Source organism: Mobula hypostoma, chromosome 12 (genome assembly GCF_963921235.1).
Source record: "Mobula hypostoma chromosome 12, sMobHyp1.1, whole genome shotgun sequence".
Taxonomy (NCBI): Eukaryota; Metazoa; Chordata; class Chondrichthyes; order Myliobatiformes; family Myliobatidae; genus Mobula; species Mobula hypostoma.
In genome coordinates, this window is record NC_086108.1 from 82,704,244 (window position 1) to 82,848,422 (window position 144,179).

General features: G+C 40.9%; 1 long non-coding RNA gene across 5 annotated transcripts; it reads right to left on the minus strand.

Annotated features, from left to right (window-relative positions):
* Positions 1 to 7,845: 7,845 nt before the first annotated feature.
* LOC134355229 (uncharacterized) lies at positions 7,846 to 86,896 on the minus strand. Of its 5 annotated transcripts, none has more exons than XR_010019992.1 (9): positions 86,659 to 86,896; positions 39,335 to 39,469; positions 33,105 to 33,240; positions 31,065 to 31,145; positions 26,701 to 26,878; positions 26,191 to 26,401; positions 24,461 to 24,604; positions 24,249 to 24,361; positions 7,846 to 8,223 (listed from the first exon to the last, which is right to left on the minus strand). It is a non-coding gene; the product is annotated as an uncharacterized LOC134355229 (long non-coding RNA). The 5 variants fall into 5 exon arrangements; XR_010019993.1 differs by lacking the exon at positions 7,846 to 8,223 and adding an exon at positions 34,369 to 34,401 and having other exon boundaries at positions 23,685 to 24,361; XR_010019991.1 differs by having other exon boundaries at positions 24,249 to 24,604.
* Positions 86,897 to 144,179: the final 57,283 nt, after the last annotated feature.

Genomic DNA, 144,179 nt, shown 5'->3' on the forward strand with positions numbered 1-144,179 from the left:
TTAGCATAAAGGGGTAACATAACAATGAAGTAACTGGCCATCATGCTTTTGGGATGTGAGAGGAAACTAGTGTACCACATGGACATTCATGTAGTTATGGAGAGAACATGGAAACTCCAGATAGTCAGCACCTAAACCTTGGCTCCTTTGTGCCATGGGGTAACAACACTAACTATTGACTGTAGTGGCTCTGGATCTCAGGCTTTACCTCGGGATACATGACCAGTGTTTCAGGTCTAAGGGGGGGGGAAGACATTTTATTCACTCAAAAGGTTGTGAATCCTTAGATTTCCATCCAGCAACTCTTCTACTGTGTGATACCAGAGTTGTCAGCCTTCAGTGCTTTCAATGAACAGGGTAGGAAAGGAAATCAAGAGATATGGTGATAGTGTGAAAATTTATTTGGAGTAGAAGATCACCTGTGATGCTATTAAGAGCTATTGTAGATTTTAGAAGCTGGTTGCATTTTGTTCAGTGGTTCAAACTTACAGGGCATTTCAAAGTGCTTTGATACAAGATTTAAAAAATGAAGCAAAGGGACCTTTGAAGAATTACAATTTTGGGAAACCTGGAAACTTAGGAAGAATATTTCAGGTTACATTTGAGGGATGACTGAGAGCCTTTCCTTAGAATTGCTGACAGTGAATGAGAAAATGCATCGGTGACAACTGACGTTGAAGCTACAAGAGGCGTCAAGAATGGATAAATGGATGAGGAAGTGGAGGCAGTGGACAACAGTCGTGAAAAATATTTATTGAAAAATGTGGGTCGTGTGAAAACTTATGAGATTATTGGTCATGTAATAGATAAATGGGGCTTAGAATGGGATAAAATGCCAGTGACGATCATATGAGCGGAATTTTTTTTCATGTTGAAATGAAGAGTGGGTGGTGAGGCAGTAATAATAGAACTGGCAAATGAATACACAAATGAAAGTTGACATACATTTGGGAGTGTAGATTTAAGGATGAATATGTACAATATTTTGACGCAGAAACATTCATATTGATAGCTGAACTACTGAGGCCTCTGTCAGTCATAGTGGTCTATGGATATTGCACCCTAGCTGTCTAGATACCCAAGCCTGGCAGTACAATATGGAGAGCAAACTGTTGCCCATGTAGCAAGCTCCCCCTCTCCGTGCATCTGATGAACCCAAAGGAAAGGCAGAGACCAATGCAGCTTGGTACATCAGCATTGCAAGAGTTGCCAGACAGCATTAAACTCAATATAGGACTGCCTTAGGGACTCCAGCTCTGGATTTTTCCTTTGGGGTTTACTCCCGATGCCTTCCCCATGAGTGGGTATGGCCACAAGGCAGGGGAGGTTTGAGATCCGAGTTTTCCTACTCCTAGATGAGCTGCCAATCACGGATGATGAGCCCCATCTGCCCAAAGTGACTAGTTTTAAGGTGCGAGTAACCTGGCTTTACCACTTCTTCTGTCCACTGGGCTTGGTAGCTAAGCCACACCGGTGAAGGGCAGGAGCTGGACTTAGTTGTCAGAGACTATTTGAGGCACACACCACTGGGAACATTTAATAGGTAGTGGGAGCTTATCCCCATTACCACCCCCAGCTGTAACAACTTTCAAGGAACCTTTTTGATAGACTAAATTGTAAATGGAGTGAAGTGAGGAAAATATAAGATATGAAATGAAGTGGAATGAAAGCAAGAACTGATTCTCAGTCACCCATGAAGTTGGCTATGTGGGTATGTACTGAATACACAAAGCTATGAGATAGATTTAGTATCAAGGATTGAAATGTGACCCACTAACAATGTTATTTTCAACATCTCCTTCACAATCACCATCAGCACAGGTGCACCACAAGGCTGTGTGCTTTGCCCCCTGCTCCAATTGCTTTATACTCATGACTGTGTGGCTAAGCACAGCTCCAATGCCATATTCAAGTTTGCTGATGGCACTACTGTTGTTGACTGAGTCAAAGGTGGTGATGAATCAGCATATAGCAGGGAGATTGAAAATCTGGCTGAGTAGTACCTCGGCAACAACCTCTCTCTTAACGACAGCAAGACCAAGGACCTAATTATTGACTACAGGAGGGGGAAACCAGAGGTCCATGAGCTTAGTCTTCATTGGGGGAATCAGACAACTTTAAGTTCCTTGGCATGATCATTTTAGAAGATCTGTTTGGGTTCAGCACATAACTGCCATTATGAAGAAAGCATGGACACATCTCTACCCAGGAGTTTGTACAAATTTGGCATGTCATCTAAAACTTTGACAAACATCTATAGATGTGTGGTAGAGAATATATTGACTGGTTGCATCATGGTCTGATACAGAAACACCAATGCTCTTGATTGGAAAAGCCTACAAAAAGCACTGGATACATCCCAGTCCATGGGCAAAGCCTCCCCACCACTGAGCATATCTACAAGGAGTGCTGTTGCAGGATAGCAACATCCATTGTCAAGGACGCCCACCAACCAGGCCATGCTCCGCTCTTGATGCTGCTATCAGGAAGGAGGTGGAGGAGCCTCAGGACCCACACCACCAGGTTCAGGAACTGTTATTACCCCTCAGCCATCAGGCTCTTGAATCAGAAGGGATAACTTCACTCAACTTCACTCACCCCATCACTGAACTGGTCCCACAACCTATGGACTCACTTTCAAGGACACTTCATCTCATGTTCTCAATATTATTTATTTACTTATTTATTTATTATTTCTTTCTTTTTGTATCTGCACAGTTTGTCTTTTGCACATTCGTTGTTTGTCTATCTTGTGTGAAGTTTTTCATCGATTCATTGTGTTTCTCCGTATTTACTATTTTCTTCTCTGCCCACAAGAAGATGAATCTAAGGATTGCATATGGTGACATATATATACTTTAATAATAAAATTTACTTTGAACTCCGACTAGCAATATTGTTTTCAGTGATGGAAGCCATAGAGAAGTACCGTCAAACCATCACTTACCTATGCTGTACATAGAACATAGAACAATGCATGTGTATTGCAGGAATGTATAAATGCACAACACAAACCAGCGACACTAGCTGTGATTCACTTAATGACTAGTGTAAATCCACCAGATCGATGTGGTATCAAGCTGAGGTCTCTGTTGAGGTCATGACTCAGTTTTAGTGCCTTTTTTTTAAATTAAAAGAATGATTTTGGGGATGGAGAGGGGTGTAGGGGTCAGGTTGTAGCTTAGGGACGGGGATGAGGAGTCAGAGAGACTGAAGTTTGTGGTCTGGAGTTCAGGGTCCTGTCATTGGCAAGTCCAGGTATTGATGCTGAAGATCGAGGCTTGAAGTTTGATGGGAAGTCTGGAAGTTGAAGCCCAGTGACTGGAGACCGGAGACTGGAATCTCAGCCCTTGCAACTGTTTCCAGTAATGTTTTGGGTTGGAGATGCTCAAATCACAGAGATGAGTGATACTAATTGCAATAAGGGAAGATAAGGATAACTATATTGGAATAGACTTAAAATTATTGCATATCCATGCCCTTAATGTAAGCACATTAACATAAATGTTTATACATTATTTTCTTGTGGGCAACACACATAAAATACTGGAGGAAGTCGGCAGGTCAGGCAGCATCTAAGGAAAGGAATAAAGAGTCATTCATGCTACCTGACCTGCTGAGTTCCACCAGCATTTTGTGTATATTACTCTGGATTTCTAGCATCTGCAGAATCTCTTGTGGTTTCTTGTGAAGTTAGTATTTAGCAGCTGCACAATCTCAAGATTTCTTTTTCGTAAGTCTTTCTTCAGGAAACCTTTGGCTGAGGTGACTGATTCCGTTTCTGGAATTGGGGTTCTAACCTTATTCATTCTTTGGGGCTTTCTTCTGTTTTGTGGATGTCTGTGAAGAGTAAGAATTTCAGGTTGTATTCTGTACACATTCTCTAATATTAAATGGAACCATTGAACCACTGTGCTAACTCACCGTAATGGTATCACCAAAAGAAGTATGACAATATTGGCTGGCAGGCTGATCAGTTCATTCTCCTGATTGTCCGAAGCAGCCTGGGGTTTTCCAATAAAGAATTATTACATGCTAAAACATGAACTGCATGAGCCAAAATGGCACCTCCCAGTTAAACGCTAACGTTTATGTTTTTTTCTAGCAGCAACATGCGGGAGGACTTTCTGGGATGCAACTATGAATGCTATCATTTTTAACAAAAGTAATAGAATAAAGAGATATCACTTTGGTGTTATAATACATTTTACATTGTGCTTATGATGCATTGGTTCCACCATCGTATGAACACAGATGCAGATATGAAGAGACTCTCGGGCTGCACTGAATTGGTTCATCTGAAGAATGGCATTCAGCTATGTAAAGCAACTAATAGATTAGATTATGAGAACTCTCAGTCCTCATTTATTGTCATTTAGAAATGCATGCATGCATTAAGAAATGATACAATGTTCCTCCAGAGTGATATCACAGAAAAACAGGACAAACCAAAGACTAACACTGACAGAACCACATAATTATAACAGATAGTTACAGCAGTGCAAAACAATACCATAATTTGATGAAGAGCAGACCGTGGGCACGGTAAAAAAAGTCTCAAAGTCCCGATTGACTCCCGAGTCCCCGATAGCAGGCGGCAAAAAGGAGAAACTCCCTGCCATAAACCTCCAGGCACCAACAACTGCCGATGCATTGAAAGCACCTGACAACAGCCGACACTGAGTCCATCCATCTGAAAACTTCGAGCCTCTGACCAGCCCATCTGATACAGCCTCCTGAGCGCCATCCTCTGCTAAGCGCCTTTGACCTAGCCCTGGCTGCCAAAACAAGCAAAGCCGAGGATTCGGGGCCTTCTCCTCCGGAGATTCCAGACCACACAGTAGCAGCGGCAGTGAAGCAGGCATTTCAGAAGTTTCTCCAGATTTTCCGCTGTACTCTCATGTCTGTCTCCATCAAATCAGAATTGTGCACAGTACCCTTCTTGACAGATTATAGATATCATTCACCGGAGTGGTCGGGCGCGCTGCGTCGCGCCGCCATCTTCTCCTCCTCCTCCTTAAAAATATCCTTTAGTGATGGGCATAATTGGTGGTATATTTATAAGCTATAACATGGAAATAACAACAGCCTTGTTCTAAATATGACATACTGTATGCTCATTAGCACAACTGGAATTGTGCTAATGGGCATAGGCTAATGGTGTTTGAGTACAAATCAAACACTATCCTTGCAGTTTAAGTCTGAAAAGCAAGGCTGGTGCTGGAAAGATTTCAATTTACCCCAATCTAATGTATCTTCCGGCAACATTTTACAGAAATACTTAAGAAATGAGCTGTAAAGAGACTTGAGAATGGCACATATCTTTTAAAATTACTTAAGCAAAAGCATAATGAATTAAACTAGATTTAACAAATATTTTAACCGAGTGGATTTCAATTTTTGTTATGACCACACCTTTCCGAAATGAGATTGTCATTAAACTGTTGGAGTTGTCTAATGGCCCAGAGGAACAGATCAATTGTGTTTAGAAACAGTCAGAGCTAGTTAGAGTCTGTCAAAGGGGCGGTTATTCTTGCATTAAATTAACATCTGTTTCTGTTGCAGATCTCTGCAGTGTGATGCCAACCAGCTGCCTTTTGGGCCCAGTAACCCCCTGCAAGTGCAGGTTTCACTAGACCAAACCTCTTGGGAGGGCAGATTAACTACTATTCTCAGGATGATCATAAATTATTTTTATATTATATAAGCACAGGGATTTTCACATCTATCTGTGAGGGCTAGAGCATCCAGCAGCATTCTGAAGGCATTTATGAAAATAATTTGACAAATCTCTGTTTAAATAAAGGAAAAGATTTTTTTTTCATTCATTGACAGTAGCTATGCAGCTGTTCAGAAAAAAGGAAAGATATGGTAAAGGAACCTACGCTAATATGTGGAAGAAAGGCTAAAGACTCAATTACCACCAGGGGGAAAATCAATCTCATTTACTTATTAAAATGAAATTTTCTCCATGTGTTATATATTTTCATTGATGCATACTGTCAGGTTCATAGCTTTGTTCTTTCTAATGTGTCACTTTATTTCTCAGATTACCCCCTTTTTTATCTGCTTCTGCCTCAAACATCCTGCACAGAATACTACAGGTGGAAATGCAAATGGGAAAACCATTTCACAAGAATATGCACTAACAGAATAGACAATTCTTTATCTACAGCTCCTAGTTCATTTTATTGTTAAGTGTCTTCCCATCGCTAAATAAATGGTGTAGTAGATGCTCTGAGGGCACTGAACATTCCTTAAGCAGTGTTTTGAGTGACTTCCAGTAACCCTATTCAGAATCATTGTTTCAAAGTACATGCACTTCACCACTTGCACCAGAGACATCAATTAATATTCCCTTGATTGCACAGGATTTTCACATTCAGGTAGTTTTAGACTTGCTTTTGGCAGGTACATCTTTCGCCCACCAAAACTTGTATCAGATGAACATGGGACATATCAATGATAAGGTCACACACATACAGGAATCTGGAGTAAAGAAAACATGCTGGAGGAACTGAGCAGGTCAATGCAGGGTGCTGATGTTGAGTATCAACCTGAAATGTTGACAATTCCTTTTCTTCCACAGGTACTGCTCGGCCATCTTAGTTCTCCAGCAAATTGTTTGTTGCTCCGCAAAATAGGCATGTTTCCTTCTCCGTCAGCTTTCTCCGATTTTCTTGAAGGTATGGCACCCACAGCCAATGTATGAACACAAGATATGCTGGAAATCTAAAATAACACACACAAAAAAAAACGCTGAACCCTTCCTGATGAAGGGTCTCGGCCCGAAGCATCAAGTATTTATTCCTCTTCATAGATGGCTCCTGACCAGCTCAGTTCCTCCACCATTTTCGGAGTAGCGAATGTAATGTATGATAATCTCTACCGACTTGCCCCTAGTCTCATTGATATTATCGACACTAACTTTTATTTTTTCAGTTAAACATTCCAGTTTGCTGTGGCTCTTTAGGTCTGTTGTTTGATTATTCAGAAGGGAACTGTGGGCATCAAACCATTCTAATGGAAGGAAGTACCAGACAGCTGTAAGTCCAGGATATAGCAAATGACAGATGACGGTGCATTTTTCCTCCTTAAAGTCATCTTGATGGTGGTGACTTCATGTTCCTCATGCTTCAGTTTTGTCCAACTTTTTGAGGAGATGTATATCATACCTATAACATGGAAGTTCATTAACTCATCATTTCCAGGATTGTGTTTTAGCCTTTGTTAAAACACAATGTTTTGCTGCCTTTTCTTTAATCTAAGGCAATACTCTAGATTTCAGTGAGTCTCAAATGATCCCCATTTACCACCTACTTAGGTTTTCACATTTTCACTTAAAATGGCTTCAGGGCCTTTATTGTTTGTTCATTCTAATTCTGCTAAAATTTATCCCAGATTACCTAAAAATTTGCATGGCATTGCAAAAGCAGGGGAGTGAGATAAATTGGATACTGTGAAAAATAAATGACACAGATACATTGAGCTGAACAGCTTCTTCCTTTACCATATTATTATATGAATGCTCATCTTCCATCCTATGGTCATGCACTCAATTAATCTTAATTTCCTCTTGAGAGAAAGGTTGACCCCAGGGCTGAGCTAATAAACCGTAAATCAGCAACTTATTTTACATGTTTGCTCCTATTTCTATCTACAATTTTCTATTCTTAACATCTTTCTATCCTTAACATCTTTCTATCTTTAACAAAGAAGACTGACAGCTCTCTGGGAGTAAGAACAAGCTAGATTGTACTTTATTATGATTCACCAGTGTATCTCAGAAGGGAGCAAAAATGAAAATATTAAAAAATCTCTCTCCTCACATTCTTCTCTTGGCCTCTTGCATTGCTGAAGTTGCTGATCCATGCTGGAGTATGGTTCTCAGATAGAACATAAACAAATGCTTATTTGAAGTTGCACGTACTGATGATCTGTGCTGATCAACTGGCTGGAGTGTTTGCTGATGTCTTTAACATGTCTTGTCGGCAGTCTGCTTCAATAGGCTTCAATTATACCAGACCCAAGAAGAACATGGTAATCTGCCTCAATGACTATCATCCAGTAGCACTTATATCCACTGTGATGAAGTGCTTTGAGAAGCTGGTGATGAAGCAAATCAACTTTTGGCTGAGAAATGACTTGGATCAACTCCAATATGCCCACAATCGGTCAACAGCAGATACCGTTTCTTTGGCTCTTAACTCAATCCTGGAACATCTAGACAGCAAAGATGGATAAATTAGGGTGCTTTTCATTGATTGCAGCTTGGCATTCAATACCACCATCCCCTCAAAACTAATCAATAAGCTTCAAATCCTAGGCCTTCATAACTCCTTGTGCAACTGGATCCTTGATTTCCTCTCTTGCAGACCCCAGTCAGTTCAGATTGGCAACAACATCTCCTCCACAATCACCATCAGCACAGGTGCAGATCCAGGCTGTGTGCTTAGTCTCCTGCTCTACTTGCTTTATACTTATGACTGTGAGGCTAACCACAGATCCAATGCCATATTTAAGTTTTGTGACGACACCACTGTCGTTGGCCAAATCAAGGGTGGTGATGAATCAGTATATAACAGGGAGATGGAAAATCTGCCTGAGTGGAGCCACAACAACAAACTCTCACTCAACGTCAGCAAGACCAAGACAATGATAATTGATTTCAAGAGGAAACTGGTCCATGAGCCAGTCCTTGTTGGGGGATCAGAGATGGAAAGAGTAACAACTTTATATTTCTGGATGTTATCTTTTCAGGGGACCAGTCCTTTCCTGGGTCCAGCACTTCAGTGTCACTATGAAGAATGTAAGGCAGTACCTCTACTTTCTTAGAAGTTTGTGTAGATTTGGCATGTCATCTGAAACTTTGACAAACTTTGATAGATGTGTGGTGGATAGTATATTGACTGGTTGTATTACAGCCTGGTGTGGAAACATCAATGCCCTTGAATGGAAAAGCCTACAAAAAGAAGTGAGTACTGTTCTGTCCATCAAGGGTAAAGCTCTCCCTAACATTGAGCACATCTACATGGAGCACTATCCTAGGAAAGCAGTATCCATTATCGAGGGCCCCCACCATCAAAGCCATGCTTTCTTCTCGCTGCTGCCATCAGGAAGAAGGCACAGCAGCCTCAGATCCCACACCACCACGTTCAGGAACAATTAGTACCCCTCAGCCATCAGGCTCTTGAACTGGAGGGGTTAACTTCACTCAATTTCACTTGCCCAGCACTAAACTATTCCCACTGAACTGGACTCACTTTCAAGTTTTTTCATCTCATGTTCTCGATATTTGGTGGTAATCACTTTATAAATGCAACAACTAACGTTACTTTGCCTGAGGATAAAGGATAGGAAAAGTCCCTGGTCATCATTAGCATCTCTATATTCTAACAATAAAATTCTAACACATGCTAATATTTTTAAATTAACTTATTTAAGTACTTGAAGTGCTTTAGGTCTGCTCAGCTTCAAAACAGCAGTACCCGTACTTTGATAAACTAGTATCAAACATTTAAAATCAAATAAAATGCTCAATAATTGCTGGGCTGGAATTTGAAAGATCAATACTGTTAGTAAATCAGCCAATTGAATGATAATGAACATGGTTTCAGTCCCCAGAGGAGTGGTTTCCACTCAAAGCCATTGTTGTTCAGATGTGAAAAATTTTCTGTGACACCGTTTTGTTGCAAACAGATACTGTGGAGCAACACAATGAGTTTGCTTCAGGTATTATGGTCATTACCGACCCTGAGGTGGTCATTATAGGCTTGAGTGAAGCGGGAGATGGTAATGAGACTCTCAGGGCTGGTAATGACCATAAAGCCAGGAAGAAATGATGTTATTATTATTCTTATCAATCTTGGTGCAGTACAGTATAGATGTAATTTTCTGTGCTGTCTTTCTCAGTACTCAGTTAATTTGAGTTGAGCTTTCTTGTATACCATCTGTGGTATGGAATATCTCTCTAAATAAATTGGGAGCCTGTTAAATGCAACATTTTCATGGAGTACTTTATTTTAAGAAAAATATTGATTAATGAGAAAAAGACATAAAGGTAACCTGAAGCTACTAAAATAATAATAAAAACTGCAGATGCTGGTAATCTGAAATAAAAACAGAAAATATTGGAAACAGAGTGGGTCAGGCAACTGCTTTGGATAAAGAAATAGGACAAGACTTTCAACCAGAGTCATGCAATTATTAGTTATGCCCATGCAATCTACACTCAGTAACAACTTTATTAGGTACACCTCTACCTAATGTTAATACAAATATCTATTTAGCCACTCAATGCATAAAAGCATGCAGACATGGTCAAGAGGTTCAGTTATTGTTCAAACCAAACATCGGAATGGGGAAGAAATGTGATCTAAGTGACTTTGACCATGAGTTGATTGCTGTGCTAAACGAGGTAGTTTGAGGAGCAAAGGAACTGCTGATCTCCTGGGATTTTCACGCACGACAGTGTCTAGAGTTTACCAAGAATGGTGCGAAAAACAACAAAACATCCAGTGAGTGGCAGTTCAGTGGGCAAAAACACCTTGTAATGAGAGAGGTCAGAGGAGAATGGCCAGACTGGTTCAAGCTGACAGGAAGGCGACAGTAACTCAAATAACCACGTGTTACAACAGTGGTGTGCAGAAGAGCGTCTCTAAGTGCACAACATGTTGATCCTTGAAGTGGACGGGCTAGAGCAGCAGAAACCCACACTGGTTTCCACTCCTGTACCTAATAGCGTGACTACTGGTCTTATGTTATAAGGCGATAGAACATAGAAACAGAGTCAACTATTTGACCCATCAGTTCTGATTCCCTCCCAGATGAACTCAATGCCTTTCATGCACACCTTGAAGGGAGAATAAAACTACACCAGTGCGGTTCCCTGCAGCGTCTGGTGACCCTTTGACCTCTGTCTTGGAGACTGTCGTCAGAACATCTTTCAAGAGGGTGAACCCTTGCAAGGTGCCAGGCCCTGATGGTGTACCAGGTAGGGCTTTGAAAACCTGTACCAGCCAAAGGGCATTTCAATCTCTGACTGCTGCAGTCAGATGTTCCCGACTGCTTCAAAAGGGTGACAATCTTACCAGTGCCCAGGAAGAGCAGAGTAAACTGCCCCAATAACTACCATGCAGTTGCACTCACATCTACTGTGAGGAAGTGCTTTGAGAGGTTGGTCACGGCCAGAATTAACTCTGACTTAAGCAAGATTTCTGGATCTGCGCAATTTACTGATCACCCGAAGAATCAGAATCAGAATCAGGTTTATTATCACCTGCATGTGTCGTGAAATTTGTTAACTTAGCAGCAGCAGTTCAATGCAATACCTGATATAGAAGAATAAATAAATAAATAAAGTAAACTAATTGCAGTATATGTATATTGAATAGCTTAAAAGTTGTGCAAAACCAGAAATAATATGTATTAAAAAAGTGAGGTGGTGTTCACAGATTTAATGTCCATTTAGGAATCGGATGGCAGAGGGGAATCATGCTCCTGAATCGCTGAGTGTGTGCCTTCAGGCTTCTGTACCTTCTATCTGATGGTAACAGTGAGGAAAGAGCATGCCCTGGGTGCTGGGGGTCCTTAATAATGGATGCTGCCTTTCCGAGACACCACTCTTTGAAGATATCCTGGGTACTTTGTAGGCTAGTACCCAAGATGGGGCTGACTAAATTAATGACTTCCTGCATCTTCTTTCGGTCCTGTGCAGTTGCACCCTCCACCCCCCACCTCCCTCCGCCCCCCCCCCCCACCATTCTAGGCAGTAATGCAACTTGTCAGAATACTCTCCATGGTACATCTATAGAAATTTTTGAGTGTTTTTGTTGAAATGCCAAATCTCTTCAAACTCCTAATGAAGTGTAGCCGCTGTCTTGCCATCTTTATATCTGCATTGATATGTTAGTGTCCTCAGAGATCTTGACACCCAGGAACTTGAAGCTGCTCATTCTCTCCAGTTCTGATCCCACTGTGAGGATTGGCATGACCTGCTTCGTCTTGCCCTTCCTGAAGCCCACAATCAGCTCTTTTGTTTTACTGACGTTGAGTACTAGGCTGTTGCTGTGACACCACTCCACTAGTCGGTATTTCTCACTCCTGTATGCCTCTCATCTCCATCTGAGATTCTACCAACAGTGGTTGCAAATCAGCAAATTTATAGATGATAAACGCAAACAACAGGAATTCTGCAGATGCTGGAAATTCAAGCAACATACATCAAAGTTGCTGGTGAACGCAGCAGGCCAAGCAGCATCTATAGGACTGAAACGTCGACTGCGCCTCTTCCTATAGATGCTGCTTGGCCTGCTGCGTTCACCAGCAACTTTGATGTATGTTAATTTATAGATGATATTTGAGCTGTGCTGAGCCACACAATCATGGGTATAGAGAGAGTAGAGTGGTGGGCTAAGCACACACCCCTGAGGTGCACCAGTGTTGATCGTCAGCGAGGAGGAGATATTATCACCAATCTGCACAGATTGTGGTCTTCTGGTTAGGAAGTCAAGGATCCAATTGCTGAGGGAGGTACTGTAGCTTCTCAATCAGGATTGTTGGAATGATGGTGTTAAATGTTGAGCTATAGTTGATGCACAGCATCCTGACATAGGTGTTTGTATTGTCCAGGTGGTCTAAGGCTGTGTGAAGAGCCATTGAGATGGTGTCTGCCATTGACCTATTGTGGCGATGGGCAAATATTAGTGGGTCCAGGTCCTTGCTAAGGCAGGAGTTCAGTCTAGTCATGACCAACCTCTCAAACCATTTCATCACTGTAGATGTGAGTGTTACTGGGTGATAATCATTAAGGCAGCTCACATTATTCTTCTTGGGCACCAGTATAATTGTTGCCTTTTTGAAGCAAGTTGGAACTTCCACCCGTAGCAGTGAGAGGTTGAAGAAGGTAGTGATAGGGGACTCGATAGTTAGAGGTGCAGATGGAAGGTTCTGTGGTCGTGACAGAGAATCCAGGATGGTATGTTGCCTCCCGGGTGCCAGGGTCAAGGATGTCTCTGATCGATTGCATGACATTCTGAAGTGGGAAGGTGACCAGCCAGATGTCGTGGTGCACATCGGTACCAATGACATAGCAAGGAAGAGTGAAGAGGTCCTGGACAGTGAGTATAGAGAGCTTGGTAGGAAGTTGAAAAGCAGGACCTCAAGGGTGGTAATCTCAGGATTGCTACCTGTGCTAGGTGCCAGTGAGGGTAGGAATAGGATGCTCTGGAGGAGGAACAAGTGGCTGAGGAACTGGTGTAAGGGGCAGGGTGTCAGATTTCAGGATCATTGGGACCTCTTCTGGGGCAGGTGGGACCTGTACAAGACAGACGGGTTACACTTGAACCACAGGGGGACCAATATCCTTTCAGGGAACATACATCAAAGTTGCTGGTGAACGCAGCAGGCCAAGCAGCATCTGTAGGAAGAGGTGCAGTCGACGTTTCAGGCCGAGACCCTTCGTCAGGACTAACTGAAGGAAGAGTGAGTAAGGGATTTGAAAGCTGGAGGGGGAGGGGGAGATCCAAAATGATAGGAGAAGACAGGAGGGGGAGGGATGGAGCCGAGAGCTGGACAGGTGATAGGCAGAAGGGGATACGAGAGGATCATGGGACAGGAGGTCCGGGAAGAAAGACGTGGGGGGGGTGACCCAGAGGATGGGCAAGAGGCTGCTGCGTTCACCAGCAACTTTGATGTATGTTGCTTGAATTTTCAGCATCTGCAGAATTCCTGTTGTTTGCGTTTAAATTCACTACTGCGAAGCCTCTTCCGGTGATGCCTACACCGAAGAAGTTTAGATCCTTAGTCCTGACGAAGGGTCTTGGCCTGAAACGTCGACTGCACCTCTTCCTACAGATGCTGCTTGGCCTGCTGCGTTCACCAGCATCTTTGATGTATGTTGCTTGAATTTCCAGCATCTGCAGAATTCCTGTTGTTTGCGTTTAAAATCGTTTCAGGGAGGTTTGTTAGTGCTATTGGGGAGGCTTTAAACTAGATTTGCAGGGGGATGGGAACCAGTGTGCCAGAGCTGACAGTGTGGCTGGGGTGAAAATAAATGATGTTGAAAATTTAAGCAAATCTGCTGATAGAAAGGTTGTGAGTGGTGGTAAAAATCTTCTGAGGTGTATATATTTCAATGCTAGGAGTATTGCGGGGAAGGCGGATGAGTTGAGGGCATGGATTGACACGTGGAATTATGATGTTGTAGCAATTAGTGAAACTTGGCTACAGGAGGGACAGGACTGGCAGCTTAATATTCCAGGGTTCCGATGTTTCAGATGTGATCGAGGCAGAGGAATGAAAGGTGGGGGAGTAGCATTGCTTGTTAGGGAAAATATTACAGCAGTGCTCAGGCAGGACAGATTAGAGGGCTTGTCTACTGAGTCCTTATGGGTGGAGCTGAGAAACAGGAAAAGTATGGCCACATTAGTGGGATTGTATTACAGACCACCCAATAGTCAACAAGACTTGGAAGAGCAAATCTGCAGAGAGATAGCAGGCAACTGCAGGAAACATAAAGATGTGGTGGTAGGGGATTTTAATTTTCCATACATTGATTGGGACTCCCATACTGTTAGGGGTCCAGATGGTTTAGAGTTTGTAAAATGTGTTCAGGAAAGTTTTCTAAATCAATATATAGAGGGACCAACTAGAGGGGATGCAATATTGGATCTCCTGTTAGGAAACGAATTAGGACAAGTGACAGAAGTCTGTGTAGGGGAGTACTTTGGTTCCAGTGATCATAACACATTAGTTTCAATTTGATCATGGACAAGGATAGATCTGGTCCTAGGCTTGAGGTTCTGAACTGGAAGAAGGCCAAATTTGAAGAAATGAGAAAGGATCTAAAAAGCGTGGATTGGGACAGGTTGTTCTCTGGCAAAGATGTGATTGGTAGGTGGGAAGCCTTCAAAGGGGAAATTTTGAGAGTGCAGAGTTTGTATGTTCCTGTCAGGATTAAAGGCAAATTGAATAGGAATAAGGAACCTTGGTTCTCAAGGGATATTGCAACTCTGATAAAGAAGAAGAGGGAGTTGTATGAAATGTATAGGAAACAGGGGGTAAATCAGGTGCTTGAGGAGTATAAGAAGTGCAAGAAAATACTTAAGAAAGAAATCAGGAGGGCTAAAAGAAGACATGAGGTTGCCTTGGCAGTCAAAGTGAAGGATAATCCAAAGAGCTTTTACAAGTATATTAAGAGCAAAAGGATTGTAAGGGATAAAATTGGTCCTCTTGAAGATCAGAGTGGTCGGCTTTGTGCGGAACCAAAGGAAATGGGGGAGATCTTAAATAGGTTTTTTGCGTCTGTATTTACTAAGGAAGCTGGCATGAAATCTATGGAATTGAGGGAATCAAGTAGTGAGACCATGGAAACTGTACAGATTGAAAAGGAGGAGGTGCTTGTTGTCTTGAGAAAAATTAAAGTGGATAAATCCTCAGGACCTGACAGAGTGTTTCCTCGGACCTTGAAGGAGACTAGTGTTGAAATTGCGGGGGCCCTGGCAGAAATATTTAAAATGTCGCTGTCTACGGGTGAAGTGCCAGAGGATTGGAGAGTGGCTCATGTTGTTCCGTTGTTTAAAAAAGGATCGAAAAGTAATCCAGGAAATTATAGGCTGGTGAGTTTAACGTCAGTAGTAGGTAAGTTATTGGAGGGAGTACTAAGAGACAGAATCTACAAGCATTTGGATAGACAGGGGCATATTAGGGAGAGTCAACATGGCTTTGTGCGTGGTAGGTCGTGTTTGACCAATCTGTTGGAGTTTTTCGAGGAGGTTACCAGGAAAGTGGATGAAGGGAAGGCAGTGGATATTGTCTACATGGACTTCAGTAAGGCCTTTGACAAGGTCCTGCATGGGAGGTTAGTTAGGAAAATTCAGTCGCTAGGTATACATGGAAAGGTGGTAAATTGGATTAGACATTGGCTCGATGGAAGAAGCCAGAGAGTGGTGGTAGAGAATTGCTTCTCCGAGTGGAGGCCTGTGACTAGTGGTGTGCCACAGGGATCAGTGCTTGGGTCCATTGTTATTTGTCATCTATATCAATGATCTAGATGATAATGTGGTAAATTGGATCAGCAAGTTTGCTGATGATACAAAGATTGGAGGTGTAGTAGACAGTGAGGAAGGTTTTCAGAGCCTGCAGAGGGACTTGGACCAGCTGGAAAAATGGGCTGAAAAATGGCAGATGGAGTTTAATACTGACAAGTGTGAGGTATTGCACGTTGGAAGGACAAACCAAGGTAGAACATACAGGGTTAATGGTAAGGCACTGAGGAGTGCAGTGGAACAGAGGGATCTGGGAATACAGATACAAAATTCCCTAAAAGTGTCGTCACAGGTAGATAGGGTCGTAAAGAGAGCTTTTGGTACATTGGCCTTTATTAATCGAAGTATTGAGTATAAGAGCTGGAATGTTATGATGAGGTTGTATAAGGCATTGGTGAGGCCGAATCTGGAGTATTGTGTTCAGTTTTGGTCACCAAATTACAGGAAGGATATAAATAAGGTTGAAAGAGTGCAGAGAAGGTTTACAAGGATGTTGCCGGGACTTGAGAAACTCAGTTACAGAGAAAGGTTGAATAGGTTAGGACTTTATTCCCTGGAGCGTGGAAGAATGAGGGGAGAATTGATAGAGGTATATAAAATTATGATGGGTATAGATAGAGTGAATGCAAGCAGGCTTTTTCCACTGAGGCAAGGGGAGAAAAAAACCAGAGGACATGGGTTAAGGGTGAGGGGGGAAAAGTTTAAAGGGAACATTGGGGGGGCTTCTTCACACAGAGAGTGGTGGGAGTATGGAATGAGCTGCCAGACGAGGTGGTAAATGCGGGTTCCTTTTTAACATTTAAGAATAAATTGGACAGATACATGGCTGGGAGGTGTATGGAGGGATATGGTCCGTGTGCAGGTCAGTGGGACTAGACAGAAAATGGTTCGGCACAGCCAAGAAGGGCCAAAGGGCCTGTTTCTGTGCTGTAGTTTCTATGGTTTCTATGGTTTCTATGTCCTTGAATACTCCTGCTAGTTGATTGGCACAGGTTTTCAGAGCCTTACCAGGTACTCCATCAGGACCTTCCGCCTTGAGAGGGTTCACTCTCTTCAAAGATAGCCTAACGTCGGCCTCTGAGACAGAGATCACAGGGCCACTGGGATCTTCACAGATGCAGTTATGTTCTCCCTTTCAAAGTGGGCATAGAAGGCATTGAGTTAATCTGGTAATGAAGCATTGCTACCATTCATGCTATTGGGTTTCATATTGTAGGAAGTAATGTCTTGCAAACCTTGCCAGAGTTGTCGTACATCTAATGTCTCCTCCAACATCATTTGAAATTGTCTCTTCGCCCTTGAAATAGCCCTCCGCTAGTCATACCTGGTTTTCTGGTACAGACCATAGTCGCCAGCCTTGAATGCCACAGATCTAGCCTTCAGCCTCCTGGTTCATCCACGATTTTGGATTTGGGAACGTACAGCAAGTCTTTGTAGGCACACACTCATCTACACAGGCTTTAACGAAGTTGGTAACAACTGCAGCATACTCATCCAAATTTGAAGACGAATCCACAACCAACAAGTATACCACAGATGCAATCTTATGCCTCTCCACTCGGCTTTGGATCACCTGGCCAATAGCAATACCCATGTCAGGCTGCTATTTATTGAATGCATCTCTGCATTCAATACAATCATACCTAATTAGGAAGCCACAAAACCTAAGTACCTCCTTCTGCAACGGTATCCTTGACTTCCTCACTGGGAGGCCACAGTCAGTGCGGGTCGGAAATAGCATCTTCTCCTCACTGACAATCAGCACTGGTGCATCTCAAGGATACGTACATAGCCCATTGCTCTACTCTCTCTACATCCATGACTGTGTGACTAAGCACAGCTCAAATGCCATTTATAAATTGGCTTATGACACAACTATTGTTGACCAAATTTCAGATGGTGACAAGGAAACGCACAGGACTTAGATGGATCAGCTAGTTGAGAGATGTCACAAAAAACAACTTTCCATTCAACCTCATTAAGACTAAAGAATTGACTATGGATTTCAGGAGAAGTCTGGGAACACACACCAGTTCTCATCAAAGGATCAGCATGAAAAGTCTGAGCAATAACGAGTTCCTAGGTATAAAACATCTCTGAAGATCTATTGTGGGCCTAACATGTTGACAAAATTACAAATAAGGCTTGACAGCAGCTACATTTCATCAGGAGTTTGAGGAGGCTTGGTATGTCACCAAAGACTGTCACAAATCTCTACAGATGTTTTACGGAAAACATTCTAACTGGTTGCATCCCCGTCTGCTCTGGAGCGGGGTCACTGCACAAAGTTAGAAAAAGCTTTTTATAGTTCTTTTTAATTATTATGTACTGCTGCCACAAAGCAACAAATTTCATGATGTATGCCAATGATATTAAACTGATTCTGGTTTGGATTCCGCCATTCCATCATATCAGATTTATTATACCGCTCAACCTCATTCTCCTGCCTTCTCCCCGTAACCTTTGACACTCTGACTATTCAGGAGCCGATCAACCTGTGTTTTAAATATACTCAATAACGTGGCCTCCACAGCTATCCATGGCAATGAATTCCACAGATTCACTAACGTCTGGCTAAATAAATTCTTACACATCTGTGTTCTAAATGGATGACTCTCTATTCTGAGGCTCTGCCCACTGGCCCTATACTCCCCCACAACAGAAAACATCCTCTCCACATCCACTCTATCTAGGCCTTTCAAAATTCAATATGTTTCAATAAGATGCCCCAACTTCTTCTAAACTCCTGTGAGTACAGGCCCAGACCCATCAAACTCTCCTCACACTTTAACCCTTTCATTCCCAGAATCATTCTCATGAACCTCCTCTGGACCCTTTCCAATGCCAGCACATCTTTTCTCAGATGAGGGACCCAAAATGGCTCACAATACTCCAAGAGTGGTCTAACTAATGCCTTATAAAGCCACAGCATCACATCGTTGCTTTTATATGCTAGTCCTCTCAAAATTACTGTTGACGTTGCATTTGCCTTTCTTACCACCGACTCAATCTGCAAGTTAACCCTTAGGGAGTCCTGCATGAGTACTCCAAAGTCCCTTTGCACCTCTGATTCTTGAATTTTCTCCCCCCTACACCTTTATTCCTTCTGCTAAGGTACTTGATCACACATTTCCCTACACTATATTACATCTGCAGCTTCTTTGCCCATTCTGCCAATCTGTCTAAATCCTACTGCAGACTCCCTGATTCCTCAGCACTATCTGTCCCTCTACCTATCTGTGTATCATCCACAAAGTTGGCCATAAAGCTACTAGTTCCATTGTCCAAACACAAACTGTAATGTGAAAAGAAGTGGTCCTAATACTGATCCCTGAAGAACACCACAAGTCACCAGCAGCCAACCAGAAAAGCCTCCATTTACTCTTACCCTTTGCCTCCTGTCAGTCATCCAATTTTATACCCATGCTAGTCTCCTTCCAGTATTACCATGGGCTCTTATCTTACTAAGTAGACTCATGTGCAGCACCTTGTTGAAGACCTCTCTATACTGTCCAGTTTGTAAACATTTGAGTCTAATGTACTGATTCAGCTTTTTTCCCATTGCTGGAAATGTGGTGGGGAACCTGTTGTAACAAAAATAAACTGCCTGGCGATTTCAGAGTCAGTTACATCCCATAATATTCCTGGTTGGAACTTTTTCATGAGGCTGCAAGTTTCTGGCCCAGTGATGAAGATGGTAAAGTAATATAAATCAAAGTTGTAATAATGTGCGACTTATCAACATGAAGGTATGGCATTTGCAGCTGCAGTTCTTATAATCCTAGGTGGTGGACGATGCAGATTTGAAAGCATGTATTGAAACCTTGGTGAGCTTCTACAGAGCATCCAATGAACAATGGACAAGGTGACACAATAGCGTAGTGGTTAGCGTGATGTTATTACAGCTCGGGTGTCAGAGTTAGGAGTTCAATTTCAATGTCGCCTGTGAAGTTTTGTATGTTCCTCCCTGTGAATGTGTGGGTTTCCTCTGGGTGGGCTGGTTTGCCCCACATTCCAATGACGTACTGGCTAGTAAGTGAATTGGACATTGTAAATCGTCCTGTGATTTTTACTCTGAATCTCAAAATTTAAAAAAATACAAAATAAACTTGGCTCGTGCAGAAGTGGAGTTCAAGGTGGTAAATTGCTTTCTTCTGGATGGTGTACAAAGGTTCTTACACATTAGTGATATGGTGGAGAGGTGTTAGGACATCACGGGGTGCATCATTTGCCACAGTGCACTCAGCCTCTGACTTGTTCTGAAAGAAATTCTTGACTTGTCCACTTGAGTTTCGGGCCAGGATGTTGTGGCAGAAATTTGGCAATATTAATGCTATTCAATGTTGAGGAGCAAGTACTAGGTTCTCTCTTGACTAAAATGGTCATTATATTGAAATGGAATAAAGAAACGTATCAAGCTGCATCTCCATCTGGTACGGGAGCAGCAGAGCATTGAACTGGAAGTTCCTACAAAGGACTTGAGAGAATGGCTGAGAGGATTATAGGGGTCTCCCTAGCATCCACTGGGGATAATTATCAGGAGTGCTGCATACGCAAGGCCCTTAGCATTATCAAAGTTCACACTCATCCATCCAGCATCCACTTTGACATTCTACCTTTAGACAGGAGACTCTGGTGCATAAAGACAAGAATGGTCAGGGTGGGAAATAGCTTCTTCCCTCAGGCCATTAGGCTTCTGAACTCCCTGCCACATCGTATTCAAAATGTCACCTGATAATTTGCACTGTACCCTACAATATTTAATATCTGCACTTTACTTTGTTTGTCTATGTGTAATTCATTTGCAGATTGAATTATTACATTCCTAAGTAATTGTGTGTTATGCTTATTACTGTGCTTTACATCCTGGCCCGGAGAAACATTGTCTTGTTTGGCTGTATACGTGTATATAGTTAAATGACAATAATCCTGACTTGACTTGACTTAGTGATAACTGCACTGCATTTTGAAGGTGGTACACATTCCAGTATCATGCAACCACTATTCCATTTCGTTGTCAAACTGTAATGTCCTTTCTACATTGGCTTTGCCTTCTGGCCATGGGAATAAACAGTCTGCTGCAGAGTTCAGTCCCAAATACAAACTCTCCTCTCCTCTCAGATTCCTTCATCTCCAGCTGTTACATCTCCAACCCACCTGGCTTCAGCTATCACTTCCTAGTTATCCTTCTTCCCGTCCACCCCCGCCCCTCACCTTTCTCCAGTGCTGAAAAAGGGTTGCGGCCAAAAACAATGACTGCTTGTTCACTTCCATGGATGCTGCCTGACTGCTGAGTTTCTCCAGCATTTTGTGTCTGTGTTACTTTGGATTTCCAGCCTCTGCAGATTGCCTTGTGTTAAACATCTGACTTGCTGCTTTTAAGAATACAAGGAGAAGGAATGAGAGGACATAAGACTATTTAGCAAGGACATTTCTTTTGCCTTTACCAGAAGATTATATGGTTACTGAATGGTTATTGGTGGAAAAGGGACGGAATCATCGTGTGGATAAGTTCCATGGCAACATGATCGGAAGTTTAATAGATCAATTGCCTTTTTATTGTTTCTCATAGATTCAAACATAGAAACAGGTCAAGGTTAAAAGATTGTAGAAGTATTGCTGTAAAATGCTTTCTTAACACTAGGAGACAAAGAGTACCGTTATCCATTTTGCTTGTCACAGAACACCCCGATAAACTTCAACAGATATACCATTGAAAGTATCCTGACTAGTTGTATCATGTTCATCCTTTGCAATTCAAATGCACGGGAATGTAAGTAGCTGCAGGGAATACTTAGCTCTGCCCAATACATTATGTGCATGTTCCTCTCTACGGTAGGTAGTACCTGCAGGAGGCACTGTCTCCATCAGCAAAGATCCCTACTACCCAAACCATGCTACCTTTTCATTAGGCAGGAGGTACAAAATCCTGAAGTCTCGCATTACCAGGTTCAAGAACAGCTACAGCCCTTCAACTATTCAGTTCTTGAACCAACTGGTAAAATGTTAATCACTACAGTTTAGCAACACTCTGAACATTTTGACCACTTCGCAATAAAATGGATTTTTTCATTCTAATTGTTTTTCAATGTTAAAATATGTATAATTTACATTTAATTTACATTTTTCTTGTGAATGCTGCTTATATAATACTATGTATCAGTTATACTGCTGAAAGTAGTTTGTCTTTGCACGTGTATATGGGAATAAACTCAACCTGGATTTTGACATACAATGCCATTTGACTTCAAGTCAATTTGTTTACAGAATGCATCTGCTCTTCATAAATGGCAATAGTTGTGATTGGTTATATAATCTTTTACAGTAAAATTAGAATAGCAGACTATAAAGAGGGCAAGTTTTGAGCACTTTGTAAAGTCATCCATCTGAAGAGATTGCAATGACAAATGGAATATTATGTTAATATCAGATCATTGATCCATGTCCAGTTTGAGCCAATTACTCTACTGTCCCTCCCTAATTGGTCTACTATCACTCTTTCTCAAATTTCCTTCAACTTTAATCATCTTCCACATTCCCTTTGGAACCTGCTTCAGCTACAGTTGGGGATAATGAATCCCATACTTGGCATTTATGTAAACCAACTTTTCTGACTTTCTTAAATTTTTTATCTGACATTAACTGATATAAAGCACCAATCACTAAATATCCATCACCTCAAGCCTTCAATTAGATCACTGATTGAACTTCTCCATCCTATTATTCTGCACCTTTTCTAACTTTTATCCCATATTATTGGAACATTTCAGGGAACCTATGCTGCAGTTTCTTCATTGTTTTAATATTATTCCTGTAATAGTAATGGAGATGTTAGCAAACAATATTGTTCCCCCATGGGCTAAAAGGCCTTCACTGGCTGTAGTGTTCTATTTACAAACACACGTACGATGATTGTGTTCCTTATGTTAAAAAAAATCCTTAAATTTTCATCTGGCATGTCCCTTATTCACTTCCTGCCAAATAAGAATTTGAAATAATTCATTGTCTCACTGTTGCTGACATATGTGGTAGTGAATTAGGAGACATTAGGCTTGACACTATTCCTCTAGAGGTGCCTGTTGCATTATATTTCCAATTTCTTTTCTCCTCTATCTCACTTTTAAGCTGCTCTTGGGGGCAATATTCTGAATAGGATCTGATGCTGGTTTCTTGCCCAGTGCAGCATTCAGGAGAAAATCGTGGACCTGAAGTTGCAGTTGTCCAATGGGTGATGAACTTTTGTTTTGCCGAGAGACAGAAGTTGCTGGGATGGTTCTCCTTGGAGCAGAGACAATTGATGGGAGATTTAAGAGTCTTCGGCCCAGCATATTGATGCAGTTAACTAGAAGGCACGACAGCAGTTATATTTCATTCAGAGTCTGAGGAGGATTGGTCTGTCAGCAAAGACACTTGCAAGTTTCTACTGATGTACCGTGGAGAGCATCACCGTCTGGTATGGTGGGGCCACTGCACAGGATCAGAGAAAGCGGCAGAAAGTCAAAAACTCAGCCAGCTCTATCGTGGGCACGAGCTTCCCCAACATCCAGGAAACCCCCAAAGGGTGATGCCTCAAAAAGGCAGCATCCATCATTAAGGATCCCCATCACCCAGGACATTCCCTCTTCTCATTGCTACCATCAAGGAAGAGTCCATAAGGCCATAAAACATAGGAGAAGAATTAGGCCTTCTGGCCCATCGAGTCTGCTCCACCATTTCGTCATGGCTGATCCAAGAGGTACAGGAGCCTAAAGACACACACTCAGCATTTCGGGAGCAGCTTCTTCCCGTCTGCCACAGGATTTCTGAATGGACAATGAACCCACGAACGCTACCTCAGGAATTTTGTTTCTCAGTTTTTGCACTACTTATTTAATTAAATTTTCTTTTTTTGTATACATATTGTAATTTTATAGTATTTATTATTATGCACTGCAGTGCGCTGCTGCCACAAAACAACAAATTTCACAACATATGCCAGTGATAATAAAACTGATTCTGGTTCTGAAATTAAGTGGAGCTTTTATCATTTAAGTAAAAAGAAACAATTTCCACTAACAGAATATCAGTCATTAGGGGTTTTAGATTTAAAAGTTAACAATAAAAGCGAAGACGGATGCAGTAAGAATTTCACAGGATACTATTTCAACTTAAAGGGTGGTAGAAGCAGATTCAATATTAACTCTTAAAAGATATAAGACATACCATAGGAAAAGAAAGATTTCAGGGATGTAGAGAAAGATTGGGAAAATTCAATCCAATGAATTGCTTTTTCAAATAAAACAACGTGCTGGAAATATTCAGCAGGTCAGGTGCAACTGTGAAGAGAGAAACACAATTGGCAATCAATAAAACTGATTAAAGGTCCTTGTCCTGAAAATTCATCTCTCTCTCTCTCTCTGTACTTGCTACCTAACCTGCACAGCATTTCTTCCATTTCCTTTTTCGTATTTGAGATTTCCAACAATTGCAGGATTTTGCTTTTGACTTCTTTCTGAACAAACAATTTCTTAACTTCCACTTTTTTCTGTAAGATTTATCCTAGTGTTGTGGCAGGAATTCTGAAATGGAAGGGGTACAAGTTAATGCAGGAAGGTTAACAAATAACTATATATTAAAACTTTCATAGGTTGTTACCAAAGATTTAAATATATCCCAATAGATTCCCGGACCAATGATGCATTAAACATTTCAGTGTCATAACTATAGTTCCAATCTTCTGAGGGAAAAGGGAATTGGAAACCAATATATTAAAAAAAAGATTTTTAATATTTACCCATGTGGCAAATGAACTCTTTGGATACTAAATGGAATGTAGTTTACCAGGGAAGATTGCCCTAATAATCTAATGCGATTCAATCTGATCAATGGTTTCAATGCACGGTAAACAAATTTCCATAACTAATCTCAGTTGTGGTAAAATGTTATTTGATTCTATTCATGAAATTCCTCATATACATCACTTTTTTTAGTCTATGTTCACCATGTTGCCTTTATCACACCATATCAGGATTTGGCACAATTAGTATAAAATACTATTTTATAAACTTTATGTGTGGCTTTAGAATCAAAAAAGACACCTACAAGGGAAAGTGAGCGGTTATTACTATTTAGTTTTATAAATTTATCAAAGTCAAATAGAACAGTCCTAATCCCGCACAAAGGCCTTAATTCCTTATTTTGTTAGGATAAGATGGTGGTACCTCTTTTAAAAATGTTAGCAGGGATAAATCGGCTCCCATGTTTCTTATGCTGCTCCCATACTAGAACGTCAATGTGGTTAAGGGCAGAGATAGAAGATTGATAACGTTATGAAAGGGTGGTGTGAGTGTGGTCAAGCTGCCAGAGGAAGTGGTGAATGCGGATTTGATTATGATGTTTAAGAGAAGTTTGGATAAGTACATGGAAGGAGAGACTTGGAAGGCTACGGTCCAGGTACAGGTCAATGCGACTAGCCATGGACTAGATAGACCAAAAGGCTTGTTTCCTTGCTGTAGCACTCTATGTCTCTAAACGAAGAAATGATCCTAATTCCGTTCTAATTGAAATGATGAGAATAGTTGGCTTGGACTTAAAATTTTAGCTGAGTCAATTTTATATTCCAGAAATTTGCTACCAGAGCAGCATGGTTGGAATAGCATACAAATGTGAAATAATATTATAACTGGAGTTTAACACACATCCTGTTAGCAGAGCTGATATGTTACTGGAGATCCAGTAGCAGAGCTGGTAGTGCTGCTGCCTGACAGCTCCAGTGAACTGGGTCTGCACTTGATCTCAGCTGCTGTTTAAATAGAATTTTCACGCTGTCCCTTTGACAGTGCAAGTTTCTCCCCCCTGCCCAAAGATGCACTGAAGAATTAATGGACCTCTGTAAATTACAACTAGTATGGGTGGATTTTCATGTGGAGATCAGGGGTAGTTGGTGAGCATGTGAAAGGTTAAAAGGGAATATAAGTATGGGAGAGCTGGCAGAGATTTGATGGGCTGAATTGCATCTTTGCATATGATAAGAAAACATGAGGCACCAATTCATATATTGCAAATCTTTTTTTAAAATAAGTTTTAATTTTCATTTTGATGAAAACCACTTTGTTCCACTTCATTAACAACAAGGAAAGTTCTTCCAGGTAAGGCAACATTTCACCTGTGAATCTGCTAGGGTCGTCCATTGTGTCTGCTGCTCCTGATGCGGTTTCCTCTACGTTGGTAAGACCCGCCGTAAATTGGGGACCGCTTCGTCGAGCACCTCCACTCCAACCACCAACAGAACTTCCTGGTAGCCAAACATTTTAATTCTGATTCCCATTTCTGTTCCAATATGTTGGTCCATGGCCTCCTCTTGCGCCATGATGAGACTACCCTCAAGGTGGAGGAGCAACACGTTATATTACATCTCTGTAGCCTCCAGCCTGATGGCATGAATATCAATTTCTCCTTCTGTTAAAAATATTCCCTCCCCTCTTCTTCTGCTCCCACTCTGGCCTCTTACCTCTTCTCATCTGCCCATCACCTCCTCCTGGATCCCCACCTTCTTCCCTTTCTCCCATGATCCACTCTCCTCTCCTATCAGATTTTTTCTTCTCCAGCCCTTTACTTTTCCCACCCACCTGGCTTCACTTATCACCTTCTCTCTATCTTCCTTCCCCTCACCTACCTTTTTATTCTGGTGTCTTCCCCCTTCCTTCCAATCCTGAAGAAGAGTCTCAGAGATGCTGTCTGACCTGCTGCGTTCCTCCAGCATTGTGCCTGTATTACTTTGGATTCCCTGCGCCTGCAGAATTTCTCGTGTTGATGAAGGTAAAGTGGGGTATACCACACCATGCAAGATTTCTCTGTTTGGAGTAGGGACAGTGGATTTTGAAAAAGTATTGGTGTTGACATTTATCTTATAAATTAATTCTGAAAGCAGGACTCCCCTTATAATTGACAGTGATAAGCAGTCGATTTTGAAAAAGGGTCCTACATAGCAAGGCTGTTCCATATATGAACTCCTGATTTCGTGGAGATTCTGTAGGTAATGCTTCTATACATTTATAAAAAAGAAACATCTGCAATTATATAGCACCATTCATTACGTGACTACGTGACACTCAACAATTAATGAAATACTATTGAAGTTGGGTTAGTATTATAATGAAAAGATTGTTGCTGTCAAATTTGGACATAGCAAGCTCTCACAAACAAGAATGCAACAAAGATCATACAATTTGTTGACTAAGGCATAAAATTGACCAGGGCACGAGACGTAAATTTAAAACTGTGCGACAAAATGTTTCACTGAGAGCAAATGGGGCCCTGGATTACAAAGAACCTGAATGGTATTTTTCTATGTTGATGCAAACATGAGGAAATCTACAGATGCTGGAATTTCAAGCAGCACACATAAAAGTTGCTGGTGAACGCAGCAGGCAGGGCAGCATCTCTAGATGCTGCCTGGCCTTTCTATGTTGATGGAATATTCAAAGATTCAAAGTACATTTATTATCAGCCTCGAGATTTGTTTGCTCACAGGAAGCCACAAAGCAAGAAACCTGAAAGAACCCAATTAAAGAAAAAAAAATAAAAGACTGACACCTGATGTGCAAGAGAAAGAAAAAAAAGCACAAATCATGCAAACAATTGAAACGAACTACAACATCCCAAGCCAAATTGAGTCCTCAGATCAGAACCCTGGAGCAACCAAGAGTAGGCCCAAAGCCTCGCTTATCAGTTCATCCTATTAGCAGGCACGATATTCCACTATTTAAGAAAGGGGGCAAGGAAGCATAAAGGAAATTATAGACCTGTTAGCTTGACATCGGTGGTTGGGAAGTTGCTGGAGTCGATTGTCAAGGATGAGGTTACGGAGTACCTGGAGGCATATGACAAGATAGCAGACATCCCACCCTGCAAACACGCATTTCAGGGAGGTAGCAGCCCCGCCCCCTGCAACCCCATATTCCACCACCAACCGCCCCCCGCCCGCCACCCCCGTCGACCTCCAAGGGTGTATGTAATACTTTGTTTAGTGATTTTGTCTAATCTGTAAACCAAGTTGGGTATATGCAGAAAATGTGACATTAAAATATGTACATATATTATCTTATATTATCATGTTTATTCTATTACAACTTTAAGCAAGTCTACAGGGAGTTTGGAGTCATCACATAGGACATCAATAGAGTAGCTCCTTAGCAGCCAGCCAGCTAGTTTAAATAACATTAGCTATGCTAATGAACAAATGACACCTGTTAAACTCACCTCAACATGTCTTTTACATTTTAACCCACCATGGGCAATAGAAAAGTCACTGTTGCAAACAGTGCAGTGAGCAACACTGTCATTATTTTTGAGATCGACTGTAAAGCCCACCCACAAAGAAAACTGATGGGTCTACTTAGCACGAAGAGAGACCAATCAGGATGCTAGCTCTCGCTCTCCCTCTCCCTCTCAAAAAAATCGATTTGCGGGATATTGTGTATAATTTCCAGGCATCAGGGAGCCACTATCAATATGCGGGAGACTCCTGGAACTTCCGGGAGAGGTGGGATGTCTGAGATAGGCAGAACTCAGCATGGTTTCCTTAAAGGAAAATCCTGCCTGACAAACCTATTGCAATTTTTTTGAGGAAATTACAAGTAGGCTAGACAAGGGAGATGTAGTGGATGTTGTATATTTGGATTTTCAGAAGGCCTTCGACAAGGTGCTGCACATGAGCCTGCTAAACAAGGTAAGAGCCCATGGAATTACAGGAAAGTTACATACGTGGATAGAGCGTTGGCTGATTGGCAGAAAACAGATTGGGAATAATGGGATCCCATTCTGGTTGGCTGCCGGTCACCAGTGGTGTTCCACAGGGGTCCGTGTTGGGGCCGCTTCTTTTTACGTTGTACATCAACGATTTGGATTATGGAATAGATGGCTTTGTGGCTCAGTTTGCTGATGATACAAAGATAGGTGGAGGGGCCAATTGTGCTGAGGAAACAGAGTCTGCAGAGAGACTTGGGTAGATTGGGAGAATGGGCAAAGAAGTGGCAAATGAAATACAGTGTTGGAAAGTGTATGGTTATGCACTTTGGCAGAAGAAATAAATGGGCAGACTATTATTTAAATAGGGAGAGAATTCAAAGTTCTGAGATGCAACGGGACTTGGGAGTCCTTGTACAGGATACCCTTAAGGTTAACCTCCAGGTTGAGTTGGTGGTGAAGAAGGCGAATGCAATGTTGGCATTCATTTCTAGAGGAATAGAGTATAGGAGCAGGGATGTGATGTTGAGGCTCTATAAGGCGCTGGTAAGACCTCACTTGGAGTACTGTGCACAGTTTTGGGCTCCTTATTTAAGAAAGCATGTGCTGATGTTGGAGAGAGTTCAGAGAAGATTCACTAGAATGATTCTGGGAATGAGAGGGTTAACATATGAGGAACGTTTGTCCGCTCTTGGACTGTACTCCTTGGAGTTTAGAAGAATGAGGTGGGACCTCATAGAAACATTTCGAATGTTGGAAGGCATGGACAGAGTGGATGTGGCAAAGTTGTTTCCCATGATGGGGGAGTCTAGTACGAGAGGGCATGACTTAAATATTGAAGACACCCATTCAGAACAGAGATGTTCAGAAATTTTTTTAGCCAGAGGGTGGTGAATCTGTGGAATATGTTGCCATGGGCGGCAGTGGAGGCCAAGTCATTGGGTGTATTTAAGGCAGAGGTTGATAGGTATCTGAGTAGCCAGGGCATCAAAAGTTATGGTGAGAAGGCGGGGAAGTGGGACTAAATGGGAAAATGGATCAGATAAAATGGCGGAATAGACTCGATGGGCCGAATGGCCAACTTCTGCTCCTTTGTCTTATGGAGCACAGCACCTGGGGCAGTCTTCATAGTCTCAGCACCATGGAGAGAGGAGTGACCACTGGGGAGAGCAAGTGAAATCAGTTCTCGCCTCAGAACCCGACACTCTGTCGTTTCAGTCTACCTGGGCTGGTGTATAAATTGACCAAACAACAGAACAGCGAAAAGTAAGGCTCTCTTAGTACGAATAACACATTTATCCTGAATGGAATGGAATGTTTTGTCCTTTAAGATGGCTCAGGTTTGCAACTACACTCTTGACTTACCAAAGAGTCCTAGCGGAAAGATTTTTCCTGTAAAGAAAGTGCAAGTTGCAAACGATTTCAATGCCCTTCATTTGAGCAAGTGCATTTCTGAACTTTGAGCATTATCCCATTTACTGCAGTAAAAAAAATATCCACAAATTACATCAGTGGCAAAATGTTAATATAAAAAGTTGGAACATATGAAACCTTTCTGAAAGCATGATTACTTTGTACATCGCATTAAAGAGGGTGGCCTCTGTAGACTACATTTAGTAACAGTCAAAGAAATCAAATCTAGGAAAAAAATCCCTTGTGTTTCAGGGAAATAGGACAGTGAGGTGACAGACGCTTCATTATTTTTCAAGAAGGCTCTCAGATCAGCTCTTTGCACTAACTAACAAAATAAGGTTATGGACAACAATGTATTTATTAAAGACTGGAAAAAAAGAAATATTAAGAAAATATAATATCATCAATACTGTTTTTGAAGAGAAGGATCCACCTTCATGAAAACACTCATCTTAGGAATTCTTTCTAAACACATTTGTCACACTGAAAAGGCTTTAAAAGGGGAATTTCATCTTTATGATGAAAGTGACACCACTTCAGGATCATTTTTAAATAGATTTTAAAAATATTATTTAATAAGTATAATGCTGTATACTGAAATGTCAGCATTATTATTTTCAAAGCGTTTTTTTCTGTGTGGCTTTTCATCATTACCCCAAATATATACTATACTGCATATTTAACAAAAGTATTAGAGCTTAATGGAAAAAAAGAGCATGGAACTATGACCGAGAGGTTGAAAAAAATCTTTTACATTCTATTCCTGTTCTGAAACATCTCTGTTTTCTTTATTTAACAAGGCTGGGAAAACAGTTGTTAGTCTGTAGTATCAGAAGACCCATATACATAGGTTGATGTTAGTTGGCCACATAGATTTACCTCTTCCAAAAGCAAAATATTAAATTGCTGCAGCTACTGGAAACCTGAGAAGTCGGATATCCTCAGCAGATCATTCAGCATCTGTAAAGAGAAAAACAGAGTTTGTGTTTTAGGTTTACAACCTTCCATGAAAAGCCATCAACTCAAAACAGTGAGTGGAGTTATACCTTCCTGTAACTGGTAGTTCTGTAGAAAGCAGCCAGCATTCAATGTCCAGTGTGCCTCAATCATCTACTGTATATCATCTACTACTAGACAGGTATATGGAGGAATTTAAGGTGGGGGGTTATATCGGAAGCAGGGTTTGAGGGTCGGCACAACATTGCGGGCTGAAGAGCCTGTAATGTGCTGTACTATTCTATGTTCTATGTTCTATATGCATTTTGATATGCCATCGCCCAAAATGTCCTGGTGGTCTGCTACAAACATCTAACTTTCTCCTTTGCCTAGCAGTGGAGAACTGAAGAGAGCAAATGAACTGGACTTTCTACCCTATATCAGGGAGTTCTGATATATGAATGAAACCTCATTCATCTCAATGGAGTTGCTGATTGTAGAAATGCCAAATGCAGGTTAGTGGCTGACTTATTTTATTTTCTCCTCTTTTAGAGCATTTAGTTAAATTTTTGATATTTTAAAATGTTCTAATTATTTAAAAAATATATTTAAAATCACAAATCTTTCAAAATATACCTAATCATCAGCAATATTAAAAAAAAATTAAAGAGCAACAATAGTTGGGCTCTCAGAATACACCGAGGGCAATCTAATCTTCGTGCATGATGCTCCTCACGTGATGCCTCTTCACTGGACTAACCCGTCCAGAGACGTACAAATAGGCAGGAAAGGTGGTAGTAACTTATTTTGTTAACTCTGTTTCTCTTTCTACAGTTGCTGCCTGGCCAGCTGAGTATTTCCAGACTCATTCACATCTGGTTATGAAAAATAAAGAAGCCACTCAGCCTATGCCTTCACTCACTTGAATTATTTTTAATCTGAACACCAATTCCAACCAAGTAACTTGCTGGTATCTTTTGATACCTTTAATATATCTCTTTGGGTAATATATGTTCTTTTCAATTTGAAAATGATGATCTCAAATAGCTACAGAACCCTCCACAAGGGATTCTGCAGATGCTGGAAATCCAAAGCAACACACACAAAATGCTAGAATAACTCAATAGGTCAGGCAGGATTTATTGAGAGGAATAAAGAGTCGACATTTCAGGCCTAGACCCTTTATCAGGACTAGAAAGGAAGGAGGAAGAGGCTAGAATAAGAACGTTGGGGGAGGGAAAGGAATTCAAGCTGGCAAGTGATAGGTGAAACCAAGTTGGGGGGGAATCGTTAGAGGGTGGGGGAAGGTGGATTGATGTGAGTAGCTAGGAGGTGATAGGTGGAAGAGATAAAGGGTTGGAGAAGAAGGAATCTGTTCAGACAGGAGAGTAGACCCTCAGATTGCTGATGAAACCAAGATCAGCATCCAGGAAAACCAGGCTGGCTGTCTTGTAAATAGATATCAGAGTGATGGAAGAGTGCAGTGCGAATGAGAGTGATAGCCTGGAATGTTCAAAGTAAAATTTATTATCAAAGTACACACATGTCACCAAATACAACCCTGAGATTCTTTTTCCTGTGGACATACTCAGCAAATCTATAGAACAGTAACTGCAAACAGGATCAATGAACAACTACCTGTGCAAAAGCAAATATAAATAAATAGCAATAAATAACGAGAGCATGAAATAACAAGATAAAGTGAGGCCATCGGTTGTCGGAACATCAGAAATACAACGAGTGAAGCTATCCCCTTTTGTTCAAGAGCATGATGGTTGAGGGGTAGTAGCTGTTCTTGAACCTGGTGGTGTGAGTCCTGAGATTCCTGTACCTTCTACCTGATGGCAGCAGTGAGAAAAGAGCATGGCCTGGGTGGTGAGGATCTTTGATAATGGATGCTGCTTTTCTATGACAACGTTTCATGTAGATGTGCTCAGTGATTGGGAGGGCTTTACCCATGATGTAATGAGCTGAATCCATTACCTTTCATAGGATTTTCCACTCAAAGGTGTTGGTGATCCCATCTCAGGCCATAATGCAGCCAGTCAGTATTCTTTCCATCACACATCGATTGAACTTTGTCAAGATTTTTAATGACATGTCGAATCTCTGCAGGCTCCTGAGGAAGTAGAGGCACTGTTATGCTTTCTTTGATGTAGAAAGAGATAAACAATCACTGTCATTGGTCTACCAGTCGTCACATAGTATTGTAAGATTGGAATCATGGGACAAATGAGTTAAAGGAGAAGTCAACGCAAAACTGGTTGAAGATGAAGAACAGGTTAATCCCAAATTCCACAGACTTTAATTTTGTAATCAGATTGAATGCAGATTGGAAAACAATATTCTCAAAGGAGAATACTCTTTTGAATACTTTTTCAAAATAGTATGCATTCAGTAGCAGGGCACATGGTATAGATAGGATAAATACTTGCAGATTTTTTCTCCTGAAATTGGGTGGGACTAGAACCCGAAGTAAAAAGTAAAACACTTAAGGGGATCGTCATTCAAAGGGCAGTGCGAGGTTGGAAAGGACTGCCAGCAGAGGTGGTGGATGCAGGTTCAACTGCAACATTTAAAGTGAGTTAGATAGGTACTTGGATGAGATGGGTATGGAGGGTTAATGTCCAGGTGTGGGTAGATGGGACTAAACAGAAAAACAGGTCAGCTGCCTAGATGGGGCAAAGGGCCAGCTGCAGTGCTCTAGGGCTCTATGCCTGGTGACATGCATATTATGATTCAAAGTAGTACAACACTCACAGGTAAAACATTATTTATTACTTGTACTTAACGTACTAACACACGGATATACTCATGTTCAAAACGGTAACTCAATTATTTACTGTACCTGCTCTTTCCAATCAACACTACCTGTGATCAAATAATTAAAGTATCTCCCATTCAGAATCACAGACAGACATACACAGGCCCAATCATGCAAATCATTCATGCACACAGAATAAAAAGTGAAATATTTAAACAGTTATTATAAGTACATGCATTTGCACAAGCACACTTGTCCCAGTGTAGAGATATCAGGTATTATAGAAACTTGCATTATTGCTGATTTCAGCTAAATTATATTTTTTGGCAGATCCAAAGACACCTTCTAAAATGTATTCTTGGTGTTCTTCGTTAACTAAATATCATTTAAATCACTTTGTCATTATACTCAATAAGTTCAAATATAATTTAGTTTTACATTGGTAAATCTGATTTCGGAAAGGTCTTCAGAACATAGGCTTACATTTTATCACAGGTCTCTGCTAAACAATGGTTCCTATAAAGAAAACACAAACTGTATTTTGCATGTAACATTTATGTTTTGGTTACAATAGCTGAATATGGAAATAAAATCCATGGTAAATAATGCACTTAAGAAGGATGAAGTGTATTAATTAATCCTGGCATCACTGATGGCTGTTTGGTGACAGCATTGCTGAATTCAAATGAGACTTAACCTTGGGTGAGACCGGCTAGCTAGCCTTTCTTCTCTCGTCTTCTCAAATCTAAAAATTGTTAAGTGATCTTTGTAGCTCAGCTTTCCTCACAGATTAATGTAAGAATGGTCTAATGCTTGCAAACGTGACTGCCTGTGACAGGCGTACAAACTCCTCAAAAGGAGGAATTCCTCAGTTAAACACCCCTCCCCCATTCTAAAAAAATCTGCTTGCTAAAACCTCCTTTAAAAGGAGCTAACCACTTAATCCTCGAAAGCTTGATTGCTGCAAAATAAAATAGGGGAAAAAATAGTTCTTTTGAGCTGCATGGAAGGTACTGTGCAGAAATGAGGGAGTGGATCACGAGCTGAGGGCTGCTTTGATATTAAATCCTACAGGTGGCCTCCTTCCGATGCTGACATGATCCCAGTGGGATTGTTCTGTGGCCTTTTGATACTCTATAAAAGCTTTCTGAGGATAGTTTAAATAAAGAAGAATATTTGTGGAGAGTGTGGGGGTGAATTAGGTTGTAATAAATAGCTTTAAATGTTTAAATTAAAGGTTATTTACCCCTCAAAATGCTTTCCCCTCTCTTCTCTTGCTCCCTGGGAAGTGTCTGCTCCGGTGTGAAGTAATCAGTATCAGAATCAGGCTTATTACCATCGACATATGCCGTGAAATTTGTTGTTTCTTGGTAGCAGCAGTGCCATGAGACCTAAAAATGACTCTTTAAGTTTCAATAAATAAATAACTAGTGAAAAAGAGGAACAAGCGCAGAAATCTGATGGCAGAGGAGAAAAAGCTGCTCCCAAAAAAGTTAAGCGTGCATGCTCAGGCTCCCATACCTCCACCCCGATGGTAGTAATGAGAAGAGGGCATGTCCCGGATAGTGAAGTTTCTCAGTGATGGATACACCTTTTTTGAAGATGTTCTCAGTGGCGGGGAGGACTCCGCCCATGATGGAGCTGGCTGGTCTACCACCCTCTGCAGCCTCTTTTGATCCTACACATTGGAGTCTCCATACCAGGTGGTGATACAACCAGTCAGAACGCTCTCCATCCTGCATTTGTATAAATTTGCTTAGGTCTTTGGTGGCATAACAACTCTTCTCAAGCTTCTCATGAAGTATGATTGCCGGTATGCCTTCTTCAATGTGTTGGGCCCAGGATAGATCCTCTGAGTTGCTGATGTCCAGAATTTGAAGTTTCTCACCCTTTTCACTGACCCCCTCAGCAACAACTAGAGTATGTTCTCCCAACTTCCCCCTCCAGAATCATAATCAGTTCCCTCACCTTGCTGAAGCTGAGTGCAAGTTTGCTGTTGTGACACCGCTCAACCAATTGGTCTATGTCACTCCTGTATGCCGTCTCAGATTCTGCGAACAACAGTGATTTTGATGGCGAACTTATAGATGGAATTTGATTTATACCTAGCCATGCAGTCTTGCGTATGGAGAGAGCAGAGCAGTGGGCTAAGCATGCATCCAAAACTGTCAGCGGGGAGGAATTGTTATTACTAATCCACATTGACTGTTGTCTCCCAATGAGGAAGGCAAAGATCCTGTTGCCGAGAGAGGTACAGGTGCCTGAGTTTTGAAGCTTGATGATTGGAATTGAAGGGATGATGGTGTTGAATACTGTATGACTGCCATTGTCCAGGTGCTTCAATGCCAAGTGGAGAGCCAATGAGATCACACCCTCTGTAGACCTGTTGTGGTTGTAAACAAATTGCAGTGACCCAGTACCTTGCTCAGGCACTGGTTAGTTTTGGCCATGACCTGGAGTATTGTGTACAGTTCTAGTCATCTAGTTATAGGAAGAATGTGAAAGCTTCAGAGAGGCTGCAGAAGAGATTTACCAGGATGCTTCCTGGATTAGAGAGCATGTCTTATGAACAAAGGTTGAGCGAGCTGAGGTTTTTCTCTTTGGAGCAAAGGGGGATGAGACGTGATTTGTTAGAAATGTATAAGATGATGGGACATAGGGTGGACTGCCAGCATCTTTTTTCGGTGTAGCAATTTGTTACTATGAGAGGGCATAATTTTAAGGTGAATGGAGGTAAGTGCATGAATGCCTTGCCAGGGATGGTGGTGGGGGCAGATACAATAGGGACATATAAGAGAATCTTTGAGAGGCACATGGATGAAAGAAAAATTGAGGGCTTTGAAGAAGGGAATGGTTGATTGATCCTGGAGTAGGTTAAAAGTTCAGAACAACATCATGGGCCAAGGTCCCGTACTCTATTGTATTGTTCTATATTCTATGTTCTATGTACAGTATGGCTAACCTTTCAAAGCATTCATGATAGTAGATGTGAGTGTAACCAGGTGATAGATGTTGAAACAGTTAACCCTGCTCTTCTTGGGCACCGGAATGATTGATCCCCTTTTGAAGCAGATGAGTACTTCAGACCACAGCAGTCAGAGGTTGAAAATGTCCTTGAATGCTCCAAGTGCCATGCCAGATACACCATCAGGGCCTGACGCCTTGCGAAGGTTCACCCTCTTGAAGGATATTCTAACATCAGCCATTGAGATGGAGATCACTGGGTTACTAAGTGCAATGGGGATTTGCACAGGTGTAGTGTTCTCCCCTTCAAACTGTGTTTCAAAGGTGTTGAGCTCATTATGGAGTGAAACATCACTGCCATTTATGCCATACAGATTTTGAGAATTATCCTCAAGAGCCTTAGAACGAAGTGTCTAGGCTACATCCACACTAGACCGGATAATTTTGAAAATGCCGGTTTTGCGTAAAAACAATAGGTGTCCACACCAGGTGTTTTTGAAAATACCTCCATCCACTAAAACGAGTATTTAGGTGAATCTCTTCCTACTGGGCATGCGCAGGACATATCTACAGAAAACAAGCGAAGAGGAAATGGTATACTTGCTGTGCGCTTGTCCAATTATAGACTAGAAAAACTTAAAAGGAAGTTGCCAAACGATGGACAGCAGTTGGCTCTCATGCAGGAGGACTTAAAAAAACTAAAAAAACAAACTGGAGCATATGAGGCAACCGACAGGGAGTTCACGGATAGTATGACCCAGCTGACGACGAACATTGAAAAACTGACTAACTCTGTTGCAGAGGGGTTTGCAATGATGAGGAATATGATGGCTCCCCCCCAGCACTTTTCACCGCCACAATACCAGCCTCACAGCCACTACATAGCTACACATACGGACACACAGACCCCCGGGTGGCCCCACCATCATCTTCCCCACTCCCACAGAGGGGTCACCCTGGAAATATTTCCTACAGTCATTGTCCCTTCACCGATGAAAGGGGCGACAAGTTTTTTAAAACCTCCGGTTACCCCGTACACACTACAACGCCCAACCGGCGTTTTCAGATTTAAACACCCTGGAGAGCGTTTTAGAAAAGTTCCATTTTCGGGGGAGGAAAACGCCGTTTTAGTGTGGATGGAGGGTCAAAATGAAGAGAAATAGCTTCAGTTACGGATTTATCTGGTCTAGTGTGGATGTAGCCTTAGACTATCAACGTGCATAACAAATGCTGAGAAATATTGAAGGATTTACACAGGTAAAGATTTTGTAAACACCTGTTTTCTTCCTTTCTGCCTGACTTAATGACACCCGATACAAAGTTCACAGTCTATTGGGCAGTAGTGATCCATACCCTCCTATCTGCTCTGGGACATGAATTACCTACAGCAGTCATCTCAAAGCAGTGGAAGAGCACTACCAATGGCCATCTCCCCAGAATCCTCCTAAATCACCAGGAGGATATATAAAAGATTGTCAGTGCCCCCTTTCTGGCCAGCATTGATATTCTGATTACAGTTAGCCCGTTCTGATGTGCAGGCCACGTTATCTGGATATTAATCGGGAATATCATGTGCTCCATTCAATGGGAGCACATAAAAGTTGGAGGAATGCACCACTTTCCGAACTTTCCACCTGTAACTCTGTCAAGAATCACTTGTTCCACTCGAGGCACAATTTGTGGGCCCCGCTTAGTCTTCAACTCAAAACCCAGACAGCTGCAGTGAAAGCCAGTCAACATCAATCCTGACAGAATACCTAAAAAGAAAAGGAGGAGTTCGTCTTTGTCATAGCCAACTTCAAGGTTCTGTAGGTATCCTTATTTATATTTTCCTAACGGACAAATTTCCCCTCTATGTGGGGACTGCCTTGGCAGTTTTGGGTATGGACTTAAGTGTTGGTGCCCAGAAGTTACTTCTTACACATACATTGCTGTCTTAGGGGAACAAGAATGCACGGTGAGTGGCTGCCATGCATCTGTATCAAGTACTTGCACCACATGCACTCAAGCGATGCTGACCTTGTTTCAGTTGTGGAGCTTTTGAAGCTGCCTTCTGACTATAAGCTACTGTCAAGCTTGTGCTGAATGATGGATGAAATTCTTTGACATTTTCTGTCGCTATTTCCATGGAGGCTACAATTTTGCAATCAGGTCAAACATAAGTCCCTGCATGACTAACAAATTGAATTGCATTTCAGTCACACATAAATCTATTGTGCAGTGCATAATTTAAGAACTTACCACAGGTGCAGCGCCTGTGTAAATATTTTAATGCAACAACATTGTCACCTGTCTCTTCTATTCTATCATTTCTGATGCTAAGCCTAACCCTCTGTTCTTTGAAATGATGTGGATTGATTGATGGATTTAAATAATTAATAATAAAATTATTAAAATACTTAATAAGTACAAAGAAGATCTTTAACTAAGACATCTTAAGTATTAACAAGTAATTACGAACTTTGAAATAAAGTGAAATATTTACCTGTATTTCCACAGGATTTCCAGTTTGTTGAAATGAACAGCGCCAGTATCTCCTGGGCATACAGTTGTGGTCTGGATGCGTCTATTTCTGTCCCCAGTGGAGTTAGTGTTCTGGAAGTGTGTCCGATGCTGAGTGCTACAACAGAGCAGGAAGAGAAATGCAATGATATATGACCTTCTGGTTGTCTTGGACTTCTGGAGATGAGCAGAACTGTGAATGGCTGAGAACCAACATGTCCGAATGGATTTGCATTTGATTCTGTCTATTAAATATAACTTGCAAACTGCAGCACGTGACTGTATTATGTTTGTCATGAAGGCTCGCAATTCAAGGAATTTGGAATTCACTTGCTTCCATTGTGTCAACAGCAGGCTTCCTAATAATGCAAGAAATCACAGACCTGAGAGTACCACACCAAATTCCCTAGATCTACAGAAATTATATGGACATCACTGCCTCAATATCTGTTTAGGTATTGAGGCCAAGGTCCTGAAGCTTATTGATTAGTTTTGAGGGGATGACAATATTGAATTCCAAGCTGTAGACAATAAGGAACGTTCTGATGTATACATCTTTGCTGTTCAGATGTTCCAGGGTTGAGTTAAAAGCCAATGAAGTAATTCTGCTGTTAACCGTTTGTGGCATTAGGCAAATTGAAGCAGATCCAAGTCATTTCTCAGGCAGCAGTTGATATGTTTCATCACCAATCTCTCAAAACATGTCGTCGCAGTGGGTGTAACTGCTATTGGGCTATAGTCATTGAGGTAGGTTAGCATGTTCTTCTTAGGCACTGGTATAAGAGAAGCTTGCTCGAATCAAGTGCTGAACTGAGAACTTAAAGATATTGGTGACAATCCAGTCAGGTGATCAGCACACTTGGCCAGGTACTGCAACTGAGCTGCATTACTTCCATGGGTATACTCTCCTGAAGCATGCTCTCACGTTGGTCTAAGAAACTGAAATCACAGGCTCATTGGGGGCTGTGGGAGCTAGTGAAGGTTCCTCCATATTTTGATGGTCAAAACGAGCACAGAAGGCATTGAGCTCATCTGGAAGTGAAAGAGCACCAGCTAACTGCCTTGATCCTCAAACTAAGCCCCAGAAAAGCAGAATTAGCGCACACAATAGGAACCTCGCTCCCATGCACAACTTTATAAAATAACAGTCAAGTCCTTAAGCAATATTTACATAAGATGGTAAACACAAAATACTCTGCAGATGCTGGGGTCAAAGCAACACTCACAAGACACTGGAGGAACTCAGCAGGTCAGGCAGCATCCGTGGAAAAGATCAGTCGATGTTTTGGGCCGGAACCCTTCGCCAGGACTGAAGAGGGAAGGGGCAGAGGCCCTATAAAGAAGGTGGGGGGAGGGTGGGAAGGAGAAGGCTGGTAGGTTCCAGGTGAAAAATCAATAAGGGGAAAGATAAAGGGGTGGGGGAGGGGAAGCAGGGAGGTGATAGGCAGGAAAGGTGAAGAAGGAATAGGGGAAACACAATGGATAGTAGAAGGAGGTGGAACCATGGGGGAAGGGAGGGGGAGGGAATTACTGGAAGTTGGAAAATTCTATATTCATACCAAGGGGCTGGAGACTACCTAGACGATATATGAGTTGTTGCTCCTCCAACCCGAGTTTATACCAAGATGGTATACATAATATGGACTGCTTCCCAGGCATCTTACCATATTGTACAGGAAACACGTCTCAATGGATTGCTGATTGTTAATCCACCTAACCTGAAATTATACAGGCTCTGGTCTTTTCACTGGAAAAAAGTGATGAAGGAAATTTAAGTGGAGGCTGAAATGGAATAAAAGCAAATGGCACAAAACTGAAGCAAGGAGACCTTTTCTGACCAGTGAATGAAAACATTGCCTATTTTAATGAAGCCCATCAGTTTTCACTGCTCAAGTAAAGTGTCGGAATCGGGATTATTATCACTGACATTCCATGAAATTTAGAGCAACACACAGAAAATGCTGGAGGAAATCAACAGGTCTGGCAGCATCTATGGAAATGTATGGACAGTTGACGTTTCGGGCTGAGACACTTCATCAGGAATGGAAAGGAATACGAAAGAATCCCGACAAAGACGGTGGTGGGGGGGGGCCTTGTTGGGAAGTAGTACAAGCTAGAAGGTAATAGGTGTGGGGGTTGGGGGGGACAAGGTAAGAAGCTGGGAGGTGATAGGTGGAAAAGGTAAAGGACTAGAAAAGAAGAAATCTCATAGGAGAGGAGAATAGACCACAGGAGAAAGGGAACGAGGAGGGGCACTGGGGGGGGGGGGGTGACATGCAAGTGAGGAGAAAAGAAGAGGTAAGAGGGAGGCCAGAGATGAGAATTGAAGAAGAAGGAAGGGGAGGAAGAAAAAAATACCAGAAGAGAGAAATTGATTTTGATACCATCAAAATCCCCATTGGAGATTTTCCAATGGAATATGAAATGTTACTCCTCCAACCTGAGAGTGGCCTCGTCAAGGAAGTAGAGGAGGCAATGGGAATGGGGATTCGAATTGAAGATGCTCGCCAAAGCAGTTCCCCCAACCTACATCGGGTCTCACCCACGTAGAGGAGGCTGCATCCGGAGCACCAGATACAGTAGACGACACGAACGCATTCACAGGTAAAATGCTGTATCACCCAAACAGAGGAGAGGGAGGAGGTGAATCGGCAAGTGTAGCATTTCTTCCGCTTACAGGGATAAGTGCCAGGAGGGAGATTAATGGGGAAGGTCGAACAGACAAGGGAATCACAAATGGAGTGATCCCTGCAGAAGTAGAGAGTGGGGAGGAGGTAAAGATGTGTTTGGTGGTAAGATTCTGTTAAAGCAGGCGTAAGTTGTGGAGAATGATGTTCTGGATGCAGAGTCTCATGGGGTGGTAGGTCAGCTCAAGAGGAACTCCGTACCAGTTAAGGCACTAGAAAGATGGAGTGAGGGTAGATGTCTGGGAAAAGGAGGAAATGCAGCTGAAGGCAACATCAGTACTGGAGGAAAGGAGACCTCATTCTATGAAAAAGGAGGACATCTCTGTTGTTCTGGAAAGGAATGCCTCATCCTGGAAGCAGATGCGGCAGAGACTAAGAACTGATATTGACGATTAAGCAAGGGTGCATGAAGCAGCATCAATGTAGCACAGAAAGAGCTGGGCAGCATTACTATGGAAGGCCAGGAGCATGGACTGCTCCACATAGCCAACGAAAAGGCAGGCATAGCTGGGGTCCATGTGAATGTCCATGGCTACAGCTTGGGTTTGAAGAAAGTGGGAGGAGCTGAAAGAGAAATGGTCTTGGCCTGGAGGTGGAGGAGGCCAGGATCAGGAGGCTGTATAGTTTGTGGTCTGAAGGCGTCCAGGGCCATTAGAACTAGAAATGATGATGGTAGTATCCATGGTTTGGACCCTTCTGGGATCGTTGGAACTGGAGTTGGCGACTGCAGGATCTGTGGTCTGGAGACCTCCAGGGCCGTTGGATTTGTGAAATCCAATGTGAAATTTGTTTTTTTTTTGTGGCAGAGATACAATGCAAGACATAAAAATTACTATAAGTTAGAATAAAAAGATCAATAATGCAAAAGGGGAATAGTGAGGTAGTGTTCGTGGGTTTATGGACCGTGAAGCAGGCCATGCAGAGCACCAATATAACTAGAACAGCATTCAGACATGCGCTGAAATGTGGTAATTAATATCTGTGCTCCACAAATGCCAAGCAACAACCATCTCCAAAAAGAGAGGATCTAGACTTTAACATTGTACAGCTATGCATTTGTTGAATACGCCACTATCACCAAGTTTGCGTGACCATTCATCAGAAACTTACCTGGAACAGCCACAAAGCTATTCTGGCAGCAAGACAATATAACTGAATGCCTGACTCTCCAAGGCTTTTCCACCATCTAAAAATATATTCAGGACTGTAGGTGACTACTCTCAACTAGTACAACAGTTGCATCCATTGCAAAGAATATTACTTTCCTCCCTCTACCAACTCTGTGCATCGTGTGGACTATTGTGACTCAATTATAAAATACATTGCAACACTTATCGATGCTTCTTAATATCTAGATCTTTTCTTAGTGTAATTTCCAGCGTGTAATCGTTTGCTTTTGTTAAGGGAGATGCAACACATTTTTGTAAGCAGATAAGCACAGCTTGCATCAGAGAGAATGACAAGATGGAAGAAGGCCAAGTGTCCAGGGTTCATGGAGAACACCAGACCCAATATTCATTTTTTTTCTTAAATTTGCTTTGCTCTTCTGATAAAAAATGAGTTCAACAAGGGGGAAGGAGGGTGGAGGGGTGAGCAATAGATTATGAAAGGGTGGAATAGAAAGGAAGAAAAATAAGTGGAGTACACCAAATAGGGGAGAGATTGAAACTAAGGCAGTGAGAAAATAGAATAATACATCAATAGGAAGGGGGTGAAAACAGGATGATCAACCAAAAGGACGCTATTTATTTTTGAGTCTGGCAGAAATCACTCTGCAGGCTCTATTTATTGCCTCTGGTTTACTTAATTATAGTCACTCCGAATGTAGCCAGAATCATTTAAAACTCATTAATCTTTGTTAATGAAAATACATTCAAGGTTATGAGCAAATGCTATAGACTCATGTAAGTCACCCACCACAAAAGAGTAGACAAAGCATGTTAGCAGCAATGTGCCCACTGTGTGTGTGTGTATGGGGGGGCAATATCAGTGTTTCTTTGTGGCAATGATCCAAAGACTTAATTGCATTGTTCAGAAGGTGACCAAATAAATTACAGCCCTTTGCTGTACATCTTGGCAGGTGAAGGAATCAGGCAATCCCAATGACCATCCAGATCTACTCCCTTATTATTCACCTATTGACATAGAGCAACAATGTTAACTGTGAGGATGTGCTCAATAGTTTGATGGTTCAACCATTCAATGGAATGGAAAGGAAGGAGAGAGACCATGGACTGGATTATCCAAACTGCCATTCCACAGTTATGGGATGAGTAAAATTAATGGGGTTTGTATACAGAGATTGTCAGATCTTCCAACCAGCTTCTTTCTAACCACCAGAAAGAACTGCATGAAGGCCTCAACAACCAGTTGCACTCACATCTACTGTGATGAAGTGCTTTGGGAGGTTGCTCATGGCCAGGATCAGCTCCGGCCTAAGCAAGGACCTGAACCCGCTGTAATTTGTCCACTGCCACAAGAGGTCTACAGCAGATGCAATCTCATTGGCTCCCCACTTAGCGTTGGATCATCTGGATAATAGCAATACATCAGAACCCTTGAAATCTGCATTCAACACTGTCATACCTTCAGTACTAATGGACAAGCTCCAAGACAAGGGCTTCTGTATCTCCTTCTGCCACAGGATCCTTGACTTTTTCATTTGGAGGCAACAGTCAGTGTGGATCAGGAATAAAATCTCCTCACTGACAACCACACTGGCTCACCTCATGGATGCATGCTTAGCCTACTGCCATATTGTCTTTACACCCTTGAATTTGTGGCTAGGCACAACTCAAATACCATCTGTAAATTTGGTTATGACACAATTGTTGTTGCAGAATTTCAGATGGTGATGAAAATGCATACAGGAGCAAGAGAGATTAGCTGGTTGAGTGGTGTTGTAACAACAACATTGCACTCAATGTCAGTAAGACTAAGGGATTGATTGTGGACTTCAGGAAGGGAAAGTCAAGGGAGAACATGCCAGTCCTCATTGAGGGATCAGTAGTGGAAAGAGTGAGCAGTTTCAAGTTCTTGGCTGTCAACAACTCTGAAGATCGATCCCGGGCCCAACATATGGATGCAATTACTAGGAAAGCTTGAAAGTGGCTATATTTCATCAGGAGTTTGAAGAGACTTGGGATGACACCAATGACTCTGGCAAATTTCTACAGATGTACCATAGAGAACATTTCTAACTGGCTGCATCACCGTTTGGTATAGAGAGGTGACTGCACAGGATCAGACAAAGCTGTAGAGAGTTGCAAACTCAGCCAGTTTTATTATGGGCAATGCCTGAAGAAGGCCACATCCATCATTAAGAACCCCTGTCACCCAGGACATGCCACCTTCTCATTGCTACCATCAAGGTGGAGGTACAGGAGCCTGAAGGCACACACTCAATGCTTTAGGAACAGCTTCTTCCCCTCGCCATCAGATTTCTGAATAGACAATGAACCCAAGTACACTACCTCTATATTTTTAAATTTTCTTTTTGCACTACTTATTTAATATAATTAAAAAATATATTTCTTTTGCAATTTATTGTATTTTTATTACCTTTTTAAATTATGTTTTGCAATGTATTGCTGCCACAAAACAACAAATTTCACGAAATATGTTAGTGATATTAAACCTGATTCTGATTTTGAGATTTTGCCTTGTACGCCTCTATAGAAGTTGAATTTGCATTTAAGTTTTCACTTTCTCCCAATGATCCAGAACAACCCCAACAGTATGAGAGCTGGCTTCATGTCCACCTCACCCCAAACCAAACAAGTGGATTGAGTAAAAGCTTCCAGTGTAGTTAATGATAATTAGTGGAGCTGCATGTGCATGAATATGTACGCCATGTACTTACATAAACCATCTGCATGTTACAGCTCATGATTGAATAGGAGTGTTTCTGGAGTGGAGGCATTCAATGAACATTTTCTCACATTCTGTAGACTTTTTCCACTGCTTGCTGCAGGAGGTAGAACCCATAAAATGGTTAAATCAGATGCTGCCAGCCTCATTAACATCACTTTCTCGAAAAGATTTGATTTATTGCCTTATCTCAGCTCCATGATATCCATTAGGCTATGGATTAGAGCTGGTCTCCCTACATGCTGGGGACCTTTGCCCCTTTAATAGCCCCACCTATATGCAGTCCTACTCACATCCACATTTATTGTGCACAGTACATTCTTTAATCTACTGTGAATGCCTACAGAAAAATGAATCTCAGGATAGTATATGGTGAAATATACGTATATAATAATATATTTATTTTGAACTTTTAACATTAAAACTCCCACCCATCATCACACTAGGAACAGCATAATTGTCTTTTCACTTTGGTACTAAACAATTCATCCTTTTATATGGGGTAGCACAAGGGTTCAAAACAAGGTGAGATAAAAGGAAACATCAAGCTGAAATCGAAGTAAAAATATGTTCTCATTCCGACATGCCAGTCCATGGCCTCCTCAAGTACTGTGATGAGGCCACACTCAGGTTGGAGGAGCACCACCTTAGATCCTGCTGGGTAGCCTCCAACCTGATGGCATGAACATCTATTTCTCTAACTTCTGGTAATTGCCCCAACCTTCACCATTCCCAATTCCTGTTTCCCTCTCTCTCCTTACCTCCTCACCTGCACATCACCTCCCTCCGGTGCTCCTCCCCCTTCCCTTTCTTCCATGGTCTTCTATCCTCTCCTATCAGATTCCCCCCCTCCAGCTCTTCATCTCTTCCACCAGTCAACTTCCCAGCTCTTTACTTCAACCCTCCCCCTCTCCCTATTTCACCTATCACCTACCGCTGTGTACTTCTTCCTCCCCTCTCCCCAACTTCTCCTCTTTCTTTCCAGTCCTGATGAAGGGCCTCGGCCCTAAGCGTCGACTGAATACTCTTCTCTATAGATGCTGCCTGGCCTGCTGAGTTCCTCCACCATTTTTTGTGTGTTGTTTTGGATTTCCAGCATCTGCAGATTTTCTCATGTTTGTAAAAATATGTTGAACAGCAACCAATTAAAATAAAAAGTAGTGACTAAACAGAATACATTAACCATAATTTTGGGTTGTCAATAGGAAACCAAATCTATATCAGGTAATTATGGCTCAGTACATTAGTGGTGACAGAGATAATGGGAGGTAAATCACTGATTCAGCCAAATATCTCAATTAGTGCATTCAGTCTCCACTAACATATTATCCAGCCTGCACACCCTTCTCAATCCCTCAACTGATACACTAACTGATGGCTCTGTTGAATTGGGAATATTAGCAGCTGCCAATTGCCATGATGACTTCTAATTCCAAATTAATTCAGGGTAAATGAAATGTCAGAAGAAGATTGATTTGTTTTAGTAATTGTCCTGATGAGGGGCGGATCACGTGATTCAAAAGAAAAGAGAATAGAGGGAGGACTGTAAACAGTAGCCCGAGGGATGTGTGTGTTTTACTACTATGATGGGGGAGGGATGAAGTGCAGAAATGATTGTTTGTACAGCAGAGTTCCAGTTTCTCCTCACAGATAACAGATAATCTTTAGGGTGACAAACAAATTTGGCTTACATTGTCTTCGAGCCCCAACAGGTTGACTGTATTCCTCAGGGTGCTGGCACTAGGCTGTACTAATTTAAAACCTCTTTTTTTTACAAAGTAAATATCAAACGGCTATAAACTTGCTGTCAGGACCTGGAGGTGGTGTGTCACTTCCACGGTATTGCAGAAATCTGGAAGAAGATAGTTAGATTTAAAAGCTGTAAAGTTACAAATCGCGAAGTTCCATCCTATTGCAGCACAGAATATAAAAAAGTCAAAGCTTATAGCCAAAGAAAGTAATTTCTAGACGTTTGTGCCAATTTAATAGGCAAAGTATAAATGCTAACTTTGTATTTAAAAGTTTAGCAACGAATTGTTTTGTTTTTAAAGCAGAAAAAAAATCAAACTCAGAAGCAAACTTAGCATTACAGCAACTGTTGGAGTCAGGACAGTTCTCTTTCCATTGAAACTGCATTGAAAAGTGGAGGAGCCATACCTTATATTCCGTCTAGATAGCCTCCAAGCTGATGGCTTGACCATCGATTTTGTGAACTTCCGGTAATTGCCCCCCCTCCCCGCCCCCATCACCATTCCTCATTTCTGTTTCCATCTCACACCTTCTCTCCTTACCTGCCCATCACCTCCATGCTGGTGCTCCTCTTCCTTCCCTTTCATCCATGGTCTTCTGTCCTCTCATATCAGATTCCCCCTTATCCAGCCCATTATGTCTTTCACCAATTGACTTCCCAGCTTTTTACCTCACCCGCTTCCCCTCTCCTGGTATCACCTATCACCTTCTACCTTGTACTTCTTCCTTCCTCCTCCCCACCTTTTTACTCTGACTTCTCCCTTCCTTTCCAGTCCTGATGAAGGGTCTCAGCCTGAAATACCGACTGATTACTCTTTTCTATAGATGCTACCTGGCCTGCTGAGTTGCTCCAGCATTATGTGTGTATTGCTAAAGTTCATCAGTTTTTTGTTTTGGGAGTAATTTAAGACAGGTTCATTTTCTGGAAAGAGCAAATGAAACAGATTGCCTGTGTGTGTCTATTTATGCACCACACCTGGGGCCCTGTAACAGAATCGATGTATTCCATGTGTCATCGTTGCACAGTCATTATCACCAGAGTCATTTATGGACCTTCTAGAAAAACACTACAATAAAACACTACATCCTATCCAATGCATGCTTGAATCTGTTCGGTGCAAATATTGGCAGCATCGACTTTCTAATCAATCTGATATGCAAAAACAAGTAATTTATTTTTGGATTACCTGAAATAATTAGGAGGAGATTTTGACTTTAGCAACACCAGTAAGTAACTGAGTCACATAGCATTTGGGATTACACCCTCAGAATTTAAATCTGCTCAAATGCACACGCACCAAGCATCCCTTTCAAAAGCCATGAGGACACCACACTTACCCCCAAACCAAACACCAGCCAGACGTGGACATGTGTTCTTTCGTCACTGCTGTGTCCAACTTGTAGAACTCCCCAAAAATATGAGAGTGGTTATGACACACATCAAAGTTATCCAAGAAAGTATACATTTGCCATGGGGAGGGGTGTGAAACTGGCAACATAGGCAGACAAGTTGGTGTAAAAATGGTGTCGAGTACAGGAGTTGGCTCAAGGGTTTGCATGTATGCAAGATATTGGAGAGACCACACCTGGAATACTGTGTGCAGTCCTGGGCGACACACTGTAGAAACGTGATTAAAAACATAGAACACAGAACTGTATAGCACAGTAGAGGCCTCGTCTTTAGACATCGGGCACCCTTCCAAATTAAGCCTATCATCCAATATATGGTTCATAGCCCTCTTTGTCTAAGTACTTCAAGTGTTCATTTGGACACTTCTTAAATGTTGTCAGTGACCCAGCTTTGACCACTCTCTCAGGCAGAGCATTCTGGTTGACACCACTTGAATCTCTTCGCTGACCCTGAACCTGTGTTTTCTAGTTTTATCTATCTCTGATATGGGGAAAATGAACCTGCAGTCTATCCCCACTAAACCCATAAATTTTACATGCCTCAATTAGGACCAGATGCAGGGTCTCAATTGAAATGTTGACCCTTTGCCTCTGCAGGAACTATTTGACCTATTGAGCTCTTCAAAACGTTTATATTTTGCTCAAGAAAGGAAGTATGTTAAATATGGGAAGGATGAAGAAGTGGGTTGACTTGGATAGGGTGAAACTTGGGTAACCATGGAGATAAGCTGTAAACAAGATTATTAGGTCAATGAGTGAGTGAGAGCAATTGGAGTGTGAGAATTTAGATAAAGGAACATAAAAAGGTGTATGAGTTTTGAAATATAGAGGATGTGTGGAGGGCATGCTCTGCAAATCTGACTGAGCATATCCTCAATTTGTAATGAGGGAAAAAAATACAAGCTGGGCTGATATTACAGATGGTTGACTGATAAAGACTCAAAAGTAAGTCATCTGAAGTTGTAAAATTCAATATTGCATTCGAAAGGCTGCAAAATACCCTGACTGAAGATGAAGAGCTGTTCCTCAAACTTGTGTTGGGTCTAACTGTGAGAGTATAGGAGACTACAGACTAGTAGTCTCCTGTACTGTCCAACTAATTGCTGGTCAACCTTTATTGATGTGCGATAGAGAGCACACTGACATACAGAATGACAGTGTGGTACTCCAGCTGCAGCAAGACAGATCACAAAGCACTCCAACGGCTGATTAGGACAGCTCAGCACATCACTGGGACTAAACTACTGGGTCTGGAGACAATCTACAGCTCATGATGGCTATGACATGCTCGTATTTTCATTAAAGACCCATCCTGTGCTGAACACTGTCTGTTCTATTTCCTCCCATCTGGTAGGGAGTACAGAAAATCTTAGCCAAGACAGTAAGACTGAAAAACAGCTTCTTTCTCAAGGGCTGTTGTGCAGCTGAATAATACTGCACTCAGGTTTGCCAATGTCCTTTGAGTGTTACGGACTATTGAAGTTGCTTGTTTCATGTAAATATGGGAATTTTAAAAAAAGCAGTAGAGCATGCAATGTAACTATCTGACTGGGTTAGCACTGCAGTCTCATTGTTTTGAGCAATAACAATAAAGTTTTATTCTATTCCATTCTAGTCGGTCGAGTGGGATGAAGATTTATAGTGGCAGGTGAAGGAAAGCTCAAAGTCGCCCCATGGACTGAGTGCAGGTGTTTTGCAAAGTAATCACCCAACCTTCATTTGGTTTCTCCAGTGAAGGCAGTGGCAGTATTCTAGACCAGAAGAACAAATTAATCACTGCTTCACCTTGAAATATTGTTTGAATTCCAATCTACTATTCAGTGTTTGTGTTTACCATATCAGAAAACACCCCTGCCCCCCACCCTTCATTCTACTCAATGAATTTCTTTTGTCCTCCTCCTTCTCTTCCCTTCCTCTTCTTTCTTCCCTTTCTTCCATGGTGCTCCTCCACCTTCCCTTTTTTCCATCGTCTTCTATCCTCTGCTATCAGATTCCCCCTCCTCCAGCCCTTTATATCTTTCACCAATCAGCTTCCCATCTCTTTACTTCACCCCTCCCTGTCTCTCAGTCTCACCTATCACCTACCACCTTGTTCTTCTTCCTTCCCTCCCCTCACCTTCTTACTCTGACCACATTTTTTTTCCAGTCCTGAAGAAGGGTCTCAGCCCGAAACGTCGACTGTTTATTCCTTTCCATAGACGTTGTCTGACTTGCTGAGTTCCTCCAGAATTTTGAGTATGTTGCTTTGGACTTCCAGCATCTGCAGTCTTTCTCGTGTTTGACCGTTTTTTTTTTGTCTCCTTTGAGTTCTGATGAAAGATCTTCAATCTGAAGCAATAACTCCGTTTCACTTCCCACAGATGTGGCCTAGCCTACTTATTATTTCTAACATTTTCTGTTTTTATTTTAGATTTCCAGTATTTGCAGTTTTTAAAAAAAATTCATTCTATTAAAGAGTGAATCATATTTTATGTCATAAATTACCTGAAGGGTTTCTGCAACAAGCTCAACGGCAACTTTTCAGCTGGGGTTGGATCAGTTCCAACCATGCATGGGAAAGAACAGGAAAGTAGGACTATGGAGACACAAGGGACTGTGGATGATGAAATCTGGAATTGGTTAAGCAGATATATGTGAGGAAAGAACTTGTTAACATTTGAAGTTGAAACCCTGCAGTAGGACTGAATGTGGAGAGGTGAGATGGTCAGCAACAGAGAGGAGAAGGTGAGACACAAGAAGGGATTCCAGGGTGACTGGCAGATGGTGGAGGGGTGTAAGGTGACAGGAAGGTAGTTCTAGCTAGGGGGGATAAGCAGAGGTGGAGTTGGAAGAGTGAGGTAGGTGAAAGATGGAGGCAGCTGAAGAAAAAGAGGAGAAAGAAAAGAAACAAAGATGGAGGAAAGTGGGGGAGGGGAGTACGAAGATGGGAGACATTTGCTGGAGCGAGATAAACAGGAACACAAAGTGCTTCCAGAGTTCAGTTCAGCTAAGTAAAAGAGGTGAGAATTAGAGGGGAGGGGGATGGAGTGGACTACAGCTGGATCCATTTGAGGTGAGGGAGGTGGCGGAATCTGTGTGTGAAGTGGGTCATTGGAGCTAGGAAGGGAATGGGACAAAGATGATTGAAAGGAAGCTGGGGTGGTGGTGGGGGAGGTTGGGAACAGGGAAACAAGTGGGAAGACTAGAGGATCCGGAGAGGGGAGAAAAGGGTTGGGAGGATTGGGAAAAACGGTGTTTGACTAAAATTGGAAAATGAATGGTGGTGAAGTGACGATAGATACATGGCTATCATAGTGATTCTTGGAGTAGGGCTAAGTGATTAGATCTTCCAGTGTATCCAAGACATCTTCAAGGAATGGTCCTCAGAAAGGCGATGTCTATTATTAAGGACTTCCATTACCCTGGGCATGCCCTCTTCTCATTGCTACCCTCAGGAAGGAGCTACAGAAGCCTGAAGGCACATGCTCAGCGATTCAGGAACAACTTCTTCCCCTCTGTCATATGATCCCTAAATGGACATTGAGCCCGTGAACACCACCTCATCTTTAAAAAATATATATTATTTCTGTATTGCACTATCTTAATCGAATTATTTAATACATACTTACTATAGTTGACATATTTATTTTTTCTTTCTATATTATCATGTTATATTATATTATCATTGAACTGCTGCTGCTAAGTTAACAAATTTCACAACACATGCCGATGATAATAAACCCGATTCTGATTCTGACCAGTTCCTTGTCTGTGAATCATTCAATGATTTAGATTTTTACAGCAATACCACTCAGAGTCTGTGAGTTATGATGTACAACTCAGTTGAATTCTGTCAAAATCTGTCACTGGATTGATTCTGATGTTGTGCCATCCTGGGATAAGGCATCTCCACAGTAGAAAAGATAAGTAAATTGATTTGCTGTTATTGCTGAAGGCTTCGCTTTCTGTCTGATTTTTTTTCATCCTGTTTCCCAGAGTTGCAAATCAATGATAGTGCTGAATGATTGAATTTCTAATGAACCTATGTAGATTAGTTTATCAATATCATTTAAATACATTTCTCACTTCTCCTGTTTACTAAATTATTAATTCACCTCTAATCAATTGTGTGATATTATGTCATTATCTGCAAAATGGTATTGATAAGGCTTTAACAAAGAAATTGAGGTTAAAACTTCAGTTAGGAAGTCTTAATGCTATCAGAAATTTTACATAGCCAGCAAAGAACTTGTGATTAACACTATCTGTAATTTATCAGTTTAAGTTACAATAAAAGCCAGATGGTCTTTCTGCAGTGCTATTTATTCTTCAGGAAGTAGGTTTTGTACCACACAGTAGATGTTTTTCAGTAAGGTAGCTCATTCTTATAGTAAGCCACTGAAACCATGTAAGTGGGACATTTTCCCTCGTAAACGTTATATGGTGAAGATGGGGAATGTCGTAGAATGTTTTAACGCCAAAGGCAGTTATGAGCATCACAGAGGTCGAGTGTTCTCGTGACTGACGCATGGTGGGATGCATTCCTCCTCTGGAGTAGTAAGTCATAACATAAACTAGAATCCCTGGTTTTCTAATGCTGTGACATCTGTAGCAAAAAGGCAATATCTCTCTTCAGAAGGCAACGTGTGCCTTAGCCATCCATTCAGCAGAATATGCAGTGGATAAGCAAGCATGTGGCAGAAGAATTTTCTAATGGCCTGGCTGCAGTGCAGGTAAAAATGATTGGGTTTCATAGACCAATCAAGGCAACACTCCCCTGCACCTCCTTTCTCTGCTTAAGAGTTCTTTGCTACCCTACTCTAGCATCCTAAGATTCCTGGCCAGAAAACAGTTTTCTTCATTATGTCAAACATGTTTCAGTTCTGATGAAAGGTCACAATTTTGATTTTTGCTAGAACTAGTGGTCACTCTAAATTGATAGGGTCACACATTCACGGCAGAGATGATGCAAAATGTTTGCTCTCAGAGGGTTATGTGTGTTTGGAACTCTTTTCCTCAAAGGGTGGAGAAAGCTGTTTTAAATGTTCTTGAGGCAGAGTTAAATTTTTGATAAGAAAGGGGGTGAAGTTTACTGGGAATAGGTGGCAACATGGAGCTGAGATTACAGTCAGATCAACAAGGCTTAAAGGGCTGAGTTACTGACACCCACTTCTCATGCATGGTGGTACTGTGACAAAATGTAATTTATAGTTCTTTAATTATTACGTATTGCACCGTATTGCAACAGTAAAGTAACAAATTTCACAGAATATGCCAGTGGTATTAAACCTGATTCTGATGTACCATCAGCAATCCTGGTTCAATTTCTGCCACTGTCTGTAAGGAGCTTGTATGTTCTCATTGTGACCACATGGAGTTCCTCCAGGTGCTCCAGTGTCCTCCTACATTCCAGAGATGTATGGATTAGTAAGCTGTGGGCAAGCTATGTTTGTACCAGAAGTATGACAACTTTTGAGGGCTGCTCCCAGCACATCTTTGCTCTGTATTGGTCATTGATGCAAATGACGCACTTCACTGTATGCTTTGATCCTTGATTACATATGACAAATGATGTTTATCTTATCTGTATGCTCACTTGCTTCATGCTATTTCTAGTCAGGGCCATCAATGCTACCTTCTTACCATGGTGCTGATTTTTTTTTTGTCACCTTCATATCTCAGAAAACTCTTAACATGGATCACACTACCTCAATTGCCAACCAATAGTTCAAGCTGAAAATAGAGAATATGAGGAGGAGGCCATTAGTCTCTGTATATACCCAAGATGACTCTGATAGAGAAAAAGCACTAAACTTAAAGATACCAAGGCTGGAGGCTTCATGCAGCAAAGTGTCTCTAATTTATTTTATTTTTTTTAGCCCTTAACTCGGCAGTGGAGTTATCAGGGCACCGTCATTTTTCGGTGTTTCCGTACCAAGCTATTCCTGTTTTTACGAGGCCGAGTTTCTAGCTCGACACTCAACCCGATTTGGATTCGAACTCGGGAACCTTCGCTCCGGAGTCTGGCGCTAATATTATTGCACCACCAAGCGGGACGTGTCTCTAATGGTTCTCACTTTTCCTCGTGCTCACAAATGAGTAAAAACAACGTGGTGGTACAACGCATTGTGACCTACCTGCTGCAGACTACTCCTGCTGTTCTACATATTAATACTTGCATAAGAATGTAAAGAAGTAGATAAGGAACAGACCATATGACCCTGCCATTGAAAAACATCACAGCTGATCTGATCTTGGGATTTGTTCCACTTTCCTGCCAGTAACTCATAACTCTTGATTCTCATACAGAACAAAAATTTATGTCAGTCTTGAATACATTCAGTGATCAGTCTCTAGGGCTCTATTGGACAGAGAATTCCAAATATTCACAAAATCCTGCAGGAAGAAATTAAATCTTATTTCTGTCATGAATGGTCAAGTCCTCATTTTGAAATTTTGGCCCATATATCAGATATTTTATGAGTAATAATATCCCCTTGGCACTTACCCTCTGCAAAATCTTACATGTTTCTATACGTTCATTTCCTGTTAATTTCAATGCCTGGACAAATGGCTGCAAACTGTTCTACTTTACCTCATGTGACTACTGTTTTATCCCAAGCATCAACTTAGCAATCTTTCTCGAAAATGTCTCTTTCAAAAATCTATCCATCACTAAACAAGAAGTCCAGAATTGTACACAGTAATGAAGACATCTCACCAGAGTTCTGTACAGTGATTGCAAAACCTCTCTACTTTAGCACACCATCCCGCTTGCCATAAAGGATATCATTCCATTTGCCTTCCTAATCACTTGCTCAACCTGTATGTTAACTTCCTGTATTTTATGCACAAGGACATTCGTTTTCCCACACACAGCAAAACTTGACTCTCCCATAATTTTTTTTTTCAGTTTCAGTCAAATATCTGGATGATTGTGGGATCAACATGAAGAGATAACAATAAGGACATTGACTATCTTATTGGAACCTTTATTTTGCTTTCATTCAAGAGATCCTATCTGCTTGCTGAAGAATTTCAGGCAGCTCAAAGAAAGAGCTGATCCCAAATTACAGGAAATGCAAAGTAGGTTTTAAAACACAAAAGTAAAATGATGGAAAAAGTTAAATGATTGAAATTCAAAAACAAGAAATGACTTGACATTTTAGGAAAAGGCATTTGATTCTGATATATGACCTCTAACTAAAGTTCTATGCTACTCATTTCCAGGGTATAACTTAGCTTCTATTTTTAGATTTTGCTAGTTTTACTTCAAATATAATTAAGAAGTGTCCAGCATTTATGGGTTTCTTAAAAGCTTGGGAATATAGTTATAACATATCTCATTTTCTTTTCCTTTTAGACTTCATTGATAGTCACATACTATGTTATATTCTATCTAATACAGTATTTTCATCAGGGAAATCTACGTGAGTTGTGAGGTTTTATCTGCTTTCCGATTTCTTCTTAGCTAGAGAGAGTGCAAAAAAGGCCATGTAACAGTGGAAATGACAGTTTTACTCCCTCAAAGCCATTGAAACTGAGTCAAGTGAAAATGTTATAACTAAAATTGTCAGAATTTTGTGTTATGTGTGAATATCTGTAGATTTTACCATCAAGGATGGCAAATAAAATTATGGTACAGATTAGGTACAATATACAGACTGAAAGGGAAAAATATTTAATGAGTTAACAGCATAAAATTTCATAATGGGTTTAGTCAAACATGAACAATAGAGCAGAATTGAGAGGTGAGTTCAGGAAGCTTTCTGGGACATCAAGGTAGGAGTCGACTGAGCATGACAGTAAGAAACTCTTGTAAATGAAAAGTGGAAAGGATTTCGGGAAGGCCTTTAAAGGGCCACAGAGCATGATATTTGAAATGCATAATTGCTAATATGTTTCTCAGGAGTGTCCCAGACCCAATCTTTGTCAGCTATTTCTTTACACGAAAGAATCTAACCACTTCTCCATGGCATTCAATAGCATTACCATTATCTAATTCTCCAATATAATATTGGAAATTATCATTGACTAAAAACTTAATGGACTCACTACAAAATTGAGTGGTTGCAAGACTATATCAAGATCAGGATATTCTGTAGTGAAAATCAATTCTAGATTCTTCAGACCTATTTGTTATCAATTTAAAAAGGTATGAATAAATATAAATATGCCTTCCATACTTTATATTTTTTGACATCTCAATTTGAAGTCCATTACAACAGACAATTAAAATTAGAATGTATGGAACTTTTCAATAGTTCTGTATAGAAAGTCATCCATGTGTTCTATGTACATTTTTATAGCACTGTATTGTACTAAACACAAGAGATTGGATACCCTGAGCAAACACACACAATATGCTGGAGGAACTCAGCAGATCAAACAGCATCAATGGAAATGGAAACAGTCGATGTTTCAGGCTGAGACATTTCCTCAGGGCTAAAAGACAGGGGGAAGATTCCAGAATAAGAAGGTGAGGACAGTGGAAGGAGTAGAAGCTGGAAGGTGATAGGGAAGCCAGATTGGTGAGGGAGGGGGATGAAGTAAGAAGCCGGGAGGTGAAAGGCGGAAAAAGTAAAGGGCCGGAGAAGAAGGAATCTGATAGGACTGGAGAGTGGATCATGGGAGAAAGGGAAGGAAGTGGGCCACCAGATGGAGGTGATAGGCAGATGAAGAGGTAAGAGGCCAGACTGGGGAATTGAAGAAGAGGAAGGGGGCAGGGGCAAAATGTACCTGAAGTTGGAGAAATCGATGTTCATGCCATCAGGTTGGAGGCTACATAGATGGAATATGAAGCATTGTTCTCCAACCTGAGAGTGGTCTCATCATGGCAGAAGAGGAGACCATGCATCAACATGTCAGAATGGGATTGGAGACAGGAATTAAAATGGTTATTTGCTGGAAAATTGCTCTTTTTGCACATAGAGGTCCATCCCCACTAAGCTTCTTCCTGGCACTTAACCCTGCAAGTGACAGAAGAGCTACACCCGCCCATTCCCTTCCTCCCCTACCTCCATTCAATACGCCAAACAGGCCTTCCAGGTGAGGCAAAATTGTGCTCCCGATGTAGTCTTCTCTACATTGGTGAGACCTGATGTAGTTTGAGGGAGCGCTTTGTTGAGCACATCAGCTCCATCTGTAAAATGTAGGATTTCCCTGTAGCCAACCATTTTAATTGTTCTCCCCATTTCCATTCTGACATGGCCTCCTTTTCTGCCATGATGAGGCCATTCTCAGGTTGGAGAAGCAACACCTCACATTACATCTAGGTAGCCTCCAACCTGATGGCATAAGCATTAAATTCTCCAGAGTTCCCCCCACCCCTCCCCTTCCCTCTTCTTCCAATTTCCCACTCTGGCCTCTTAACTCTTCTCCTCACCTTCCTACCACCTCCCTCTGCTGCCCGGCCTCCTTTACTTTCTCCCAAGGTCCACCCTCCTCTCCTATCAGATACCTTCTTCTCCAGCCCTTTTCTTTTCAAGATCATAAGACCATAAGACATAGGAGCTGAATTAGGCCAGTTAGCCCTTCGAGTCTGCACCACCATTCCATCATGGCCGATACCGCATCCCACTCAACCCCATACACCTGCCTTCTGGTCATATACTTTGATGCCCTGCCTGATCAGGAAACAATCAATAACTGCCCTAAATATAGCCATGGACTTGGCCTCCACCAACATCTGTGGCAGAGCATTCCACAGATTCACTACCCCCATGCTAAAAAAATTCCTCCTTACCTCTATTCTAAAAGGTCACTCCCTCAATTTTGAGGCTGTTCTGGATACCCCACCATAGGAAACACCCTCTCCACATCCACCCTATCTAGTCCTTTCAACAATCAGTAGGTTTCAATGAGATTCCCCCCACCTCCAACCCTTCTAAATTCTAGTGAGTACAGGCCCAAAGCTACCAAACCCTCCTCATATGTTAACCCCTTCATTTCTGGAAACATCCGCATGAACCTCCTCTGGACTTTCTCCATTGGCAACGCATCCTTTCTGAGATATAGAGCCCAGAACTATTGATAATACTCCAAGTGCAGCCTGACTAATGTCTTATAAAGGCTCAGCATTATCTCCTTCCTTTTATATTCCATTCCCCTTGAAATAGATGCTGGCATTGCATTAGACTTCTTTAACATAGACTCAACCTGTAACTTAACCTTCTGGGAGTCTTGCACGAGGATGTTTGAAGCTTTCTCCCCATTTAGGTAATAGCCTTCACCATCGTTCCTTTGTCTAAATGCATTTTCATACATTTCCCAACACTGTGTTCCATCTGCCCTTTTTTGCTCATTCTTCCAATTTCTCTAAGTCCTGCTGCAATTGCATTGCTTCCTCAGCACTACCTACCCCTCCACCTATCTTTGCATCATCAGCATACTTTGCCACCATGCCATAAATTCCATTATCCAAATCATTGACAAGTAATGTGAAAAGTAGTGGTACTAATACTGACCCCTGAGGAATGTGACTAGTCACCGGCAGCCAGCCAGAAAAGACCCCTTTTATTCCCATTTGCTGCCTCCTGCCTGTCAGCCATTCCGCCATCCATGCCAGTATCTGTCCTGTAATGCCACAGGATTTTATCTTGTTAAGCAGCCTCCTGTGTGGCATCTTATCAAATACCTTCTGAAAATCCAAGTAAATGACATCTACTACTTCACCTTTGTCTACCCTGCTTGTTACTTCCTCAAAGAACTCTAACCAATTTGTCAGGCAAGATTTCCCTTTACAGAAACCATGCTGACTTTAACTTACTTTACCATTAGTCTCTAAGTACCTCAAAACCTCACCCTTAATAATAAACTCTAACACTTTCCCAATCACTGAGGTTAGGCTAACTGCCCTATAATTTCCTTTCTTTACCTTCCTCCCTTCTTAAAGAGTGTTTTTGACTTGACCCTGTTTTTTTTTCATGAGGCCGAGTGGTTAGCTCGACACTCAACCCAGCATGGATGGAAAGCGTGCACAAGGGGTGGCCCGACTTGGATTTGAACTTGGGAGCCTTCGCTCCGGAGTCCGGTGCTGATGCCATTACGCCACCAGCCAGCCATTTTCTAGTGATCAAATATCAACTCTCGCCTCCCTTTTACTCTTTATATAACTAAAGAAACTTTAGGTACCCTGCTTTAGATTATTAGCTTGTCTGCCCTCATATTTCATCTTTTCCTTTATTGGAGTTCCCCATTACAAATGTGTCATTACCTTTATTACATGCCGTTTCAGGCTCCCTTTGCAATGTTAAACCCACATCTTGGCTACTATTTGGAGGCTTATATATGATTCCCATAATGTTTTTTTTATCCTTGCAATTTCTTAATGGACATTGAATCTTTGGACACTACCTCACTTTTTTAATATACAATATTTCTGTTTTTGCACATTAAAAAATTATTATACATAATTGATTTTATTTATCTGCTAGCTTATGTACTACTTTGAACTGCTGCTGCTAAGTTAACAAATTTCACATCTCATGCTGGTGATAATGAACCTGATTCTGATTCTGATTCTGACATTCTCTGACCCCGTATCACCTTTTTCTAAAGATGTAATTCCATCTCTTACCGACAGAGCCACACCACCGCCTGTGCCTTACTGCCTATCCTTTTGATAGAAAGTATATCCTTTGATATTAAGCTCCCAACTATTATGGTAACACATGTAAAAACAAATACTGTATCTAAATAATAAACATATATCTTTAGTGTTTATTATTCTTCCTACTTTCCCTGGGATAAAATTGACTACCTTGCTACTTTAAGACTTGTAAATAAAGAACAATGGAAACCCAGGTATTGATTCATGGGTTACGTTGTTTAGTACATGCTTAATTGCCCTAAACAAATAAAAGTTTCCTCATTTGTACTTTCTTTTTTATAAACACAGCTACAGAAAGCATTGAAATCTCACAGCTGCACAGTCATGATCTATAGGCTTTGTTAGATTGATATACTGAGCTAGGCATAAATGTAGCTTAAACATCTTACCAGTGCACTTGTATAGATGTCATTGCCTATTTAACCATGTGTACTGAGGGTATTGCCCAGTTTCATACAAGCCCAAGTAAGACCACTTACTTGGCCTTTGAGCCTGCTCTGCTATTCAGAGAGATCATGACTGATCTACTTCAAGACATTTACCATCCCCATATAACTTGAGTTCCTTAATATGCAGAAATCCACCACTCCCTCTTTCAAATATACTCAGCAACCAAACTTGCAGAGTTCTTCAGTTTAGCTGTTTCCAAAGATTCTCCACATTTTATTTCTAAATGGTCTATCCCTTAATATGAAATCATGACCCCTAATTTTGAATTACTAGTAGTGTCCCACATCCAGCTCAATGGCCCTTTAAATATTTTGTAAGTTTATTGAAATATGCTTTCATTTTTGCTAAACTCTGGATAATATGGTACTACTTTCTTCAATCTTTCCTCATGTGGCAAACCGTCATGCTGGGAGTTTACCTAGTATCCTTCCATCCTTTCCTGGGTAAGGAGACCAAAAGTCTACATAATATCCCGTCTCTCACCAAATCTGTATGTAATTGCTGTGAGACATTTTTACTTTTGTGCTCAAATCTTCCCATAATAAAAGCCAACATACCAATCATTTGCTTCACCTGATTGGGTTACATTGATTTGTGCACAAGGGGTCTCAAGTCCCTTTGAATTTCAAGTTTATTCTATTTCACAGCATTTAAAAAGGACTCTTGTTTGTGCACTGACTTGGATAACATCACATTTTTCCTGCATGTTTCACCTATCACTAAGCTTGTCTACATCCATTGGAAACCTCTTTACATCCTTTCATGCACTACCATCCAGCTAGGCATAAACGTAGCTTAAACATCTTACCAGTGCACTTGTATAGATGTCATTGCCTATTTAATCTTGTGTACTGAGTGTATTTACCATCATTAGTAAACTTGGAAATATAACTTTTGTGTCATGAAATTTGTTGTTTTGTCACAGAGTAGAGTGCAATACATAAAAAGTACTATAAATTATAATAAGAAAAACATATTAAAAATTAAATTTATTTAATGCAAACAGAGAGCAAAGGTAGTGAGGTAGTATTCATGGGCTGGTTCATTTTCCATTCAGAAATCTGATGGCGGAGGAGAAGAAGTTGTTCCTAAAATAAACCAGGTATACCACCGGAGACTTATCATATCTTCAAAGAGTTCCCATAGGTGAACCAAATATAATTTTCAACTTTATAAATCAATGTTGGCTTTTATCAATTTTATTATTCTCATCACATTTTTGTTATTATGTTTTCAATTATAGATTGGCTAACGCACTGGTGAGCTGGTGCTATTACTGTGCCCAGATCTAGTGACCTGAATCTGATTCTAACCTTGGAGGCAATTAAAAGGTTTTTAAGGCTTTTAATTAGGCACATGAATACAAGAATACGGATCATGTGCCTAGAGAAGAGATTTAATTTAATTTGGCACCACAGTCGGTAGAGTCATCATGGGCCAAAGGGCCAGTTTCTGCACCACCTGATCCGTTCCGATTATTTCTAGCACATTCTGTTCTTCAGAATGCAGACAAATTTCTATTCCAAGAATCTTTCAAGCCAAGTGAGCTACTATTCACAAGTCTTTTTTGATATGATCTATCTGCAAATCCTCTGGCCTATATCTGTGATAGAAAGGTTTACATTGCCACTAACTAAGACAGCACAGTGACCCAGCTAACCGAGGGACTGCAACTCAGGATCAATCCTGATTTCCATCGTTCGCTGCATGGAGTTTGCACAGTCTGCCCATGAGCACATGGGTTTCCCCAGGTTCTCCAGTTTCCTCAAACTCATGTGAGTCAGTAGGTCAACTGGCCACTGTAAGTTGCTCCTGTTACTTTGGTGAATGATTGAATGTGGAGACAATAAAATGTAGGATTGGTGTAAATATGTGTTCAGAAGTCAGTACAGGCTTGGTGGAGCCAAAAGTGTTTTTCTGTGCTGTGTAACTTCATGACTCCAAAGTGCCTACATGAGGGTCAACTTAAATTCCTGTTGGAAAGGAACTAGAGTGCAGACAGTCAGCTTGGGAGCATCAGAAAAGACTCACTAACAGATGAGGTTTATTTTTATCCCATCAACTGGATAATTAAAAATTTTCACCACAGTGGCCAGTGAACAGCATTCAAAATATTAGGTTGCCCTAACGGTGAAATTACAATGTTGTGGCTTTGACTGTCATTCCAAGGGTTAAACACAAATATAAATGACCGGTTTAAAAGAGTACAGAAGTGAATGAGGTTATACAGAGCTGCTGCCCTTTGATAAACACAAGAGATTCTGCAGATGCTGGAAATTCAGAATGACACACAAAAAATGCTGGAGGAACTTTCAGGTTAGGCAGTATCTATGGAGAGGAATAAAGAGTTAACATTTTGGGCTGAGACACCTCATCGAGACAGTTCATGTGTGTGTTAGACTAAAAGACCCTAAGAATTAAGTTAATTGGCCCATCAAATCTGCTCAGCTCCACTCCCCAGTCTTCTCCCTGTAACCTTTGATGCCGTGGCCAATCAAGAACCTGTCAATCTTTGCCTTAAATACACCCAATGACCTGGCCTCCACTGTTGCCTGCGGTAACAAATTCCACAAGTTCACCACCCTCTGGCTAAAGAAATTTCTCCGGAACTCTGTTTAACATGGACATCCCTCTATCCTGAGGCTGTGCCCTCTTGTCCTAGACCCCCCCCCCCACCCCATCATGGGAAACATCCTTTCCACATCTACTCTGTCTAGGTGTTTCTACATTCAAAAGATTTCAATGAGATCCCCCCTCCCAAACCTTCTAAATTGCAGTAAGTACAGGTCCAGAGCGATTAAATGTTTCTCATAAGATAACCCTTTCATTCCCAGAATTATCCTTGCGAACCTCCTCTGCACCCTCTCCAAAGCCAACACATCTTTCCTTAGATAAGGAGGCCAAAACTATTCACAATACTCAAGGCAAGGCCTCGCCAGTGCTTTAGCATCACATCCTTGTTCTTATATTCGAGATCTATTGAAATGAATGCTAACATTGCATTTGCCTTCCTCACCACTGACTCAACCTGCAAGTTAACCTTTAGGGTGTTCTGTGCAAGGACGCCCGGGTCCCTTTTCATCTTAGAGCTGTGGATTTTCTCCCCATTTAGAAAATAGTCTGCACAATTTTTTTCCTACCGAAGTGCATGACCATGCATTTTCCAACATTGTATTTCATTTGCCACTTTCTTGTCCATTCTGCTAATCTGTCTAAGTCCTTCTGCAGCCTTCCTGTTTCCTCAGCACTACCTGTCTCTCCATCAATCTACGTATCATCTGCAAACTTGGCAAAAAAGCCATTTGTTCCATCATTTAAATCATTGATAAAGAGCATTAAAAGAAGTGGTCCCAATACTGACCATTGCGAAGACCTAGTAGTCACTGGCAGCCAACCAGAAAAGGATCCTTTTATTCCTACTTGCTGCCTCCTATCAATCAGCCAATGTTCCGACCATGCTAGTAACTTTCCCGTAATACCATGGGTTCTTAACTCGGTAAGCATCCTCATGTGAGGCACTTTGTCAAACACCTTCTGAAAATCCAAATATACAACATGCACTGCATTCCCTTTATCTATCATACTTGTAACCTTCTCAAAGAATTCCAATAGATTCGTCAGGCAAAATTTTCCCTTAAGGAAAACCATGCTGACTTTGTCCTATCTGTTCTGTGTCACCAAGTCCTCCCATAACCTAATCCTTAAAAATTGGCTCCAGCACCTTCCCAACCACTGAGGTCAGGCTAACTGGTCAATAATTTCCTTTCTGCTCCTCCCTCCTTTCTTAAAAAGTGGAGTGAAATTTGCAATTTTCCAGTCCTTCTGAACCATGCCAGAGTCTAATAATTCTTGAAGGATCATTACTAATGCCTCCACAATCTCTACCACTACCTCTTTTGGAAGCCTAGGGTGCAGTTCATCTAGTTCGGGTGACTTATGTATCTTTATATATTTCAGCTTTTTGAGCATCTACTCCCTTGTAATATTAACTGCACTTATTTTTCTCCCCTCACACCCTTCAATACCTCATACACTGCTAGTGTCTTCCACAATGAAGACTGATGCAAAATACTCATCTGCCATCTCTTTGTCCCCTGTTATTATTTCTCTGGCTTCATTCTCTAGCGGTCCTATATCCACTCTCATCTGTCTTTTATTTTTTATATACTTGAAAAAGTTTTTACTATCCAGCCGATATTGTTTGCTAGCTTGCTTTCATATTTCATCTTTTCCCTCCTAATGATTCTTTTAGTTGCTTTCAGTAGGTTTTTAAAAGCTTCCGAATCCTCTATCTTTCCACTAATTTTTGCTTTTTTGTATGCCCTCTGTTTTGCTTTTACATTAGCTTTGACTTTCCTTGTCAGCCACAATTGTACTATATTGCCTTTTGAGTATTTCTTTGCTTTTGGACTACATCTATCCTGCACCTTCTTCATTTTTCCCAGAAACTCATGCCATTACTGCTCTGTTGTCATCCCTGCCAGCATCTCCTTCCAATTTACTTTGGCCAACTCCCCTCTCATACCACTGTAATTTCTTTTACTCCACTAAAATACTGGTACATCAGACTTCACTTTCCCTCTATCAAATTTCAAGTTGAACTCAATCACATTGAGTTCATACACCTAATCCAATGTAGCTGATCCCTTAGTAGGCTCAAAAACAAACTGCTCTGAAAAGCCATCTAGAAATTCAAACTCTTGAGGTTCATTACCAACCTGATTTTCCCAATCTACCTGCATGTTAAAATCTCCCATGACTATCATAACATTGTCCTTTTGACATGTCTTTTCTATTTCCCACTGTAATCTGTGGTCCATATCCCAATTACTGTTTGGAGTCCTGCATATAACTGCCATCAGTGTCTTTTTACCCTTGCAATTTCCTAACTCAACCCACAATGATTCAACATCTATGTCATATTTTTCTGATGATTTAGTGCCATTCTTTCCAGCAGAGCCTCCCCCTCTGCCTACCTTCCTATCCCTCGAAAACAATGTGTAACTTTGGACATTCAGCTCCCAACTACAACCTTCCTTCAGCCATGATTCAGTGATGGCCACAGCATCATACCCGCCAATCTGCAATAGTGCAACAATATCATCCATCTTATTTCTTATACTCTGTGTATTAAGATATAACACATTGAGTACTGTATTTGCTACCCTTTTTGATTCTGCATCCCTAATGCACTGATACGAATCCTGCTGGCTGCAATAGCTGCAAGTTTGTCCTATCATCTGCCTGCCCTTCCTGATAGTCTGACTGCACGCTATCTTTGCTTTTTTGCCATTCGTCCTGTCCTGAGTCCCTTCACTCCGGTTCCCATTCCCCTGCAAACTAGTTTAAACCCTCCCCAACCTCTAACAAACCTGCCTGTGAGAATATTGTTCCCCCTCAGTCCTATTCTGTCCTTCGTTGAAACTTTTAACTTGGGAACTTCATGAATGTAAAAGATTCACGACTGGCACCATTAAGGTTGAATTACCAGAGGTGACTTAGGTTCTTTGTGGGCCATTACTGTGCCCAAGGACTATCACATTCTTCTGCATAAAATTGTAACTGGATTTCCTAATTATTATTTTGAGTCACATAATATGGTGCTATATATTTATTTGCACATTCTTCCCTTTCAGGTCAGGGTCACATTTCCTCAGTTCCTGAAGATCAAAACAAGTTATCACCTAGCACTTTGCAAACACCAGTGAGATGAGATATTAGCCTTGGCAGCTAAGTCATGGCTTTACCATAATGAATGCAGCAATTTTTAATACCCCATTAACGTTTCTTTCAACTACTTTGGTTGATTAGTTCCGATTTTTGGGATGACACAAGATATGTTTCTTCCCCATGCCAGGAAAACACTGCTGCAAACACCAAATTTCTCTGGGATGCATTGCAACGTGAGGGTGATTCTCTCTGCATTACTGCATCATTATTTCTTTCCCAGCATCAAGACTGATCAACCAGTCCAACCAGTCAATCAGTCCCATCTCATACCAGATTTCATGAAACAAGCTCCCTATTCTGAACTCCCTGATGGCAAAAGAGCATCAAGGTTCAAGACTCAGAATAGTTTATTGTCAATCTTCAGTATACAAGTGTAAAGGAGAACAAAATGATTGTTACTCCAGATCTGATGCAGCATAAAAAAAGCACGATAAGCATAAACTCAAAGTCACTTCAAAAGTGTCCTCAATGCCGCCTTGAGAATTCAAACACCTTCATTGGTTTGGGAGATTCCTTCACCCAGAAAAGCAGGGAAAGGTGTGGAAAGGGACTGAGCATACTGCCTCATTCCAATGTTAGCACAAGGAGGGTGAGTTTAGTCAGTGGGAGAAGCACTTAACAATCCAGCAACTTCTCCTTTCATCCTGTCAAGCTGTGGCTGCTCCACCTGTTTACATGTTCCATTAGTCACCTGAGAATTCACAGACCTGCAGTGGAAGTAAGTTATTAATGATTCCAAATATCTACCCAAAGAAGAAAAGATGCTCATTTTAGGTCACGGCAGAAAATAGCTACTAATCTTTAAGAATGACAATGAAGTTTCATCTGATGACACTAGTGGAAAATGCATGGTTTTTACAATGTTAATGCTGCTCTTTCAATTAAACTGTTGTTGAACTTTTTCCACCTGCTATTTTGTCTTGACATTTCAAGCACAATCTCCAATGTGCTTTGTAGACTAGATTTGCACGTTTTACAATTTTTCCAAGGTGAGAAGTTCATGGATAGGCAGGAGGAAAATGAAGGTGAGAGGTTTGGTGAAAAGGTAGAGCATGTATGTGTTATGTGAAGTTATCTCCTCTAGCATTTTGATGCTGTTAGCATCAAAACAGATCATTTGAACTCCAAAACTGAGGCTTCACTATTTCATGCAAATTCACATTCAGGTTTAACAAACATTCTAAGACTGGGGGGCGGGTGGGGTGTTCTAAACCTGAGTCTAGGATATGAGGGCATAGCCTCAGAATAGAGGAATATCTTTAGCCAGAGAATGGTGAGTCTGTGGAATTCGTTGCCACATACAGCAGTGGTGACCACGTCACTGGGTATACCTAAAGCAGAGGTAGTGAGGTTCTTGATTAATAAAAGTATCAAAAGTTATGAGAAGGCAGGAGAATGGGATTGAGAGGGAAAATAAATCAGCCATGATGGAATGGAAGAGCAGACTCAATGAGCTGAATGGACTATTTCTGCTCCTATATCTCATGGTCTAAATTGTAGCCACTTCAGATGAAGTGACTTGCCAGATGTGCTCTAAATATAATTCCACAAGCAAAAATTGAGAAGGCTGCAAAATCAGAAGTCTGCATAGCATCATAAATGGATTCAGGTGCATGTTTAATATGGGATTGTTAACCCACTACTTTCAGTCAAATGCTAATTTATGGGCTCAGCAGTGTCCTGAACAGATTCCTGTAGAGCGCATGCTTCTCATCCACTCTGAGTCATTTCATGTTTCAGAAACTAGCACTAACTTAGCCTGGCATTGTTCAACTTATTTAGACTGCTCTAATCTGCTTTTATTGAACTGGTCCCTGGATTCAAACTTTTTCCGATAAGTCTGGATTTCCAAATCTCCGCGGATTTTGAGTGTTTGTTTATCAAAGTAGCCTTTAGAAAAAGGGCTTACTCTTTAAGATGAAAAAAAATGTGGGAAGCTAATGCAGAGACTTTCATGTCTATAGCGTACTCGCTGTCCCTAAGCTCTGCCGGAGCAGCTGGGCTGTCCTCTGTTTCCTCAGGGGGATTATCAGCCCCTCAGCCCATAGCACTCTGCATACAATGGGAAATATGACAGCTCACTTAATCGCTTGACTCCCTAATCCACACAGATTTATTGGGATTTATCATTTTATCACGGCTTAGTAAATACTTTTCCTTATGCTTTTTATTGTGAATATATAGTTAGTAAAGCAACCTTCTGAATGCTGCTCTGTGCTTTTTTGGGGTTGCTAGTGTCAATGCTTTGATGGAGTTACAGAAATGAATCTACCTCTGAGTATCAGGAGATGCTGTCACTAACATTCAGAAGAGTTTGTTTCAAATTCATACGCAGGGAGGCTTGGATATCTCCATAATTAGTGAGAGCAATATTCATGGAGAGTTAGTTATGTACCTGGCACTAAAGTATTTAAAAATATTTTGGGCTGAGGTGGTTACTATTATGAAAACCAGTTTAGACCAGAAGACCATTAGACGTATGAACAGAGTTAGAGCATTTGACCCATCGAGTCTGCTCCACCATACAATCAGGGGTTATTTTTATTCCCCTCAACCCTACTCTCCTGCCTTCTCCCCAGAACCTTTGATGCCCTTACTAATCAAGAACACATCAACCGCGGCTTTAAATACACCCAGTGACATAGCCTCCACAGCCACCTTTGGGAACAAATTCTACAGATTCACCACCCCGTGGCTAAGAAAATTAATTTAATATTGAAATATAACAAACAGCAGGAATTTTGCAGATGCTGGAAATTCAAGCAACACACATCAAAGTTGCTGGTGAACGCAGCAGGCCAGGCAACATCTCTAGGAAGAGGTACAGTCGACGTTTCAGACCAAGACCCTTCGTCAGGACTCAGCCTGAAACGTCGACTGTATCTCTTCCTAGAGATGCTGCCTGGCCTGCTGCGTTCACCAGCAACTTTGATGTGTGTTGCTTGAAATATAGCAGTTCTGTTTGACCAAAATGCTGAACAGCACACCTGGATAATGATAATTGATTGGATGTGCATCCATGTCTGGATTTTTATGAATGAGGCTGTGTGATCATACCTAATGAGCAGATTCAGTATTTCAACAGAGCCTATCACACTCCTCCAATCTGCTCACCATTTGATATAGAAATGTATCACTGTCGCAGGCCTTAAACCTGGAACTCCTTCCTCAACAGCATTGTGAAAATACCAATAATTCAACAAAGGGGTGGAAATTTCTTGAGGGCATTTGGATGTGGCCAATAAATACTGGCCTTGTGAGTGATAACCAGCTCCACAAAATATTAATAAATTCAAAGAAATTCCCCAGATTTATTGAAGGCTGTTGATGAAGGCGGATGTCACGTTCATATATGATTGGAGCTTAGAGTGGGAGAGCACATGCTGTACAGTGTCAGGATTGTTAGGGAATGATGCAAGGAGTTAGAGCAGGCATCTACGAATTTTCCCTGGAAGTCCTGAACAGCTGGCAAAATGGCACTAGCATATAATCACCTTCCAAATTCAGTATTGGTGTAGAGTTACTTATATAGATTGTAAATGAATATTGTTGTTCTAAATGTTGATCATTTCTGTAAGGTAGTCTCTTTTATAAGGATGTCATCAGAATAATTTTTGTTTGGGTTGCAATAATGTTTTGTAAAATGTTCCAAAGAAGAATCTTATGAAGAGCTCTTGAACTTTTTTGCTTGAGTTCTGCATGATATACATCAAGAACCTATTAAGGACATGACAAAAATAGGCTCAAAGTAATTGAGGTAGTCAGGTGACTACATGTGAGAAGCCAGGGAAAACATTGTTGGGGGTTTGGCAAAAATGTTTTTATCATTGCTAGCCATGGACAAGGCACTGGAAGATTGGAAGGATGGCTAATCTTGTTCCTTTATTTATGAAGGGCTGCAAGGATAAGTCATGGAACTACACAATGGTGAACTTTACTGTGATGGAAAAGTTACTGGAGGGGATCTTGAGTGATAGGGTCAAACTGAACTTTGTAAGGAAATAAATGTTTAGTAATAGTCACCATGGCTTTGTTTGTGGGAAATCAAGTCTCACAAATTTGATCAAATTTTTTGAAGAGGTGACCAAAAGGATTCACATAATCTACTTGGACTTTATAGCAATTCTGATAAAACCTCACATATTAGGTTGCTCCAGAAGGTTGGATTACATGGGATGCAGAGTGAGCTAGCCAAATAGATAAACAATTAGTTTGGTGGAAGGAATCAGAGACTGATAGTCGAGGACTCTGTTGCAGATTGGACAACTGTGACGAGCAGTATGATGCAAAGATTGGTGCTAAGTCCATTGTTATTAGTCATCTATAATGGTGCTTTAGATGAGGATATAGTTGGCATGGTTAGTAAATTTGTAGATGATGCTAAAGTTCACGTTATAATGGCCAGTGAAGAAGTTTATTTAAGATCGCAGTAGGATGTAGAACAATTAGGAAAGTAGGCCAAGGAAAAGCAGATGGAATTTAACTTTGACAAGTACGAAGTGTTGCATTTTGGTATGTTAAACCAGGACAGGACTTACACAGTAAATGAAAGGGCTCTGGAACATGTTGTAGAAGGAGTGACAAGTGTGCAGTTCTCTGAAAGTAGCACCACAAGTAGAAAAAGTGGTGAAGGAGAAATTTGGCAAACTTGTTTTCATCAGCTGGGGCACTGAGTACAGGAGTAGGGATGCCATGTTATGACTGTATAGGATATTGAGGAGATCGCACTTGAAGTATTTCGTTCATTTCTGGTTGTCCATAGAAACATAGAAAATAGATGCAGGAGTAGGCCATTCGGCCCTTCAAGCCTGCACCACCATTCAGTATGATCATGGATGATCATCCAACTCAGAACCCTGTACCAGCCTTCTCTCCATACCCCCTGATCCCTTTAGCCACCAGGGCCATATCTAACTCACTCTTAAATATAGCCAATGAACTGGCCTCAACTGTTTCCTGTGGCAGAGAATTCCACAGATTCACCACTCTCTGTGTGAAGAAGTTTTTCCTCATTTCGGTCCCAAAAGGCTTCCCTTTTATCCTCAAACTGTGACCCCTCGTTCTGGACTTCCCCAACATCAGGAACAATCTTCCTACATCTAGCCTGTGCAATTCCTTTAGAATTTTATATGTTTCAATAAGATCTTCCCTCAATCTAAATTCCAGAGAGTATAAGCCTAGTCGATCTAGTTTTTTATCATATGAAAGTCCTGCCATCCCAGGAATCAATCTGGTGAACCTTCTTTGTACTCCCTCTATGGCAAGGACTCCCTCGGATTAGGGGACCAAAACTGCACACAATACTCCAGGTGTGGTCTCACCAAGGCCTTGTACAACTGCAGTAGTACCTCCCTGCTCCTGCACTCGAATCCTCTTGCTATGAATACCAGCATACCATTTGCCTTTTTCACCGCCTGCTGTACCTGCATGCCCACTTTCAATGACTGGTGTACAATGACACCCAGGTCTCGTTGCACCTCCCCTTTTCCTAATCGGCCACCATTCAGATAATAATCTGTTTTCCTGTTCTTGCCACCAAAGTGGATAACTTCACATTTATCCACATTAAATTGCATCTGCCATGAATTTGCCCACTCACCCAACCTATCCAAGTCACCCTGCATCCTCTTAGCATCCTCCTCACAGCTAACACTGCCGCCCAGCTTCGTGTCATCTGCAAACTTGGATATGCTGCATTTAATTCCCTCATTAATATACAAGTCATTAATATATATTGTAAACAACTGGGGTCCCAGCACTGAGCCTTGGGGTACCCCACTAGTCACTGCCTGCCATTCTGAAAAGGTCCCATTTATTCCCACTCTTTGCTTCCTGTCTGCCAACTATCCAAATCAGTACCATGTGCTTTAAATTTGCACACTAATCTCCTGTGTGGGAACTTGTCAAAAGCCTTTTGAAAATCCAAATATACCACGTCCACTGGTTCTCCCCTATCCACTCTACTAGTTACATCCTCAAAAAATTCTATGAGATTTGTCAGACATGATTTTCCTTTCACAAATCCATGCTGACTTAGTCCGATGATTTCACTGCTTTCCAAATGTGCTGTTATCACATCTTTGATAATTGACTCTAGCATTTTCCCCACCACTGATGTCAGGCTTACTGGTCTATAATTCCCCGGTTTCTCTCTCCCTCCTTTTTTAAAAAGTGGGGTTACATTAGCCAGCCTCCAGTCCTCAGGAACTAATCCAGAATCTAAAGAGTTTTGAAAAATTATCACTAATGCATCCACTATTTCTTGGGCTACTTCCTTAAGCACTCTGGGATGCAGACCATCTGGCCCTAGGGATTTATCTGCCTTTAATCCCTTCAATTTCCCTAACACCTCTTCCCTACTAACATGTATTTCCCTCAGTTCCCTCATCTCACTAGACCCTCGGTCCCCTGTTATTTCTGGAAGATTATTTACGTCCTCCTTAGTGAAGACAGAACCAAAGTAGTTATTCAACTGGTCTGCCATGTCCTTGTTCCCCATGATCAATTCACCTGTTTCTGACTGTAAGGGACCTACATTTGTCTTAACCAATCTTTTTCTTTTCACATATCTATAAAAGCTTTTACAGTCAGCTTTTAATGTTCCCTGCCAGCTTTCTCTCATAATCTTTTTTCCCTTTCCTAATTAAGCCCTTTGTCCTCCTCTGCTGGACTCTGAATTTCTCCCAGTCCTCAGGTGTGCCCCTTTTTCTGGCTAATTTGTATGTTTCTTCTTTGGAATTGATACTATCCCTAATTTCCCTTGTCAGCCATGGGTGCACTACCTTCCCTGGTTTATTCTTTTGGCAAGCTGGGATGAACAATTGTTTCTATTGGAAGGAATCATTAGTTGGAAATGGATTGTCATGTGAGTTTGATAAAAGTTAGAACTTTACGAGAAATCAGGAGAAATGATTAATGGCTACAAATAAAACTTCAATGTACTGTAGATCAGGCACAATGCAATAGATCTGTGTGTGAACTAATGCATATCTGATCCAAGTGACTCAAGATTTAACTTTGAATAATTATGCAAGATGTCAGGTATGCATTTGCATGTAGTTGTTGAATATTGGAATCTTGGCACATCCCCGGCGTGTGCTTTTCCTAACCAAATACTAACCAGGTAATCAGCAGAAAACCTAGTCTGAAGGTCAAACGGTCAAGTCAGCAGTGCACCCTTCTGCCATGAAATGAAGATAAGTCATTGCCATGAACTTTCTGAAATGCATGATGAACCAAGGTGCTGATCATCAGATTGGACTGAGCTAAAAAGATAGAGAAGGAAAAAGAATGGCTCATTAAACACATAACACCTACACATTGAGAAGGAGATGGATTCATGGAACCACAGGGCCATACAGCACAGAAATTTGCCTATCACATCCATGCTGGGTTCTTTGCCAATCTACACTAATCCCATTTGCTTGCACTAGCATTGTAGTCTTCTATGCCTTGTCTATTAAAATGTCTGTCTAAATGCCTCTTAATTGTAACTGATTGCCATACCTCTTCTGGCAGCACTTCCTAGATATCAACTAACAAGGAAGCATGCCTCATGAACACTTTGGAATTATATGTAAGAGAGATGTATTTCTTTCACGGCTATTCATGGAGATTACAAAGGCTGGCAGGGTCAATGCAGTCCTCAATAACCAATGCATTATAATAATTGTACCATATGTTAAAGATGGTGAAATGGAATAAAGATCATGGTTGTCTAGTGGGGCTGCTGAACCCCAGATAAGTACTGATGTCCCTTATATTCAGCACTAAGAAGCTCCATGGTGAGTTAGTGTCTACAGTGCTCAGGAAACTCCATTGCTAAACCGCAATATTGAAATGATGTGGAAGCTTTGAAGAGGACACTGCTTGGAAAGGAAAGCATGTCTTATGAGGATAGGTTGAGCGAGCCAGCACTTCATTCTTTGGGGCAAAGATGGATGAAAGATAATTTGATAGAGGTGCACAAGGTGGACAGCCGGAGTCATTTTCCCAGGTGGAAGTGGCTAATACAAGAGGGCAGAATTTTAATTTGATGGAACAAAAGTATTCGGGGGATGTGAGAGGTAAGTTTATTTTTACTCATGAATTGTGGGTGTGTGGAATGCACTGCCAGGGCTGGTGCTAGAGGCAGATACACCAGGGATATTTAAGGGACTCTTAGATAGGCGGATGGATGGTAGAAAAATGGAGGGCTGTGTAGGAGGGAAGGGTTAGATTGATTTCAGAACAGGTTAAAGGTCAGCACAACATTGTGGGCTGAAAGGCCTTTACTGAGCTATCTATGTAACCACTTTTTCAGGAAAATGGTGTAATGCTCAGCACTGTTGAAATATGACTACTGAAATATTTACTTTCTATTAAAGAACAAATCAGGGCTATTTTTTTAGATCTATACATTCCAGAATAAAGTGGATGCTGGTTAATTGGGACACATCGGGACCAGTATATTTTGGCCCAGTTAAGTGGCTGCCCCAATTAGCTGAAGCTGCATGGAAATAGTTTTAAAAAGTATACAAAAGACAAACTGAGTAACAAATTATCTATTTAAATGAATTACAAAACAATTCTTCGTAGTTTCCAACTTGCTGAAATAGCAAGGTTGTATTTTCACACCCGACCGTTTCTGGCATACCCAGTCAGAATGCTTGAAACCACAGTGAACAGAGCAGTTATGAATTGTCTCACTGCTTATTCCTCGCCAACTATCAGTGACAAAAATTGCTGCTTTTTGAACACAAACATGCAACTGAAGCTACCCAAAAACTGTTCACTCAAAGCACAATGTTATTAATAATGGCCACGCAAGTGCATGCGACTGATGTTAGTTAGAAACTGTTTGGCAACATTCTGCTGGAGCAATTAAGTGCCGTAATGTCCCAAATAAACAAAGAAAATCCCAGCTATTTTCTCGATTAGTTTTTGTTCTTTAAGAGTTGACCCAAATAAGCAGCAGCCCTGATTAACTGATGGCTCAATTAACCAGAATCCATTGTATTTGGTATTTATTCCAGATAGAGTGAATTTTGACTAATTGTTTCATGGTAGTTCAACTGCAGCAAACTTTCATGCTTTCACAAAGTCCACAGTTTTCGGGAAACAGAGGTTTAATCAAGAGAAAAAATGGTGAGCAAAACCTGAAGAGAGAATTAGGAAGGGAAATTTGAACAAAGCAGAGATACCTAGAAAGCCTGGAAAGTAATCCTCAAACAGTAGTGCTAAATGCACAGTATCATTGAGGCTGTGCATTCAATCCTGCTTCAAACATTCCATTTCGATCAGAATGTTTAAAAGGATAGTTTTGAGCTACTTCTAACAACTGAGTAGCATTATTTCTTAATTTTAAGAGGTTTCGAACAATATGCGGATACATTTCCATGAATCAGAAAAAATCCTTATCATAAATGCTATGTTTTGTAACTCCAGAAATTAATCAAAAAAAAATACAGGAGCCCGGGATAACTTGTCCACTTAGTAAGACGCTCGTGCAGTGCTTAGATATATACCCACTAATGAATTATGTAAACAACAAAATGCTTAATTAAACAATAGATGTGCAATATTACTCAAATATTACTGAAATGCTAAATACACTACACACCTCCCTTCTTAGTTATAATCTCCAAATCAATATAGAATACATCTCAACTCAGTTAGTGCAAGGGACAGCTCACGAACCTCATAGGCTGCAGAGTTGTTGGTTGTGGAGTGTGCTGTTCTTGGCATCTTCTGGACTTGTTGGCATCTCAAACTGTGCATGGCAAGCTGCTTGATCTGCTGACCTATCCCAGGACACCAGACACAGCTTCAAGCTAATTCTTTCATTTTGACCATGCCTAGATAACTGGACTATACTGTGCCCTCTCCAACATGTTAGCTCTCCGCTTGGATGGTGCAAAAACTCTCAATCCCCACATAAGGAAACTGGAATTTCTGCTGCACGTTCCAGCCATTATGGTTTGCCATGCAGATCTGAGACAGTGCGGGGTCTTTTCTGGTTTCCCTTTGGATAATCTCAGTCATAATAATCAGACTTCTGATTTGCATTTGGGAGAATATGTCAAGAGGAGTGTCCTCTTTTGTAAGTTCTTAAAATCCTTTTTTCAAGGCTGAATGGGACAATCCATCAGCATTTCCATGATTAGCCATCCACTTGAATTCAATCTTGTAATTGTGCCCTTCAGGAAACAGAGTCCATCTCTGTGCTCGTGCTGCAGCTGTTAATGAAACACCCTTCAGATGATTGAAAATAGACACTTGTGGTTGGTGGTCAGTAATGAGGGTAAACTCTCTCATTCAAATACTTGTTGAAATGTTTACACTCCAAACCAGACTCAAGGCTTCTCTGTCAATTATGCATAAGTTTTTCTCTGCATTCATAAGAGAAAGGCTATGACATATTCCATCACCTGTAACATGAGACAGGACTGCACCTATAGAGTAAGGCAAGGCATCTCAAGCAAGTTTTGCTGGATGATGTGGGTTATAATGTTTGTGTATTGTGTACAGTGTCTGATGTCATCATTTCCTTTTGGAAAGCCACCCCACACTGCTTCTTCCATTGCAACACACACAAAATGCTGCAGGAACTCAGCAGGTCAGGCAGCGTCTATGGAAATGAATAGATAATTAATGTTTCAGGCCGAGACCCTTCTTCAGGACTGAGAAACAAGGGGAAAGATGCCAGTATAAAGAGATGGAGGGGAGGAGAAGGAGGCTAGCTGGAAGGTGATAGAGAAAACCAGGTGAGTGGGAAAAGTCAAAGGTTTTAGAAGACGGAATCTGATAGGACTGGAGAGTGGACAATAGGAGAAAGAGAAGGAGGAAGGGGGCCTAGGGGGAAGTAATAGGTGAAAAGTGGTAAAAGACCAGAGTGGGGAATAGAGGAGGGGAGAGGAATTTGTTTACCGGAAGGAGAAATTGTTGTTCATGCATCAGGTTGGAGGTGACCCAAACAGAATAAAAGGCATTGCTCCTCCACGTTGACGGTGGCCGCACTTTGGCACAAGTTGGCCCGACTTGTCAGAATGGGAATGGGAATTAAAATGTTCAGCCTCCAGGAATTCCGGCTTGTGGTGGATGGAATGGACATGCGCAATGAAGCAGTCCCCCAGTTTGAGACAGGGGTCTCACTAATGTAGAGGAGGTCACATCAGGAGAACCAGACACAATAGACAATCCCAGCAGATTTGCAGGTGAAGTGTTACCTCACCTAGAACGGGGCCCTGAATGGAGGTGAGGGTAGAGGAGAATGGCAGATGTAGCACTTAAGCTGCTTGCAGGGATAAGAGCCAGAAGGGAGATTAGTGGGGAGGGACTAGTAGACAGGGGAATCGTGGAGTCAACGATCACCGTGGAACGTGGTGGTGGTGCGGGTGGCGGGAAGGGAGGTGAAGATATGTTTAGTGGTAGGATCCCTTTGGAGATGGCAGAAGTTGTGGAGGATAATGAGGCTAATGGGGTGGTAGGTGAGGACAAGAGGAACTCTATCATTGTTAAGGTGGTGGTAAGATGGAGTTAGCGTGGATGTCTGGGAAATGGAGGAAATGTGGGTGAAGGCAGCATTAGTAGTGGAGGGAGGGGAACAGCATTCTTTAAAGAAGGAGGACAACACAGAGGTCCTGGAATGGAAAGCTGCAGAGCAGATGTGGCAGAGGCGAAGGAACTGAATAGCATTTTCACAGGCAATAGGACAGGAAGAGGTATAATTAAGATAACCATAGGAATCAGCAGGTTTATAAAAGATGTTGATTGCCAGTTTATCTCTAGGGATGGAGACAGAAGTTTGAGAAAGGGGAGGGAGGTGTCAGAGATGGACCAAGTGAATACAAGGGCAGGGTGGAATTTAGAGGCGAAGTTGATGAATTGACAAGCTCAGAATGGGTGCATGAGGCAGCACCAATAGCGTCATCAGTGTAGTGGAAGAAGAGTTGGGGAGTATTACTGGGGAAGGATTCAACACACCCAACAAAGAAGCAGGCATAGCTGCAGGCCATGTGAGTGCCCATGGTTACCCCTTAAATTTAGAGAAAGTGGGAGAAGCCGGAGCAAAAATTGCTCAGTGTGAGGACCAGTTCTACCAGACAGAGGAGGGCAGTGGCTCAGTGGAATTGGTTGGTTGCTTTGTCAATAAAGAAGCAGAGAGCTTTGAGTCCTCCTTGATGGGGTATAGTAGTGTATAAGGACTGAACATCCATGGTGAAGATGAGGTGGTCTGGTCCAGGGAATTGAAAGCTATTGAATGTTCCTTGTCATCCTCATTGGTAACCATTAGATCATCCAGGTACCACTGTGTGTCTGCGCAGCCGTGTCGCACCTCATCCTTAGCTTTCTGCCAGAGTGCAGGTGCAGAAGTTACTCTAAAAATAAGCCTATTTCAGCAATAACGCCCTTTGTGAGTGTTTGTGGTGTAAAAAAAAAACTTTGGAGTCTTCTTCCATCTCCATCTAAATCCATTTGCTGTAGTGTTACCCTCCAGAATGATCTACAAACATATCCTCTACACTGGGCAGAGGGTGTGGATCTACTTTTGGTACTGGGTTGATGGTAACCTTAAAATCACCACAGATCCTCTCAGACCCATCTGTCATGGCCACTGGGATGACTGGCATTGCCCATTGGCTCCACTTAATCTTTGAAAGAATTCCTTCAGCATTCATGCGATCTAGCTCACTGCCTACTTTATCACGGACTTTCATAAGGAACTGGATGAGCTTTGTCATTTTCATTTAACACTATTTTATCCTTGATATGTTGAATTTTACAACACCATCCTTGAACACTTCTGTGGCATCATCTAGTACCTTTCTTAATTCACTTTCAGTCGACTCTGTTACTGGATGTGGCATGCAAATGGTGGATGGAGCTCCAATTAAGTTGTAGTTTTCTCAGTCAGTCACAGCCTCACCATACTGGTCCTCCTGTTTTTACCATATACAAGCTCAGTGTGGCTTGTTTGCATTTCACCGTTAAGAATGTTCATCCCACAGGAATTATTTTTGTCCAGTGTAAGTTCTTAGTTGGATATATGTAGACTTCAGTTCAGTATCTTTGAAACGCTGTTCAAACTCATTTGGTGGAATGACTAATACAGCTGAGCCAGTGTGCAATTCCATTTCAATTAACGTCGTTCACTTCTGGTGTAAGCCATATTGTTTGTCCATTGTTAGTTTTCACATTGTAAATCTCAGGGCTACCTAGTGCTGTGCCACTCTCACCATTTTCAGACTTTTCATAAACAGCATGCGGACTAGTACTTTTTTTGAAATTGAATTTTGACTTCTTCTCTTTTTCTCTTCCCTCTGCAGTCCATTTATTTTTGACTGCCCAACATGCTCTTTGTATGTGTCCTGCTTTGCTGCACTTTCGGCAAGTTTCCCCTTTAAATCTGCATTAGTCTGGTGTATGTAAGCCTCCGTCACAATGATAACACAATTTGTTCAGCCAGGCAGTCTTCTGTTTAGGCATTGCAATTCAGTTCACGCGCAGTTTCATTCCAGACTGCAACTCAATTCTGTCTCTGGCTGCTGTTTCCATTGATACAGTGATTTCAACTACTCTCAAGCGTGAGTTGTGCTTCAGTTGGGAACCATTTTTGAATGCTTTCTTGTAAGATTTCTCAAAGTAAGTGATCTCTCAGTGAATCACAAAGCCCATCACTGAACTGACAATGCTCCGAAAATTTCTTCAATTCAGTCACATAAACTGAAATGGATTCTTCTTCCTTTTGATTCCATTTATGAAACCTGATGTTTTCAGCAACCAACATCGGTTTCTGTTTAAAGTGTTCCTGCATTATGTTCACAACATCAGCAAAACTCATTTCAGCTGGTCTGGTTGGACCAGTTAAACATCTAAACAAACTGTATGCTTTTCTATCCACTGCACTCAGCAACAGTGACACTTGTTTTGCACTGACTATTTAATTTGCTTCAAAATACTGCTCATTTCATTCAGTATACAACATCCAGTTATCTGTTATGCAATTGAACCTCTCAATCTTTCTGAGGTAGCAGATTATTATTATAACCTTGTACTCACTGTTTATGAACCTTTAGGCATACATGTTACTTGTTAATTTTGTCCATGTTGTGTTTTTTTTAATTTTACCGTCTATCTCCCCTTCTGAAGAAAAACGTACTGCATTTCAACAGGTAGGTTGTCATCTCGGGTTCATTTTAAAACTTCCTCATACCACTCCAGAAATTAATTGAAAGAAAAACACAGGATCACTTGATAATTTGTCTACTTGTTTTTTCCTTGGTAATGTGCTCACATATGACGTGGTGGTGTAATGACATATGCCCTTCATGTATTTCTTACATGTAACTCTTAATCAATTATGTGAACAACAAAGGATGCTTACTTAACCAATATATTTACAATATTACTTTAATGTTACTGAAATATTAAATACACTACAATGAACAAAAGAATGCATGAACACACCCTATGCAAGGCAGCCAACATTTCATTGCAGAACTAAATCATTTCAATAATCAGTCAAAGCAAATGTGACCTGAATTTGATGACACTAAATCCGATGAAGTATCTTTGAAGTACTAACTTTTTTTCTCTTTCCACAGATACTGTCTGACCTGTTGAATGTTTCCTGCATCTTCTGTTTTTATTTCATACTAAATGTGACTTCTTGGCAAATGAATTTTTTTCCCAGTGTTTCAGTTAATTAGAAATCACTGCAGAAAGATTAAGTTGTGAATTAGTAATGCAGAAGATCTTACTAAAAGATTAACATATTGACTAAGTTTTAATAATATATTGTTTTAATTTGCAAAATTATTAGGTATAAATCCAATATTTTAAAGAGGGAGAACCCTCGCAAGGTGGAAGGCCCCGACGGAGTACCTGGTAAGGCTCTGAAAAAGTGTGCCAACCAACTGGTGTGAGTATTCAAGGACATTTTCAACCTCTCACTCTACGGGCAGGAGTTCTCACTTGCTTCAAAAAGGCAACAATTATACCAGTGCCTAAGAAGAATAATGTGAGTTGCCTTAATGACTATCACCCAGAAGCACTCACATCTACAGTGATGAAATGCTTTGAGAGGTTGGTCAAGACTAGACTGAATTCCTGCCTCAGCAAGGACCTGGACCCACTGCAATTTGCCTATCGCCACAATAGGTCAACAGCAGATGCGGTCTCAATGGCTTTTCACATGGCCCTAGACCATCGGGACAATACAAACACCTTTGTCAGGATGCTGTTCATCGACTATAGCTCAGCATTTAACACCATCATTCCCACAATCCTATAGAGAAGTTACAGAACCTGGGCCTCTGTACCTCCCTGTGCAATTGGATCCTTGACTTCCTAACTGGAAGACCACAATCTGTGCGGATTGGTGATAACATCTCCTCCTTGCTGATGATCAACACTGGTGCACCTCAGGGGTGTGTGCTTAGCCCACAGCTCTACTCTCTATATACACATGACTATGTGGCTAGGCATATCTTAAGTACCATCTATAAATTTGCTGATGATACAAACATTGTTGGTAAAATCTCAGATAGAGGCAAGAGGGTGTACAGGAGTGAGATATGCCAACTAGTGCAGTGATGTCAAAGCAACAACCTTGCACTCAAGACAAAAGAGCTAATTGTGGACTTCCAGAAGGGTAAGATGAAGGAACACATACCAATCCTCATAGAGGGATCAGAAATGCAGAGAGTGAGCAGTTTCAAGTTCCTGGGCGTCAAGATCTCTGAGTGCCAAACCTGGTCCCAACATATCAATGCAGCTATAATGGAGACAAGACAATGACTATACTTCATTAGGAACTTGAAGAGATTTGGTGTGTCAACAAGGACACTCAAAAACTTCTACAGATGTACTGTGGAGAGCATTCTGATAGGCTGCATCACTGTCTGGTATGGGGGAGCTACTGCACAGGATCGAAAGAAGCTGCAGAAGGTTGTAAATTTAGTCGGCTCCATCTAGGGTGCTAGCCTACAAAGTACTTAGGACAACTTCAAGGAGCAGTGTTTCAGAAAAGCATCCATTATTAAAGACCTCCAGCACCTAGGGCATGCTGTTTTCTCATTATTATCATCAGATAGGAGGCACAGGAGGCACCAACGATTCAGTATCAGCTTCTTCCCCTCTGCCATCCGATTCCTAAATGGACATTGAATCCTTGAACACTACCTCACTTTTTTAATACATATTATTTCTGTTTTTGCATGCATGATTTTTAATCTATTCAATATACATGAGCTGTAACAGATTTAGTTATTTCTTCTGCATTATGTATTGCATTGTACTGCTGCTGCTGTTAACAAATTTCATGATACACGCTGGTGATAATAAACCTGATTCTGATTTTTTATTGAGAATATTATCCCATAATTATAAGCCTCATCTTTGACGTCATGAATATCCATTACACTAGAAAACAAAGATTTTGCCTCCTGAATATTTTTGGGTGTATCTTATGGATTATGGACAGTTGATCATGAAAATCATCCCTATCATGCACCATTTTTTTGAAATCACCTATATTAGTTATTTCAATTCATAATTCAAGTCAATTAATATCTTACCCACAATGTAAGCTGAAACGTTTTCTATGTTATCCAGGCATGGCTGGGCATACTTAGGCAGGATGGATACTGCATGACAGGACAGGTTTTAGAAAGGCTTTAAATTTCCATGAAGGACTTTGATATTTGAGGCAGGTGTTTTCCAGAATAACAGATGTTATGCCAAGATTAAGGAAGGCATTTTTGTTGGTCCACAAATCAAACAGGTCATCAATTACAAGCAATTTGATGAACTTCTAGTGGGACCAGTGAAAATAGCATGGAAGTCATTCAAAGATGCTGTTGAAAAATTTCTTGGTAACTACGGACCACCAAACTACGTGCAACTGGTTGACAATGCGGTTCAGGCATACAAAACCATAAAGTGCAACAGGCTAGTAAAGATTCATTTTCTGCATTCCTGTTTAGGCTTCTTCCCTGCAAATCTTAGCGCTGTCAGTGAAGAGCATGGGGAAAGGTTTCACCAGGATATCACGGTCATGGAGAAACTGTATCAGGGCAACTGGAATCCATCAATGCTGGCGGATTATTATTGGATGCTTAAGGGAGAAACTTCAGAGTACAAATGAAAATCAACACTTTTTTTAGCTTAGTTGAACTATCAGCACTCCATTAGGCTTGCGAGACCATGAATCTGCGCCTGGAAAGTCTCCACTTTCCAGGGCGCAGGCCTGGGCAAGGTTGTATGGAAGACCAGCAGTTGCCCATGCTGCAAGTCTCCCCTCTCCACGACACCGGTGTTGTCCGAGGGAAGGGCAAGGACCCATATAGCTTGGCACCAGTGTCATCGCAGAGCACTGTGTGGTTAAGTGCCTTGCTCAAGGACACAACACACTACCTCGGCTGGGGCTCGAACTTATGACCTTCAGATTGCTAGTCGAATGCCTTAACCACTTGGCCACGTGCCCACACATATCAGCACCATTATGTAATTAAATAATTATGTAATTATGTATTATATTCTATAAAAGTGAATTTCTTGTTTCTATCAAATTCCTATATGATACAAGTAGTCTGAAATTATATTTGTGTTCAGCTTCAAATGGTCTATCAGAAACAAAAAAACTTCTGAGGAAGCAACACTTTTGATAAAACTTGTCGCTCAGTGTTATTCCTGAGTATGTTCTTGTTCCTTTCATTACTGTGAACCTTACATTGAATAAAAATCCCCTCTTCTCCCATTTAGGTTCATTGACATGTTCCTCATAATACTCCTTGGTCTAGAAAATATTAGCAGATGGCATGGACCTAATGTCCTAACTGGCTTCTATTGAACCAATCACTGAGAAACATATGTAAGGATGAAATAGTCCTCTGTGCATTGATTGATCTGAAGCCTTAACCACGTTTCTCGTGACACTGATGTTGCCTGACCTTTTGAGCATTTCCATTGTAGCCCTTATGCAGGGTCTTAATCCAAAATGCTGATAATTCCTCTCCACTACCACTGCACAGGATCAGAAAAAGCTGCAGAAGGTTGTAAACTCAGCCAGTTCCAGCACTTCAGCGGGTCATCTCTAGTGCACAGAAGATCATCGAGACACAGCTCCCAGCCCTGGAGGACACCTACAGCTCTCGCTGCCTAAGGAAAGCTACAAGCATCTGTAAGGACAATACACACCCATGCAATCATCTGTTTGAACTTCTTCCATCTGGCAGACGTTATAAGATTTTCTATGCCTGCACTTCTAGACTGAAAAATAGCTTTTTCCCCAGAGCTATAACTGCTCTGAACCAATCGATCAAACATCATCCATAAATTGTTATATTGCTACTTTAATACTGGTTTTATGGCTGTCATGCACCTGAGTTGCGCTTTTATACTGCTGGACATTGCTTGTACTGGCTGGTTACTTGATTTTATTTATTTTATTTGTTGTTTTATAGCATTGAGTACGAGAGTTGCAAACTCATTTTCGCTGTATTGGCGCATGACAAATTGAACTATACAATGACAATAAAGATAATTCATTTCATTTCACGGTCACTCGCCCCTCCAGTATCAAGGACACTTTCAAAAGGCGATGTCTCAAAAAGCTGTTACTCATCATTAAGGACCCCCATCACCCAGAACATGTCCTCTTCTCATTTTTACATCAAGGAGGAGGTACAGAAGCCTGAAGGCACACACTCAACAAGGCAGGAACCACTTCTTCCACTCCACCATCAGATTTCTGAATGGATGATGAACCCATATACACTATTTTTCTCTCTTTTTGCATTACTTATTTAATTAATTTATATATTTCTTATTGTAAATTACATAGTTCAGTATCATTATTATTTATTGCAATGTCCTGCTGTTGCAAAACAATACATTTCATGACATATGCCGGGATACTAAACCTGATTCTGCTTCTACTCACAGATACCTGTCTGTGCTTGATGACCTGTGTGAATCCTGGACCTACAAAAATGCTTTCCTTAATCTTGGCATCAGCATCAGTTATTTTGGGAAACATCTGCCTCAAATATTGAAATCCAGCAGTTTGATTTTTGCTCCAGGTTCCAATATCTGCAGTATTTTGTATCTTCAGCTCTTCCTGTATTTATTTCAGGTTTACGGCATTTGTAGTTTGCAAGCATGTAACTACAGATAATTTACTGTTGTAGTAACTGAACTTCATTAATTTATTAATTTATATTTAGAGATACAACATGCTACAGGCTCTTTTGTCCCAATGAACCTGCACTGCCCAATTATATCCATGTGACTGATCTACCTACTAACCCATACTTCTTTGGAAAGTGGGAGAAAACCCAGAGGAAAACCATGTGGTCATGAGGAGAATGTATAAACTCCTTACAAAGGGTGGTGGGATTGAACCTGGGTCTCTGGCACTCTAATAGCTCTACCTTAACTGTTACCCTACCACATCACCACAGATTTAAAACCAGAGTCATTGTTTTATTAATATTATTAAGAGATATTAGTTACGGCTTCAGGGGGAACTGTTCAAAGTTCAATGTTCAAAGTAAATTTATTACCAAAGTACATATATGTCACCGCGTACAAGCTGAAATTCAGTTTCTTGCGGACACACTCAATAAATCCATAATAGAATAGTAACCAGAATAGAATCAATGAAAGACCACCCAACCTTGGCGTTCCACCAAGGTGCAAAAGACAACGAAGTGTGCAAATACAAAATGAAAGAAACAATACTACTGCTAATACTACTACTATTATTACTAATAATAATAATAATAATAAATAAATAAAACTATCCTGATATTCTTAAAAGAATGTTGTTTTACCTACCTGAAAAGGCAAACATCATTGTAGTTCAATGTCTTTTAGTAAGTTAGAAGTCAGTATTTCCATCAAAACAACTCTGAAATGTCAGCCAAGAGGTGTGCTTAACTCTAGAAGAAGGACTCATCTCATAACCTCTTGGTTCAGAGACAACAGGGCAACGACCACTGAGCTAAGGCTGACATTTAACAAGAACCAGGGTGCTCAATACTTCCATCAATCCTCCAAAGCTTTATAATTTCTGCTAACCACAGAGTTAAGATTGGAACTATCAGACTATTGAGGGTATAGTCAGCAAGTTTACGTCCAATTATTTTATAGCTTGGCGTATTGAAATCCCTAATTGCCCTTTTGCAACAAAGGGCTCATTGATGAGATAGTACAAGATAGCAATATTGTGTAAAATATTAACTAACCAGAACCCTAACCTTAAAGTGATACTTTGTTTTCAAAACATTCTGGTTGATAAGAAAAATTCAATTGCTAAAGCTTCAGCTTAAATGTTGATTTTCTCTGCAGCACTTGCTGGTCCCAATCTGCTGACAATGCTGTTATTAGCACGCTGTGCTCAGTAAGTGAGGGCTCAAAGCTACTTGTGCTATTAGTCAGTAAGATATCGCACAGGCCAAACAGACACTGTAAACCTCACATAATCCTCTCACTGGTCTTCTTCTTAATGCACATTCTCAGCGCCGCATTATCCCAGATACAGAGCGAGATTCTCTTTTCATTGGCTAGCGCTTTGAACATTTATTCTTGTGCCTGAAAGTGTTCTTATTTGAATTGAAAATTTACGTAACCCTTTTGTAATGCAGGTTTTTTTAAAGCACAATTTAACACAATGCTCTTTGAAGAATGCATACTATTTTCTTTTATCCATGGTTCAAATCTAAATTAAAATCAAGTTGCTCTACTTATGTTTGTTTTCTTCGTGGAATTTATATTTTAATATTGCTTTGTGTGGCTGTCCTCATTATTGGATCTACACCTCAAAAGTTTACAAACATTGTAATTTTCAAATTTCCCTTTCAAGAATCAAACCCAGTGATTCTCAAGGGGGTAGTTATGTGTCCTATGGGGAAATTAAGGGAAATAGAAGTCATTGGGGGTGCTCTTTGGGAGGGGGGCAGTAAACAGCACCCTAACGAGGCATGAGACCTAACTGACTGTTTGTAGAGGAGGCACTTTAAAAGATAGGATGAGGCACTGGAACACAGGAAGAACCATAGCTCTGCTGGCGGTGAGTACTAATTTAGCCCCATTAATGATGGACAAATATGTATGGCGTGATCTCTATAAGTCTGAAGGTGGTGAAGCCTGGAATTCTAATCCTGCTAAGAAACAGAAACTACAGAAAGTGTGTTAGTACAATGTTACATACCTGGAGTATGGTTTTATTCTGTTCCCTTCAGATCAGCAATGCCCCATGTGTCTTACTTGTAATACTGCACTGTCTAATGAAGCCATGAAACCATCAAGATTGCAGGAATATTTCCATAAAAAACACCCTAAAAAGGCTACATATGGTATTACTTGGTTCCAGAAGACGAAAGAGGCATTTGAAAAGAGTTGCACACTCGAGTTATTTGCCAAGAAAGCTAACAATGACCTTGATAGTGGTCTCATTGTTTCTTATAACATTTCCAAAATGATAGAAAAGTGTGGAAAATCTCATACAATTGGTGAAAGATTAATAATGAATGATTAATAATGAATAATTAACAATGAAGACTATCAAGATCTGGCTGGAGGGTGCTGACTCTGCTCTTCAGCACCAATTCCAGCACACAGACTGGAGCACGTTTGTGGCCCATGCCACCACGGATTCTCAGATTAACATTGACTTATATACCAACTCTGTCCTTGAGCACATCAACAAGTGTGTAGATAGAGTGACATCACAAAAACAAATAAAATGAACAGAGAGGTCCGCCTCCTGCTCAAAGCCAGAGATTCAGCCTTCAAGTCTGGAGACCGGGAGGCTTACAGCTCAGCCAGGGCCAACCTGAGGAGGGGAATCTCTCAGGCTAAACACATATATAAACAGAGAATTGAGGAGCATTTCAACTCCTCGGACCCCCGGCTCATGTGGCATGGCATACAGGTCATTACAGACTTCAAACCACCTAGTGCTGTGCCCCCTTCCAGCTCTGCTTCCCTCCCTGAGGAGCTCAATTACTTCTACACTCACTTTGACCAAGAGAACAAGGAGGTCACCCTCAAAGCGTGTCTCCCACCTGGTGAACTGCCTCTCTCAATTTCCACCTCCGATGTTTGTACCATCCTGAGCAAAGTGAATGTATGGAAGGCAGCTGGTCCGGATGGAATACCTGGCCATGTGCTCAGAGTCTGCGCAGGGCAGTTGGCCGGGGTCTTCAAGGACATTTTTAATCTTTCCCTGGCCCAGGCAGTTGTCCCCACAAGCTTCAAGATCACCACCATCATACCAGTGCCAAAGCATTCCACTGCCATGGGCCTGAATGACTTCCGCCCAGTTGCAGTCACCCCCATCATTGCAAAGTGCTTTGAGAGACTGGTTCTATCACATCTGAAATCCTGTCTGCCCACTACCTTGGACGCCCATCAATTTGCCTATCACACCAACAGGTCAACAGAGGACGCCATCTCTACGGCACTTTACACTCCCTGACCCACCTGGACAGCCCCAACTGTTATGTCAGAATGCTATTCATTGACTTTAGTTCGGCATTCAATACTATGATCCCCTCCAAGCTGATCACCAAACTTCGCCAGCTTGGTATCAGCTCATCCCTCTGCAATTGGACCTTGGACTTTCTGACTAACAGACCCCAATCCGTTAAGTTAGACAACCTCTCCTCCTCCACTTTCACTCTGAAGGTCCAGCACCTGGCTGCGTGGTGTGCCGACAACAACCTGGCCCTCAACACCCAGAAGACCAAGGAGATCATTGTGGGCTTCAGGCATGCTAGGACCCACACTCACATCCCCATCTACATCAACAGAGTTGTAGTGGAGCGTGTATCAAGCTTCAAGTTCCTTGATGTCCACATTTCCGAGGATCTCACCTGGTCCCTGAACTCCTCCATCCTGATCAAAAAGGTGCAACAGCGCCTTTACTTCCTGTGGAGCATCAGGAAAGCTCACCTCTGTCCCAGGATACTGACAGACTTTTACCGCTGTACCATTGAGAGCATACTCACCAACTGCATCTCAGTTTGGTATGGCAATTGTCCTGTACCAGACTGCAAAGCACTCCAGTGTGTGGTGAAAACTGCCCAGCGGATTATCGGCACCCAATTGCCCACCATTGAGAACATCTACCATAAACGCTGCCTGGGCAGGGCGAAAAGCATTATCAGGGATGCATCTCACCCTAACCATGGACTTTTTACTCTCCTCCCATCCGGTAAGCGCTACAGGAGCCTCCGCTCCCGCACCAGCAGGCACAGGAAGAGCTTCTTCCCTGAGGCTGTGACCCCGCTGAACCTCACATCACAGAGCTAAGTAGTATTGCACCCATGTTTTACTGTCTCAGCATGTACTTTTATATTTGTGTGCTGTAGCACTTACTTTTTATTCGCAGTTATTTTGTAAATAACACTATTCTTTGCATTTCTGGTTAGATGCTAACTGCATTTCATTGGCTTTGTATCTGTACTCAGCACAATGACAATAAAGTTGAATCTAATCTAAGCTAATAATGTCTGCTGTATCAGAAATGCTCACCACCATTCTCAAAATGGACGCCAGTGTTTTAAAATCAATTCCTCTGACTAATAACTTTGTAGCTCATCGTACTGATGATATGAGTGAAGACACTGAGTATCAACTATGCACAGAGCTACAAAAAAAAACAGAATTTGGGATACAACTGAATGAGTCAACAGTGTGAGACAACTAATGGCATATGTCTGGCTTATCAAAAACGGAAAAGTTTATGAAGAGATTCTCTTTTGTAAAAAGTTAAAAACAAATATCAATGAAGAATCAATCTATAATGAGCTCAAAATATTGAGGATAAAAGTATTCAGTTTAGGAATATCATTTCTTGTGCAACAGATGGATCACTATATACCGTCAGTTGCCATGCTGGTTTAGTGGCATTTATGAAAAAAGAAACCCCATGTCCATTTGTAATCCATTGTATAATTCATCACCAACATCTCACAGCCAAAAACCTCAGCCAGCGATTTTTTTCAAGCATGACTCTTGTAATATTTGGTATCAACAAAATTAAAGCTCATCCATTAAATAGCAGAATATTTCGCCAGTTATGCCAAGATAATGATGAAGGGTTTGAACACTTGTTTCTTCACAGTGAAGTGCCTTGGCTGTCAAAAACCTGCTGCTTAAAAATGCTTCTTTGATCTTTTTGACACTGTGTTTGTATTTTTGTTCAAGGTTGACAATTTATGTGGAGATGTGGCATACCTCGCTGATCTGTATGACAAAATAAACATTCCAAGTATGAAACAGCAAGGTGAGAATTTCAATTTAATCCAGGTAAAAAGTGCGGTGTCCACTTTTATTAGATAATTGGAAATATATAAGCAAAATATTGGGAGAAGAATGTTCTCACAATTTCCCTGCATGGAAAGTTAGGCACTCCCTTTCACAGAGAATGATTTGCAAGAGTACTACTTACACCTGTAGTCAGTAAAGAAAGATTTTCAGAATCAATTCAAGGATTTGAATGATCTGGAAATTCCAGACTGGGTGATTAACCAGTCTGGAATTTCCAGGTGGAAGAAAAGGAAGAGAGCTTGCAAGAAGAAATTATCAAAAATTCAGAAGCAAAAATGCTTTTCGAAATGTTGGCTTTTGTGGTATGTGGCTGCACTGTTATATGAAGTTTCCTGGTCAGTGGAGAAGAGCCAAACTGATCTTCATTTCATTTCCATTCTCTTATCTTGTTGAAAGAGGCCTCAGTGCAGTGAACCGCATACTCACAAAAAGCAGAAACTGCTTTGACATTGTTATGCATGGGCCTTTAAGGCTTTTACTGTTACAACTTGAACCAGATATTTCAACACTTGTTAAAAACCTTCAAGCTCAAGGATCACAGTGATATCAAAGCTGCTGTACAGTACATAGGTATTATGTAGGCTAGGTTTAAAGACAAATAAACATCTAAAACAGAATTATTTTTCTTGTGTTAGCATATGGTAGATATGTTTTTACACTATGGGGGTGCTGGAAAGTATATTGTGCCTAAGCGGGGCATTGGCAAGTACTTTAGGAGGGCACTGAGTTAAAAAAAGGTTGGGAAGCACTGATTTAACCAGTTTTCTCCCATGTCCATACAAAGTTAACCAAGATCTTCACCAGCTGCTTTCCTTTTCTTTCTACATTTATATATTCTTGCAACCTATTCATTGAAATGACATTGACTATTTTAATTATTATTGCTAGATAATGTGTTTGTCTGGGTCAGGTTTGTCCTTTATTCAAAAAATAAGCATACTGTCAATCTGGCCTTGTTTTTGTGAAACTTTGAGTAAGCTCATTTTTTCCCCCTCAACTTCATGGTTCTATACAACCATTTAAAGATTGCTTATTTAACATCTAGGCTTCTTCATAGCTTTGCAATGAAAGCCATAGATATTTAATAATTATGGCTAGAAATCAGATGGATTGGCCCATGTTGTTTAGCTGATAACAGTGCAAACATTGATTTTTTTTTCTTAATTTGCAATTATCTTCCTAGGTAAAACTATATCCTTCACAAAATTGGACCGGATAGTCCTGTATGCAACTCGCATTAGCATCCCACCCAAACTTTTTGTTGGTCAGGTACACAGGTAATGAAATCGCCATTACCAACTTTCCTAACATAAATTGGATTTCAATGGTGCATGCTTGCCCAGGATAGAGTAGTATCTGTAGAAGCAGCAGGGGGGTTGCTATTCTATTGATTACTGACCCCTCTTTTGAGATTCCTTTTTCTTCAGCTTCTTGCCTCATCTACCTATCACTTCCTGACTTCCAACCTCAATTCCTTTCATTCCCCCCCGCCCCCCCCCACCCAACTGGTCTCACCTATTACCTGCCAGCTTGTGCTCCTCTTTTTATTCTGGCTTTTGCTCTCTTTCTTTCCAGCCTTGATGAAGCGTCTCAGCCAGAAATGTTGACTTTTCATTTTCATCTGACCTGCTGAGTCGCTCCAGCATTTTGTGTGTCTTGCTCAAGATTTCTAGCATTGGCAGGAACTTCTGCGACTCTGAACATCATTCTAGGTTTTTTTCTTCTTGCTATTTATAGAGATGGTTTTCCCTATCAGGATATCTCACCAGCTAAATCAGATCTGACAACAGTCATTGCAACCACCTATAAATACCGCCCTTGTGACAACAATGGCCACATGTTATTACTGCAGGCATTGCTATTGCCATGATTTGCAGCTTAGGGATGGTCAGGGTTCTCAGAGTGGATTGGTGAACTCAGGGAATCAGGCAAAGCCAAAACAATTAGTAAGGTGACTATTCCCACTAAGTCTTCAGAAACTACATCCCACCTGTACTTCTTGGATTAAGATGTAAAATGATGCGTGATGATCTTAGGTCCTGTTCTCATGTCTGGACTGTCCCTCCATGGAAATCAAGACAACATTGACTTTGAGCTTTCTCAACACATGATCTTTCCAAATGCTTTCAACATGTCTCTGCCCCATTTCCAAGCCACCTTTCACATTCTGCCTCGCAGAGGCTGCCCAGGAACTGTATGGGTTGAGAAATGATTTCTTCTACTTTTATTGCAGTGATGAACAGATTGGATCTCTAGCCCTGGGATTTGACTGCACTTATGTATTCAGAAGAGTTTCAGTTTGGAATACAGATCTTTTGCTCAATGGGAAAAGATTCTTCTCCTTATACTGCATACTCTTGTGAATTATCATCCAAATTTATTCAAGGTCAAAATCACATTTCTGCCAAGCTCAAATGACATCACCATCCTTAAAGAAATTGGACTACCAGACATTTTCAGCAGTTGGAGAGATGGAACCTGAGAGACAAGAGCTTTTGGTAATTTTATAGCTGCTCACACCAATTTGTATAAATCTACCTTAAATATACTGCAATAATAAAATAAGTGTCACACAAATTGTAGAAGCACAGTGGAATATGCCATCAACTCTCTAAAAGTGAGATTCTGTGACGACATTCGTGAGCAGATGCCTTGCAGAGTCGACAGGTGCAGAGAATTCACCATGGTGCATAGCATTGCCAGCTAGATGGCTGCTGCTTCAGGAGGAGGAATGATATACAACCCTCTATGGAACAAGAGTTAAAGCGCGAAGACCAGCAGTATTAGAAGGAGATGTTTAAGGTCTTCATGGAAATCAGCCTGAGCAGGATTAGTCACACCTCCAAGGATTGTGGAGCTGGATGGAGTTAATCTGGGTGTCAGGGCAAGGGGAGGGTCCATTCTGTAAGATCAATACTGATCAAATTGTAAGTATTCAATTGGCTCCTATTATCCTGCTTTTTTTTTTGGTGCAAACCGCCCAAAGGTGTTCAAAAAGGTGGCTTACTGACTAACTTCACGATTGTTTCTGGGGACTTGAATAAGCATTAATACTGAAAGCAATGGAGAGTGAAAATCAGTGAAATCAAGTTAATAAAAGTAACCATGAGAAGTAAAGTGTATTTAAAAATAAAATTGACTCATCATTGTAACATACTGTAAAAAGCTTTTCTTACATGTCATCCATACCGCTTATTTTGCATTGAGGTTGTACAAGGCAAAACAATGACATAATACAGAATAAAGTGTTATTGTTACAGAGAAAGTGCAGTGTAGGCAAGCCATAAGGTGCAAGGCTGTAAATAGTTAGATTGGAGTGGATTGCCAATGACCTTTTTCCCAGGGTGGAAATAACTAATACGAGGGGGCATAATTTTAAGGTGATTGGAGGAAAGTGCTGTCAGGGGTGGTGGTAGAAGCAGATTCATTAGGGAAACTGTTAGATAAACACATCAATGATAGAAAAATGGTGGGCTACGTAGGAGGGAAGGGTTAGATTGATCTTAGAGTTGGTTAAAATGTTCTCACAACCTCCTGGGCTGAAGGACCGGTAACATTTTATTATCTATTGTAAGGTCATTAATCCATTGCATCATATAAAGAGAGCATCCAATAGTCCTGCTACAGGATGTTATGCTTGGGATGGCTTCTTGAAGCAATACATTGAAGTAGCAACCCGGGAGCAGGCTATTTCAGATCTGGTCTGTCTAATGAGACAGAATTAACAAATGATCTCATAATAAATAATCCCCTTAGAGTGATCATAGCACAGCAACATTAAAGAATCAATTTGTGGGTGAGAAGTCTAGATCTGAAAACCAGTGTCTTAAACTTAAATATGGGCAATTAAAAACAGGATATGAGAGGAGCTGGCTACAACGGTCTGGGAAAATAGATTAAGATGTTGATCAGGAGTTTAAACTATTAAGTATTAACTATTAAGTATTCATAAATTTCAGAAAAGATGTATTTCCACAAGGAAGAAAGATTCCATAAGAAAGGTGCATTATCTGTTGCTAAGTATGGAAATTAAAGATAATATCAAACTGAACCAAAAAATATATAATTTTGTGACACTTTGTGTATTATGGTTCTATTACTATTTATTATTTATGGAGCGACTGTAACAAAAACCAATTTCCCCCGGGATTAATAAAGTATGACTACTACTACTACTACTAGAGGCTTGGGAAAATTTTAGAAATCAGCAAGTACTGACAAAAGTAATTCTGAAGAGGGATAAGCTAGAATATAAAGGTGAACGAGTGAATAATATGAAATCACAGTGGAGAGTTTCTATAGACATACACAAAGGAAGAAAGTGGCTTAAGTAAATAATAATTTATTAGAACAAGGCTGGAAAATAAATAATGGATAGTAGAGAAATGAAAGTTTCCAAATAATTATTTGGATTTGTTTTCATGGTACAAGACATCAAAACATTCTGATTATAATAGAAAATTAGGAGCTATAGTAAAGAAGGAAATTATAGTAATCTCTATCATGATGCAATCATTAAGAAGGCAGTTCTACTTTGTTAGGAGCTTGAGGAGATTTGTTACCAAAGACTCTAGCAAATTTTCATAGATGTGTGGTGGAGAGCATTCTGACTGGAGGCTCCAATGCACAGGGTTATAAGAGCATTCTGACTGGAGGCTCCAATGCACAGGGTTATAAGAGCATTCTGACTGGAGGCTCCAATGCACAGGGTTATAAGAGTATTCTGACTGGAGGATTATAAGAAGTTTCAGTGTGTTGTAGGCCCAGCCAGCTCCTTCACAGGCACAAGTATCCCCAGTGTCAACAACTTCTTAAAGTGGTGGTGTCTCACGAATTGCCCAGTAGCTCTCATATCTACTGTAATGAAGTGCTTTTTTAAAAATTTAATTTAACTGAGTTTTTATTTTTTGAGGTACAGTGTAGAATAGAACCTTCAGGCCCTCCGAGCTGTATCGCCCAGCAATCCCCGATTTAGCACTGTCCAGATCATGGGACAATTTACAATGACCAATTACCCTATCGACTGGTACATCTCTGGATTGTGGGAGGGAACCAGGGGACCTGGAGGAAGCCCCCGTGGTCACGGAGAGAACCTACAAACTCCTTACAGGTAGTGGCAGTACATGGCTAGAATCAACTCCTGCCTAAGCAAGGACACAGACCCATGGCAATTTGCCTATTCCCACAATAGATGGGACATCCCTCTATTATTATCTGCCTTGAAAAGATTATTTAAAAGAACAGGTCTTTTGGCACTGGCTTTGTTCGATTGGATTGTTCCATCATCTGTTGCTCCTTCACTGTGCTATTTGATAATGGGGAATCTGCTGTTTCTCTAATCCCATTGCCCACCTCACTCCAAATGGAGTTATTAATGGTTCCCTTTATCTTATGCATTGCACAGGAAGAATGAAAGGAGCCGAGGTTCTCAATGGATTTTCATCCTATCTGCTCAGTTCCCACTATGCTGCCACACTCTCAAACCCTTAACTCTACCTCTTCCACTGTTGTCACTTCTGCACTTCTACATTTTGCACTATTCAATTGCTTTGAAACTCGTGGCGGAATTGCTGCTTACTCTGGCAGCTTCATGCAAGTAAGTGTACATTGGTGTACATGATAATAAGTTAACCTGATGTCATCAGTGGCAGTTTAACGGCTAGCATAGCACTTTATTGTGCTGGCTATCACAGTCGGAGTTCAATTCCGGCCGCCGTCTCTATGGAGTTAGTACGTTGTCCCCATGACTCTGACTGGCTTTCCTCTGTGTTCCAGTGTTCTTCCACATTTGAAAGCCGTACTGGTTAGGATTAGTACATTTTGCACATTCTATGTTGACACTCGGAGCATAGCGAGACTTGTGGGCTGACCCCAGCACATCCTCGGACTATGTTGCTTGTTGACATGAACAACACATTTCTCTGTATATTTTGATGTACATGTGACAAATAAAGCTGACCCTAATCTTATGTTGAGTAAAGGAAGTTGACAAGCTCTGATGGGTAAATTTTGAAACACCTAAAAAGAGGGAGAGGGGCAGCTTCTTGCTATTTTACTCCCTTCATCTCACCCCACACAAGTTACCCACTGAGAAATCTCAGGTTCAAGTTCAAACGTAATTGTCACTCAACTATACGTAAATACCCATGAATACAGCCAAATGAAACAGTGTTCATCTGAGGCCAAGTTGCAAAACACAGAACCAACGGTCATACACAGCACATGGCATATTTGACACATGTAATTATGAAAACAGTAAACATACAGTCACAGAAAAAAATAAAGAATCTCATCCTTGTTCAACTGTTACAGACTCAGCTGTGTTTTTACATTTCCTCCCGCATTTTCAGGTTCAACTTTGACAGTCTCACTGCAGTACCATCATTCTTCCTGGATGATTACAGCTACAGCTTGTACTTACAAATTATTCTTTGCATAGTTAAAAACCCCAAAACAACTCACAGGATTTGTTTTGAGAAACATGACAGGGGCAAATAACTAAAGTTTTATTAACGGAAGAAAGAAGCACTGAGCGATAGATAGGGAATTCAAAGTAGTTGAAGGTCCAAAGCCAGTCTTTGAAATCAGAGATACTAGGGAGATGAGAAATGGAAGAGTGCAGATATATTGGAGCGTTAACTGACTAGTGGAGATTACAGAGGCAGAGAGGATCAACACCATGAAGATGATTTGAAGATATGATGAGAATTTTTGAACAGAATGATTGTTTAGAGCTACTGGACGTTGGGACCTGCTGCAATGAATGGTTAAAGATGAGCTTACTTGTCGCATGTACATCAAAACATACAGTGAAATGTGTTGTTTGCATCATTCTTTGTGAGGTGCTGGGGGCAGCCCACGTATGTGCCATGCTTCCAGTGCGAACACAGGGTGCCCCACAATTTACTATCCCTAACCCATAAGTATGAGGAAGTCTGCAGATACTGGAAATCCAAAGCAACGCACACAAAATGCTGGAGGAACTCAGCAGGTCAGGCAGCATCTATGGAAATGAATATATCTTTTAGAGATGTGGGGGGAAATTGGAGCACCTGGAGGAAACCTATGCAGCAACAGGGAGAACAGACAAACTCCTTACAGACAATGATGAGAATTCAAACCTCGATCCTCTGATTGTTGGCGCCGTCACTAACCACTTAACATCTCTATATGTAATCAACTAGTCCAGATCATAGTGCAGCTTTCATCCTTAATTAAGCACCCAAGAAGCTTTATTTGTAATATTAAAGGTGCTCTGTAAACACAAGTCATTATTGTTAGTACAACAAAGGTAAGAAAAGGAAAATGCAACTTGAGGTCTGGCAAGTGTCTGCATCTCACATATTTATCATCATCGTCTGCCAGAGCCTCGGTGACCACTTTCTTCCGCTGCGATCTGTCGCCAGTCAAACCTCTTGCATCTCTGGCAGTGAGGTTGGTCCACTTCTTGATGTTGTCAATCCAGGTTGTCCTCTGTCTGCCTCGAGAGCGGCTTCCTTCTGCTCTGCCTTCAAGCACAGTGCGTTCCAGTGTGTCATCAGTTCTTCAGATGTGTCCAAAATAGCAAAGTTTCCTTTGGATAATGGTTTCCAGAAGTATTGGTTTCGTGCCAATCCTTTCTAGGATGAAATCATTGAATTTCCTTTCAATGTATGATACCCTGAGGATCCGTCTGTATGTCTACATCTCAAATGCTGTCAGCTTCTTTTCATCAGCTGCTTTCAGGGTCCATGTTTCACAGCCATATTGGGTTACTGGCCAGACGAGACTCTCGAGGAGGCGTATCTTGGCGTAAGGGCTCACAGATCTATCTTTCCAGATGTTGCAGAGTTTGGTAGTGCTTGTGCGTGCCTTTGCTAGCCTCCGCCTTATTTCCTTGCTGCATTCGTTTGTGTCATTTAGTACTGCACCAAGGTATATAAAGGAGGACACTTGTCTGATCTTGTCATTTCTGATGTAGATGTCAGCTCGAATTGCAGTTTTGCTTATCACCATAACTTTGGTCTTTTTGCCATTTATCAGCAATCCAAATTCAGCAGAGACTTTTGCAACATTATTGAGTAGTGCTTGTAGGTCTTCTTCTGTTGTGGCTAGCAGGGCTGTGTCATCTGCGTATCTCAAGTTACTGATGGTTCTTCCTCTTATTTTAATGCCAGTGTTGTCTGGAATTGCCAGTCTCATGATCATCTCTCTCACATACTAGTGAAATCAAGTCCTTACAAACAGTTTACTTTCAAACGGTTTCTGAGGGTTAATGAATCCCTTTGTAAAATACACTCTTCAGAAGTCTGCCCCTCAAGATTTGTTGCTAACGTAGCAATGTATTTTTCATTTCATGTAAAATGAGCAAAAGACATGCCTTAGGTTTGCCTGACCCCAACAGAACAGCCCAACAGGAACACAGGTGAATGGGAACACGGAGATGATACTAATCAACGTACATTTTCAGGATATTAAATCCTTTAAAGTTACAATAAATCAGAAAAATACAGTTTGAACTTAAGAATAGATTTATTCTAAACATGAGATTAATACTCATTGCCTTGAAGAGATCCAATGATCTACTGTTGCAGTGACAGAAACAAAGTAAAGATTTGTGTCCCATAATCCAGTAGAGCTAATTACAAGGTAAAATGAGCTACTGAAACATCCCAATGACTTCTCTAACAAGGATAATTTCACTGCTTACACAGCTGTCAGTAGCAGTCTTCCATTCAGTCTGCAAAACCTATTAACTCCTTTTAACAATTTATGATGTTCAATAACTGATTAGGAAGCTCTGGGTTCATCATTTAGATCTGTGCGGACAGTTTGTGACCATTACTGGAAAATCGATGAGTTTATACCAGAATCACTAATTATCTGTCACCTTAACTACTGCCTCATTAGGCTGTTTGATTTTGTTGGTTTTAATTTAAGCTAAGTAGTTGAGTATATTAAGGGCATGAGTTTTATGAATTCAACCTAATTAAATGTGACATTTCCTTCTTCACCAATGCCACTAACATGGACACAGAAAATAAATCTGCACATTCACAGATGGATAATTATTTTGGTTATCTGTGGAATAACCACATTTCTCCGTTTCCTGCATTGAAAGGTAGACAATAAAAACAAAAAGTGCTGGGAATACTTATTATAGATCTTACCACAACTTTGTAAAGAGAAATAGAGTTGATGCTTCAGCTCAAAGATCATTTATCAGCACGGGGAAAGAGAAGAAAAATTGTTTGTGATTTTGGCTTAGTTTTTCTCTGTGTTGGCTTATCTGGTAATATCCTACACCTTTTCACTGATCTTTTTGTATTTTCACTCTCCAACGAGCCTCATACCAAAGCTTTCCTTCTATTTTTTCTATCTCTAATTCCATCCCCATTAACCTATTGACAAGGTGACCTCCACAACCTATCCCCATGGTGACCCTGATGTCATCCTGAAAGAAACATTCCCTTTTGTCTTATCCATTTCATTTTGATGGATATTCATTTCCACAATTTAACACTAACCTGTTTTTTCCTTTTTGTCATACTTATGAAGGGCCTGGATCTCCACCCCATGCAGAAATTCCATCTGACTTGTTGAATGATTCCAGGATTTCTTGTCTTCATTCTCAGTCAGTTTGGATTAGCAACATCTCCTCCCCAATCTCCATCACCCCACAAGGCCTTGAGCTTAGCCTCCTGCTCTGCTCACATTACACTTGTGACTGTGTTGCTAAGCACAGCTTCAATGCCATATTCAAGTTTGCTGATGACACCACTGTCATAGGCTGAAATAAATATGGCGACGAATCAGCATATAGGAGGGAGATTGAAAACCTGGCTGAGTGCTGCCATAACAACGATCTCTTACTCAATGTCAGCAAGACTAAGGAGCCTGATTATAGACCTCAGGAAAAGGAAACCAGAGGTCCATGAGCCTGTCCTCACTGCAGGATCAGACATGGAGAGGGTCAGCAACTTGAAGTTCCTTCATGTTATTATTTTGGAGGACCTGCCCTAGGCCCAGCACGTAAGGGTAATTGCAAAGGAAGTAGGGCAGCATCTCTACTTCCTTAGGAGTTTGCAAAGGTCCAGCGTGACATGTAAAACTTTCACAAACTTTGACAAACTTCTGTAGAGAGTGTATTGATTGGCTGAATCACAGCCTGGTATGGAAGCACCAATGCCCTTGAGTGGAAATTCCTACAAAATGTAGTGGACACAGCACAGTCCGTCATGGGCAAAGCCCTTCCCACCATTAAGCACATCTGCATGAAATGTCACAGAAAAGCAGCATCCATCATCAGGGACCTCCACCACCCAGGACATGCTTTCTTCTCACTGCTGCCATCAGGAAGGTGGTACAGGAGCTTTAGGATGCACAATGCAAGGTTCAGGCACAGTTATTACCCTTCAACCATTGGGCTCTTGAACCAAAGGGGATGACTTCACTCAAATTCACTTCATCATTAAAATATTTCCACAACCTCTGGACTCATTTTCAAGGACTGTTCGTCTCATGCTCTTGATATTTTTTGGTTATTTATTTATTATTATTATTATTATTATTTCTTTCTTTCTGCATTTGCACAGTTTGTTGTCTTTTTCACATTGGTTGAACATTCAAGTTGGTGCAGTCTTCCATTGATTCTATTATAGTTATTATTCTATTATGGATTTATTAAGTATGCTTCCAAGAAAATGAATCTCAGCATTCTATATGGTGAGATTATGTGTTTTTTTTAATAAATTCACTGTGGACTTCACTTTGAATTTTAACTTTTCAGGATCTATAGTGTTTTGATTTTCATTGAAAAGCAGAGGTTAGTTAAGCTATAATGGTCATCACTATAAGCTTTACACGGGTCTGAGATATTCCATAGTTACATTGACTATAGCTTTATGCTTCCAGCAATCTCTTTTGCACAGTGATAAATGGAAGTTTAAGAGATATATGAATCTTATTAGTTGCAAATACTAAGTGCATCAATTTGATGTTTCTTTGCTGTTGTGTGTAGCCTCAAAACTTATGTGCATTACTGCTTCGATACACTTTATTTATGGCACTAACTGTAGGAGATAAAACTAACATCAAGGTAAGGTTTCTAATGGAAGATTTCACCCTTGCTTAGACATTGAAGAATTTTAGGAGGTAATTCAATGGCATGTTGGTAAATTTACTTATGTTGAAGGTATATTTCACTGTTGCAGTGGTCGCACAGGAAAGATATATAGCGTTCAACAGACTTCAATCTAAATAAAATATGAATTGAACTTTAAAAAACACCTTAATCAAAATCTTTATACATAACCTTCATGCTTTTTTTTTATTGATTTGAAGATGTCCAAAATTGAGCACTGGAAAAATCAGTTGTCACCATGTTGTTTTTGAAAATAGTTGAAAGTGATGGAAGTTATTTGTTGAAGATCTTTCTGACCTGTTTGCAGTTACGGCAAAAATCTTATGCAGTGAGTCAGAGGATCAAAATTGTCTCTTGTAAGTTGAAATGGGATTTTTCAGATTTGTTGACCTGACCATTTTGCCTCTCTTTGTGTTTTCTTGGATACCAGGTGGAAGACCATGAACACCCTGACCCTACTCTCACGTAAAAATAAAACTAGTAGTTTTTTGTTCCTGTTTCATGTTTTTTCATTTCTCTCTTTTGAAAGTGTGAAGATTCCGAATTCTTTCAAGATATCCATGGGATGACTGCTAAAAATATCTTAATGAAGAAGCTAGCAGAACAAAGAGTTACCGTTAGCAGGAATCTCATGAAGAAGGAACAGAGGAGAAGGAGTAGGCTGTCATGCTCTTCATTCCTACCCTTCCACTCATGTCATTGTGACTGTGTCAACGCTCCACAACCAATACCTTGATTTTATAACTACTTATCCATCTCTATCTCAAATACTTCTTGTGATCTTGCCACCACGACCAACTTGGGCAGAGAATTCTGGAGATTCATCACTCTCTGGGAGAAGAAATTTCTATGCAGCTCAGTTTTAAATGATATAGCCTTTATTTTGTAGCTACGTCCCCTTGTCCATGACTCTCCCAGTGGTGAAAACATCTCAACATCTACCTTGTTAAGCTCCCCCAGGATATCGTATTGTTGAATAAGTTCACTGTTGTGTATTTAGTATTTCAATAGTATTTGAGTAATATTGTAATCTTGATCATTTAAATAATACATTACGGGTTATATGCAAAGATAAGTGAGAGGCATACAGCATGATGCTACCATGTAATGCATGTGTGCCTTGCTTAAAGTAAACACCAAGTTAGATATGTTATTCCAGATTCCTTTGTTTTTATTTTGAATAGTTTTTAAGTTTTGGAGTTACAGAACACAACAGTGGTGATGATGAAGCTTCAAGCAAACTCGAGATGACTACTTGCTGAAGCGCAGTGAGACGTTCGAGTTTTAAAAAGGTGCAGCGAGATAGTTGAGTTAAAAAATGACAGCATGTTTTTTCTTCAGAGCAGCATGCTTCCTTCGCAAAATCAGATTCAGAATCAGGTTTATTGTCACCGGTATGTGTCGTGAAATTTGTTAACTTAGCAGCAGCAGTTCAATACAATACATAATATAGAAGTAGGAGAAAAAAAAATAATAATGAATAAGTAAATCAATTACAGTATATGTATTAGATTAGATTAAAAATTGTGCAAAAAACAGAAATAATATATATATTAAAAAAGTGAGGTAGTGTTCATGGGTTCAATTTCCATTTAAGAATCGGATGGCAGAGGGGAAGAAACTGTTCCTGAATCACTGAGTGTGTGCCTTCAGGCTTCTGTACCTCCTACCTGATGGTAATAGTGAGAAAAGGGCATGCCCTGGGTGCTGGAGGTCCTTCATAATGGATGCTTCCTTTCTGAGACACCACTCCTTGAAGTTGTCCTGGGTACTTTGTAGGCTGGTATCCAAGATGGAGTTGACTAAATTTACAACACTCTGCAGCTTCTTTCGGTCCTGTGAAGTAGCCTTCCATCCCCCCACACCAGACAGTGACGCAGCCTGTCGGAATGCTCTCCACTGTACATCTATAGAAGTTTTTGAGTGTATTTGTTGACATACCAAATCTCTTCAAACTTCTAATGAAGTATAGTTGCTGTCTTACCTTCTTTATAACAGCATCGATATGTTGGGTCCAGGTTAGGTCCTCAGCGATCTTGACACCCAGAAACTTAAAAATGTTCACTCTCTCTATTTCTGATCCCTCTATGAGAATTGGTATGTGTTCCTTCGTCTTACCCTTCCTGAAGCCCACAATCAGTTCTTCCGTCTTTCTGATGTTGAGTGCCAGGTTGTTGCTGAGACACCATTCCACTAGTTGGCATATCTCGCTCCTGTATACCCTCTCGTCATGATCTGAGATTCTACCAACAATGGCTGTATCATCAGCAAATCTATAGATGGTATTTGAGCTATGCCTAGCCACACAGTCATAGGTATAAAGGGAGTAGAGCAGTGGGCTAAGCACGCACTCCTGAGGTGTACCAGTGTTGAATGTCAGTGAGGATGAGATATTATCACCAATCCAATTGCAGAAGGAGGTACAGAGGCCCAGGTCTGTAACTTCTCAATCAGGATTGTGGGACCAATGGTATTAAATGCTGAGCTATGGTTGATGAACAGCATCCTGATGTAGGGTGTTGAACACCTATATGTCATAAGGAAGATTTTTAAAAGAAAGGTAGGAAAACAGAAGAATTCATAGGTTCATGAACAGTAAGTACAATGGGATAATAATTATTTAAAAAAAGAGCAAAAATAGATGGCTACAACAGAAAAAATGATGCATTAAATTCCACAACAGAAAACTGGATTTTGTATTCTGTGAAAAATTGAGCGATATTTTGAAGGAAATGAAATGGCCAATGAGAAGCAAGTGCCAATTTTGATGAGTGCTTTGGATTTAAAGGCATACAATTTGTTTTGAAGTTTAACTGCTCCACCCAAACCAGCTGAATTGAGCTTTGCTGATATCATGAAAGTAATACAGGAACATTTATCACCGAAGTCACTGTTAATTGTAGAATGCTGCAGGTTTCATAAGCAGAATCAAAAGGAAGGGGAGTCCATTTCAGTCTACATGGCTGAATTGAAGAAATTGTCTGAACATTGTCAGTTCATTGATGGTCTTAATGATACACCGAGAGGTCATTTAGTTTGTGGAATCTTTCAAGAAAGCATTTAAAAAGGCTCCTAACCGAAGAACTTGCATTTGAAAGAGCAGTTGAAATCCCTGAAACAGCGGACAGAGATGTAATTGAGTTGCAGTCAGGAATGAAAGGGAACGTGAACAAAATTGCAATATCTAAACAGAAAGCAGCTTGGCTGAACAAATTGTGTGACTGATAGGGCAGGAGTTCCCATACACCTGACCAATGCAGTTTTACAGGTGAAAGTTGCAGAAAATGCAACAAGTAGGACACATACAAAGAGTATGTTGGGCAGACAAAAATAAATGGACTGCACAGGGAGGAGAAAAAGATAAAAAGTCAAGTTGCAGTTTCAAATAGAGCACTAATCTGCATGCTGTTGATAAAAAAAATCTGATAATGATGGGAGTGGTGCAGTACTGAGTAGCCTTGAGATTTACAATGTGAAAGCTAACAATAGGCAGGCAATATGGCTTATACCAGAAGTGAACTGCAAATCAATTAAAATGGAATTGGACTCTGGTTCAGCTGTTTCAGTCATTTCACAAAATGAGTTTGAACAGCATTTCAAAGATACTGAACTGAAGCCTGTAACTAAGAATTTTTATGGGACAAAGGGTAATCGCTGAGGGAATGACATTCATGACAGTGACATACAACAAGCAAAAAGCCACATTGGGCTTCTATGTGGTAAACAGAGGTGCTATGGCCAACCCCTGCACCTCTGGTTGGAAGGCACATTTGACCAAGGAAGGACAGTGCTGCTGAGTGGAAGTGTGAAAGTGACGAAAGCAGTGGTCCACCTACAACAGTTTTTTATAGGCAACATATCTAGGAAAGTTTCTCATTATGTAAATCAGGCAGTTAGTTGCGAAATGTGAGTTGGTTTTAAGGTGGAAGAGAGTTCAAGGAGGTTCAGGAAAGTTGCAAGCATTTGGCTTTTGGATTATACAGAACCAGAAACTACTCTGCCTGCATTAAGATTATTGCATGTACTCCAAGAGGGAGACAAAAAATTGCTTGTAAAGGTAGATGCAAAGATCTAAGCCCAGCTGGATTAACGGGAGGGAAAAATGAAAGGAGTCAATGGAGATATGAAAACAGAGGATTTGTCAGATGATGTTGTGGATGAGGAAACCAGGAGGAGAGATCAGATTGTAAAAGCAGCAATAGAAGTAGAGAACACTCCAGTGAACTAAATGCACCTTCCCAAGGTGTAGATGCACAAACTAGAGGAAAAAGGAAGGAGAAGGAGAGTGTCCAGATCTGTCAGAACCACTTTGGAGTCAACTCCTGCAGCCACCACAGAAGAGGCCCCAGAATATGAGATTGTTGTCTCAGCCACAAGTCTCACCTGTCAAGCAGAATAATTCCCCCTGGTCAAGAAGTATGTTCTCCACAAGAGTAAGAGAACCTCCACAGAGATTAAATCTTTAGGTCTGAATGGACAATTTAAAGACTGACCTATGCTGTGCATGTATACTGTGTATATAGTTGAGATGCATCCTCTATTGAGTAGGAGTTCATAGCTAAGCAGAGAGGAGTGCTGTGTACTTAATATTTCAGTAGTATTTGAACAATATTGTAAATATTTTATCTAATTAAGCATTCTTGTTTATTTAAGTATTACATTACAGGTTATATGTAAAAATAAGTGAAGTGCAAACGTCATGACGTTACTACATGATACCTGTGTGCCTCACTTAAAGTACACACAAAGTTAGATACAGTATTACAGACTCCTTGTTTTTATTTCATGTAGTTCTTGCATTTTGCAGTTTCTAAATATAACAGTCACCCCTCAGACCCCAAAGCAAAACAGGCCTAAAGTGCCCAGCTTCTCTTGTTAGGACATTCCTCTCATCTTAGGAATTAGGCTGGTGAATCTTCTTCAGCTCACCTCCAATCCCTATTTAGATCAGGGAACAAAAACTGTGTACAGTATTCTTTGTGTGGCCTCACCAATGCCATACGTAACTGTAACACAATCCTCTTAATATTAAATTCTGATCACTTCGCATTAAAAACCAACATGTCATTTACCACTTAGCTATTGTTGGACCTACTTGCTTATTTTTTGTGACTTGTGCTCAAGAAGATCTGCATCCCCCCTGAACTACCTTATTTGTAGATTCTTTCCATTTGATAATAGACTATCTTTTGATTCCTCTTACTGAAGTGCATGACCTCATACTTCCTCCTCTTAAACTCCACTTCCCAATCATACAATCTGCGTATATCCGGTTGCAGAATTATGATGCCCTCCTTATGATCTGCCTTTCCATCCATTTGCCAAAAGAAGATTAATTGAATTTGATAGAACTAAACTACCATAAGGTAGTTTCATACTCTCATGAGGTCTGATGAATCGGTTGTTATCATTGACACTTTTGCTAATTCTCATGACTTTCTGATGACAATTCATTTCTTTGTCTTTATACTAAGAGTTTTTGCCACTGAATCAATGTTCACATCATGGACTTTTCCGGAATTCTGTCAAATATGAAAGTGGCATACTGTAGTTTGCTCCATCTTCTAGAAAAACAACTAAAACTTTCTGAGTGAAGCACAGGATTGCTCACTGTTGAGTGAACGTAGGACCCATTACTGCTGTGCTAGTTTTGTTTTTTGTTAAATACCACATAAATAGGACTGGGGAAAATATAAAGCAAGTTTAGGGTCATGCTCAAGTTCAAGTCTAATTTTCATTCAATCATACATATGAATACAGCCTAACAAAACAGTTTTCCTCTAAGACCAAGTATCAACAGTCAAACATAGCACAAGGCACATATAGCACATATAACTGTGATAGCAGTAAAACATACAGTCACTAAAAATAATGATAATATAGCCCAAGTGCCTGAGTGTCTTGGTCTGTATATTGACGGTGCATGGGATATTGTCCTGGAGCCATGTTTTCTGCAAGAACAAGCAGCAGTTCTTCATCTTGCACCAGTGCAGCTACGGACAAATGCAATCTACCTTGTTTTCCACCAAGCGAACACTGGAGGCCAGACCCCCGCCCCCCAGCCCAGATTAGATGTCCACTGCACCAGGCTGCCTCCAATGTCACCTCCCCTGGGTGGCTGCAACAGGAAACCCAATAACATGTGGAACTGGTTCAAAGGCCACGCAGCTTCCCAACCACTGATCTCGCCAATGAACCAGTGAACCGGACTTGCTAGTTTCTACATTTCCAATGTCGAACAGGGTCTTGCAATCACAAGAAAAACGTGCAGAAGATAAAAATAATCATTTGCACCATTTGTTGGACTATGCACCTCCTCACACCCTGCCTCTGATGCCCACCACCTTGAGTTGCTGAAACAAGCAACTATATGGGACATAACAAACTCAGCTCCACTCGTACCGAGCAACTGACTGATGGGGTAGACCGGCAGGACTTGCTGTTCGAAATATCTAGCAGCGTCTTGCGATCGTTAAAAGGTCATAAAGGACCCAGAGAGGACACTGAGTGCTCCACCATCTTACTGGAAGCAGTACTGCTTTCAGTTTTCTTCCACTGAAAGCAAGGACTGTTTAAATGCACTTTCTATGTGTCTCACCACTATTTCTTGTAGGTTAATGTGTGGTATCCAATGTTCAGAAATGATTTGAGGGTCCTTATAACATGTGCTCAGTCCAGTTTATTGTCATCATTAATTTCAGTTGGAATGTTAGACATATAAATTGCAGTTCACCTGAAAAATAAAGCACGGTAAATAATAGATTTACTTCCTTTTATTCAGAGACTAGACAGGCAAGACATACATTGTTACTCAAGTGAATGGAACTGAATAATTATCCCCGTTCTTCAAATACTCCAACATGCCTTCCGATCAGATTGTCGTATTCCAAAGTTAGTTTGCTCAACAGTGACACGCATAGGCTCGAGCTTGACACTACACGCTTATGCCACCAGTCTTTTTGATTTTATTTTCTGTGTTAAAGCCACTTTTTAACAAGTTTGTGGCATTTAACATAGAAAAAATTCACATTTGATCACTTAGAGTTAAATAGTTAACAATAGTTAACAAACTAAAGTTAACATATCTGAATATTTCCATGTTCTATATTAATTGCAAATAAGTAATAATGAGCTATAATTTTATTATTATAATAATGAGTTATAATTAGCTATTTTGTGCAAAGTTAGTGGAGGATTTACATATTTACCATTTATTCCATTGATTTTCAAAATTTTATATATCAAAATAAATGTCATAACTGAAGGTCCCTCTCCTATTTATGAATGAAATTACAGCAACAACAACAAATTTCATTAATGTAGCAGCTTTAAAATAGGAAAGGTAACCTTGTGCATCATGCAGGAGTAATATCTAACAAAAGTACTGACAGCAAATCACACAGAAAAATATTGGATCATTGGGCTCTCTGGCAGGGAAGGTGGGACCTGTACAGAAGGGATGGTTTGCACCTGAACTGGTGAGGAACTAATATCTTAGCATGAAGGTTTGTTGATGCTGCACGGTAAGGGTTTTCACTAAAGTTACAAGGAATGGGAATCAGAGTGCCAGCACAGTTAGTGGAGAGGTTATGAAGGAAGATGTTAGTAAGACCTCAGACAAAGTTAGACATCAAAAGGTTGAGCATGGTGCAACTAGTGTCCTAAGCTGCATATACTTAAATGCAAGAAGTATTGTAGGAATGACCGATGATAATGCTGAAGATGAGGTAGCTGGTTTACAAACAGAAGCAATGTATAGTGAGGAGAGGTTGTTGGTAGGACAAAATTGCAGTCAACAGAGTGAATTGCAATGTAAAAGCAGTCAAAATTGAAAAGGATGAATATAGGACTGAAGGCGTTATAATTAAATGCATGCAGTATATAGAGCAAGGTAGATTAACTTGTAGCGCAGTTAAAGATTGGCATGTATGATGTTGTAGCCTAAAGAAGACTATAGCTGGGAGCTTCATGTCCAAGGATACACATTATATCAAAAGGACAAGCAGGAAGGCATTGCTTTGTTGGTATAAAAAAAATCAAATCGTTAGAAAGAGGTGACATAGGGTTGGAAGATGTTGAATCTTTGTGGATAGAGCTAAGGAACTGCAAGGGTAAATAGACCCTGATGGGAGCTATATACAGACCTCAAACAGTAGTAAGGATGTGGTCTACAAATTACAACGGAAGATAGAAAATGCATGCCAAAAAGGCAATGTTACAATAGTAATGGGGGATTTTAATATGCAGGTAGATTGGGAAAATCACTTTAGTGCTGGATTCCAAGAGGGGGAATTTCTAGAGTGCCCACGAGATGGCTTTTTAGAGCAGCTTGTGGTTTAGCCCACAAGGGGATCAGTTATACTGTACTGGGTGTTGTGCAATCAACCAGAATCAGGATCAGAATCCTTTATTATTGCCAAGTATGTGGACACATACAGGGAATTTGACGCCGGTTTCCCTGAATTTGCTGTACAGAATCAAAAAGCAAACAAAACAATGGTGCAAATAATCGTGAGCTATATACAATGAGGTATACCTGTGTATGTACAGGTGGACTTGGTTTATAATGGACTAAAATTCAAGTGTTCATAAGACTGATGGCATACGGAAAGAAACTGTTCTTGTACCTATTTGTCCTGGTATACAGTGATCTGTATACCGCCTACCAGAAGGAAGGAGTTGGAACAGGTGATGTCCAGGGTGTGATGGGTCTACAATGATGCTGCTTGCTCGCTTCCTGACTCCAGATGCATGCAAGTCCTGGATCGAGGGCAGCTTCACACCAATAATCCTTTCTACAGCCCTGACAGTTCTTTGAAGTCTATTCTTGTCTTGTTTGGTAGCTGATCCAAACCAGACAGTAATGGACAAACAGAGAACAGACTGGATTATTCCTGAATAGGATTGAATCAGCAGCTCCTGAGGCAGGTTGTACTTCCTGAGTTGACGTAGGACATACAACCTCTGCTGAGCCTTTTTGATAAGAGTGTCCGCGTTGGGTATCCACTTCAGGTCCTGGGAGATTGTGACACCCAGAAACCTGAAGGTCTCCACAGCAGACACAATACTGTTGAGTATAGTGAGTGGAGGGAGTACTGGGGGCTCCTCCTGAAGTCCACTGTCATCTCCACAGTCTTGAGCGTATTTAGCTCCAGATTGTTCTGACCACACCAGAGAGCCAGCCATTCCACCACCTATCTGTATGCAGACCCATCACCATCTCGGATAAGGCCAATGACAGTTGTGTCGTCTGCAAACTTCAGGAGTTTAACAGATGGATCCTGTGAGGTGCAGTCATTAGTGTAAAGGGAGAAGAGCGGTCGGGAGAGCACACATCCCTGGGGGGCACCGGTACTGATTGTCCAGATGCTAGAAATGATGCTCCCCAGCCTCACTTGCTGCACCCTGTCAGTCAGGAAGCTTGTGATCCACTGACAGATGGCGGGGGAGACAGTGAGCTGGGTGAGTTTGGAGTGGAGGATTTCTGGGACGATGGTGTTGGACGCTGAGTTGAAGTCAACAAACAGGACCCTCACAGAAGTTCCTGGGTTGTCGAGGTGTTGTAGTATGTAATGCAGTCCCATGTTGACTGCATCATCCACTGACCTATTTGCCCAATAAGCAAACTGCAGGGGGTCCAGCAGGGGGCCTGTGATGTCCTTCAGGTAAGCCAACACTAGTCTCTCAAAGGACTTCATGACCACAGATGTTAAGGCAACAGGCCTGTAGTCATTTAGTCCCTTGATAGTCGGTTACTTAGGGACTTAGGGAATTGATTAGAGAGCTAAAGGCGAAAGAAACCTTTGGGGCAAGTGATCATAACATGATCAAATTCACCCTGAAATTTGAGAAGGAAGAGCTGAAGTCAGATGTATCAGTATTACAGTGGAGTAAAGGGAATTACAGAGGCACAAGAAAGGAGTTGTCCAGAGTTGATCGGAAAAGAACACTGGTAGGGATGACAGCAGGGTCGTAATGGCTGGAATTTATGGAAACAATTTGGAAGGCACCGGATATATACATCCCAAAGAGGAAGTATTCTCAAGGCAAATTGACACAACCGTGACTAGCAAGAGAAAGCAAAGTCATGATAAAAGTCAGAGAGGGCATATAATAGAGCAAGAATTAGTGGAAGTTAGAGGATTGGGAAGCTTTTAAAAACCAACAGAAGGCAACTAAAAAATCATCAAGGTAAAGATGGAATACAAAAGTAAGCTAGTCAATAATATTAAAGAGGATACCAAAAGTTTCTTCAGACACATAAAGTGTAAAAGAGAGGTGAGAGTTGATATTGGACTGCTAGAAAACGATATTGTAGTAATGGGGGACAGGGAAATGGCGGATGAACTGAATAGATATTTTGCATCAGTCTTCACTGTGGAAGGCACTAGCAGTATAGTGGAAGTTCCCTGTGTCAGGGGTCATGAAGTGTATGCAGTTACCACAACTAGAGAGAAGGCTCTTGGGAAACAGGAAGGTCTGAAGGTGATAAGTCACCTGGACCAGATGGACAACACCCCAGGATTCTGAAAGTGGTGATTGAAAATATTGCAGAGGCATGAGTAATGATCTTTCAAGAATCACGATATTCTGGAATAGTTCCAGAAAACTAGAAAATTGCAAATGTTACTCCACTCTTCAAGGAGAGAGAGGCAGAAGAAAGGAAACTATAGGCCAGTTAGTTTTTAGCTCAGTGGTTGGGAAGATGTCGGAACTGATTTTCAAGGATGAAGTGTTAAGGTAAAATAGGCCACAGTCAGCATGGTTTCCTCAAGGGAAAACTTTGCCTGAAAAATCTGCTGGAATTCTTTGAAGAAGTAACAAACAAAATAGACAACAGGGAATCAGTTGATGCTGTGTATTTGGATTTTCAGATGGCCTTTGACAAGGTGCCACACAAGAGGCTGCTTAACAAGCTACAAGCCAATGGTATTACAGAAAATTTTCTAGCAGTGGCTGATTGGCAGGAGGCAAAGTGTAAGAATAAAGGGAGCCTTTTCTGGTTGCTGCCAACGACTAGTGGTGTCCCACAGGGGTCTGTGTTGGGACAATTTCTTTTTATATTATATGTCAATGATTTGGATGATGGAATTGATGGCTTTGTTGCAAAGTTTGCAGATGATATGAAGATTGGTGGAGGGGCAGGTAGCTTTGAGGAAGTAGAGAGGCTACAGAAGGATTTGGACAGATAAGGAGAATGGGCAAAGAAGTGGCAGATAGAAAACAGCATCAGGAAGTGTATGGTTGTGAACTTTGAAAGAAGAAATGAAAAGGTTGACTATTTTCTAAATGGAGGGAAAATACAAAAAACTGATCTGCCACTACTTCTTCATGAACAATCGGTGTAGATGTAAGTGTCTGTGCTGGCTTAGTGGGTAGTACTGTGAGTTCAAGATTAATTCTAGAGTTTTGAGAACAAAGATTTAGGTTGATGTTCCAACGCAATATGGGAATGCCTCATTGTTGAAGGTGAGATCTTTAATATGAGACATTAGACTAAGAAAGAACCAAGGCTATGCACAAGCAGATCTGCAGATTAAATTAGGATAATGCTCAGCAAAGACATTACGGGCTGAAGGGCCTGTTCCTGTGCTTTAATGTTCTATGATGAAAATGAAACGAGGTCCAAAAGGAAGTCAGCAGTTATATTATCACCCAGTGACCTGGCCAGTTTTTATCCCTTACTCACACGCACCAAAACAAAACGTTTGATCATTCTCCTCATGACTGTGTGGGTTTTCTGTGGGTGCTCCAGTTTCCTCCCACATTCCAAAGGCAAACAGGTTAGAGTTCGTAAGTTGTAGGCATGCTATGTTGGCCCTGGAAGCATGGTGACACTTGCAGGATGCCTCCAGCTCTATCTTATAACTGCATTGGTCTTTGATGCAAATGACACATTTCTATGTTTTAAAACCATAGAACACTACAGCACAGAAAACAGGCCATTCTGCCCTTCTAGTCTGTGCCGAAACATTATTCTGCTAGTCCCGTTGACCTGCAGCCAGTCCATAACCCTCCAGACCTCTCCCATCCATGTATCTATCCAATTTTTTCTTAAAACTTAAGAGTGAGCCCGCACTTACCGCATCAGATGGCAGTTCGTTCCACACTCCCACCACTCTCTGAGTGAAGAAGTTCCCCCTAATGTTCCCCCAAACCTTTCTCCTTTCACCCTAAAGCCATGTCCTCTCGTATTTATCTCTCCTAACCTAAGTGAAAAGAGCCTATTCATATTTACTCTGTCTACACCCCTCACAATTCTGTAAACCTCTATCAAATCTCCCCTCATTCTTCTATGTTCCAAGGAATAAAGTCCTAACTTGTTCAATCTTTCCCTGTAGCTCTACTCCTGAAGACCCGGCAACATCCTAGTAAATCTTCTCTGCACTCTTTCAATCTTACTGATATCCTTCCTATAGTTAGGTGACCAGAACTGTATACCATACTCCAACATTGGCCTCACCAATGTCTTATACAACCTCCCCATAACATCCCAACTCCTATATTCAGTACTTTGATTTATGAATGCCAGGATGCCAAAAGCCTTCTTTACAACCCTGTCTACCTGTGACACCACTTTCAGGGAATCATGTATCTGAACTCCCAGATCTCTTTGTTCCTCCACACTCCTCAATGCCCTACCTTTTACTGTGTATGTCCTTCCTTATTTTGTCCTTCCAAAATGCAACACCTCACACTTGTCTGCATTAAATTCCATCTGCCATTTTCGGGCTCTTTTTTCCAGTTGGTCCAGATCCTTCTGCAAGCATTGAAAGCCTTCCTCGCTGCCCACAACGCCTTGATGTACATATGACAAATAAAGCTAACCTTTCTTTCTATTGCACATGTACACAGTTTCTGTGTTTAAATTCACTGCTATCCTTCCTACATTACATCATTAACTTCACTTCAGAGGATCTTTATTGGTTGACAAAGTGCTTTGGGAACAACCAGACAGAGGCATGGAAAGCCATTATTGGATCAGCCATGATGAAATGGAGGGGAAGACGCGATGGGCCAGATGGCCTAATTCTGCTTCTATATCTTATGGTCCCATGGAAGGTGCTTTATAGTTGCAAGATTTGTTTTACTACACTGTTGTTTCAATGTGGGGAGATGTTACTATATAAAGATATTGTCCATTGCAATTGAGGTCGGGGAATCATTTTTCTGCAGTTTCTTGGAACTGAAGCAGCTGCTAGTTATTCATAATGATTAGCTGATAGCCAATTTTTCTTGTGCAACATGTTTTATTAGTTTCACAGTCGAGATGATTTCTAGTTGTCATTGAATAAATATGTTGCCGGCTTGTAAAACATGAAACTCTTGCAAAGTCATTGAAGAGCCATGCCACTGAGGACCTGAAAAAAGTATCAGCTTTATAAGGTACAACTTGGAATAGTTATGGACCAATTGTAATAGCAGATTTATAGAGTCAGTCACTGTATGTTTTGCTTTCATACAAGACGACTTGGATTTTACCAATTTTATTGTTTTCGCTATGTTCAAGTTTAAAGCTCACTGTGAAACTCCCTTTGTCATTAGCAAATGAGCCCATGACTTTTCAATATGAATAACAAACTGCTCGGAAATTTCCAAAGGCTGTATTTATTCTCAGGTTCTCTGTTATACCAGCATGGTGAAAAGTATGACACATGTGATCTTAAACCTCTCTACTGTATTTTCTGTATTTAATTTATTTGTTTGGCTTCAGACTAAGAAAGTAAATGATCATTATAATAAACATGCACAGTCACAATATTTTTGTGGTTGGGGGAAAGAAGGGGATTACACCATTTGTAAAGTGGCATAATATGAAGAAACAAGGATGGTTTGTGCCATGAATCACAACCAAAAGAGTAGAATAAAGTGCATTTGACCAGAGCTTTTGAAGAGATGGGACTTGGAAGGATGAGAATTCAGTCTCATTTCAAAAGGTGGAAGAAAGAAAAGAAGGACATATGTACTTGTATAAAGCACCTTTGGAAGCATAGCAAAGCACGTTACATCAAATACTTTGAAATGCAGCCACTGCTTTATGTATGTTGGCCCAGCAGCACAACAGTAATGATATCAAGGATTAGTTACTCTGGAGTGAGTTTCCACAGGGATTATTCAATCATAAATGATACACTGCAGAAGAAGCCAATTTGGCCCATTGTACCAGCATTGGTTCATTGATTGATCTAACCAATTTGTCCCATTCCCACACTCTTTCCTGGCAAATGTCTCCCACAATCAGTCAAAGGGTGGTAGAAACCTTAGGAAAAACAGTGTAAATTCAACCAGATTTTCTACAGTGTTACACTGAACAAGTAGGATTCCTGCCACAGAAATGTCTATATCAGTGGGTGAGACTTTCAAAGGTGACATGTAGCCAAAATGAACCCTTTCACTTTAAGCTTTAACTTGCTCTTAGCTTGTATATTTCTGTCACTCTTTTCAAAGGTTTCTACATCAATTAAGCCCCAGCTGAACACAGTATGTTGCTAAAGCAGGTTAATGGAGAGTGAGTACTGCTTGATAGCACTGTCTGACACCATTCATTGCTTTGCTCTTGATTGAATGGGAGGTAATGCAATGAGTTGGATTTGTTCTGTTTGTTGTCCTAGTAGACATTGTCTGCTTTATCCAATATTTATTCCCAAAGATTAGAACTAACTAATTTATCCACCAGTGATCTTTAACTTAGAAATTTTGAGCCAAAGCCAGTTTGACCAGAATTTCCATATATAGTTGGTTAATGTAGATAATTCTAATTTGACTGATAAATGAGACAAATAATTAGTTTCATAAAAAAAGCAGTGAATATGCTATTTTAGCATAGGGATTTAAACGCTGTTACAATGTGAGGAACTATTATGTTGGGACCTAAATTGGTTCCAACCTATCGATGCAGCTATAAAGAAGGCAAGACAGCGACTAAAATTCGGAGTATGAAGAGATTTGATATGTCAACAAAAACACTCAAAAACCTCTATTGATATACTGTGGAGAGCATTCTGACAGGCTGTATCCCTGTCTGGTATGGGCGGGGGTGGGGGGGGGGTGAGATCTACTGCACAGGACCGAAAGAAGCTGCACAGAGTCGTAAATTTAGTTGGCTCCATCTTGTGTACTAGCCTACAAATTATCCAGGACATCTTCAAGAAGTGGTGCCTCGGAAAGACAGCATCCATTATTAAGGACCCCCAGCACCCAGTGCATGTCTGTCTCTCACTGTTACCATCAGGTAGGAGGTACAGAAGCCTGAAGGCACACACTCAGCAATTCAGGAACAGCTTCTTCCCCTCTGCCATCCGATTCCTAATGGACAATGAGCCCATGAACGCTACCTCACTTTTTCAATATATATTATTTCTGTTTTTGCACGATTTTAATCTATTCAGTATACATATACTGTAATTTATTTATTTATTTATTCTTTTCTCTTCTATGTTATGTATTGCATTGAACTGCTGCTGCTAAGTTAATAAATTTCACGACATATGCCGGTGATAATAAACCTGATTCTGTTTTTGATTCTGACTGTTGAGAGTTCTTACTGCTAATGTTTTGCTCTTTAATACTTGCTAAATTGCTTCATTAACAAAAGCTTGAAATCTGGTTAAGAGTGGGTGTTAATCCACTTACCTGTGTGAGGAGACACATCCTGTGAAGGTATATATGCAGAAACAGACTAGAGACATAGAAAAGGGCACCCAAATTCTCCATTTATATTTTGGTGGAGCTTTTGTCTTCTGGACAGGGCTGCCTCTATGCTTCCTGAATTCAGACAGGAAGGGCCGATGGTCCTTTTGTCAACAGACTTCATTCTGAAATTGTTGGAAACACATTATATTTCTAAAGACCTGATAATGTTATCAAACTCATGACCAATAAATCATACAACATCTAGGTCTATGCAGCAAAGTGCCACTTCCTAGTCACAGACAAACTGGGAGGACTGACTTCTATAGATACACCCTATCCTCGTTATATGCGGGGGATACGTTCCTCAAAGTCGACGCATAATGTGAAAACACGTGATGTGAATAATTATTTAAATGGAGAAAATAGGGATGCGTTCCAGAGGGCTTCCAAAATATGTTTTATCTGTAATTTATTCACATTTTCATACCAATATGACACTAAAACAATACCACAAGGCAACATTCGTAATATATTTAATCAATTTAAGGTAATATTCAATGTAATAAATCACAGAAAGTTAACATACTAGGGTGTACAGTACTCACCAACAGTGGCAGGTGTGTTCACTCCGGGAGATGAGTGGCTGTTGTGGTGTCGGGCAGCTTTACATGGATGAGGTGGATGGTTGTGGGTCGTCAGGATCATCAAGGACAGCAAGGGGTGAAGGAAGACTTATAGAACTCTCAGAACTGCCGGCAGCAGGAGATGACACCGGTTTGAAGAAAGTGGTGAGGATTGTTTGCTCGGCAGCATTTTGTTGTTCAGCATAAATTTGCTTGTAGGGAAGAAGGATTGACTGCAGGGAACGACTGAAATGCTGACTCCATTCTAAACTTGGGTCCATGTCCATCGCCATTTGTGCCAAGTGTTCCACAGCCTTAAAAAATTCTGCCAGTTGCTTCACCATAAAATTCTTCACCTGCAACTTGACACTTTCTTCTTCATTGTTATCACCTTCAGTCTGAGTTAACCGCGGAAGGCCATCCACACTTATTTCTTCATCACGAGAATCCAGGAGTTCTACCACGGCAGCAGTCTCGAGATCTGAGAATCCTTCCCCACCAATTTTACGGCCCAGAGCCACACAATCCTAGACAGCTGCAGTGAAGGCAGGAAACCCCTTGGGAGTATGCACACACTCTGTTCAGATTGATTTCCACGCTCCATTGAGAGTGGAAGACCTGACCTCTTTCCAGGATTCATCAATGCTGTTGATGGCATGTCTGATGTTGAAGGACTTCCACCATTCCCTCATCGTTGATAAACTCCGGGGATTTTCAGAATCGCCTGTTGCTTGCAGCATCTGAGAGATAGTTCCCCGTAAAAAATATGCCTTGAATGTGGATATCACACCTTGGTCGAGTGGTTGAATCAGCGATGTTGTGTTAAGTGGCAGGAAATGTACTGTTCTGTTAGGATCAATGCTGTCCAAATTTTTAGGATGGGCTGGCGCATTGTCAAGCAACAAAAGAGCTTTAAAGGCAAGATTCTGTTCCTGGCAGTAGCGTTCAGTCTCAACAGCAAAATGATTAGCAAACCAATCTTCAAAGTTATAATGGGTGACTTCAATCTACATGTAGACTGGGTGAACCAAATTGGTAAAGGTGCTGAGGAAGAGGATTTCTTGGAATGTATGCGGGATGGTTTTTTGAACCAACATGTCGAGGAACCGACTAGAGAGCAGGCTATTCTGGACTGGGTTTTGAGCAATGAGGAAGGGTTAATTAGCGATCTTGTCGTGAGAGGCCCCTTGGGTAAGAGTGACCATAATATGGTGGAATTCTTCATTAACATGGAGAGTGACGTAGTTAATTCAGAAACAAAGGTTCTGAACTTAAAGAGGGGTAACTTTGAAGGTATGAGACATGAATTAGCTAAGATAGACTGGCAAATGACACTTCAAGGATTGACGGTGGATATGCAATGGCAGGCATTTAAAGGTTGCATGGATGAACTACAACAATTGTTCATCCCAGTTTGGCAAAAGAATAAATCAAGGAAGGTAGTGCACCCGTGGCTGACAAGAGAAATTAGGGATAGTATCAATTCCAAAGAAGTAGCATACAAATTAGCCAGAGAAAGTGGCTCACCTGAGGACTGGGAGAAATTCAGAGTTCAGCAGAGGAGGACAAAGGGCTTAATTAGGAAGGGGAAAAAAGATTATGAGAGAAAACTGGCAGAGAACATAAAAACGGACTGTAAAAGCTTTTATAGATATGTAAAAAGGAAAAGACTGATAAAGACAAATGTAGGTCCCCTGCAAACAGAAACAGGTGAATTGATTATGGGGAGCAAGGACATGGCAGACCAATTGAATAATTACTTTGGTTCTGTCTTCACTAAGGAGGACATAAATAATCTTCCAGAAATAGTAAGGGACAGAGGGTCCAGTGAGATGGAGGAACTGAGCGAAATACATGTTAGTAGGGAAGTGGTGTTAGGTAAATTGAAGGGATTGAAGGCAGATAAATCCCCAGGGCCAGATGGTCTGCATCCCAGAGTGCTTAAGGAAGTGGCCCAAGAAATAGTGGATGCATTAGTGATAATTTTTCAAAACTCGTTAGATTCTGGACTAGTTCCTGAGGATTGGAGGGTGGCTAATGTAACCCCACTTTTTAAAAAAGGAGGGAGAGAGAAACCGGGGAATTATAGGCCGGTTAGCCTAACGTCGGTGGTGGGGAAACTGCTGGAGTCAGTTATCAAGGATGTGATAACAGCACATTTGGAAAGCGGTGAAATGATCGGACAAAGTCAGCATGGATTTGTGAAAGGAAAATCATGTCTGACGAATCTCATAGAATTTTTTGAGGATGTAACTAGTAGAGTGGATAGGGGAGAACCAGTGGATGTGGTATATTTGGATTTTCAAAAGGCTTTTGACAAGGTCCCACACAGGAGATTAGTGTGCAAACTTAAAGCACATGGTATTGGGGGTAAGGTATTGGTGTGGGTGGAGAATTGGTTAGCAGACAGGAAGCAAAGAGTGGGAATAAACGGGACCTTTTCAGAATGGCAGGCGGTGACTAGTGGGGTACCGCAAGGCTCAGTGCTGGGACCCCAGTTGTTTACAATATATATTAATGACTTGGATGAGGGAATTAAATGCAGCATCTCCAAGTTTGCGGATGACACGAAGCTGGGTGGCAGTGTTAGCAGTGAGGAGGATGCTAAGAGGATGCAGGGTGACTTGGATAGGTTGGGTGAGTGGGCAAACTCATGGCAGATGCAATTTAATGTGGATAAATGTGAAGTTATCCACTTTGGTGGCAAAAATAGGAAAACAGATTATTATCTGAATGGTGGCCGATTAGGAAAAGGGGAGGTGCAACGAGACCTGGGTGTCATTATACACCAGTCATTGAAAGTGGGCATGCAGGTACAGCAGGCGGTGAAAAAGGCGAACGGTATGCTGGCATTTATAGCGAGAGGATTCGAGTACAGGAGCAGGGAGGTACTACTGCAGTTGTACAAGGCCTTGGTGAGACCACACCTGGAGTATTGTGTGCAGTTTTGGTCCCCTAATCTGAGGAAAGACATCCTTGCCATAGAGGGAGTACAAAGAAGGTTCACCAGATTGATTCCTGGGATGGCAGGTCTTTCATATGAAGAAAGACTGGATGAACTGGGCTTGTACTCGTTGGAATTTAGAAGATTGAGGGGGGATCTGATTGAAACGTATAAGATCCTAAAGGGATTGGACAGGCTAGATGCGGGAAGATTGTTCCCGATGTTGGGGAGGTCTAGAACGAGGGGTCACAGTTTGAGGATAGAGGGGAAGCCTTTTAGGACCGAGGTTAGGAAAAACTTCTTCACACAGAGAGTGGTGAATCTGTGGAATTCTCTGCCACAGCAAACTGTTGAGGCCAGTTCATTAGCTATGTTTAAAAGGAAGTTAGATATGGCCCTTGTGGCTACAGGGGTCACGGGGTATGGAGGGAAGGCTGGGTTCTGAGTTGGATGATCAGCCATGATCATAATAAATGGCGGTGCAGGCTCGAAGGGCCGAATGGCCTACTCCTGCACCTATTTTCTATGTTTCTATGTTTCTATGATTTGACCTGTGACCCATGCTTTCCTGTTAGCTGCCCAGTGGACAGGAAGCATATTCTTACTCAAACCCTTAAGAGCACAAAGGTTTAGTGAATGGTAAGCTAAGAGAGGCTTCATCTTACAGTCTCCTTCGGCATTGGAACACATAAGCAAAGCTAATCTATTCTTTGCTGCTTGAAACCTGAAACAGTTTTTTTCATTCTTACTTATGTAAGTGCATTTTGGCATACGCTTCCAAAAATGTCCGGTCTCATCTGCATTAAGCACCTGCTTTGGTGTGATGCCTAACTCAGCTATCATAGCTCACAACTGCACAGAGTAGTGTCCCAGAGCTGTGTTACCTTCACATGACGCCGCCCTGTTTATAATTTCCAACTTTTTTTCAGGTGTTAAAGCGGTTCTCTGCTGCTTGGCTGATGGCCCAGGACTTGACATCGAACACTTAGGAGGGATAGTTAAATATTTCAAGCACCAAATCACTGCACCGTAGGTAAAAACAACAAAAGTTTAAGAGCACAAGATCGCACATCCACGCATTTCCAAAACCAATGCAAGACTGGCGGGAGTGAGACTATGAGGCATGCGCACGTGACTTGTATTGGCGGGAAAGCAGTGCTCCTCACATAACTGTGAGTTTTGGACGTATATAAAGGAGAAGTTGGTTGAAATAGGTTCCTCGCATAACTGTGAATCCGCATTGTCTGAAGACACATATAACGAGGATAGGGTGTATATGGCAGCCATATCCAGGAGCTCCCTGACATAAAATACCTTTCCTCCAAATGAGTTAACATACTTGGTGCTATCTGTTACTAAACCAGTATTCTGTATCCTTTCAATTATGCAGATAATTAATAGGTTCCTTAATTCTTTTTTGCTGATGATCCTGCAGCAAGTGTTAGTGACAGGCAAATAGGTGAGTGGAAGTCCTCAACATTATGTAAACAAGTGTATAGCAGACCGTGGGAAATGTCTTTAGGAATGAACTTTAGCCTGCTCTTTATCAGAATCAATGCAAACATTTTCAAGGACACAGACAGTAATAGCCTCAGAGCTAGCCAGCGTGGGTTTGTTTGTGAGATACTACACTCCTTCACCCATTTATACTGGGTATTGGATATTGGATCACAAGCTTCTCAGAGCGATCTGAAATGCTTGTTCTTCTCTCTGAATTAGCGATTCCCATGATTTCATGGGAATGTCATATATTGGAATTGGATTCCTATATCTCTTAAGAAGTTTTCCAGAAAGTTCTCTTATCATCCACCTGGTAATCTCTTCCAGTGACAGTACTTCCAGTGGCCGCCACATAGCATAGTGGTTAGCGTGATGCTATTACAGCTCAGGGTATTCCGGAGTTTTGAGTTTAATTCCAGTGCTGTTCTGTAAGGAGTCTCTGTACATCCTCCCTGTGGAATGCATGGCTTTTCTCCGGGTCCCCCAGTTTCCTCCCACAGTCCGAAAGGCATGCCACGTAGTTCAATTGGTCATTGCAAATTATCCTGTGATTAGTCTAGGGTTAATCGGATTTGATGGGGATTGCTGGGCGGCATGGCTTGAATGGCTGGAAGAGCTCAGTCCAGGCTGTATCACTAAATAAATAAATAAACTTGGAGTAGAATGCCTATTCTCGTTCAGATGCACAAATGATATTGCCCGCCCAGAAGAACTGTACAAGTCTAGTTGGGCCGCACGGCTGAAGCTTTTGATCAAGGAATGGATGCTGACTTGATTTGCTTATACTCCTAGTGGGTTTGGAGGATTTTTGTCAAGGCATTGTCAATTGTTCTCTCTGTCCTTGTTTCGAAAGTAGCCTATGGTTCAGAAGCATAATTGAAGGGCAGGGATCACTGGTGTTCTGTGTTGGAGTTGAGCCCACTCTGAAATATAGAGGTTGAAAATATTTAATGAAAGAGGAATTCAGAGTATTGTTAAAGAATGTTAGCCAGGCACTGGGTAACCTAAAGATAAAGGGAAAAATATTGTCTTATTTGTGACATGTGCATCAAAACATAGAAGCACACAGTGAAGTGTATTATCTTTTTGCGTCAATGAAAAACGCGGCTTGGGGATTGTGTTCAGGTCAACCCACAAGTTTCACCATACTTTCAATGAGCAACATGGCATGCCCACAACTTACTAACGCTGACTTGTACATCCTTTGAATGTGGGAGGAAAGTAGAGCACCCGGAGGAAGCCCCTTGCAGCCTCGGGATGAACCAGCAAACTCCTTACAGACAGGGGCAGGAAATCGGTCATCACTGGTGTTGTTAAGTGATTGTGCTAACTGCTACACCATTGTGCTGCCCACCTGTATTGGCCCATGACTTTCAACAGCCACTTGAGCCTTTGCACCAGGCAACTAAGGCTTTTATTTCTAAAGGATAACATCCTCCAGCTCTGAAAAATAAGGAGCATCACAGTGGGAGAGATGATGTTACCCACAAAGTGAAGTGACTTCAGATGGTGGATGTAGTATTTATGGGTGGTAATTATTGCACAGTTAAGATTTTTGAAATCATGAGAAGATTTTGCAAGCCATTTCCTGACAACAGAATCACAAGAAGTTAGGGTTCAAGAAACTGAGAGTGCTGCCTGGTAGGAAAACAGAAGAATACTCAGCTGGGGAGGGGTGAGATCGAGAAGAAAATTGAACATAAAAGCAGGGGTCTTGGAATTAATTTACCCCTGATCCTGACCAAGGATGGGACATTACGTGTTCAAAACAACCATACTAAATGATAAGGTGAAAAAAATAGTGGTCCTGTACAGCACAGAGACCCACCTCTCAGTTGCAGTTGTGGGATCTTTGTTCCTTTGATACATTCATGTACCATTTTATGAAGTTCACTTTGGTTTGTGTGACTTCATTCTACTTTAATCATGAAAAAAAGAACTGGTGACAAAGGATATGTTATACAATGAAAATGCGCGTTGTCCTCCTTTGCTTTCATCGCCGAAGATGCAACCCTTATGGGACCAGAAATAAAATTACAAAAGCGAATAAAAGCAGAAGCTGGCCCGTTTCATGCTAATGTTGCACGATTACCTATTAACTGCCAAAACAAATGGCAGAAATGAGGAAAGTGACACCCAAATAAAAAATGTCACAGGTGATCGATTTATCGCATCTAATGTCCTGGCTGTATGGCTTGAACAGACTGGTTGACAACACAATACTAATATTATATTATAGCCTTCACGGCGCTCAGTGCGAGATGATGTATAACTGTCACTTCAAGTGCCATTCACTGTAGGGGCTTGGGCGGGCAAGCATGGAAAATGGAATGGTTAGGATTAATGATTCTGAAAATGATGGGAAGATTGAAATTCCATCATTCCCTCGCTGCATGCAGATTGAAGTATACCTCAGAGCAATCTCGACTTTAAAACAACAGGGCAATGACAGTTCCATTTATGTTTTTTTTAAATGCCTACAGACCTTTTTTTTATTTTATTTCGTCTTTAGACCTAATCAGCTCTCTTGCTGTGGGAGAAGTTCCAGGAGGCAATGATGCTAATCACATGCAAATATAATGCAAATTACCAGCACCCTGAGCCAAATGGGTAAAGTTTCTTTATGAAGCAAATTAAGAGGGACTTGCTGAGCGAAATGGTTGGTTGATCAGTGACTACATCAACTGCCAGCTGTGAATTCCAGTTTACATTGAAATCTGTAGTTTGCAAAATTATGTATAATTTTTTGTCATTAAAGATGCCAGGCTCTCTATTCGCTGGATCTGCTCAGGAAAGATTTGGTACATTTACTTTATTTTATTCGCTTAAACATATTACGTATGGTTGGCAAATGAGATTATCATTTCTTTGAGGTTAGTATGCTGTATTTAAAATGTAGGAATGAATAATAGATATCTTTAAATAAATTTGCCATTCGATGTCTTAAATAAGAGTCAAATCAAAGCAGTAAACTATGATAATGTGAATCACGGAAGTCTGATGAGGAATAAAGTCAAGTGAAAATACGTAAATAGATTTAATAAAAGGGACAAGATACTACATAGTCTTCTTTAGTAATTCTGCACTAATGATGCAGTAAATTTTGCAATATCTTTCCGCATTGGGCAACATATTAGTGTCTCAACAGGACTCACTCATGACAAGATATTAAAGAAACATTTTTTTCCATATTCTGTGGTACTTTCCTTTACATTCTTTCTCTTCCTCACTTAGTTTATTTTCCCCATAAACCAGCTTCCACCAGTCTGCACTCTTTCTCCTTGTATTCACACTAATCATTTAGCATGTCTCTTCTAACCTATTCCTGCATTACATGCAAGCAACTTAGTTTTTAGGATGTGAAATTCTTTGATTTGCAACAGCAGTACTGTGCAAGACACAAGATCTATAAATTACAAGAATAAATGAATAGTGTAAAAGAAAGGAATAATGAGGTAATATTTATGGATTTGTGAGCTGTTCAGAAATCTGATGGTGGAGGGGAAGAAGCTATCCCTGAATCACCCAATATTGATCTTCACTCTTCTGTTCCTCATCCCTGATGGTAGTAACAAGAAGAGAGCATGTTTGAGATGGTGGAGGGTCCTTAATGATGGATATAGCTTCTTGAGCATCATCTGTTAAAGATTTTGTCGATGATGGAGGTGGTTGTGACACTGATGGAACTGACTGACTCTAAAACCCTCTGCAGCCTCTTGCAATCCTGCACAATGGAGACTCCATACCAGACTGTTGTAGAACCAATCAGAATGCTCTCCACCATGTATCTATAAGAGTCTTTGGTGACACACTGAATCTCCTCAAACCCCTAATAAAGAGGAGCCACTTCGGGGCCCAATGCCTTGTGAGGGTTCACCCTCTTGAAGAATGTCCTGACATCAGTCTCCAAGACAGAGATCATGAAGTCGCCAAGTGCTGTGGGGGATGCACACAGGTATAGTGCTATTCTCCATTTCGGAGCATGCATAAAAGGCATTGTCTTATAGGAAGCAATGGCATATAAACCCTTCCAAAGCTATCATGCATCTAATTGTGTCTCTAATTTCACATGGAATTTCCTGGGAGAATGGGACTTTTCACCATTACACCCTTTCCAAAGATCTCCTTCCATCTCAGAAACTTATATCTGTGTAGAGTTTTACAATCCATTTTCTGAGGTATTCAGAATTATCTACTGCTATATTCCCACGAGGCCAGTCATAGGAACACCTTTCAAGGATTTACTCTTTTTGACTTTCTACAAACAATTACTCCTAGCTCTTTGGAGCATATATTGAAATACTACTTTTTCACATGCTGTCAAACCATGTGATGTTTATTGTCTTCGTCAGGTTGTAAGTGTCTGGAAGCTGCAGGATTCACACTTATCTATCAGGGTTCTCAGTCTCCCATCTTTATATTTATTTCTACTCAGTAATTGTATCCAATGTTGATCATCAGTTGATTATTCCTTGTTGCTTTTTAGTAACTTCATCCACTTTCGTTAGATGGTAAATTTGGAGTGAAGCTGTAACTCCATCTCCAACTTTGTAGTCCACTGGATGGAGCCACAAATTATTTAAGCATGCAGAGCTGTAGGTTCAGAATCCTCATCCACAGACAAGCAAGAGACATCAAAAGAGTGTATGATTCATTTTTTAAACTCAAGAGATTCTGCAGGTGATTGAAATCCAAGCAACACACACAAAATGCTGGAGGAACTCAGCAAGCAAGGCAGCATCTATGCAAAAGAGTAAACAGTCAACATTTTGGACCAAGGTCCTTCATTAGACTCAGCCCGAAACATCAACTGTTTACTATTTTACAGGCCAAGATCCTTTATCAAAGGGTCTGGGCTTGAAATCAAGTCCTGATGAAAAGTCTCGGCCCGAAATGTCAACGATTCACTTTTTCCCTGTTTCCATAACATCATTATCCTAAGGATCTCTATTTTTATTTTAATCAAAGTGAACCATTCCGAAGTAATTTTAAATACTTTGTCTAATTATGAATTTGTAAATTGCTTAATTTAAACGTGTCAGAAAGGCTTGAGTTTGTAAAATCAGTCCCAAACTAAAGGAGTGACACATTGTTAGAATGATGGTATTTCACAATAATATTAAACCAAGATTTCCTCTGTCCTTTGAGAGAAATGTGAAGAACCTCTCTGCAGATTTTTGACCAAGATCAGGGAGCTTTCCTGGTGTCCTGTCCAACATTTATCTTTCAGTTGATGCACACAGTTACTGGTTCATTTCATATGATAATGATTTACAGAATTAAATTCACAAAGAAACAACTGTGTAAAAATTCTATATCTTAAAGTAAATAATTAATTGTGACGCACTGTGGGCTGTCATAAGAACATAAAGGTACTATAAAATGCCAACTTTTTCCTCACTAAAACTGTATTTCTTACAATCTCGTGGTGAATATTTTAATGAATAATCACCATCATTAGTATAATAAACTTAGCAACAAGGCAGCAATACAAATACTTCTGAAGACACCTCATTTCTGCTACCATATTTATCTCACACAATGTGTTCTCCTTAGAACCAGTTCCTAGCAGAATTCATGACGTTTCCACTACTTGCATTTAATCTCTAGCTCTTTAGTCGTGTATTGTTATTTTGTGCAACTCAAGTATAATTTTCTAATTTCTATAGATAATTAAGTACTGATATTGTGCATTAAGTTCCACAAACTTACACCATCTTTTCATAAATTCTCAGTGCACAGTTAAGTCTTTCTATTTACCAGGTCACACAACTCACACTCAGATTCCATCTTTCAATATATTCATATGTAAGCATATTAATTTATTGTCCTGATCATGCTCAAATATGTCTACGTACACTACACGTCTATGATCCTGTATCTGAACAATATAATTAGAGATCTATCTGTCAGAGATTGCTGCAAAAAATTTTATTGCCTATTACGATAACAACTGTTTCACCTATTTAGCTACTCTGCAGAGCAGTAAATGCATTCCAATTACAATATTCAATCCTGTGGATTGGTAATCATACTTGATCAATGCAGAGTTTACGAGGGTGGAATTGCTCATGGGAAAGTGTGTGTGTGTGTGTGTGTGTGTGTATACACACAACAAAGAGAGTGAAGGAGAGTGGATGAGAGAGTGAGAGAGAGAGGTGAGGGGGAGAGTAAAAGAAAAATAGAGAAAGGGTGAGAGAGGGAAGGGGGAGGGGCAGAAAGAGAGAATATCAGATTTCTTCATGGCATTGTTGAAAATGTCAATGTTCTGTGATAATGTCTTCCACACAACAATGACATATATCAACTGTCTAATCACTTTATATCCATGTCTCTGTACTTTCTATAAATAAAAACAATGGATAATGTAATATATTGTATCTGACTTTAATTCTGAGACTAGTTTGCAGAAAGGACAACACAGTGTCAGTGCCAGTAGATCTGCTGTCTCAGCTCTAGTGACTTGGCATCAGTCTGGAGTCCTGGTGCTGTCTGTGTGGAATTTTCAATTTCTCCCTGTGACCACGTGCATTTCCTCTGCATTACCTCCCATGTTTCAAAGATGTACAGACTGACGGGTTATTTCAAAGATGTGCAGATTGACGGGTTATTTTGCCATGGTACATTTCCCCTAGTGTGTAGACAACTGATAGAATCTGGTGGGGGGGTGGGAGTTGATGTGAAAGTGGGGAGAACTAAAAGGGATCAGTGTAGGATTGGTATGAAACAGGGTGCCGGCTGATTGATGGCAACTTGATAGGCCAAAGGATCTGTTTTTGTGCTGCATGATTCTACAGCTCGAAGACTATAACCCTAAATGTGACAATCTCTCAGTGCTCTGCAGCAATATGGACAGTAAAAGTGTACTGCAAAATTAGTCGCCAATACAAAAATCTGTACTGAATTTTGGAGCAAAACCCGTTCAATACTTCATTGCTTTTGACTGCTGAATACTCTGTTGTTCCATTAAATATAAACATTCGGAAGACAGATGTGCTATTTTCCGAACAACAAATTAAAATAAACTTTCATCATTCTTTCAGTATCACGTAAATTTGATTGTGTTTAGTGTTACTGATGTTAATCTAGTTACTTTTCATGTATGTTTTCAAATTAAACATGTTCTTCTGCTTCCCTGTTTTTTTGTGGTCTCCGTGTATTATCCATATAATAATTTTGATACTCACACAACAGCTGAACCCTTTGGGACTCAATACTGAATTCAACACATTCAGATAATCATCCCTTCTCCTTTAAGCCAGAACTGACCTATCTTAATTAAGTTCTTTGACTAATAACATTATCCTAGTTTTTCTTTTTCCACTGATTCTAGCTGATTTGTTCAATATTGCCATATTCACTCTTATGTCATTTTTCCAGCAAAGCTGATCAGAATATCATAGTTCTAACGCTGTTTTCCCTCCCCATTTCCTCACTAATCTTTCTCCATCAAATCTCCTCTGGAAAGGTATTCATTACCTTCACTTAGCGAGCTCTTGTGTCATTTGGGGTACATAGAGTCTGACAGAGGTACAACATGGATACAAGCCCTTTGGCCCACTGAATCCACACTAACCACCAACCGCCTACTCTAATCCTATATAGTCACTATAATGAAGCGATTATACGTTAATCCTCTTTTTTTATTCTCCAGCATTCTTATCAACTCCTCCCAGATTCTGCCATTTGTGTACACACCAGCAAATATTTTGAATGACGAATTAACCTATGAAACTACACGACTTTGGTATGTGGGAAGAAACCTGAGTACCCAATGGAAACCCACATGGTCATAGAGAAGAGGTGCAAACTCCATGCAGACAGCTGATATTTTAAGACCATAAGACCATAGACAAAGGAGCAGAAGTCAGCCATTCGGCCCATCGAGTCTGCTCTGCCATTTTATCATGAGCTGATCCATTCTCCCATTTAGTCCCACTCCCCCCCCCCAGTTCTCACCATAACCTTTGATGCCCTGGCTACTCAGATACCTATCAATCTCTGCCTTAAATACACTCAATGACTTGGCCTCCACTGCCGCCCGTGGCAACGAATTCCATAGATTCACCACCCTCTGGCTAAAAAAATGTCTTCGCATTTCTGTTCTGAATGGGCGCCCGTCAATCCTTAAGTCATGCCCTCTCATACTAGACTCCCCCATCATGGGAAACAACTTTGCCACATCCACTCTGTCCATGCCTTTCAACATTCAAAATGTTTCCATAAGGTCTCCCCTCATTCTTTTGCTTATGAAACAGTTACTGAACCAGTCCAAAGGACTGCACTAGTAACTCAGACATACCAGTTTAAATCCCACAATGGCAGGCAAAAAAAAAACAATCATTAGCACTGATGACAGAAAAGTTACCAAGCTGTTGTAAAAACACGTTCGGTTCACTTACATCCTTTAGGCCTTAAGCTTAGGGGGAGGCCATCTGGCAACCTTCAGACAGTCAGGACTATCATCACCGACATAAGTTGCAAAATTTGTTGTTTACCATGACGAATAACAAGGTAACAGCTATGTGTTCATAAGATATAGGAGCAGAATTAGACTATTTGGTCCATAGAGTCTGCTCCACCATTTAATCATGGCTGATCTATTTTTCCTCTCAGCCCCAATCTCCTGCTTCTCCCCATATCTCTTCATGCCCTGACCAATCAAGAACCTATCAACCTCTGCCTTAAATATACATAAAGACTTGACCTCCACAGCCCCCTGTGACAACGAATTCCACGGATTCACCACTCTCTGACTAAAGGCATTCCTCCTTATCTCTGTTCTAAAAGGAGCCCTCTATTCCAAGGCGGTCCTTTGGTCTTAAACTCTGCCACCATAACAAACATCCTCTCCATGTCTACGCTGTTGAGGCCTTTGAGCATTTGATAGGTTTCAGTTAGTTCTGAATTCCAGTGAATACAGGCCCAGAGCCATCAAATGCTCTTCATATGACAAGCCATTCAATTCTGGAATCATTTTCGTGAACCTCTTTTGAACCCTCTCCTGTGTCAACAAATCCTTTTTAAGAAAAGGGACCCAAAACTGCTCATAATACGCCAAAGTGAGGCCTCACCAGTTCTTTATGAAGCCTCAACATTACATCCTTGCTTTTATATTCGAGTCCACTTGAAATGAATGCTAACATTGCATTTGCCTTCCTCACCACTGATACAACCTTCAAATGAACTTTTAGGGAATCTCCCAAGTCCCTTTGCAACTCAGAGTTTTGAATTTTCTCTCCATTTAGAAAATAATCTATCCTTTGATTTCCTCTATCCAAGTATATGACTGTATTACATCTGCCACTTCTTTGCCCATTTTCCTAATCTGTCTAAGTCCTTCTGCAGCCTTTCTACTTTGTCAAAACTACCTACCTTTCCACGTATCTTCACATTGCCTGCAAACTTTGCAACAAAGCCATCAATTCCACATCCAAATCATTGAAATAAAACATAAAAAGAATCAGTCCCAACACAGACCCCCGTGGAACACCACTGGTCACGCCAGCCACAGCCAGCCAGAAAAGGCTCCATTTATTCCCACTCTTTGTCTCCAGCCAAACAGCCAGTGCTTTATCTTTGCTAGTGTCTTTCTTGTAATACCATGAGCTTGTAGCTTCTTAAGTAGCCTCACGTGCAGCACCTTGTCAAAGGCCTTCAGAAAATCCAAGTTCGTGGACTGTTCAGAATGTTGATGATGGAGGGGAAATCTTAAGGATGAACAATAGTTCATTGAAAGTAGGGAGCAAACGATATCTGGCTGATAAAGGATCCAAGGGATATGGGAATAGTACTGGAAAACAGAGCTGAGAGAGATCAACAGGAATTCTGCAGATGCTGGAAATTCAAGCAACACACATCAAAGTTGCTGGTGAACGCAGCAGGCCAGGCAGCATCTCTAAGAAGAGGTACCGTCGACATTTCAGGCTGAGACTCTTCGTCAGGACTAACTTCGACGGTACCTCTTCCTAGAGATGCTGCCTGGCCTGCTGCGTTCACCAGCAACTTTGATGTGTGTTGCTTGACGGAGATCAGGCTAGATATTGGTGACAAGCAGAATGGTTCTGTAATACCAGAATGCATATTCCTAATTCTTGTTTTCTTGTGCTCTTATCGAGATTCTCTTCATTTCTACTTTTTAACAAGCAATGTCTTTGCTCTCTCAACTTCTTTGTAACTTAAAACACACCTGTTTTGTCGGTTCTCCAGTTTTGATGCAAGCTCATTGACCTGAAGCACTACATCTGCTTCCTTCTCCCCAGATGCAGCCTGACCTGCTGAGTATTTCAGGTGCTTGCTATTTTCAGTTTATACTAGTAAACATACAAATAATCTAAAACATATACATTTCAAAAATACTTAACTGAAAATAACAATTCTGAATCATTTGAATTGCATCTCAAAATATATTTCTCTATGAAATCTCAAATTTTACATTAATGTTAATGTTAAGCAAGAATGGCTTCATATCCTTTTCTCCCTTCTCCTAGCTGCACATTAATGTATAACCTCCCAAATTCCTGCATATTTATAAATGTTCTGTTTAAGGACGCACTGAATCATCCACTCAATCGCCCCCTCATAGACATGGAGATCATATGAGCCTTTTTCTGTAGATTATGCATTTGTCCCCTATATTCCCTTGATGGTTTCTCTGTAATTTTTGCCAGCACGCTGATGAGTGAAAACATATGTGGAAACAATGAGGTGATGATAATTTACTAAATAGTGAGGAAATATAATAGTTACACCTGGTTGACACCAGCATTTCTCATGAATTTATAAGAGCCGCATCCAGAGTGGAATTGTGTAGCGGAAATTGCAAGTTTGGCGATGGTTGGTTACACCTCCATGGAGGATACACATTTTCTGCCAGCTCTGTTTCTTTAACCATTACTGTCCTACAAGCACATTATGCCAACTGGCTAGGATCATACTGTCAATCCCAACCATTACTGGCATTTAAGAGCTAACAAGTTCCAATACGGCAGCTCATTCAGTTAATTAGAAACTAATTTTCTTCAATTGTGATTAACCTTAAAATGACAGGGAAGTTTTGTTGGAAGAAAATAATAGTAAAAATATATAAAAATGTGTAGAAGAAAATGAAAAGGAATGTATTTTTGGTTAAGAATTGCATTTCTAGTGCTCAGTTTATTTTGAATTGCAATACAATAACAATAAATTTCCTGCTAATTCATGAATGGTTTTAATAGATTTAAATGTATTTGTTTCAGTGTCACGAGTTGAAAATTATAAAGTGATTAACCTAACAGAATTGAAAATTCTTGTTACATGCTTGGAGTTGAATTATTAATATCCAGGCTTAGAGTCATTGCAGTCTCTTCTTAAAACATTATTGGCATACTGCCTTATCCTTGTACTCAGCTCATCTCCAGATCTCACGTTTATAGTTCTAATGGAATCATCGTTAACTTATTGTTAGTCATATTTAATTTTTATAAAAATCAATTCCTGACAACCTATGCATTAAGAAATTTTTAAAACTGCATGTGATATTCACAAAACTTGGTAGTGCACCCCTTTTTTTTTAATAGATACTTATGCATTCTGTTTTAGTGTCATTGACCTCTCTTGCTGAAATATTTTCATGGAATATATTCCAGTTGATCATCAAAAGGGAAAAAAATACACTTAGCATATTATTAGTACCTGTGGCAATGTTACATCTGTGCACAGCTGCTTCTGGGTAAAAACTGATATGCTGTAGTTACAACATAACCCTGCTGACTTCAGTGAGGACTAATGAGAATATTTTAACAATCTTTTCCCCTTAGAATGTTATTTAGGGTTATTGCTTTTGTTTAAAAAAGAACATTATATTGTCATTTAGCATCTTTCATGGATTAGTACCAGGATTGAGTTGAATGTCAAGAACTCTGCTCACGTATATATTTCTCTGTCCCAGATATATGAAGCTAATTGACTCACTAGATACCTATAAATGATTTAATAGATGTGCCTGTAAATGTCCCTTCATGTTGAAACACTGTGGCAGCTTGTGATGAAAGTAGGCCATCCTGACACTTAATATCTGTCCCATATGAAGATAACTGCCATTATATTAATATGACACTGACTATTCTGAGCTTACATTACAGAACATCAATGTGCTGTATTATGTAATGACTGAACCAACTCCTTTGATTCCCAGAAGGGTGGAAGTAACAAAAGTTAGAGGGTAGTCATCAATTATAAACATGGGCAATGACTTGAACTAGCGATGGCAAATCAGTTATGAAAAGAATAAATTGTTTTAAACTTTGGAATGTTTCAGAATTGTGTGAAATCCAACTGACGTGGCCAATCCAAGAATTTGTTTCCATTGTAGCCAAATATTCCAGTGCATGGATTTCCTGATCCAGGCATTAGATGTTCACTGTGAAGTTTTTATTTGGTATGTAACCTCCTTTAGTTCTTGACAACCAATGTACATATTCTCCACCACTGCTACTTCTCTTATTCTTTGCCATATCTTCCCATCAGGCAGGAGTGAACTTTTGCAGTCAATGTTCCCAGGGAACCATCTTCAACTTGCTTTTTATTTTTATACCATCCTATTCACAAACACATCCTAACATCCATTCTGAAGAAACAGAATAAGGTTTATTATCACTGTCAAGGGTCCTGAAATTTGTTTTGCAGCAACAAGACAAGGAAGTTACCTTAAGTTACAAACATAAACAAATAATGCAAGAGATGAATAACAAGGTAGAGTTCATGGTTTTATGCACTGAGGATGTTGTTCTGAAAACAGAGTCTGAAGATCTACCAATAAAGTGAAATGGTAAGCAACATATTGGATTGATTTCACTTCACTTGCCTTCTCACCATCGCTATGTATACTGTACACCACCTAGCGTCACTTTATATACACCCAGTGGCCACTTTGTTAGGTACGCCTGTACATTGGCTCATTAATACAAATGTAGCAGCAATTCAATGCATAAATGCATGCAGGCATGGTCAAGAAGTTTACTTGTTGTTCAGACCAAACAATGGGGAAGAAATGTGATCTAAGTGACTTTAAGCACGAAATGATAGTTGGTGGCAGGTGAGGTGGTTCGAGTATCTCAGAAAGTGCTAATCTCCTGAGATTTTCACATCCAACAGTCTCTAGAAATGAGAGAAAATGGTGCAAAAAAAAAATCCATGAGTGGCAGTCCTGTGGATGAAAATGCTTGTTAATGAGAGAGATCAGAGGAGAATGCCCATTCTGTTTCAAGCTGACAGAAAGGCAACAGTAACTCACATAACCACGTGTTACAACAGTGGTGTGCAGAAGAGCAACTCAGAATACAACATGTTGAACTCTGAAGTGAACGTTCTACAGTAGCAACAGACCACAATCATACGCTCAGCAGTCAGGAGTTACCTAATAAAGTGGGCCACTGAGTGTATTTAACAGCTACTTGTGCATTGTTTTTTAAAGCATTGCTTTATATTTATTGTGTTTTCTTGTGCTTTTTGTGTTCTTTATGCTTGGTGTTTTTTAAAGCTGCATTTGGATCCAGAGTAACAATCATCTCATTTTCTCTATACTTATGTATTGTATAGCCAATAAACAATCTTGAATCTTGAAAATAAGGTTCAAATGTAAGTCAGACTGATGAGGAGTTTTTCCTATTTTCAATGTCTGTGATTGCTCCCAGCTATTGGACAAACTGGCACCCTTTTATCACTGGAAATGAATTAGCGTCAAAATAATTCCCAAAATATTAAATTTAAGAACAAAAGATGCACATGTCAGTCAGCATCTCACATCTGCTCTGTCGGTTACTAAGATCATGGCAGGCCTTCCCCTGTCCTTTCATGGGACAAACCTAACATCCACTCATCTTCTTTATATCCAAAAATTTATCTATGCTCACCTTGAAAATATTCTGAAATTAAATCCCAGCAATGCAGTGATTCCCAACCTGGGGCCCACGGATCGCTCGTTTAATGGTAAGGCTCCTTGGCATAAGAAAAAGGTTGGGAACCCCTGCTTAGGGCATAGAATTCCAATGATTTACAAGGTTCTGGGTGAAAATAATCTCTCCTCCTCCCAGTCATGAAATTACCATACCCATGCACTAGGGCAGCACAGTAGCATGGTGATTAGCACAATGCAGCACAGTGCCAGCTGTAAGATTAGGGTTTGAATTTCTGCCACTGTCTGTAAGGAGTTTGGATATTTTCTGTGACTGTGTGTGTTATCTCTAGGTGCACCAATTTCCTTCCAAATTCCAAAACCCTACTGGTCAGGGTTTATTAATTGTGGGCATTCTATGTTGGTGCTGGAAGCATGGCAACACTTGTGGGCTGCCCCCAGCACAATGTTGATTGTTGCAAAGTGACACATTTCATTGTATGCTTTGATATACATGTGACAAATAAAGCTAACCTCAGTTTCCCTTATTTTGCGACAGCAACTTCTGGTCGTAGACACACAACCAGGTGAAAACATTATCCTGCATCAATTCCATCCAGTTCCTATCAGAGTTTTGGACACTTCAGTGATAGCACTACTTCTTCATCTAAACTGAGAGGAAGATGGGTCTGGATTGTTTAATCTTTCCTCATAGGACAAACCCAAGTAATTATTCTGGTGAGCCTTCAGTACCCTCCTATCATAAGAACATCCTTGTCTTGATAGAGAGACCACTAACACGAGGAATTCTGCAGATGCTGGAAATTCAAGCAACATACATCAAAGTTGCTGGTGAACGCAGCAGACCAGGCAGCATCTCTAGGAAGAGGTACAGTCGACGTTTCGGGCTGAGACCCTTCATCAGGACGAACTGAAGGAAGAGCTGGTAAGAGATTTGAAAGTGGGAGTGGGAGGGGGAGATCCAAAATGATAAGAGAAGACAGGAGGGGGAGGGATGGAGCCAAGAGCTGGACAGGTGATAGGCAAAAGGGATATGAGAGGATCATGGAACAGGAGGCCCAGGGAGAAAGAAAAGGGGAGGGGGGGAAACCCAGAGGATGGGCAAGGGGTATAGTGAGAGGGACAGAGGGAGAAAAAGAAGAGAGAGAGATAAAGAATGTGTGTATATAAATAAATAACGGATGGGGTACGAGGGGGAGGTGGGGCATTAGCAGAAGTTTGAGAAGTCAATGTTCATGCCATCAGGTTGGAGGCTACCCAGATGGAATATAACGTGTTGTATCGGCTTCATCTTTACAGTAGAGGAGGCCATGGATAGACATGTCAGAATGGGAATGGGATGTGGAATTAAAATGTGTGGCCACTGGGAGATCCTGCTTTCTCTGGCGGAGCATAGGTGTTCAGCAAAACGATCTCCCAGTCTGCGTTGGATCTCGCCAATATATAGAAGGCCACATCGGGAGCACCAGACGCAGTATATCACCCCAGCCGACTCACAGGTGAAGTGTTGCCTCACCTGGAAGGACTGTTTGGGGCCCTGAATGGTGGTAAGGGAGGAAGTGTAAGGGCATGTGTAGCACTTGTTCGGCTTACAAGGATAAGTGCCAGGAGGGAGATCGGTGGGGAGGGATGGGGGGATGAATGGACAAAGGAGTCGTGTAGGGAGTGATCCCTGCGGAAAGTGGAATGTTGGGGGGAGGGAAAGATTTGCTTAGTGGTGGGATCCTGATGGAGGTGGCGGAATTTACGGAGAATAATATGTTGGACCCAGAGGCTGGTGGGGTGGTAGGTGAGGACAAGGGGAACCCTATTCCTAGTGGGGTGGCGGGAGGATGGAGTGGCTCTGTCCACCAGAGAAAGCAGGATCTCCTAGTGGCCACACATTTTAATTCCAAACCCCATTCCCATTCTGATATGTCTGTCCATGGCCTCCTCTACTGTAAAGATGAAGCCACACTCAGGTTGGAAGAACAACACCTTATATTCCATCTGGGTAGCCTCCAATCTGATGGCATGAACATCGACTTCTCAAACTTCCACTAATGCTCCACCTCCCCCTCGTAACTCATCCAGTATTTATTTATATACACACATTCTCACACTCTCTCTCTCTCTCTCTCTCTCTCCTTTTCTCCCTCTGTCCCTCTCACTGTACCCCTTGCCCATCCTCTGGGCTCTCCCCCCCCCCTTTTCTTTCTCCCTGGGCCTCCTGTCCCATGATCCTCTCATATCTCTTTTGTCAATCAACTGTCCAGCTCTTGGCTCCATCCCTTCCTGTCCTGTCTTCTCCTATCATTTTGGATCTCCCCCTCCCCCTCCCACTTTCAAATCTCTTACTAGCTCTTCCTTCAGTTAGTCCTGACGAAGGGTCTCTGCCCGAAACATCGACTGTACCTCTTCCTAGAGATGCTGCCTGGCCTGCTGCGTTCACCAGCAACTTTGATGTGTGTTGCTGGAGAGACCACTCCCTGTTCTTGGTATTCCAGATGTGAGCTCCCCACAGTCCTCTGTAACTTCAACAAGAGGTTTCAATAGGTGGTAGTTGAATTCTTTTTCAATAAAGTCTAATGTGACATTTAGCTTCCCAATTGCTTACTGTATCTGCACTGTATTGACAATGATTGATCTGCCAGGACATTTAGATCCCGGTAACACCAGTACCTTTCAATTTCCTAACAAGTACTCAAAGTAAAGGGTTGGCAATTCACAAATGAGATAAAGAGAAATTTTTAATCTTTATGTAAGATTTTATCATATTATGATCACTCTTCCCTAAATGCTCCTTGATCACCAGATTTTAACTAACACTTTCTCTTTGCACAATACTAGATCTGAAATAGCCAATACCCTTGTTAAATCCTCAGTATATTAATCTAGATATAGGGGATTCCAACCTTCATGCCATAGACCAATACCATTAAGTAAGGGGTCTGTGGACCCCAGGTTGGCAACCTCTGATCTAGAAAGTAATCTCTTATGCCCTCCATGAATTCATCCTCCAGACTATTATTGTTAACTGATTTCCTAGATGACATTCCCCATAATTATACTATTTTTTTTAAATGCACCTCTAGTTTCATGATTTATACTATGTCCTTCATTACTACTACCGCCAGGAACCAAAGACAACTCTTATAAAGAGTTTCTGGCTGTTGTTTCGTAGCTCCACACAAATAATATACCTTCACTTTCTGAACTATGATCCCCTTTGTATCGCCAATATCTTGTTCTTTATTAACATGATTTCTTCTATTTTACCTGTCTCTTCTAAAAATTAAGTATCCTTGATATTTTAAATTCTCAAACTTACTTTGCAAGCACATCTGTGCAACAGCTAGTAGATTATACTCATTTACTTTATTCTAATTGGAGGCATAGTTTTGTGTTTGTACATTCTGTCCTGTCAGACTCAGGTCACTAACACCAATTTTGTTGTCTTTCACAATGGTCTTGACCTTTTTCCATTAACTTGGTACATTTTATCTCACCTTTTCTGCAACCCTATTCAATGTTTTTAAGACATTTGTCACAGTTTAATGCAAATGAAGCCAGTAGAATGGCTTTTTTTTCCTTATACTGGTTCTAAATGCTTATGAACTGACAGCACTTTCCCTACTGCAATCTTTCATTAATTTTGTACTCTGATCCTATGAACAGAATACCAATTTGCATTTAGCTCAGGTAGTAATCTAAAGATTTTACCTTTGTTGTTTACCTTTTAATTGGAGTAGAAATACATTCAATGGAACTTCCTTCTATACCTTATCTTCATTGTTGTTTCCCACATTGACCACAACAATCAACTTTACTTCTTCCACTCCAATTCTGGCAAGACCCACAGTGTTTAGGATGTGACTTCAGAGAACAGTGCATATCCCATCAGTATATAGTCCATATCACAATTACTTTCCTCTTCATTTTCCTCAATTCATTCTCCCCCTTGTATCATGACGCAGTGGCCAGTTTAGTCATCCTCCCTGCAGCCTGTATTTTACATAGCTGCAAAAACTCCTTATCTATTAGACAGGTTATATCTTCTGCTTCTGCCCACCTGCCTCAGTGATATCCGCACCCTCTAGTCATTCTTGACGGACCAGTTCTACAGTCTTCAGGAAGAGGTGTTCCACTCTTCAGGAACAGTGTCTATTTCACTGTCCTCCCTGATAGTTTTAAATATCGAACTCTCAACAACAGCTCATCAAGGTTCAGCCGGTATAGAGTCAGCTGGACATAGGGCTTACCAGATAATCAGGTAACCAACTAGAAATGGTTAACTGAAATCAGCTGACTCTAGACTTCAGTGAACCATTTCTGGCTGGTTACCTGATCTTCTGGGGGGATACTTGAGTATGAATCAAATGAAAGGTAACAGTTAAACTAAATTAAACAAATGTATATCTGAAATGAAATTACCCAAAGTCTGTTCCCCACAAAGCTCTATTGGCACTGTGCGTTGTTTTAGGACTTCAACACTGGCAAGCAATGGACTCCAGTTAGGTACCCTGAAGCAGTTCACCTCTTCAAGTCTAACAAGACCTACTGGTGCGTCCGGGTTGGAATGAATCACATGGAAAGTCAAAGGCACTGAAGCAGTGTTCTTTTTTGGACAACTGATTGCAGGCTCAGCATGTGCAATTAACTCTTGAATCCTCCTTATCTCAGTCACTACTGTCTCAACATACTTAGGGATGTGGCTCTGAATTGAAAGTTTATATAAATTAACCTGTCACTAAGTATAGGCTCTGTTCAACCCAGCAGTGCCCTGAATGACTACATGTACTGGCCATGGATTTCCATCCTTCTATCTCAGAACAGCGCATTTTTTACACTTCTAAATCAGATGCAACATTAATAGGCCCTATTACTACCACCAGTCATCAATATCACTCAGACAAAAAATATCAAATATTTCATAGCAGAAAAAAAGCAGCATTGGTCATGAAAAGTGCAGGTTGAAGATCATTATCCAGTTTGGCATCTACTAATATGTAATATTTGAAACAATATAAGACATGATTCAATCTCTGAGACAGTGGCCATGGTCTCGTTGCCTCATTGGCTGCTCTCTGCCACTTAAAAGGCAGAAGCACTACCTGGTTCAATAGAAGTAGTTTCAGTCCTGATGAAAACGTTTCAGACCAAAACGTTGACAATTCCTTCATCCCCACCCCATCCCCCCCCCCACCACAGATGCTGCTCAACTCGTTGAGTCCCTCCAGAAGATTGTTCTCTTTTTCAATAAAATCACTCCTTTTGTATTTGTTGTTTTTAATTTGGAGGAATGGAGAAGCCTTATATTATAGCATGACCACATATGAGGTTAGAATTTTTGTTTCAATAGGATAGTAAATGAGTTGTGTTTTATGACCAAAAGTAAGATCATGTTTATTTATTGCTGAGGCAACTCCCATTCAAACAGGAGGGCTCCTGTGCTGTGGAAGATGTCCTGCCTTTTCCCTGTGCCAAAGACGCCGCTCCCCAGCGGCCTCAATGACTACAGACCGGTGGCATTGACCTCCCACATCATGAAGACCCTGGAGAGACTTGTTCTGGAGCTGCTCCGGCCTATGGTCAGGCCACGCTTAGATCCCTTCCAGTTCGCCTACCAGCCCCGACTAGGAGTTGAGGATGCCATCGTCTACCTACTGAACCATGTCTACGCCCACCTGGACAAGCCAGCGAGCACTGTGAGGGTCATGTTTTTTGACTTCTCCAGTGCGTTCAACACCATCCCCCCTGCTCTGCTGGGGGAGAAGCTGACAGCGATGCAGGTGGATGCTTTCCTGGTGTCATGGATTTTTGATTATCTGACTGGCAGACCACAGTACGTGTGCTTGCAACACTGTGTGTCTGACACAGTGATCAGCAGCACTGGGGCTCCACAGAGGACTGTCTTGTCTCCCTTTCTCTTCACCATTTACACCTCGGACTTCAACTGCCGGACGATGCTGAGGATGTTCTACAAGTCTGGGGTGGCCAGTGTGATCATGTTTGCTGCTGTGTGCTGTGGCAACTGTCTGAGGGTAGCAGACACCAACAGAATCAACAAACTCATTCGTAAGGCCAGTGATGTTGTGGGGATGGAACTGGACTCTCTGACGGTGGTGTCTGAAAAGAGGATGCTGTCCAAGTTGCATGCCATCTTGGACAATGTCTCCCATCCACTACATAATGTACTGGTTGGGCACAGGAGTACATTCAGCCAGAGACTCATTCCACCGAGATGCAACACAGAGCGTCATAGGAAGTCATTCCTGCCTGTGGCCATCAAACTTTACAACTCCTCCCTTGGAGGGTCAGACACCCTGAGCCAATAGGCTGGTCCTGGACTTCCTGACATAATTTATATATTACTATTTAACTATTTATGGTTTTATTACTATTTAATTATTTATGGTGCAACTGTAATGAAAACCAATTTCCCCCGGGATCAATAAAGTATGACTATAACTATGACTACGCCTAAACTCTGCTTAGTTTGTCAATAATTCTGAAAAAGGAGGGTTAAATGATCTTTGTGCATTGCAATACATGTGGCATGCAATATTTATGACTTTATATTTCATTGAACTCTCTTCCCTATGTGCATGAACTAATTTAAGAATAAAGCTGACATCTTGATGCGTTTGATTTTTTTTCAGCATCAAGATGTGAGTGGAGAGATGGAATATCTTTGTCAATTGAAGATCTCTAAAATGAGGTTATTGAAGTTCAGAAGTTGGTTTGTACTTTTCTTGCTGAAATTGGTCATGTTCTGCCAGATATCAGGCAAGGTTTTCCTAATATTATTTATTTATTTATTTATTTATTTATTGGGAGTCTAAAACAAGAGGACACAGCCTCAGAATAGAGGGGCATCCTTTGAGAATGGAGATAAAGAGGAATTTCTTTAGCCAGAGAATGGTTCATCTGTGGAATTTTTGCCACAGGCAGCTGTGGAGGCCAAGTCTTTATTTATATTTAAGGCAGGGGTTATAGATTCTTAATTGGTCAGGGCATGAAAGGATACAGGGAGAAGGCAGGAGACTGGGGATGAGAGGAAAATTGGATAGGTCTTGAAATGGTGGAACAGATTCGATGGGCCAAATGGCCTAATTCTGCTCCCATATCTTATGGTCTTACGATACAATGCAGAATAAGCCCTTCTGGTCCTTTGAGCCACACTGTCCAGCTATTCCCTGATTTAGTCCTAGCCTAATCATGGGACAATTTACTTACCAACCAGTACGTCTTTGGATTGTAGAAGGAAATTGGAGTACCAGGAGGAAACTGATGTGGTCATGGGAAGTGGGAAACGTATCTGGG